Below are 102890 nucleotides of genomic sequence, written 5' to 3'. Positions count from 1 at the left end.
CCAATGTGACGGGATTTGTGGTGAAAGGAGCACTTGTCCAGTTGCTGCTGTGATTGCCAGCTCACCTCATCCAGGCAAGGCTGCTGGAACCAGAGGGAACAGGTGGGGTGGGAGAACACGTTCTCCCCTTCCTCTGTTTAACCGGCAGGGGACCATGCTCCAGCACATTGCCCACAGCAGCCTAGAGGAGGAACAAGAGTGAAGGCCACTCACAACTGAGCCAGGGCCAAGAGAAGGCCATTTGAAGGTAGGCCAGGAAGCAGTGGATTTAATCTGCAGCAAGGGAGATTAGGTTAGATATTAGGAAAAACTTTCTCAGGGCAGTTAGGCTCTGGAATGGGTCTCCAAGGGAGGCTGTGGAATCCCCATCCTTGGAGGTTTCTAAGAACAGTTTGGACACACCTCTGTCAGGTTTCCTTGGCCCTACCTTTGCACAGGGGCCTGGACTAGATGACTTCACAGTCCCTTCCAGCTGGACATTTCTACGATTAAAAGGGTCGCGAGGAGGCAAAGAATGAACTAGTTAATATGAATGGGCCAAATTCATCCCTTGTGTAAAACTGCATTGACCTGGTGGAGTTCTAAGAAGGATGATGTTGGCTCAGTCTCCCTTTGCGGAACGAGTGTCTGTCTCAGGAGTCACTGTAACACTTCTCTGACGCCCACCCTGGGAAGTTCCCGAATCTTTAGAAGTTGAAGTTGTGCAGGAACCCTGATCTGGCTTGGCAACTGCAGAGGGTGTTACCGTGCAGAGATCTGGGACAGGAACATGATCAAACTAGCATCCCCTGGTCCTAGGGAGTAGATTGAGAAATGGCAACAGGGAACCCTTGCAAGGCAGGTTAGCTGGCAGCGTGTGCTGGGAGCTGGCATGATGTGTGGCTGGCTGGCTAAGGCAGTGGCAAAAGTTGCTTTCATCTCCAAAGCGAGATGAATCAGAAAGCTAACAATCAAGTGGGAGTCTCTTGCTTTACAACCCATAATGTTCTGACTGACCTACCTCGTCTGTAGTGTTTGAAACATGCATCCTTCCCTTCCCAGACCTGGCAGAGTCTGTTACCTCACACTTACTGTTTCCTCACCCTCAAGGGACTCTGAGTTAATGGCTGCATTTGGGGCTGGCCCAGTACAGTCACAGGTAGGGTGACTGGATCACAACAGTAAAATATCAGGACAGGTGGAGGGGGGGTGATTTACTGTTCCCCCCACACACCCCACTGAAACCAGGAGCGGAGCTGTGAGGCGCCCCTCCCCTGGCGTCATCCTCCCCCTGGCAGAAGCTGGGAATGGAGCTGTGGGACTGAAGCGGGGCTTGGGGTTCCTCACAGCTCTGGTCCCAGTTTCAGTGAGGGGGAGAGCAGGCATCAGGGCTCAGGACTTTAGCTATGGGAAGGGTAGAAACCAGTGCTCCCCTCGTAGAGTGCCCCCCCACCCCGCCAGGGCTGAAGCCAGGAACAGAGCTACAGGGCTTCTGAAGCCCCAAGCCCTGGCACATCCAACGAGGCTGAAATTGGGAGCAGATCTATGGGGCTGAAGCCTTGAGCCCCAGTGCTCACCTCAGATCTAAAACCCAGAGCCCTGACCTCCCGCCAGAGCCCTGACAGTAGCTGAAGTCCATAACATCTTGTTTGGATTTATGGACATTTCAGAGTTATGGACAATCTCCATTCCAGAGGTGTCCATAACACTGAGGTTCTACTGTACCAAGTTTTTCATTTTACCTGGATATCAGGAAAAATGGTGTCCCAATCTTACATCGATCGGGACACAGGACAAAGGGTTAAATATCGGGACATCTGGTCACCCTAGTTGCAGGCTTAGTAGCTGACTATAGTATCAGAGGGGAGCCGTGTTAGTCTGGTTCTGTAAAAGCAGTAAAGAGTCTTGTGGCACCTTATAGACTAACAGACGTTTTGGAGCATGAGCTTTCGTGGGTGAATCCCCACTTCGTCGGATGCTGAGTATAGTCATCCTTGCAGCATTCCAGAGTGGTAATCCGTTACAACCCAGTTAAAGAGAGACTGAGAGAAGCTAACTTTCTTTGAAGTCCTCCTTCCCTCCCCAAAGGAGGCTCTTATAAAAAGCCTTCACCAATGGGAGCTGTAGAGACATGCCAGCCACTTCCCGGGAGTCAGGCACGGAGCCTGCCTTCCCTGCTGACGCTGTGGCCAACTAGATGTTTAGTGGCCTGACCAGAATGACCCAAGCATTCTGGTTGAAAACCGGATGCCTGGCAACCCTAAGTCTGATGGATCTTCAACTTGCTTCTTTGATCCAAACACGTTCTGCGCTGGAGTTCCCTACGATGGAGAGGTAAATACTGGCTCCTCCCCTGCCCTGGTTTCCCATTCCTGCTGAGAGCAGAATTTGGGGAGAAAAAAGACTGTGAATACATTGATGTGTGGAAGGCAGCAATCTCTCCAGCTGCATTTCTACAGTACTTCGCACAGTGGGGCCCAGATTGTGAGTGGGGTTTTTAGCTGTTGCCACAATCCCCATGAAATTCTCCAGCGCTTGACTTTACTAACTCATTACATGGTCTCTGGGTCTCTAACCATTAGCACACTCTGAGCACGTGGAGTAAATTTGGGTTTAATACAAGCGGAGGGGCTGAAGGGTGTGAATGTGAAGAGGAGACTTATTCTGGCAGGAGTAGATCTGCCCTGAAACCCGAAACCTGAAGGGTGAGGGTTACACAGGGCAGACTTCTAGCAGCAATAGAAGAGACCCTCGCCCTTCACTTAGAGTGTATCCTGCAATCACTGAAGGTGGAGAACATTGCATGCTAAGACAGCATGGTCTCACTCCACGGCTTCCTTTATGCTTCAGAAGTAGCACAGAACTAAATCTACAATCCCCTTTTCACTGTCAATAGGTAATAGCAGCTGCAAATGAAACTTCAAAGTGCATCACCACCAACTCTCTAGCTAGGCCTGAGCCATATCTCCATTTCTAGGCTGCTCAGTGCCCAGCAGGGCTTTGCCCAGCAGGGTGCCCATCTCTGCAATGCGGTGAGCAAAACTTGCTGTTGCTTACTACTGCAACCACATGCATAGGGTGCCTCAGCCTCTGAAGTGGACACCTGGGGGAAGGGATTCGGAGTCGGATCCTAATTGTGATCCTCGGCAGGTTGATAAAAACACAGTAGCCTGTGATGGATTTGAAGCTTCCTGTCAGGGCTGGCTCCAGGTTTTTTGCCACCTCAAGCCAAAAGAAAAAAGCCAGAGTGCTGCCCTTTGAAAAGTGCTGCCCCCAAAGGGCCAAAATGCCACCCCTTGAAAAGTGCCGCCCCCAAGCACATGCTTGGAGTGCCGGTGCCTAGAGTCGGCCCTGCTTTCTGTAATCTGTGAATACTATGTGCTGTATTTGTTTGTCTGAATATTCTAAAGGCGTTTACTTTATCCACACTGGGTTAATTCAATAGCTGGTTGGCTGGGAAATGTATGCATGAAGATAGACAGTAGCCCAGGTACAATCTCCACAGCAACCATCCAGGACTATCCACTGGGATAGTCTAATTCTGTCCCCCTCATGGGCTCCATAAATGGGCTTAAGGCAGACACAAGACTCGGCTTGTCCAATAAAGGGTCACACTCCCTAAACAGGGGAGACAGCGTTTAGGACTGATGACCAGACAGCAAATGTAAAAAATCAGGACAGGGGGTGGGGAGTAATAGCCTATGTAAGAAAAAGCCCCAAAAACCAGGACTGTCCCTATAAAATCGGGACATCTGGTCAGGCCTGCTGAGCGATCATCGTTGGTGCATAGAGGCGGTACCTGAGACCCAGTCTGCATGGGGGAAATCACAAGATTCTGTCCCAGAGGGGTGAAGCCTTGAGGCCTAAGACCCGGAGGGGTGCACTCAGAGAGAGCCCGCAGAGGTGCAGCTAGCCCTCAACCATGGCACAGTGGTGGGATGGTGACTGGTGAATTTCCAGTAAGTGACAACAGCAGTAAAAACACAAAAGCAAGAGAAAAAGACAGAAACCAATTAATGTAAAAGCGTCAGGGTGGATGCCCTGGGTTGTGTGAATCTGAGGAAACCATCTCCCCTCTCAGTGGCAAGTCTTTGAACTCTTCCCCACCCCCCTCTATTTTTGGTGATTCAGGATCTCCCCTGGCTTCTTTGGTACATAAGGCAGCAGACTCAACCCCCAGCCCATTCAGTTTGCATGTGAGCTCACTGCTCACATATGCTGTGGGGAAGCTGGGTAGCATCTGCAGAACTGCCAACCTTAAGAGAACCAAAATCATGAGATTGTAACAAAAATCAGATCGTGTTTTTCAGTTGGTCTTTTCACTTTCTTCCCCTCTACTCCAGTGCCAATGTGTGGGTGACACTTGCAGGGTGAAAAGCCAACATTTAATACACGCAGAATTGGTGTCTCTTGCAGGCTGCTCAGATGGAGACTCCACGCACGCACCCTTGAGATAGGGGAACTGCCAGCCACCACCTATTAGTAGGGGCCTACCAATTTTGTGGCAGTGAAAAACATGTCAGGGACTGTGAAATGAGCCCTTCCCCGTGAAATCTGATCTCACCCTTGCTGCTGGGAGCTCTCCAGCCAGGGGCTCCTCGCTGTGAGGCCCCAGCTGGGCTGGGGAGGAACAGGACTTGTCCTTCCCCTGCACAGCCTCTTTCAGGGGGAGATCAGACCCACCTCCGACTGCCTCCTCCTGAAGCTCTGGAGCTGGGCAGCAGCCCCAGAGGTTCCTGCAGCTGAAGGCGGCTTGTGGAGGTGGGGTCAATCTCCCCCTGCTGATGGAAGCGCCACAGTTGGGGGCTCTTGGCTGCGAGTCCCCCACCGGGCTTGGGAGGGACAGGACTTGTCCTTCCCCTGCGCGGCTACTCTGGCGAGGGGGAAGATCAGACCAGCTCAGGGTATCTTTTGGGTTGGGACTCCCAGGGTTACACCACCACGAAATTTACATATGTAAACATCTGAAAAGGTGAAATTGACCAATTAAAAAACCCTCTGGCCATGAAATTGATCAAAATGGACTGAATTTGGTAAGGGCCTATGATTGTCTTGAGTTGACTCTCTCCCCCACTCCTTACCCAGCTTGCGCCATATTCCCCTTCAGTACCATGGAGATGGAACAGGAGCAATGAACAGCCAAATAACTCAGCGCATTCTTGGTATGGATCAAGGTTTCCAATTATTTTTCAAAAATGACTTAAGTGACCTGCCAAGATCTTTACCTGTAAGAATCTCTTCACACCACCAAGCACCTTGGTACCTGCTGAAAAAGCCCTCTCCCCCGCAGTGCTCTCTAGACTCCCTGCTTGCTGGAGTGACATTTACCATCCTTCAGTATTTATTTGTTAAGAAAAAAATCAGTTCCCTCTCACTCAAAGCTTTTTAAAAAGACTTTTAAATCATTCTCTTTTCTTTGTATAATTGTGATCGATGACAGAAATGTACCGTTACCAAGAATTACAATAAATTGTTTATTTGAAAAATCAGATTGCAACTATAATTGAAATAAAAAAATAACGTTTATTTAATTGTCCTTTCCCCCTGCGGCTCCAGGTCTTCCCCGCTGCGCCCCACCCAGCTGCAGCGCTGCCTGGCTCCGCATCTCCCCATGGCCTGGGGTGGGGGTCGGGCTGTGGGGCCCCGGGCAGGAGCCGGGCGCAGGGCGCTACAATCCCGCCGGCTGCCGCAGGGGGGCGCCGCGCCCGGCTGGCGGGGGCGGGACGGGGCGGGGCCGGGCTGGTTCCGGGGGGCTGGGCCCCCGCGCGGTGCGGTGCGGAGCGGAGCGGAGCCAGGTCAGCGCGCGGCGGCGGCGGCGAGGCCCAGGTGAGCCGGGGGCGGCCCTGCAGGCCCGTTGCTCCGGCGGGTCCCTGCCCGGGCCGGGCGGTGCGGGGCTTTGCACGAGGCGGGGGAGCAGCGCGCCGAGCCGAGCCGCCCCGGACGAGTCCGGCTCCCGGGGCCCGGCTTGGAGCGCGCCCCTCCGACCGGGCCGGTCCCAGCCTGCAGCCCCGGGGGTGGCTCCTTCCTAACCCAGCCAGTGCCCCCGCCCCGCCAGAGGTTCCTCCGGAGCCCGGAGCCCTTTGGCCCGGCCCCGGCCCCCTGCACGAGCCGGCGGGGGCCTTCTCCCAGCAGGAGAGGAGGGGGCAGCGCCGGCCCGGAGCCGCTGTAACCTCCCCGCTCCTGGGGAACTGTCCCCTCCGAGCCCGCTCTGCTCCCGGGGGCAGGGGGTGCTGCTCTCTGCGGCTCTGCCTCAGTCTGTGCCGGGCACCGCGCTGGGCGCGCAGCCCGAGCAGAGGAGAAAGTGGCCGGGTGAGGCAGAAGCTTGTTCCTTCTGGATCTTCCCCTTCGAGCTACTCAGCAGCTGGTTTCTTGGGCAGGAGCCTATCAGACCTGCTGGTGCCTGTATCACGAGGAGCATGAAACCAAGTCCGGAGTCTCCCCCTTGCCCCCCCCATGTGATCTGCTGCCACAAGCTGGTCCCGGTGATTTAACTGTTGGCATTTCCCCATGTAGAACAGGCAAATTGCAGTTTTCACATGGGCACTGCAGCGGGCGCACCCGCTGCTCGGTGTGAGAACCACAGCCCGTGCTGTGTGTGGGCCTGTGACATCTCACACCCATCCCTAGCCTGTGTGCGGGGCACGGAGACCAGGACTGCGGTGTCCTGTACAAGCACTGTCTCGACGTTGTCAGCTCCCAGCGCTGAAGGCCCTGGCAGTGATATGAAATAAGGAACAGCTAGAAGGGGTCATCTCGCGCAAGCTGCAATAGTTAATGTTTGTCAGAGTTTGGGTCAAAATAGCAGAATTTACCGAAGCGTCTGCTGAGCAAGCAGGGCTACCAGCCAAGGCAGGCAGAGGGTCAGGAGTGTACTGGACAAACCCAGTGCCTTTTTGAGTTTAGAAAAGCAGCAGATTTTTCTTGTAAGTAATTAACATCCTCGGGCACTGCTAATCCTGCTCTTGTACAGGGGGTGCTGGGAAGCCCTCCCTCCTGGCCTGGCTTTAGATTTATGTCGCATTTTGAACTGTAAGCGGATCTCTGAGTCAGTTCGGCTGAAACAAGCCATGGTCTCCTGACTTCGGTCCTATCCACTTCCCAACCCCCACCCCCTTTGCCTTATCCTGTGGGCCTAGAATGACTGGGAATGAGCTGCTGGTTCTGCTTGCTTGAGCGGGGGTTGGACTAGATGGCCTCCTGTTCACCCTGCAGGGATGGGTGGGGAGATTTGATGCCCTGTGGTGTGCTGGGTGCTCAGTGGGCACAAACATTAAATCACTTTTACATCAGTGGGTAAGGAGATTACAACATTCCAGCATTTAACCCCGTTCTTGCAGGGCACCAGCAGCTGCCTCATGGCCCAGAGAAATTTGTTGCTTCTTGACTAACCTGATGTCTTGGGCAGTTGGTATCTCTCTGGCAGATAAAGACATCTGTTCTCTGATGATTGCCCAGCCAGTTCCCTCCATCTGACTTCTACCACTGCAAGTGTGCGGGATGGGGGATGGTTATCTGTGGGGGATGGTTACCCCTGTTTGCACTATCACCAAACCTCTTTGCATAGATTACCCAGACCAAAGTGGTATCTTGCTGGGCCCTCTGTCATAGGTGTAACAGTGTAGCATGCTATTGTGGACTGGCCAGTCCCGTCTCGGTTAATGACTCCTCATAACTATCCAGTAACAGTCCTAAGGGCATGACCTTAGGGTGACTTTAAAGAACAGGCTCATTCACTATTCCTAATGGGTTCAGATGATTTGAAAGACGCGCTTACTGCAGTGCTTTGGTACCACAGTCCAGGTGCCTTAGGAACACCATAGACAGGAAACATTTCACCAGAAGAACAGACTCCTGCTTGATGTACGTGCTCATGCCCTTGACTAAAGCCAGCAGCGTGGATGGGGACCATCAGATCCCCCTAGAGCTCTCCTGGGTATCTATCTGGATAATTGGACGGCCCAGTGAGCAGTGCTTGCATCTGTGTGAGAGTGGAAAGTTTTCCCTAGGGGGTGTGAGGGTCTCAGCTATCAATTTCTGCAAAATTTTTAACAACGTAGGTCTAATCTAGCTTCTAGCCATATGGTTACAAAAAGAAGCACCAAAATGTGACCAGTGCGGCGGTGTTTGTCTGAGTGCACCACTGCCCTGCCTATGCTAGGGCTTTTCCAAAGCAGCAGCAGGTTAACGAAAGTGACAAGACTGGTCAGTTTTAGGCTGCTCTTCAGATCCTCCTGGGCAGCAGTGACATCTACAACCATCATGTCAATTTCACAATGCTTTGGAGGGAAACTTTTGACAAGACAGAGGCAGGCACTGATCTCAGTCCTGGGAAGGACCCAATAACCGGCTGACGGGCAGAGTGGGGCAGGCAGTCCACTCTTGCAGCAGTCAGAAGGCTCAGGAGTAGGGAGACGGTCAGAAAGCTCCTTCCTCCTATTGGCATCTAGATGAGGGTGGTAGAGGCTGGTATGAAAAGCAGAGCCCTTCATGGAGTTCCCAGACCGCATCCTTGGCCTTTCCATGCTGTTTTGGCGGGGGCTGGGCCCTTCTCCAAGACCGGCTGCTCTTGGGTTTTGCTGGTGGAGCCCCCATTCCCATGGAATTTGTATCTCCCTGGCTCGTGGGGTTAGGGCTTGTACACACTACCACTTGTGTCGCTCAGGAGTGTGAATAAGACACACCCCCACCCCCGAGGGACATAAGTTGCACCCTCCTAAGCCTCGGTGTGGACACCGCTATGTCAGCGGGAGAGCTTCTCTCACGTTGGCGTAGAGCGTCTTCACCAGACGTGCCACAGCGGCGCAGCTGCATCAGCCCAGACATAGCTTCTAGTGTAGCCTAGCCCTCAGGCTCCTGGCTACTAGGCACCTGGTAAAATGTTCAGGTCCTGGCCATAGTCCCTTTGCCTCACATGGATGGTATTGTGGATCTGCAGCCCTCTTGTCCTTGGGGTTTGTGAGTGAGTCCATGATCTTCCCACACAGTATCCTTCCACAAGCACCTTGAGGTGCTGGCACCCAGCTTCTCAAGGCTAAGCTAGCTATTACCCCGGTTAGCGTATGTACCAAATGACTCCATTATTCCCCATCCCCACCCCCTAGTCCCAAATAAATGGATGATGACATTTATAACACTTCTATAGGGCCTCCTTCCCAAAGTGATCTACTGTATCTTCTCTCTACAGAGATGCACGTGATGGAGCTGGATTGCTCACTGCAAACCATGTGGGAATCTAATCCCCAGCTGTCTCTGGGGTGGAACGACAGCCCCACTCCATACTGGCTTAGGAAAGCGAACGAAGGGAGAATCATAGAACTGGAAGGGACCTCGAGAGGTCATCTAGTTCCATCCCCTGCACTCATGGCAGGACTAAGTATTATCTAGACCAGGGGTAGGCAAACTACGGGCCATGGGGTGTTTTAAGCTGGCCTGCGAGCTCCAGCCGGGGTGCTGGGTCTGGGGCTTGCCCCGCTCCGGAGCTCCAGCTGGGGCGCTGTGTCGGAGGCCGCACCACGCGGCTCCCGGAAGCAGACGCATGGCCCTGCTGCGGCTCCTATGTGCTCCAATCCCAATTTTGTGAGCATTCATGGCCCGCCATACAATTCTATTCCCAGATGTGGCCCTCAGGCCAAAAAGTTTGCCCACCCCTGATCTAGACCATCCCTGACAGGTGACTGGAGATTTTTAAGAGCAGGTTAGACAATGGTGGAGATCCCTAGGCAATTTGTTCCAGTTCTTAGCCACTGACAGGAAGTTTTTCCTAATGTCCAACCTAAACCGCCCTTGCTGCAATTTAAGCCCATTGCTTCTTGTCCTATCCTCAGAGGTTAAGGAGAACTATTTTTGTCCCTCTCGGTCTTCTCTTCTCCACACTAAACAAACCATTTTTTTCAATCTTCCTGCATAGCTCATGTTTTCTAGACCTTTCATCATGTTTGTTGCTCTTCTCTGGACTTTGTCCAATTTGTCCCACATCTTTCCTGAAATGTGGCACCCAGAACTGGACACAATACTCCAGCTGAGGCCTAATTAGCGCAGAAGAATTACTACTTGTGTCTTGTTTGCAACATTCCTGCTAATACATCCCCAGATCCCTTTCTGCAGTGCTCATCCTAGGCAGTCATTGCCCATTTTGTGCATGTGCAACTGATTGTTCCTGCCTAAGTGGAGTACTTTGCATTTGTCCTTTTTGAATTTCATCCTATTGACTTCAAACCATTTCTCCAGTTTATCCCTACATACATGTGTTGTTTGTTTATATTCATCCTTTGTAATTTGGCTTATTTTCTACTTTTTGTAGGACTTTCTTTTGGAGTTTCAGATCATTGAAGATCTCCTGGTTTAGCCAGAGTGGTCTCTTGCCATGCTTCCCATCTTTCCTACTCAGTGGGATACTTTGCTCTAGTGCCCTTAAAAATGTCTTTTTGAAAACCTTACAACTCTCTTAAAATGTTTTCCCCTTAGACTTGCTTCCTGTAGCTCACTACCAACTCCCTGAGTTTGCTAATGTCGCCTTCTGGCCATCCATTAGCTTTATTGTGCTATTTTCCCTCTTAATCCTTAGAAGCCTTAGAATCATGAACTCTCTCATTTCATGATCACTTTCACCCAAGCTTCCCTCCACTTTCAAATTCTCATCCAATTCCTCCCTATTTGCCAAGTTAAATCTAGAACAGCCACTCCCCTAGTAGCTTTCCGCCCCTTCTGTTTCCATTTGAAACTGGGACAGAATATGATGATCTGGGCTGAAATTAATGATGAGGGTCCTGGCCAGTGTCCCTAATGTTGCCCACACAAGTAAATACCATGGGGATCTCTACCTACTCCGAAGGGACAGGGTGCTAGATTTAGATCTCCTCTGACCGGTCCCCTGCTGCACACCACCACCTACCCCCATGCTGCTGACAAGGGACGAGCATGACCTGCTAAATCAGCCACTCACTGCCACACCCTGAGCCGCACGAGAGAGAAGAGAAAAGAACAGCAGAGTTTTAAAGATGCAGTTTCTGTCTCTGGTGTTGACTTTCATTTGTTTGCAACCTCCCTGCTGGCAAACGCAGGCACGGCCCGCGGTCTTACTAGCCATTGTCAGAACTGGCACTTGCAACAGCATCAGGCTGCTTAGGGGATTGCTTTCCTTTGCCTTTCTGGGCACAAATGGGCAACCGTGGTTTGCTAAGCCAGACTTCAAGACAAAAGGAAATAGGGGAGGACTAGGAAAGAGATGAAATAAGGTGGAGAAAGGAAAGGACGGATGGGGGGACACCGTCTCACATCCCAGGTGGTGGCTGACATTTAGCCAGAGCTGGGGAGTTGACAGTATCACCTGGGCCCCTTTTTTCTGGCCCGATCTGCTCAGGACTTTTCTCAGGGTTAGGACGACAGAGGCCGAGCAGTGTCCTGGAGGGTCCCAGGAGACGGTGCGGCTGGCAGCCATGATGGGAAAACTGACTCCTTCCCCTGCTTTCACTTAGCAGTTGTTGAGGGTTTTTTTTCTTCATTTTCCCTCAAAAAGGAACTTTTTAATGACCCCCAATGGGAGCAATGGGTGGAACAGTCTCTCCCCTTCTTATGTGGTCACCAATTAGACCTAATTTTCAACTCAATTTTGGTCCATTGATTTCCAGTCCCGCACTTCGTGTATGATCTCAGCACAGTCCTTGAGTTACATCAGTCGGTCTTTGTGTTTGGACTAATTCAGTCTTTGTCTCACTTTTGTACCTTTCCCCATCGGCATTTGTTGCTATAGGTTATTGTGACACTTTGTGAACTTTTATAAGAACGGCCAAAGGTCCGTCTAGCCCGTGTCCTGTCTGCTGACAGTGGCCAGTGCCAGGTGCCCCGGGGGAATGAACAGAGCAGGTGGTCACTGAGTGATTCAGTGATTCAGCTTCTGGCCCCCAGAGGCTTCTCACAGCTGAACTTCCAATTAGGGTAGATGTGTAGGCCCAGTTATTACCCCCTCTGCCTGGGGCTTGGTGAAGAGGCAACTTTCCCCGAGGCTGGAATATCTGCCCTGTTCACTTCCCAGGCCGGCTCCATAGGAGCCTTTCCTGAGGTACCGGGGATAGAGCCGTGGGGGGTTGAGTCCGACCCTCCTCCCTGCTGCCATGGGGCAGAACCAGGCTGTTGTTGCAAACGTGTGTTGAAGTGAAAGAGGAGCCGGGTTGCTTCCCTTCCCTGCTGGTCTCTCGTTTGGCTGCTATGGTGTAACAGGTGGGTTAGCTTCACCTCTGCATGCCCTGGAGCTAGCACTGGCCCTGGGGGCTGCGGCAGGCAGGAGCCGGAGCAATCGCAGCATGGGCTGGAATCTGCCTCTGGAGTATGAAGGTCTCACCCCGAAGCAGCGCTGAAGTGGCTGTTTTTGAAGTTAGACTGAGTGAGACACCCCCCAGCAGCATCTCAGATCACCCCATGCTCTCCAGGGAGCTTTGCAGGGGTGTCATGGAGCAAGTCCTGTCAGGACACCGAGCAGGACAGGCCCCCGGCCCTTCCGCACCAGGCATACAGGCCCCTGCCCCATGAGCTGAAGGAGGGAGTGGCCGGCTGTTTGCCTTGATGCGGGCTGCTGCTCCAGGGAGATCTGGTCATGTGCCTTGGCTGCGCTTGTGACGCATTTTCAGCCAAAAATTAGACAAACCTGAGTGCCGGAGCTTGGATCTGACTGTGTGATGCTTGGATTTAGGCTTGTCCCTTTGGCCCATTTAGATCCCAACATTTTAAGACCAGAAGGAGCTTTAGATAGTCTAGTCCAGGGGTAGGCAACCTCTGGCACAGGTGCCGAAGGTGGCACATGAGCTGATTTTCAGTGTCACTCGCACTGCCCGGGTCCTGGCCACCAGTCCAGGGGGCTCTGCATTTTCATTTAATTTTAAATGAACCTTCTTAAACATTTTAAAAACCTTATTTACTTTACATACAACAAGAGTTTAGTTCTATATTATAGACTTCTAGAAAGAGACCTTCTAAAAATGTTAAAATGTGTGACTGGCACGCGAAACCTTAAATCAGAGTGAATAAATGAAGACTCGGCACAGCACTGCTGAAAGGTTGCTGACCCCTCGTCGAGTCTGACTTCCTGTATAACGCAGGGCAGAGGGTCCCCCGGTGGTGCCTGCATCCGGCCCGTGTCTTGTGACCGAGCTAGAGCCAGTCTCTGAGAAGGGCCCGTGGAGAGAGGCAGGGTGGTGAAGTCAGAGGGCAGACATGGCCCTAACCCTCCCCGAAGCCCTCGTGCTCTGGTTCGAGGTTTGGGGAGGTTCAGAGGGTGGTGATGGAAGCTGTCTGCCAGCGCCAGCCCGGGCAGGGAGGGGGGGTCATGCTGCTGCTCAGAATTCAGGGAAGGTTCTGATACCCCCAGAAAGCCCCGTGTAGCTCCCAGCGTTAACCCTCCTGCCTGGTGGCCGTCGTCCAGGACGCTACCCCCCGGAGGCCATTTCATGTCCCGGTGGGACCCCAGGCGGTGGGTCTGGGCTCTGCCTCACTGCGTGGGCTCTGCTCAGGGCTGCTTCCCCAGCAATTCTTCCCCCAGTGTTGCTCTGCTCTGCGTCATGCTGCCTGTGGCAGTGCTGCTCTGCTCCTGTGCTGAGTGCCCTGCCTGGCACCGCTCCGCCCACGTTCCCAGGCAGTCCCGGTAACAGGACTGTATCGTCCCTCTGCAGAGACGCACGCGGTGGAGCTGGATTGCTCGCTGCAAAGTGTGTGGGAATCTGGTATCTGCTCAAACCCCATCTGCCCCCCACCCCGGACACCATGCGCCTGGGGCCTGCTTCACATGCGTGACTTCGTTGTCATAGCTCGCCCTGGCCAAACGCACCCACCTGGCCAGCTCCATTCGCCTGGGCTGCGAGTTGCAGGTGACCTCCTCTGCGAGTGATGGGCCGGCGTTTCCCATGCAGCAGAGCCTGGTTACGAACTGTCCTTGCCAAGGCCTAAATACAGACATGACGATAGCACCCAGCCAGTCCCTGCTCCTCTCTCTCCCTTGCAAGCCTCCCCACATCCCCATTTGGGGCCAGCTGCTCCAGGCCCGGTTCTTTTTCGGAGCGAAGACCTTTGAGCAGGTGCTGTCTGGCCTTTCCAGGGTCTCTGCCCCCTCTTGTGTCTCTGGCTCCTCCAGCCTTTTCCGGCCAAGGGCCGAATTCTTAAAGCCCCCGTTGCACCGTCATTCTCCGAAGCTGCCTGTGCTGAGCTGCTGCCTCCCATATTCCCTCCCTTACGAGGCGGAACTGGAGAGCAACGGAGCTGCTGGTTCCAGGCTCCCCTACTATCCTCCCGCCCTCTGTGGGCGAGTGGATCTGCCGGGGCTGCTTCCTGCGTCAGCAAGCTGTAACCTGGGAACTGTCTGGCTGCCTGGAGTGAGGGCAGGACCTGTGGCTGGGAGAGCTCCTCTCCCGGTGACTTCCCATGCAGCACAACTCTGGAGATTGGCTTGTCAGGTCCTTACCTGGAGCTCTTCATTGCCATTTGGTGCTTTGCTGCTGTATTCGTGTTGGGGGTGTGCCCGCAGGCCCGCCCCGGGATTGGAGCCCGCTGCCTTAGGAGCTGGCAGACTAGGCTGCAACTGAGCTGGTTCAGCAGGTGCTAATGTACAATTGCTTTGTCTGGGCTAGAATTCTAGAGGAGACGACAACCCAGCACCACAACTCTAACCCGTAGTCCAGACAAAGCTGGGGACGCCAGATGTGTGGAGCACAAGGTAATCATGAGGCTGCCATAGACTAGAACTCAACTCCCCGAACGCGGCTCTTAGCAAATAGGGGCTAGTCGGCTCCGGCTCGCCCTTCGCGAGGGCTTAATCTGAGTATGGGGAAAGCTCTGGGATTGCTGCTCAAAGAAGGGGTCTGAGCCATTTGTGGGACTGGACCAAGCGCTTGGTGTAGGACACGATCCTGCGTGGGCCTGGCATGGCCACGCTGACCGGGTCAGGCTTTTCTAACTCTTATTTCAGAAACAAAATCTCTACCCCAAGCAGAGTTTCAGCCCTGCAAATGAAATGCTGGAGGTGCGCCGGGGACTGCACAGTTGCTGTTGATCTTACGAGGAATGCGCCCGGATACTGTCCTGGTGGGTGGGAGGGTACAGACAGATTCCACTGGCAGTGCCTGGTCTCTGCTTTTCACATCTGCTTCTTTCTTTTACTGGCTGGGCTCCAGCTTCTCTAACAGAAGCCCAGTCTCTCTGCTCCTGGCACTTCCCCAAGGTGCTGGAGGTTGGCCTGGCAGCAGAAGGCCCTTTGTGCACAGCTGCCCTCTGCGGCTGTGCAGGGAGGTGGAGCATTGAGGGGGCTTGGGCAGGTCCCCCTGGAGCTTGAGGGGCTGGCTGGTGCACAGCTGGATGCTGGCAGCCTCATTCTTGCTGTATCTCGGGGTTCTCTCGGGGCCGAGGGTTGTGAGGGACGTAGCCTCTCCCTAGAGCAGTGTGGCTCAGTGTCCTTCGCTGCGTTAATGGATGTGGAGTGGGGGGTTCCCACCATGGCAGTGACGCGAGGAGAGGGGATGTGGTGTCTGCCTGGCCCATTGCAGCTCACCAGCGCTGGCAGCTTTGGAGCCTGCCTGTTGGATACCTGGTCTGAGCCGGCAGCTGCCTCCACCGCCACGCTGAGCAAGCCAGGGGTCGTTGTCCAGGCATCCTGTGTGTGGCAGTCACTGCACTGCAGCCTGCCTCTCCTGGCTCCTTCGGGGACCCCCGCCACTGACTCCCCATTCTGAGCCTCCTCTTCTCACGGCAATAGCCGGGCTGCAGTATCCACGTGTCCGCTTGAGGGGTGCCTCTGCTTTTCCTCCCCAGTGCAAATGCAGCCTTTGCAGAAGGGTCTGTCACTGCTGGCCCCGCTGGGATGGACAGTGTCCAGCCCTGGGCTCGGGCCAGGAAGCGCTGCGAGGCCAAGGGCCAGTGGCCATGGGACGGTCGGACAGCATGGCTGGTAGAGAACCTTGCGAAGGGGATTCCCAAGGAGGTTGCTGTCTAGCTGTAGTGGCTTGCCAGATATCGGACCATAATGCTGCTGACTGGATCCTCATGCTCTTTGCTTCCTCCTTCAGTCATCACTCGATGTTGTCAGCCACGCTCTCAGGGACATGTAGCGCTAGAGGTGACTGCGTTCTGCCTCCTGCAGCTCTAGCTGTCTGGGGCACATCCGCTGCCGGAGCCCTGCTGTAGGAGAGAAGCCACGTGGCCATGGGGAGAACGGGATCTGCACCACCTAAATCGCCGTACTAGCCAGAGCTGAAAGCATTTGGTGGGACGGTGTGCGGATACCTCCGGAGCAGTACATGGGGCTTGGTCCTGCACGCAGGCAGTTCAGTTCCTGTTTGTCTCTGTTACCTGGGACTGGGTAACTAATGGATGCAGAAATTAGCTTCACTGGTGCACGAGTGGTGCTGGTCTGGGGAGATGTTCCCGCAGCATCAGCAGGCCCTGAAGAGTTGAGTATGTTTGGGCTGGACCATTACAGCTGGATTCTTTGACCCAGCTTCTCCAGACTCAGACGGGCTTTGTAAAGCACCTTTCAAGTGGGAGGTCCCCCAAGTGCTAGCTGCAGAGTTCTAGGCATGGGGACACGGTGTGCTGGTGCTGTGGCAACCAGCCAGGGGTGGTTGGTGGTGACAGATGTGGATGAATTGAATAATTCACCTTTTCACCCATAGATCTTTGAGCGCTTTGCAGAGGCGGGTGAGTAACATCCACGTTTTACAGATGGGAAACGGAGGCATGGAGTCTCTCTAGAACCCAGGTCTCCTGGCTCCCAGCCCAGTGCCCTGTCCACATGGCAAACCACAGGAGAGCTTGGCTTGAGTATCAGTTGCTATTGACTGAACTGTGGAATCGTCTCCCGAGGGAAGCAGTGGAAGCCCCTTGCTTAGCCATGCTCGTGTGTTCCCCTGGGGCACAGCCTGTCAGGCTGCCTGGAGCAGGGCTTGAGGCACTAGCTTCAGTGACTCTCCCTGGGATGCAGCCTCTAAACTGCTGTTTCGCCGTGTGTTTTTCAGGCTGTCCCCTTGCTGAGATTCCAGGATGCAGGCGCAGTCTGTGCTCCACAGCGGCTACTTCCACCCTGTGCTGCGCTCCTGGCAGACCTCGGCCACGGCCTTCGATGCCTCTAACCTCATCTACCCCATCTTTGTCACGTAAGTGAGGGCTGGAGCCTGTGCTCCCAGCTGGGGAAGCGAGAGGAGATCTCCGTGCAGACAGAGCTCCGTGGAGCAGCTTCCTTGCTTCAGAGGAGGTCACACAAAGGGGCAGCAGCTCCCGGCCGGTGTGCAGCCCCTGAGTCTGCAGGCCACCTGCCTCGGGACGTGGGAGCTGCCATCCTGAGCAGAGCCATGGTCCCTCTACAGTGGCGTCCTGCCTTTGGCGGCGTGTGCACTGCTGTCCTAGCTGGGTGGGGAAGGGCAGGGCAGCTTCCTGCCCCGCTGCTCTGAATTCCCATCGGAGCGGAAGTGGCCATGGGCATGTCACCCCATCGAGGGGAAGCTGCTCACTGCAACCCTTCCCTGGCTCTGAACCAGCTTGTGTCTGTGACCAGCCTGGTGCCTCCCTGGGGCGGTTTGCTAATCCTCCCAGGAATGCCAGGGCTGCTGGGCTGAGGTGTCCATCCTGGGGTGGTGGAGCCAGTCTGCGGGCACTGCCCAGCTGGGGCGGTTTCGGGTGTGGCCTATGGGATGCTGGCGGGCTTACAGCTGTACACAGTGACGCGCCGCCCAAATAGATCCGGCTGCAGCCTTTGGGAGCCCACGCCATGGCCAGACATTCCTTCTCTATGGCCGCATAGCTGAATGCTCCGAGGTCAGACCCAGGAGGTGAAGCCGTGGGAGCTTCTTGCCCTGCAGACAGTCTGCTCAGAGAGAGGAGGCTCCCCAGAGACCTGCCTGGCTTCGTAGGGAGCAGTTCCAGAGCAGCGCCCGGGGACTCGCTGACATCTGGTCTCTTGGACGGTTCACCAGGCTGTGAACTTGCTTCATTCTGAGCCCCTCCCTGCGTGGCACCTGCCGCAGCTTCTGGGGTTCAGGGGAAGCCTGGCCTGGTCGCGCTCAGGGCTCCTCGGCGTGACATGAGCCCATGCAGATGATCCTCTGTAGCCAGCACGGGAGGCAGAACTGGCCAACCGCTGGTCTCTGCCCGCTGCGGTGACTCTTAGGGTGGCACGTTGGACGAAGCTTGCTGCCCCTCCTGGCCGCAAGGGAAATGCAGTGTGTGCCGCCACCTAAAGGAGAGACGGGGCGGGGCTTCTCCCCGGCTCCGCCCCCCCAAGAGCGGCATGGGACCCTGGGGATCAGGCTCAGGAAGTTGAGACCTTAACCCCTAGCGAGCCGGAGAGCTCCCTTTGTCACCTGCCTTGGCCCTGCTGCTGCAGGGCCTTGTTCTGCTCTCTGGTGAGCTCCCGGCGGCTCTGCACTGCAGCGTCGAGGTCTAAGCTGCTGGCCCCCGGGGGCTCATTGCAGAGCTCCTGCTCTGGGACTTGAGTGGCAAGGGGCTGGGATGCCTGTTCCTGCTGCTCATGGGCCTCGGACGCTGCGTTTCTAGGGACTGAGCAGCTGGTGCAGGGAATGAGCCCAATCTCCGGCTCACTCGCTCAGCTGCCCGGCTTTACCCACAGCCGACGTGTCCGGTCACGGGGCTCTCCCTGCTCGCAGCCTCGCTCCGTGGGGAGCCGAACTCTCACTGGCTGTTTGTCCTGTTTGACTCCCCAGTGACAGCCCCGATGCGGTGGAGCCGATCGCCAGCCTCCCCGGACAGGCCAGGTAGGAGCCTGCGGAGATCGTTGTGCTCGTGGTGCTGTGCAATCCGGACAGGGCTCCCTGCCGTGCGCCTTAGCGCAAGGGACGGGGCCTGGGACTGCCCGGCTCCAGGCTGCTGGGGTCAGGGTGGGGAGCTCTTATTGGCCAGTCTGTGTCCTCCATCTTGTTCTAGCCAAGGACAGCGGAGCCCCCACTGCCCCCGTGTTGGGGATGCGCATGGGGACATAGGGGAGGGTGGAACTGTGAGCACGCACTGGGGCACTATGGGATAGCTACAGGAATTCCCATAATGCACCAGTTAATTCCAGCAGCAGCAGGCGCGTCCCCTTTCGTCGGCCCTGGCCGGGCCGTGGATCTCACCAGGCGACAGGCAGTCGCCGTCAGCAGGGCACTGGCCTGGCTTCCCTGGCCCTTGTGGAGGGAGATGTCGTGCCTGAGAAGTGGGGAGGCGGGAGCTGGGGTGGGTTTTTAGACTCAAGTCCCTGCCCGTTTAAGTCTGGGGGACCTGGGTCTGAACAAGGGCGATGCTGCTGGGCTTGGGGAGTTGGTCCCGCTCACGGTCAGGGCGGAGGGCGACCCCCTGCGATCCCCCCTCCGTGGGGTGGTGGCTCCCAGACGCCCTCCATGCATTTCCTGCCACCGCTGGTCCTGCCTCCGGAGCCGAAGCCGGCAGAGCTGAGGCCGGGCAGGGCCTTGCAATGAACGGGGAGATAACGGAGCGTCGCCCTCGCCCTGCTGAGGTGACTGGGCTGGGATCAGTCTATCAGGGCCCTGGGCTCGTCCCCAGCCAGCCCTGCCCACTGCCCCTTGGGGACCCCAGATAAGGCGCCAGGTTGCTCCTCCCACGGCTGCTCCCGGGATCTCCAGCAGGCATCTGCTCTGGCTGAATGCTCAGCTGCCTGCAAAGCGCTTCACTTAGTGGGACTGAAACCTGCCCTGCCCCCGTTCAGGAAGCAAGGACAGGGAAAAAGTCACCGAGTGCTGGCCCTATCCCCTGGCCGGTGCGGGGGGGAGGGGGGGGCATGGAGCATTCACCTGGGACCCCCCCGAATCCAGGCACCTCCACGCAATGGCACTGGCTGGGCAGGAATGGCCATGCCAGTGAAAGGGATAAAACCCCCCTAGGATGGGAGAGGAGAATGGGAGAGTCAGTGCTTCCCGGGAGCCTGTGTGGGGCTCTGTGGGCAGGGAGGAGACACCCGCGGCTCTCCCTGTGCTGGGGGCAAGGCCGGCCTGGCAGCGGGGGCCAGGAGTGCCCTGTTGGGTGGCGTGGGGAGAGGCCCCGTCCCCGGCAGTGCCTGAGGGTTGGCTACACAGGCCTTCCCGGGAGGTGGGGGACTTGGCCTTGGCATCGAGGAGGGTTAATGATGGGCAGAGCCACGCCCGGCTAGTCACACTAGCCTTGGGCCATGTGGGGGCTCCTTCTCGGGGATCCTTGTTGCCTGACAGCTGCGCTACCCCGGGAACGCCCTGCCTGGGGACACTGGTCTGGCCCCCGGGCTGCCTGTGGGTAGCCAGCCTGCAGAGCGGTGCCTGGCCTGCCGTGCACTGGCCCAGCTCAGAGCCCTGGCTGATTTGTGTCGGGGAGGGGCACTGGGGTGGCCTCCGGCACCACCCCCACACCTGTGTTCTTCTAGGTATGGAGTCAACAAGCTGGAGGGGATGCTCCGCCCCCTGGTGGACGAGGGGCTGAAGTGCGTGTTGATCTTTGGCGTCCCCACTAAAGGCTCCAAGGTTGGTGGGGTGAAGGGTTATGGGGTGTTCAATGCAGTGCCCCAGGTAGAACGGGGGTGGGGTGAAGGGTTATGGGGTGTTTAATGCAGTGCCCCAGGTAGAACGGGGGGTGGGGTGAAGGGTTATGGGGTGTTTAATGCAGTGGCACAGGTAGAACTGGGGGTGGGGTGGGGTGGGGGGACAGATGAGCTGGGAGGTTCATAGTCACCAGCTTTGTCCTTTTGCTGCATTTTCACTTGTTCTCTGAGATCTTGGGCCCTGGCTGGTGAGATCTGTCGGCTAAGCAGGGTAGCGAGAGGACAGCACTTGGATGGGAGACCTCCCCAGACCCACCCCAGTGATCTGGGTGGCTGTGGGGCCCGCTGCCCTTCGTCAGTGCCCAGCCTGGCGCTAGAGACGCTGCACTGCAGGGGGAGGTGCAGGTGACTCAGGAGGGGGCGCTCACCCGGAGTCAGTGTTGGCCCCTGGGTGGCACTGGGGGCAGTGCTGTGCTGTGGGGAGCAGGGTGGATGGCTCCATGGGGAGCGTGCTCCCCGTCAGTCACTGCTGACCCCCGCAAGGGGCTGGGGGAGCTGCTGTGGTTGGGCTGAGATGTAAATCCACATCTGATCTCCTGTTGTTCCAGAACCTCCCTGAGCCCTTTCCAGGCTCCAGTTTCAACAGGATGTGGGCCCCTCCTTCCTGCACCCTCAGCTGTGTGCAGAGCGGCTGCGCCTTGGGCCCCTGCGGGGTCTGTGCTGGGGGGGGGACCCTGCAGAGAAGTGAGGGTCTCTGGGGCGCAGGGTGCCCTGTGGATTTACAGGGGCGCATCTCTTCCCCCTGCAGGATGAAAGGGGCTCGGCTGCCGATGCTGAGAACACCCCGGCCATCCAGGCCATAAAGAAGATCCGTTCCTCCTTCCCAGAGCTGCTGATCGCCTGTGACGTCTGCCTGTGCCCCTATACCTCTCACGGGCACTGCGGTGAGCACCAGGGCAGGCACCCCCCACCTCTCCCTCTGCACCAATTGGTGGCCACGAGATGAGCCAGGCTGCCGGCTGGGAAGTGCCTCGCTGGCGTGGGCTCAGCTAGTGGGCTCTTTGTTGGGGATGTCTGGGGCTGCGCCCTGCCCCCTGTCCGCACGTAACTCCGTGGTGCAACGTGCCGGCTGTGCCAGGGCAGTGAGCGTGGAGGCCAGCCTGCCATGGGGCTCAGGGACCTTAGGGGGGAAGGCAGAATTAGAGCAAAGGCTGCAGTGCCTGAGCGATGCACGGCTGGCCACTCCATTCGCCTCATACGTGCTCCCACCGCCAGCTGTGAGTTAGTGCGCAGGGCTCTGCCTGCCAGGGCCCTCCCTCCCCAGCACGACCATGGGAGCCCCCCTCCTTTGTCCTACCTCTGCTCCCTCAGCGGTTGGGATGGACACGCCACCTCCAGCCAGCAGGGCCTTGGTCTCACTCCCAGGCTGTGCCGAACCCCCCTCCAGATTTCAGGAACCTCCCCGCAGTCACCCCCTGCAATCCTGCAGAGCTGGGTGTGGTGTCAGGCTGCCTCCCCTCTCCAGAGCCCCCTGCTGCTGGGCTGGGCTCCTGTGGGGATGGGCGCTGGGCAGCTCTGGCTGGTGCTCTGTGACTCCCTGCTCCCGTCTAACCCTGGGCTCACCTTGCAGGGATCCTGCGGAAGGATGGCACCATCCAGAACGAGGCCAGCTGCCAGCGGCTGGCAGAAGTGTCGCTAGCCTATGCCAAGGCAGGTGAGAGGGGTTCCTAGCAGCAGCAGGCTCTTGCTGGCTGCCTGGCTTCGCCCTGCTCGGTGGCCCTACCAGGAACATATCTGAGCAATGCTGAGGGGGGCAGCAGCCACTGGCCTCTCCTTGAGGGGCTGTGGGCCCATCCCGTCTCCCCTGGCTCTGCCTGCAGCTCGTGGGACACTGGGGTGTCTGAACCAGTTGCTCTCCTCCAGCAGGTTCTGACATGCGATCCCCAGGCAAACTGAGCAGAGGCTCAGTGGCTCTACTCCCCAGGCAGGTCCTGGCACTCCTGGCTGCTGGGACATCAATGTTGAGCCCCCCCGTGCCAGGAGTGGCTCCGGGGGCAGGGACTGCTCCTTGCAGTTCTTCAGCGCCCGTGCTTTCTCCCTGCAGGATGCCACATCGTGGCCCCCTCGGACATGATGGACGGGCGCGTCGCAGCCATGAAAGAGGCTCTGATCTCCAATAACATGGGTAACAAGGTGGGCAGGGGCAGCACGCCCTCTGGTCAGTCCGGGCTCAGTACAGAGCGGTGTCACAGCTGGAGCTGTGTGCGTGGTGGAGGGGAGATGGTGTGGAACAGGGCCTGCAGAGAAGGGAGCTCCCTGCTTCCCACCGTGGTCGGCCAGGGGCCACAGGGAGGGGCTTCCAGGCCCCAGCAGGTGTGGATGGGAAGGGCGTGCCCGTGGATGGGGAGGAGGGGTAATGCCAAGGCTTCTGCCTGGGGCGGGGTTGGAAAACATAGTACAAGGGGATCGTAGCAGAGAATTTCTCCCCCACCTCCACGCTGGGCTGGGAGGCAGCTCTGATCTCCCTGCCATGTCTCTCCCGCCCCTGCAGGTCTCTGTGATGAGCTACAGCGCCAAGTTTGCTTCCTGTTTCTATGGCCCTTTCAGGTGAGTGGCTCCCAGGGCGGGGGTGAGTGTGAGCCATGTTTTGGCCAGGCTCCGTGTCAGACCCCAAAGGGTTCGTGTTTGGCCTGCAGAGCCGAGCAATTCGAACGTAGGACTCCGGAGCTCTCAATCTGGGACTCTCACTAACTTGCACTGAGCTTTGTGCCTCAGTTTCCCCATCTGTAAAATGGGGAATTTATCTCCTTCTCCAGGAAAGGGATGGGGAGGGCAGGCTAGTATTTGCTCCCACACAGGGATTTTCATCTGTCCCTCAGAGTATAGCTCTGCAGGGATTCACCCTTCCTCCTGCCAGGCTTGGAGATTACTTCTGCTCCCACCTGGCTTCAGCTCTGTTTCTTGTCAGTGCTCTCAGCCCTGCGAGCTGCTTCTCAAGCAGGGCCACCTGGGGCAGGAGGGGGAGGGTGGAGTTGACTGGAACTGCTGTGGAACTGCACAGAGTCCCCCTCACCCCAGAGAGGGAGTGTTGGGGATGGTCCCAACTCACTGGGCTGGCAGGTCCATTGCGTGGGCTGAGCTCTGGCTCAGAAAAGTGGGGAGAGGTGGGTGTGATGGATTTGGTCACAGAGACCCCCTTGGGACTGTCACCTGATGTGCTGAGACTACCTCTGAGCCCATTTTCCCTGTCAGCTTGAGACTCCACAACTCTGCCTTGCTGAGCCAGACACGCAACCTGCTGCAACGCAGACCCCGGTCTGGGCCATGCCCCCAAAGCTGCAGACTTAACTGAAAACAGCTCACCAAGTACTCCTGTGTCTAGCACCCAGTCCCCAGTGGGATCCAAACCCCCCAAATAAATCCATTATACTCTGTATAAAGCTTATACCGGGTAAACTCATAAACTGTCCACCCTCTATAGCACAGATAGGGAGATGTACAGCTGTTTGCTCCCCCACGTGTTAATCACTTACTCTGCGTTTATCAATAAACAAAAGTGATTTTATTCAGTATAAAAAGTAAGATCTAAGTGGTTCCAAGGCAGGAAGCCTTTGTGTCTCTCTGGTTTCCCACCCCTCATTCTAAATGGAAAAGCACCAGGTTTAAGATGGATTCCAGTATCATGTGACATGTTCACATGTCCTGCAAGATTTGCATAATTACAATAGGACCTCAGAGTTATGCTACAGATTCCTAGTTTCAGATACAAGAATGATACATTCATACAAATAGGATGACCACACCCAGTAGATTATACGCTTTGTAATGATACCTTACAAGAGACCCTTTGCATAAAGCATATTCCAGTGACATATTTACATTCATTATCATATTTCCATAAAACACATGGAGTGCAACGTCACAGTGGGGTCTGAACTAACTCATTCCAGACCCTAGAGCAGAGGTCCCCAAACTGTGGGGCATGTCCCCCTAGAGGGGCCCGGAGGAACATTTGGGGCAGTGCATGGCTGAGGCCTGGGCCCCTTGGGGGGCGGGGAGGCAGTGCCATCCAGCTCCACTTCTGGCCTCAGCCCCAGCTGCCAGCCTCAGCCCCTGGCCAAGGCTCCCTTACCCTTGTCTGCGGCTCCCCCGTCCTGGAGCTGTGGCCCTGCTCCCAGCCCCGGGGAGTGTGAGGGAAAAAGTTTGGGGACCACTGCCCTAGGGCAGCTGGGGGTGAGGGACTGTCTCAGTGCTTGCTGGGGTGGGGCTGTGTCCCAGATCCACGGGATCAGTGCCATGCTTCTGCTTTGGAACAGTCTCTAGGAGGAACCCCTGCAGTGTGCCAGACCTGCTGGGGTCTCACTCTTAGAATCATAGAATCTCAGGGTTGGAAGGGACCTCAGGAGGTATCTAGTCCAACCCCCTGCTCAAAGCAGGACCAAACCCAACTAGGGCAAGCTACATGGCCTCACCACCTCCTTAGACTGGACCTCTGGGCCGTCCGCTTCCCTGCTTCCCAGCGGGAGCTCTGCCCAGCGAGTCCAGCTGAGACGGACTCGTGGCAGAGACTTGTACACTCTGCAGGAATTAACGCACCTCTGCTAGTGTTTGCAGGGACACTCAGGGCACGTCTACACTGAAGATGCTGCATTGGCGCAGCTGAACTGCTGTAGTGCTTTCATGAAGATGCTCTAAACTGATGGGAGAGAGATTTCCCATTGGCTTAGTTAATCCACTTCCCCTAGAGGCGATAGCTACGTCACCAGGAGAATCCTCCCACCAGCGTAGCGCTGGCTACACAGGGGGTTACGTTGGTGGTATTATGTCGCTCAGAGGATGGATTTTTCAGTTATAACGATACAGATCTGTAATGTAGACCAGACCTCAGACAGCGCTGTCAAGTCAGTCGGGTTTATTAGTCAGCTGGAGCACAACATGGGAAGTCCTTAGGTTGGCAGGGAGAACTGAAGGTTAAAGCACAGACCATTCTGGCTAGTCCAGAGCCCAGCCAAGCTGTAGTGAACCCCACTGCCCAAGCTCCGTCTGTCTCCATCCAACTTCCTTGGTCAGTTCCCAGGTGTGAGCCCCTACTCCTTCCAGCAGCCAGCTCTTATCCCCCACCTCCCAGTCCTTTGTTCTCCACCTGAGAGAGGGAAAATCTACCTCCCTGCTAGGTGTCAGTCGTGTTGACTGGATTTGCCATGGTCCTCAGGCCAGTCCTTTTTAATGACCCATGCCGCTGTAAGATCACTCCAGTAGCCTCCTTATGCGGCTGGGAGAGAGCTCTCCTGTTGACATAATAAAACCAGGTCAATGAGTGGCGGCTTTACTGTGTCGTCAGGAGAGGCTTTCCCACCGACAGCGCTGTGCACACGAGCGCTTATGCCAGGAAAACTCATGTCACTCGGGGGATGCATTTTTCACACCCCTGAATGACAGAAGTTTTGCCAACATAAGTGCTAGTGTAGACATGGCCTGAAAGTTTACAGCTGTGTGGCTGCACCACTGTACACTCTCTAATGTAGCTGCTCTCAATCGACGGGCGAGAGATCTTCCCTCGGCTTAACTACTCCAGCCCCACGAGCAGCCGGAGCTTGTCGGTAAGAGAAGATCTGTCCACACTCGCGCGTCTGTCGGTGTAACTTACGTTGCTCAGTGGGGTGGTTTATTCACATCCCTGAGGCCTGGTCTACACTGGGGGGGATCGATCTAAGTTACGCAACTTCAGCTATGTGAATAACGTACTTAGATCTACTTACCACAGTGTCTTCACTGCAGTGAGTCGACTGCTGCCGCTCCCCAGTCAACGCTGCCTGCGCCTCTCACTCCAGTGGAGTACCGGAGTCGACAGGAGAGCGCTTGGGGGTCGATTTATCGTGTCTAGACTAGGTGCGATAAATCGACCCCCGGTGGATCGATTGCTGCCCGCCAATCCCATGGGTAGTGTAGACGAGCCCTGAGTGATGTAAGTTTTGCCAACATAAGCTGTAGTGTAGACGGAGCATCAGCCAGCCAGGCGATATTCACACCTATGTCTCTTAGCCTGCCCTGACAGCAAACTGCTCCCCACCCTCCTCAACTGGGCAGCCTTGCAAAATACGAGGGAAACTGACGCACACACAGGCTACATAAACATATTACAAAAATTCCCACTTTGTCACAGGCCGCCAGGCCTCACTGGGGGCAGAGTTCTCAGTGGGGGGCTCGTGGCGGCTAAGCGAGCCGCTGCCTCCTGGATTGGGAGGATGGGATGCTCCTAAGGCACCTCCTTCCCCCTGCTTTGCTGCGCCCCAGCAAGGGGTCACTACGGGCAGGTCGCCTGGGCTCTCCTGGGAGGGGGGCGCCGGTTCCTGGGAATTCTCTGAAGCCAGACTGCTGTTTTACTGCCTGGTGTCTCCTTCGTGTTCCCAGAGACGCTGCGCTGTCCAAACCTGCGTTCGGAGACCGGCGCTGTTACCAGCTTCCCCCGGGCGCCCGGGGCCTGGCCCTGCGAGCTGTGGTGAGTGAGCCTGCCCGCAGCCCAGCTGCCCTTAGCGGAAGGTGTTGGTGTCACAGTAATGTCCTGCAGCAGAGTGGCTTCCGCATGGCTGGGTGCCAAGAGCTGATCTGGGGGCTGAGTGGGGAGGTGGGTCTGTCCTCCTCTCCGAGACCTGACCTCTTTCCATAACCGGAATGGGCGTCGTGGTGTGGCAGAGTCTCGGGACCCCAGGCCTGTTGTACCTGCCCTGGGACAACCTGGGCAGCGGCAGGGCAAGCTTGTCCCACCGATTAGACCCCCCACCTCACCTGGAGGGTCGCCCCAGTGTGTGTGGGGGGAGAGGGCAGTCAGGGCCCAAGGAAGTACGGTGAGGTGGGAGCAGCCAGGAGTGGCACTGGCCTGGAACAGCTGAGGATCTCCTGCAGCGAGCTGGGGGATTGCTAACCCCTGGGGTTGTCCAGCTCAGCAGTGCCAAGCACCTGGTCCTCTCGTGGCTTCACTTGGCATGTGGGCCTGAGGACTCAGAGGCCATGGGCCCAGCTCAGTCTTTCAGCCCCTCTGACCCAGCTTGCGGTGGCTCACGTTTGTCAGCCACACAGAGCAGGGAGTGGCTGAGCCAACACCAGCTCTGCGGGGCAGGGGACGGGGTGTCGTGTTTGGGTCTAACGTGAAGGAGCCTCGGCTTCCAGCGGCTGCCTGGGCAAGCGCACCATTCCCCTTGAAACGCAGATCCGCTGTCACCCCTTTCACATCACAGCCTCGGGGATCGTCTGCTGCCCCCTTCCTGCCTGGGAATGGGGCTGGCTGCAGGCTGGCTCCTGCTGGCCTGCCCGTAGCTGTGCTCTCTTCCTTGCTAGGGCCGTGTGGAGCACCCAGGGGGCTGGGAAGAGCAGACTCTCCCCTCCCACTGGGGCCAGGACCTGGGCTGCAGCCATCAGGCTGACTCGCTGGTCCCCCCAGTCCCTGTGCTGTTCTCACAGGCCCGCGCCACCACCTGTTCTCTCCTTGCAGGACCGGGATGTGCGGGAGGGAGCAGACATGCTGATGGTGAAGCCGGGGCTGCCGTACCTCGACCTTGTGAGAGATGTCAAGGCCAAAGTGAGCCCCGTTCGGCAGCGAGTGTCTCTGGAGATGGGGCACAGAGTGGGTGGCTGTAGAGTGGGCATTGGGCTCGCCCAGGAGACTGAAGCCAAGGGACAGTCCCCTGGGCCTAGCAGAGGCAGGAAAGGCCCTGAGCTGGGAGTACAAGCTGCGGCAGGCCTAGTCCCTGGAGCCCCTTCCAGGTGATTGACCCTAGGGGGAGGCTCCTTGGCACCGTGCTGCCCCGGGGCATGCTGCTGTAGCTCCCAGCAGTCCAGTGAGTTGCTCTGGCTGGGATAATGGCAGGCGTTTGGCTAGCGTGTGCCCATCTGGGGTGGAGAGGCCTTGCTGCTTGGAAGCTCTGCCCTGACTCCTCCCAGTTACTGGAGCTGCGTGTTTCTAACCCAGCCATTCAAACACCAACAACCGGCCCATGAAGTGCTGGCGCCTGCCATCCCCCCCGAGATTCTGATCTTGTGGGTGGGGTTGCTATGGGCACACTGCAGACACTGCTCCCTTGAGAGTCGGTGGCTACAGAACAACCTGCCTAGAGCCCCTGCTTTGCTGCCAGCATTGCAGGACTCGGCAGAGCTGGGCCATGCAGCTTGGGGGTCAGGGTTCTCACTGACCTTCCTGCTGCTCTTTTCAGCATCCCACCCACCTGCTGGCTGTTTACCACGTGTCGGGGGAGTTTGCCATGCTGTGGCACGGAGCACAGGCAGGGGCCTTTAACCTAAAGGCTGCCGTCATGGAGGTGATGACCGGGTTCAGGCGAGCAGGTGAGTGAGGTTGGGCAGGGTCAGCGTCATGACTAGCAAAGCCTCAAGCTGCTGGAGGAACTGGGGCCTTGGATTCCTTTCCCCTCTGGGCCCACTGCGGTGGTGTGGCAGCCTGAACCTGGGGAGTCCCCCGAGACTACGGGACCAGTCACCGTCATGACTGTGCTGGAGGCTGACCCTGGAATGCAGAGCCAGGCCCAGTGGAACTCCAAACACCTCAATCCTTTAAGAAAAGCCGATTTCCAAAGCACCAAGCGCTGCCCCACACGGCCTGTGCTTTTCCAGCCAAGTGGAGTTCTGTCTGGCTCCTTAGGAAACATGAAATGTGGTTACACAGGGGGCCTGGGAGCCCGGACTCCTGGGTTCTACTCCAGCTCAGCCACTTCCTGTGTGACCTGGCGAGTTGCTGCATCTCCTGGCTCCTCGTCTAGCAAAGGGGTCTCCATCTTCCCCAGGCTGCAGGGAGCCCACTGGATGAAAGGAATCTATTCACTGGGGCTTATTTCTGAATGTATCTGTGATGGGTTGGATCACAGAAACCCCCTTGGGAACTGCCAACTGATGTGCCAAGTCTACTTCTGCCCCTGCTTTCCCTGCCAGCCTGGGACTCCAGCACCCTGTCTTGTTGAGCCAGACACACCCGTCCACTCCAACACAGACCCAGGGTCTGAACCACGTGCCCTAAAGCTGCAGACTTAACTGAAAGCAACTTAAGTGTTCCTGTCTTTAACACTCAGATGCCCAACTCCCAGTGGGGTCCAAACCCCAAATAAATCCGTTCGACCCTGTATAACGCTTATACAGGGTAAACTCATACATTCTTTGCCCTCTATAACACTGATAGAGAGAGATGCACAGCTGTCCCCCCTCCCCACTCCCCAGATATTAACACATACTCTGGGTTATTTAATAAGTAAAAAGTGATTTTATTAAAATACAGAAAGTAGGATTTAAGTGGTTCCAAGTAATAACAGACAGAACAAAGTAAAATAAAACACGCACGTCTGAGTCTAATACAGTAACAAAACTGAATACAGATAAGATCTCACCCTCAGAGTGGTTTCAGTAAGTTTCTGTCACAGACTGGACGCCTTCCTCGTCTGGGCACACTCTTTTCCCCTGGTACAGCCCGTGTTTCAGCTCAGCTGGTAGCTAGGGGATTCCTCATGATGGCCGCCCCTTTGTTCTGCTCCACCCACTTATATCTCTTTTGCATAAGGCAGGAATCCTTTGTCCCTCTTTGGGTTCCCACCCCCTCCTTCTCAATGGAAAAGCACCAGGTTAAAGATGGATTCCAGGTCAGGTGACATGATCAAGTCACTGTAAGACTTCATTGCTCACTTGCCAGCACACACGTATACAGGAGGACTTACAAGTAAAACAGAGCTGGTCCTGGTTAATGGGAGCCATCAAGATTCCAAACCACCATTAATGGCCCACACTTTGCATAACTACAGTAGGCTCTCAGAGTTATATTTCCTATTTCTAGCTTCAGATCCAAGAGTGATACATTTATACAAATAGGATGATCACACTCAGTAGATGATGAGCTTTGTAATGATACCTTACAAGAGACCTTTTGCATGAAGCATATTCCAGTTACATTATATTCATACTCATCAGGATACTTTCAGAAAATCACGTAGAGTGCCACATCACAGTATTTTCTTGGGAAAACACGGCCCAAGCTCAGCAGCCCTGTGCCTGGGCTGATTCCTGTTTTAGAGCCCAGGCTCCAGCTCCTTTAGCTGAGAGACAATGAACCCAGGTCCAGTCCTGCTGTGACTCTGGAATCCCCCGTCCTCCCAGCTGCATTCCTGTGATCTGACATGAGACCCTGCTCCCCTCTTGGAGCTGGAATTCCCCACTAGCTTGATGCTAAGGAATGTTGGAGCAGGTGTCCAAATCCCTCAGAGGAGAGGGGTGAGTTCTTGACTGGAATGCTGGTCCATGGGTTGAGGTATACACTCAGAACTGTAAGCTCCCCCCGGTGATGCGGGGCCATGGGAGTTGTACCTCAGAATCATTGTTCCAGGCTGTCTGCAGGCTCAGGCAGATATCTCTGCTTTGTTCACTCCCAGGGCATGGTTAGACGGTTCTCTCAGCAGCCATGGGGTGCAGGAATACAGAGAGCTGAGATTCTGGAGACGCTCAAGGTCATGTGGGCCACACAAACAGTACTGTGGTCTGACCCAGCCTGCAGGCTGTATGTTAGTCACTGGGGGCTGGCTGGTGGGAGGGAAGGATGGCAGCTCCTTGGCATGGAGTGGGACTTTGTGGAGCATGGGAATGCTGGCTTGACACTGTGTCTAGCAGCTCCTCACGCGTTCCTTGCTGCTGCATTCCAGGAGCTGATATCATCATCACCTACTACGTGCCCCAGCTCCTGAAGTGGCTGAAGGAGGACCAGGCGTGAAGTGCCTGAGTGAAGGCAACACACAGAAGGAAACCTGCGAGGACCGAGGACCGGAAAGGACTGATATGCAAAATGAGGATTTTTATGGGGCCTTAGAAATACAAGGCTGAATCCAGCCCCAGCGTAAGCAGGTCCAGCACCACTGGCTGCAGGGGTGCTGCACCTGCCTACACTAGAGCTGACTTGAGCCCAAAGAAGCCAAAGGAGAGCAATTTTTTAAAAGTGTTATTTTAGAACTGGGCTTAATGCTGAGACCCTCCTCTGGCAGCAAAATGCCTTAGGACCAGAACTGATCTCCCCAGCGACCTCCCCCCCCCTTGGAGAAGCACCTTCTTAACGTGATGGTTTCCTTTAATGTGTCGCTGTGTGACACCAGATGGGCGATTTTTATGAGCTTCTTCGTAAAGGAAGCGCCCATTCCCGACCATTCCTCTAGCCCGATGTCCTCCTCAGTCTAGCCGGGGGGTTGGGAACACAGGAAGGCGGATGTGGGGCAGTTCACCAGCACATTGCTCACAGGAGTGCTAGTTCATTGGGGGTGTCTCAAGCCTTCACTGCAGATGCTCTCCCTGCAGTACGCTAGTGACATAATTCCTTTGCTACAGCCCCCAGCAGAGCTTTGCTCTCCCCTGGTTGGGCTTTCTGCACAGAAACGCTGTCTGGTTCACAAGCATGGAAGCAGCAGAGGCAGGCAGGGCTTCCCTTGCTGGTCAGCCAGACACTGGGCTGACACTAACGCTTTCCTCTGGTGAACACGCTGTTTCAAACTTTTTAATATGGAGAAATACCCCAAGATGCTTCAGAGCCCTCAGGGAGGGGGGGTTCCCCTCCACACGTGCTTGTGCCTTAAACCTGTTGTCATTGCATAGACTAGAGAAGATTGACCTGGTTCTGAGCTGTGGCCCTGCTGTCTCGAGGGCGACAGGGCATGTGGGGCTAGGCAGTATAAGGGCTTCAGAAGTATAATGTCCTGATTGCTAATGGGCCATTGCACATTCTGCCCACCATTACTAGGGGTTCTTTTAGCCCTGAGCACCCAGACGACCAGCTCCTAGCACTCACATTGGCTCTGTCAACTCACAGTTCAGCTCTGCCTTTGATTCCCTGATAGGATGCTGTCACCTTATACAGAAGTATTGTCAAAATAATCTTTCTTTTAAACCCAAGAGCACTAGAAATGTTTCCCTATTTTTAAAATTCCAGTGAAAATAATTGTTTTAACCCACTGCTTGTTCCTGTGCCGTGTTTCAAACTCAGCATTGCAGCAGGCAGAACCAGGCAATGAGGTCGCCCGACTGGCTCTGCTGTCCAATGCACACTTTAAAATTACTTCACCCTAACAGTCTAACGTGGTGTTAATAACATAACTGAGAACTTTAATTTGTACCATGGTTCTTACGTTGATCACACTATTATGAAGTCTAGATGTTTTAGATTAATTGCTAGAGCTACTTTGCTTTGGTAGTCTTAGCAGCAGCCTCTGATATTCTTCAATGCCTGGAGTGAGTTCAGCTGAAAATAAAAACAAACCACAAGTCTACAGCCACGGCAGCTTGATGTTGTTGGTAAGGAAGAGGGTGGAGGGAACTCCACTGCACCTTGAAGTGGCTACACTCTCTTCTGGGTAACAGGGATTTCATTTCAATCTGCATTGCCATCATTTCAGGGGTGGGGAAGAGCCTGACTCCTCTGTGGAAGAAGCTGTGCTAGTTTGCACAGATCTGTGATCTTCCGTGCAGGTACAGTCACACCAACCGCATTCCCTGTTCCTCTGACTCAGGAAGCAGGTCCGTCAGCCCCTCACCCTGTTAGCTTGACAGATTGTAGCCTTTCCAAGAAAAGGACAGGCCCGCCCTCAGCTGAGTTTACAGACTACAAAGAAACATAGGGTGCTGCTGGCAGATTGGGTGTAGTTTACCTTACAAGCCTCTCCCCCTTGATGGTTTGCACAGATGAGCAACTAGAAGACAAGGCCAACCCTAATGATAGGAGAAAGGGAAAGAGGCCAGAGCAGCGATGCCCTCTGGAGGGGAAGGGAACTTGTTCAAGGATAAAAAGTGGATTCCTGGTATGGTGACCAGACAGCAACTGTGAAAAAATGGGATGGGGGTGGCAGGTAATAGGTGCCTATATAAGAAAAAGTCCCCAAAAATGGGACTGTCCCCTTAAAAACAGGACACCTGGTCACCTTCAGTCCTGGGAAGGAAGTCGCCATTCCTGTTTCAGAGTTGAGCGCCCCAGTTTTGTAAGGGTGAAGTCACTGTGTGGGTGAGACGCTCAGTTGCTATGGGGGAGGGAGCCCTACTGACGGGTCACTCGGAGGATTACACTTTCTAAGGGATTATGGTAGTCTGCTACTTTCACTGCTGCAGGCCAATCTGCCCAATGCCCCACAGCCTGTGAGGGGGCGAGAGCTCCACCCCAGGGCTTGAGGGGAGGGACTGTACCCCATGGTCTATGGGATGAAATCATATTTAGGCCTCACAGAATCCTGCTGTGAATTTTAGGGGTCCGTCCTGATCACGTTTAACAGAAGAACGGGGTGGGGTGGGATATACAACACTGTGGAATAACCATGGCTGTGAGAAAAATAAAAGTCACTAAAAAGCTGGAAGAGACTGGTCTGAACTACCGGCTACTGCTCCAGCTGTGGTGGCTGGAGGAGAGCTAACCTGGCAACGGGAGACTAACCCATGGCTGTGAGAGCAGATAACGAATTACAGGTACCTTTGTGTAACAAAGGGAGGTTAAAGCTGTATTGCCTGGTGCTGGAGGTGACTGATGAGACGGTCCGGATGAGCATCTCCCTCCGCAGATCACCCACGGCTTGCTGAGTGTTTTGCCTTAATAGAAAGTTAGACCCATCGGCTGCGTAGGTGAGTCAATCCATGGGGTTGTACCCCACGGCTGGTGGGAGATGGGGGGGCTGTAGCCCATAGCCGGTTGGGAGATCTGGGAGTGGGCTGTACCCTACAGCAGGTGGGAGGGTCAAGGTGTGGGGGGCTACACCCCACGGCCAATGGGAGGGTCAGGGGGACTGCACCCCACAGCCGATGGCGGGTTGGGGGGGCTGTACCCTATAGCCGATGGGGGGTCGTGGGGGCTGTACTCCACGGCCGATGGGGGGTCGGGGGGTGTACCCACAGCAGGCGGGGGCGGGGGGCTGCACCCCATGGCCGATGGGGGGTCGGGGGGGCTGTACCCACAGCAGGCGGGGGCGGGGGGCTGCACCCCCATAGCCAGTGGGGGCGGCTGTACACAGAGCAGGCGGGGGCGGGGGGCTGCACCCCATGGCCGATGGCGGGGTCGGGGGGGCTGTACCCACAGCAGGTTGGGGGGGCTGTACCCTAGAGCAGGTGGGGGCTGCACCCCATAGCCGATGGGGGGTCGTGGGGGCTGCACCCCATAGCCGATGGGGGGTCGGGGGCACTGTACCCACAGCAGGTGGGGGCGGGGGGCTGCACCCCATGGCCGATGGCGGGGTCGGGGGGTCTGTATCCACAGCAGGTGGGGGCGGGGGGCTGTACCCCATGGCCGATGGGGGGTTGGGGGGGCCGTACCCTACAGGGGTCGGGGGGGCTGCACCCCACGGCCGATGGCGGGGTCGGGGGGTCTGTACCCACAGCAGGTGGGGGCGGGGTGCTGCACCCCATGGCCGATGGCGGGGTCGGGGGGTCTGTACCCACAGCAGGTGGGGGCGGGGTGCTGCACCCCATGGCCGATGGCGGGGTCGGGGGGTCTGTACCCACTGCAGGCGGGGGCGGGGGGCTGCACCCCATGGCCGGTGGGGCGGGGCGGGCTGGGGCAGGAAGCTGCGGCGGCGGCCCGAGCAGGTGCCGCTCCCGGCGGGGCTCAGCTCGGCAGCACACGGTAGGTCGCGGACGGGCCGGCGACTCCTCCGGAGCGATCCGGGCAGGAGCCGCCTGCAGTGGCGGGGCTCCCGGCAGCTCCCGCGGCCCCGCTCCGGCCAGGCCCAGCCCGCTCCCCGCAGGGCGCTGCGCCGCCGGGTCCGAGAGCGGGCCCGGCTCGGCCCGGCCCCCAGGGTGCTGCGGGCCCGGCCCCGAGCTCACGGCAGCCCGGAGCCCCCGGGCCTTTCCCGCCGCCCGGGCCCGGGCACCCAGCGGAGTTTTACAACGGGGGGATTCTCGTCCCTTTGCTTTAAACCCGAACGTGCCGGTCAATGGAACCGGGGGCCGGGCCGCTACACAGGTGACGGGCATTAGCGCCTGGTCAGAGCTAAACCCAATGCGGAGCGGAGCGAGCCGAACCTCCCCCCCGCTGGCTGTTTGTGCCCCCTGTGACATGGGCTGGGAGACTGGGCAGCTCCCCAAAAACCTCCGATGCTCGCCCAGCTGCACGTTCTAGCTCCATATTCCTAGGGCCCCGCCTCTGCAGACTGTATTGTATTTCCCTGGGAATTTATCAGTGTTATAACCACAACAGCAAAAACCGTGCAAAAACATAATTTTTCTGGATAAATATCAGGGTTTATTTTTGTGGACGGAAGGGGGGGGGAGTATTTAATGCTTTGAATTCCCTTCGTCAATGTGGTTTGCTGCAGAACTAAAACAGAAACCAAAACAGGCCACCTCTGAGTTTAAGAAAACAACGCATCGCCAATCCCCAAATAAAACTTTTCATTTGAATGAACAGTTACTGCTGTAGACTTAGAACTATTAGCCCATAAATAGTTACATTTAATAATTGGGCCCCACCATTTGCAGCGCATACACTCAACTTCATCCTTTTCTCCTGGTTTTTTAACTTTCAAATACTGCCTTGGGTTCTGAAACTTATTTGGATGCAGATTTTTGTTTTCTTCCCATTTTAGTGTGTCAAGTCTTTAAACCATTATCTGCTAACAGCTTTGAAATCTGTACATGCTCGGTGTGAGATTCATCAGTATGTTCAGAGGCACATGCACTTCAGAGTTTGCATGCCTGCCTGTTGGTTTATTGTGCGTATCTCTAGACTAATACATAGCCTTCCTTCAACAGGCAGCTTTGCATATACAGACTAATGTATGATCATAATACATAGATCTCATGCAATATATTGTATTTTCCTAATAAAACAAGGTATTTTTATATATTTGAATGTTACAAAAGTAGGGTGAAAATCAGAAAAAAAATGAGTAATATTTTTATAGAACCCAGGAATTTTTTGGTAAAAATCAGTTTAAACTGAAAACAAAGGGGCTTAAGTATTCATAAAGAACCCAAGGATCTCACAAAACTGGGTGACTGGGCAACAAAATGGCAGATGAAAGTCAGTGTTGATAAATGCAAAGTGATGCACATTGGAAACCGTAATCCCAACTCTGCATATAAAATGATGGGGTCTAAATTAGCTGTTACCACTCAAGAAAGAGAGCGTGGAGTCATTGTGGATAGTTCTCTGAAAACATCCACTCAATGTGCAGCGACAGTCAAAAAAGCAAACAGAATGTTGGGGATCATTAAGAAAGGAACAAATAATAAGACAGAAAATATCATATTGCCTCTATATAAATCCATGGCACGCCCACATCTTGAATACTGCGTGCAGATGTCGTCGCCCCATCTCAAAAAAGATATATTGGAATTGGAAAGGGTTCAGAAAAGGGCAACAAAAAATATTAAGGGCATGGAACAGCTTCCATATGAGGAGAGATTAATAAGACTGGGACTTTTCAGCTTGGAAAAGAGGCGATTAAGGGGGGTATGATAGAGGTCTATAAAATCATGACTGGTGTGGAGAAAGTAAATAAGGAAGTGTTATTTACTCCTCATAACACAAGAACTAGGAGTCACCAAATTATATTACTAGGCAGCAGGTTTAAAACAAACAAAAGGCAGTATTTCTTCACACAATGGACAGTCAACCTGTGGAACTCCTTGCCAGGGGATGTTGTGAAGGCTACAACTATAACAAGGTTAAAAAAAAGAGCAAGATAAATTCATGGAGGATAGGTCCATCAATGGCTATTAGCCACGATGGGCAGGGATGGTGTCCCTAGCCTCTGTTTGCCAGAAGCTGGGAATGAGCGATGGGATGGATCACTTGATGATTCCCTGTTCTGTTCATTCCCTCTGAAGCACCTGGAATTGGCCACTGTCGGAAGACAGGGTAGTGGGCTAGGTGGACCTTGGTCTGACCCTGTATGGCTGTTTTTATGACACAGCCATAGGTGCTGGAACTAGAGGTGTGGGGGCTGCTGCAGCACCCCCTGGCTTGAAGTGGTTTCCATCACATACAGGGTTTCCAGTTTGGTTCAATGTCTCTCAGCTCCCGCACTGTACAAATTGTTCCAGCCCCTCTGGACACAGTCCTTAGGCACTAGCCTCAGCAGAGAGACCAGAACTGAACTCCCACTGCTGCTGCCTTTGCATGTACCTGCCTCATGCCAAGAGGACTTCATCAGAGTTGTCAGTGCAGCCTCTTCCTCTGAGGGCAGGTCTTCACTACCCTCCAGATTGGCAGGTAGTGATTGATCTGTCAGGGATCGATTTATTGCGTCTAGTGTAGACGTGATAAAATCAATCCCCGATCACGCTCCCCGTTGACTCCGGAACTCCAGCTCGTGAGAAGCGGAAGCGGAGTCGACAGGGGAGCGGCAGCGGTCGACTTGCCGCCGTCCTCACAGCCAGGTAAGTTGACTTAGGATACGCCGATTTTAGCTACGCTATTCGCGTAATTGAAGTCGCCATATCTTAGGTCGACCCCCCAGTGTAGAGCAGGCCTGAGACTGATCACTTAATACAACAGAAGGAAATGGATCCTTATCCCAAGTGTGTGTTACTCTGCCCTTAAATTGTAGTCAGGCTTCAATGCAGAGACTGCAAGACTCTCCAGGACAGCTGCTGTGTGGGTGTGCATTTTGTCTGATGTTGAGAGAATTCCTAGCCACTAACTCTGATTTCGGTTTCCTGCTAAACTGGTCTGGCTGTTTCTTCCAGAGTATTATTTTGGTGCTGAATAATCCTGCCACCTCACATACAGGCTAATTGCACAAAAGTTCATGTCGTTATAGAGAAACTGATTGTTTTATGATATCATTCTGTTATACTGCAAAATTACAAACTGCTTCTGGGGGAATTCTGTGCTACTGTGCACATGCAGAATTCACGTCCCCCACAGATTTCTTTGTTTCCCCACGGAATAATGACTTCTGATGGGGGAAGCAAAGGAAAGCTGCAAGACTGGTCACCTGCCCCTCCCCAGCAGCTCAGGCACCTTAGTTTGGGCGACCGGAGCCGCCGTGGAGGGGCTGGATGTGTGTGCGAGAGAGAGACTCTGTCCCTCTCACTAGCTATTGCAGCCCACTCAACGTGGAAGGGCAGGGCTTTGAGGTGTTTCTGCGGAGGTAGGCATGGGGCAGGCTCTGTCCCCAAACGTAGCAGCCTGCCTGCTTAGTGAATTTTCCCAAGAGTATAAAACAGGTGTAAAAGTTGTAAGGCTCCTTTACATTGTCAGAGTGCTGTAAAGGACAGTATGGCTTATAAAAGTTTATGGTGCTTCAGGGATTAGAACTGGTCTAAATTTTTGGACTGAAAAATTTTCCTATCACAATGTGCTCCATGAACTGTTTGCTACTGACCTTTCTGGAGATGCTCAGTAAATGCTCAGTAGCCAATATAAATTGTGACTTTGACTCCCCAGCCCTCACTTGCTCTTCAGTTGCCTATGATGTAACACTGAGCATAGGGCTGCATATATTTGTTGACTATTAACTAGCTACATTACTATTAGACAGAGGGGGGTTGGGGATTTTCTCCAATGCTGCCCACTCCCATTCTCCATCTATTGTATTATAGTTAAATAAATTACCAAAATAATTGAAACTGGCATGATTATATTGCAGATTATATGCAGAATTTTGCAGAATTTTAAAATATTGTATGCAGAATTTTTTATTTTTGGTGAAGAATTTTCAATTTTTTTGGCGCAGAATTCCCCCAGGTGTAAAACTGAATTGTAACCTATTTAAGAGCTGGAGAGTTCTAATTCATTACAGGAGTTTGGTAGTCTTAAATAGGTTAACTTGTTACCCATTTATTTCTCTTGCATTAATTTCCCTACCCAGTGTCTGTGGATACTGGTCAGCTTTGTCATTTCATGTTAAGAAATACAAATTAAAGTCAAATAGTACAAGATCAGCAGTTTGAGTTTCTCCTGCAAACAAAGAAGTGCAAAGTCCTGCATTCTAGGATCTACAGGGTCTTCACTGAAGAACTGTATCTAACATGATAATGTCATGAATTAAATCATTTTAGACATGAGGGGTGAGTCTGTGTTCGTACAGGTTTTGAGTGACTGAAGTACTGGTGCCGGTACTGACTTCACTGCGGTGGCAGTGAGGGCCTCGCTGTATCCACAGCACAGCAACTATGAGGGCAAGCTTTCCTGCTCTGCTCTGCCATCGTGCCTCTACTGAAACCTGGGGGGACCACTTCTGTGGCTGAGAGGACAGTTCAGTCCCCATGCACCTACGGCTGAGCCTCTGAGCAGAGGGCCAGTCAGTGCTAATGGTGGGTTTGTGACATGGATACACATCTGGCAGGAACTGGCTGAGACCCAGCAATTCACTTCAAAGAAGCTACAGAACAGCCATCAGATAGAAACCATTTTCATTCACTGCAGGCCCGGGAGGAATCTGAACCCATGAGCCATGGGTGCTGTGAGGCTCCCCCAGGCTGAAAAGCTCCAGTGCCAGTATCAATCGCTTGAGTCACTCGCTGCCCCACGCGAAGTGTTCTGTTGGCACTGGACCTATAAGAGGGTTGGGTCTACGGCTTGTCTGATCCTTCTCCTTTGATTTGGTGGTCTAGGTTCTCCTCGCTCCTCAGCCTCAGTGAAGCAATGCTTCGGCTCCGGCTCTTGACGTGGGACGTGAAGGACACGCTGCTCCGGCTCCGGCACCCAGTAGGAGAGAATTACTCTGCTGCAGCCCGAGTTCACGAAGTTCATGTACAGCCTGAGGCACTCAATAAATCTTTCCATCAGGCATACAAAGCCCAGAGCAAGCACTTCCCCAACTATGGCCTGAACCAGAGGCTAAGCTCCAAGCAGTGGTGGGTGGATGTTGTCAAACAGACCTTCAGACTCGCTGGTGTCCATGAAGACAGGCTCCTCGCCACCATTGCAGAAAGTCTCTATCAGGAGTTCTGCAGTGCACAGAACTGGGAGTTGGTACCAGGCGCCAGGGAGACTCTGAGGCAGTGCCACCAGCTGGGCATCCGTATGGCCGTAATCTCCAACTTCGACAAGAGGCTGGAGAAGATTCTGTCTCACTGCAACCTCAGGCACCATTTTGAATTTGTCTTGACCTCGGAGGAGGCTGGCTTTGCCAAGCCAGACCAGCGGATCTTTCAGAAGGCGCTGCACATTTCTGGGGTAGCCCCACATCAGGCGGCTCACGTGGGGGACAGTTATGTGAGGGATTATAGGGCAGCCAGAGATGTGGGCATGCACAGCTTCCTGCTCACGAGGGCCGGGCCTGCAAACCATTGGGAGCTCGGGGTACCAAAGCAGCACGTCCTGCCTTCACTTACCCACTTGCTGTCTGTTATCGAGAAGGGTTAACGGGGAATCCCTCGCCTCTCCGCAGAGATCACCAGGGACCAAACAGATTCCGTACACCTCGTCGCTAGAAAGAGGGATCAGTCGTGCTGCGGGGGGCGGGGGGGACTGGTTCTTCACCAGGTGAATCAGGTCCTAAAGAGTATCTGCATGTCCTGCTATAGAGAGGGCCTAAGGAAACCCCTCTGAACTCAGTGAGAAGTACCTGCTAGCACCATCCACAACAGCACATTAGTCATCCAGTGCAATAAACTGCTACAGATACTCAGCACTTCTCTTCCTCTTTCTTCCATAGCTCTCAAAGCACCTAACGGGGGAGGGGGGATTATCGTCATTCTACAGGGGGGAACCGAGGGGTGGGGGCTAAGGTCACCCAGCACGTCAGAGTGGAGACCAGAACTTGCATCTCCAGAGTGTCCCCTAGTGTCCTGTCCATTGCAGCTCTGAGCCCAGGCGTTAACCCCTCCTAGGGCAAGGAAAGACGGCATTTCTTGCACACTTGAATGAACAGACAAAGCCAGAAGCAGAAATCCCATCTCTGGGCCAGGTTCGTTCCCCGCACTGGTACAACTGGCCTGGCCTAGCGCCCTGTGTGGCTCTGCCAGCGAGGAACATGGGTGGTGTGTTGACTTCAGTGGATCCCCTTGCCTGACAATAGCCTTTTCCCAGACAGCACCACCCACTTCTTGGGTTGCTCGTGCTCTGGCCTGTAAGGCAGCCATTGCCCACCCCTGCAGGCTCTCTCTGCATGGGACCTCTGCCAGGGTCTGCTCTTGTAGAAGCTGGCACATCACTAGGGGCAGTTAGTGCCTGTGCCCTGATGCTGGCAGAGGATCCCATGGGATTCCCCCGCTTGCTATTCTGCAAAGACTGGGCCTGGGGATGCTGACAGCTCTGCTCCAAGTCAGGATTTTAGCAGAACCCACTAGCGGGCAGCATAGAGGAGAGCATTGGAAACCAGAGCAGCCCAGCACTAGGGCACTTGCTGCTTCCCAGAGGCTGATGGGAGCTTGGCTGGCAAGAGAAACTAGCCAATGGCCCTTTCGCTGCCCAAACCTCAGCAGATGCTTTTGCCAATGCTGCGCAGTGATGGCTGCACTGCTCCCAGTGCCTGGACTTGCAGCTGTGTGGCAATGCCCCAGCAGGTGCTGTGCAAAGCAGCCTAAGAGCTTGTCTAGACAGCTAGTGTGCAGCAGTTTACCCCGCACTACCCTGCCACACACTAACCGGCCATGGTGACCCTGTTGCTGATCCACTTTGAAACAGGAGCAGATCAAAGTGCACTTCAGTGCGTGGCAAACTAAACGCACAGCCCAGCTTGCTGCAAACTAAGTGGTCGTCTAGACAAGCCTGGAGCGTGCAACAGTCAGGGGGTTAAAAATCAAGATACTTATGTTTAAAAAGGGGAGAAACCAGCCCAGGCCAGGGTCCCTACTTGTAACCTGAACCCACCCCCAACAAATGAACCAGATTGTACATAGTATTATCGACAGGCTTCTTTATGGCGCTCAGCTTGGTAGACTCTGCGCACCTCTCGTGCAGCCATGAATTTAGCCTTGCCACTCCCTGCTGAGGTCTGGCAGGGCAACCCCACATACAGAGGGGAAACTGAGGCACGGTTATTACTGGACTCATCCCAGTGTGTCGCACAGTCAGAATCACGACTTGCCCACATTTCCGGCTAGGGCTGTAACCACTGCACGTCCCCACCAAGGCTGAGCAGATTGCACGTGCCAGTGTTGAGTTCAGGCTTCAGTGTAGGGCACCTCTTTTCTGTCCGGCATAACTAGCCCCCCAAGTAGACAGCTGTTCCTGGAGCCCCAAGGCCACATTGGCTGCAGCAGCCGCACTGTATGTGAGGCTTCGGCTCTCGGTAGAGCTAATTGCTATATGTAGTAGACAGAGAGCCCAAAGCATGGGGCCTGATACAAGGCCTAAAGCCTGAACTAAAGTGAGCAAAAGTCAAGCCCTGCTGCTATAAAGCAAAGTGAGCAAGCGTCAGGCCCTGTTACACAGCAGCTGCCTGTTCGCAGGCTCCCTGTCTGACACACGACCTTGACAAAACACACAGGCACGCCCGAGAAGTGCTAGGCACAGAGTATTGCTGTGTGCACATTCCAGACGTAAACACAATGCTGGGCGATGAAACAGGAACACACCGACCCCGAGTGAAACAAGGCCTGAAGGGCAGGCTTAAGCTGACAGGTACAAGGTAAAGGGTGGTGGCTAATCACATCGGGGGGGGGGGGTATGTAACGTGTTTGTGTCAGTGTATAAAAGAGGGGGTGCAGGAGCACTGTTTTATCCGTCCTCGGGGGAGTAGAAGGTCCCACCACTCAATACGTGTGTGTCCTCAAAGAGTCTACCAGCCACTAGGCCCATGCTTCATTCACAATAAACCTGGCCGAGTGCCTTTGCCACCGAACCAAGTCTGTGGTGGTCTTGGGCACTTTACGCAAGGTCTGCTGTATCAGCTACCTGGCCAGATCCGGTGCAGCACGCTGAGAGGAGACACACACAGCCACCAACTGACAGCACTGTCAATGGAGCGTTGGCAAAGGGATTAGGCCAAAGCAAAATTTGTTGCAGTTCAGACAGCAGGACAAGATGGCAAATCCTGGAGTGTTAAAGAACTGCATAATTCTGTGACCAATAAACAGTTGCAGTTTTGCAGGCTAAGCTCAGGGTCATCAGCTCTCATGGTTCAAGGCACAAGATGATTTCTTGCAAGGGTCAGGAAGGATGGATTTTTTCCCCTCTAAGTACAGTGTTTTGCAGTTGGCCAGATGCATTATGGGCAGTTTCCACTTCTGAAGCTTTGGGGCTTGGCTCCAGCCAGAGGCCCACTACGCGACAAGATGGGCCAGTGAGCCGATCCTGTAGGGCAACTACATTGCCTAGAAAGAATTCTAGGGGGCTACTGCTGTTACGAAACAAACTCAGAGCAGGCACCAGGGCTGAAGTCTGAGCCTATTTAGGTATGTGACACTCAGCCAGAAGGGGTTTAGCACTAGCAGGGTAACTAACCCAGATTCAACCTTTAGCGACATCATAGCAGATAATGATTGTGTGAGTGTGTGTGTTTACATATATATTGTTAGAGGTTGACAATGTACCCAAACGGTTCCTGTCTGTCACCGTATTCTGTTAATTCATTGAGATGAACCGTAACTGTAGTAATATCATTGTCTTTATTTCTGTGTGGTATATAGTAAACTGCCTGTAAATGGCAGGAGATGGGCAGTTGCCTTATGTTAAACAATGCAGCTAATCACCAGTGGTGCTTAGGAAATAGGAGGTTCTACTTCAAAGCCATTATTGTTCGCCCCAGGAATACCTGCTGTCAAGAGACTGCCAGGAACTATAACAAGCATTCTTGAGCCCTGATCCTGTTATCTCAGATCTGCTTAAGCTTCATCAGGGGAAGTTTGAGTCACAAGACTGAGGTCTCCAGCTCCAGTCTGGCTCACCCTGATATTGGACACTGTATTATAACTAAGGCTGCAAGTCTTTCATGGAGGTCACAGAAGTCACGGCTTCCATGACTTTCCGGGACCTCCGTGAATTCTGCAGCTGCCCCCTAGGCTACTCCCACGCCCATGAGCAGCAATGTCTGCTGGAGCGCTCCACCCCTCAGCACCTAAGATTTAGTTAGGAGTATTTTTAGTAAAAGTCATGGACAGGTCACAATAACATGGGTTATGGCCCATGACCTGTCCGTGACTTTTATTAAAAAATACCCGTGACTAAATCGTAGCCTTAATTATAACCTATGGAAATAATTCTGAAAGAACTCTTTGCAACTCTAAAGTTTATCATCTCGACTCTATTTTGAAACTAAGAATTTTATTTATATCTGTATGTATAATGCTCTTTTAACCTATACTCAATTGCCTTTTTAAAAAAATCTTAGTTTAGTTAATAAGAATTGGCTGTAAGTGTGTATTTGGGTAAGATCTGAAATATTCAGTGACTTGGCAGGTAATGTGTCCGAACTTTTGGGCGTAGTAGAACTTTTTATATGATGAATAAGATTTTCAGTAATCCTCATCATCTTTGACTGGGCTGTCTGGGTGGGAGCCCAGGGCTGGACGTGTTTGTGGCTTCTGAGTAACCAGGAAGATATTATAGAAGCTGTTTTGTTGCTGGATTGGTGAATCTAATTATTAGAAATAACCTCCAGCTTGGGGGATAGTCTGCCCCATTCATTGCAGTTTGCCCTGATTGAGCAGTCTTCGTGTGGCCCCCCTGGGACCCTGGACAAAGGTGTCAGTGCAGTCGGGCTGCCAGCCCCATCCTGGCTGCTTGGAGTGACTGAAGATCCAGCAGGTGGTGTACCAAATTGTGCGTCTCGGCAGAAAGCTCCCCCTTTTCCGCACAGAGCTGGCGGGTGAGCTGCTGCCCGTGCCAGGCCTCGTTCACTGAACGAGGGAGATGCTCTGGTCAGCCACGGCAAACGCGGGGTAGATGGGTGCAGTAAAGGCTTCACGGTGCGAGTGGAGGATGACACAGGCAGTAGGGTCGTAGAACAGCACTTCCCCCCCATCCAAGTCGACCAGCACGCCCACCTGCGCGGGGCACTTGACTAGCTCCACCGCCTGATGACGGCTGTTGTGCGAGAAGCGGAACTCCTTGTCATAGCGCGAGAACACCCAGGAGAAGGGGTTGTAGCCCAGCCGGGCTGCGTTGCCAGGCCCTTTGCGCTGCAGGGAGCCATAAGAAATGCCCAATTTGTACGCGCAGCTTTTGTCCACGCGGATCCTCCAGGCGTGGGTCCCTTTGTGGAAGGCCTGAGTGCCCAAGGCGTTGGGCCAGTGATCGAAGCGCTCTGGGCAGTCTGGATAGGGCTTTGTCTTCTTGGGGCTGAATGCCAAGGTCTTCTTGTCTTCGGACAGGGCCAGCAGGGGGCTGATGGTTTTCTCATCTACGTGAACCTCTTCCAAACCTGCGAGGGAAGCCAAACAATCAGTACAGGCTGAGCAGCGGGACCTCGGCCAGGATCAGCCTATCTCCCCCGGCAGCACTGGGCCGGGGAGGGAGCTGGGCTCATGTCCACATTCCCATTTTTATAGGCCTTCCTAGGCAGAAGCCCTGTAGTGGCCACGCGGCTTCCTCTGGCGCCCAGCAGCACCACCTTCCAGGGCCAGCAGGCCAGCCCCCGGGGAGGGGGCTCCCTGCATGCTGGGGAAGGGACTGAGCTCAGACTGGACTCTGCCTGCGCAAGTTAGATGTACCCCAGCTAGTCCCACTGGGCACTGGCTCCTGGGGTTCTCCCAGCCGTAGCCTGCAGTAGGTCCCGACTGGCTCCCTCCATCATGAGCCATCTCCCCTCCGCAGTGCTCGCCCACCCTGCTGCCAGGACACAGCAGGGCAGGGAGAAGCTGGCCCAGAGGCTGGAGTGGCTCTGTGCTGAGAGTGGCTGGTGAGCAGGAAGCCTCAGGCTCCCAGCACATTGCGGATGGAGCAGGGGCAGGGCAAGGCATGAGACCTCTGCCTTGGTCCCAGGGTAGTACCCAGTGGGGACCAGGGCAGCACGGCCACAGGGCTGGCAGCTTTGGCCACACCTGTTTCCAAGCAGGGAGGAGGCAGGTGCATTCACAGGCCACCACCCATCCACAGATACCACCTGGCTTCCATCTGACCCCCGCCCCAACCTGATGCGGAAGATCCAGCTGTTCGAGTGGGCTTCCTGACTCGGCTGGGGCTGGTGCCAGGGCAGCCTCTCTGCAGGCTTCTTCCCCTTTCAAACGAGCAGTGTAATACGGCGCAGAACATGTCCAACACCTGAGGTTCCCCCCAGGCCCACGTGTGACTAGGCTCCTGGCCACTGGGCTCCCCAAGATGAAGGCAGGGGTTGCATGTGGCCCTGAGGACGCACTTTCCCCACCCAGCTCTGGAAGCGCTGGGTTCGACTTGGTGCAGATCCAGATGTAGGCGCAGGAGACAGCTCATCTCTCCCAAACAGTTCCCTGCCCTGGCCCAGGGCAGCCCAGAATGCACTGGGGATGAATGGTTGATTTGGGCCCAGTGGCGGGAAGATTAGCAAACCAGACAAGTACTCAGCTCTGATGGATGGGGAGGCGAGGGGCACAGGGGGGAGCTTGGCCCCACTCCCAGTGTGCAGGAGCCCATTCAGAGCCCAGCCATCCCATTGGTGTAGACTCCCCCTTTGCTGCAATCCTCGACTGAGACAGAGGCTCCTGGGTCCCTTCTGGCTGGGCTCTCTCTACCTCTCACCACGGCTGATGATCCGTGGTGCCGGAATCGGGGGGGGGCTATGGGGGCCATAGCCAGTGTTCCCTCTAATTTTTCCCCACCCATGTGTAGAATGGATTTTATGTGCTCCAATATGGGGGTGATGTGTGACACACCACCTTCAACTGGGGCACATACAAAAATCCATGTGGTGGGGGTGGGGCCGAGGGGTTCGGAGTGTGGGAGGGGGCTCAGGGCTGGGGCAGAGAGTTGTGGTGCAGGAGGGTGGGGGCTCCAGCTGGGTGTGCGGGCTCTGGGGTGGGGCCAGAGATGAGGGGGTTGGGGTGCAGGCTGCCCTGGGACTTCAGTGGGGACTCCCCCCCCCAGCCCTCTCTCCCCGCAGCAGCTCCCAGGCTGGGGCCGCCAGATAAGTGCCCCCCCCAGCAGGTCCTGTCCGGGCGGGTTCCCTGGGCCCCTGCGCAGTGCTCAATAGGCTGCTGTGCGGCCGTGCAGCTTACAGGGAACTCAGGCCATAGCCACCCCCCCCCACCACATACACACACTTCCCCTCCTCTGCCGCCCGAGGCCCCACTCCCCGGCCAGGCCAGTAGTTGTGGGAGCCGCGCAGAGCCTCCACCTGCCCTAGGTGAGGCGTCTAGGGGGCGGAGACACAGGTCAGGGGCTGCTCTGGGCGGGGGCAGGAGGATCGTCTGCTGCAGCTTTCACAGCTGCCGGCCTGGCTCTTATGGCTGGGCTGCAGCTCTGAGGCCCCGCTAGGGTTGCCAAATTTCCAATAGCACAAAACCGAGCACCCTTGGCCTTCACCGAGTCCCTGCCCCCACTCACTCTATCCCCCATCCCCGTCGCTGACTCTCCCCCACCCTCACTCGCTCATTTTCACCAGGCTGCCTCAGGGGGCTGGGGTGCAGGAGAGGGTGAGGGCTCTGGCTGCGGCTGCGGGCTCTGGGGTAGGGCCGGGAAAGAGGGGTTTGGGTGCAGGAGGGGGCTCAGGCCTGGGGCAGGTGGTTGGGGTGTGCGCTCCGGGCGGCATTTACCTCGGGGGGCTCCCAGAAGTGGCAACATGTTCCTCCCACTCCTAGGCAGAGCCATGGCCAGGCGGCTCTGTGCGGTGTGCACTCATTGCCTTTGCCCGCAGGCACCGCCCCCACAGTTCCCATTGGCCACAGTTCCTGGCCAAAGGGAGCTGCAGAGCCGGTGCTTGGGGCGTGGATAGCATGCAGAGCCCCCATGGCCGTCCCTCCACCTAGGAGCTGAGGGATATGTCGCCACTTCCAGGGAGCTGTGCGGAGCCGGATAAGGAGCCTGCCAGCCCCGCCAATCACACTTTTAACAGCCTAGTCGGCGGTGCTGACAAGAGCCGCCAGGATCCCTTTTTGACCGGGTGTTCTGGTCAAAAAAACGGACACCTGGCAACCCTAGGACTGCCTGGAGCTGGGTCCGGGAGAGCTGTGCAGGCAGCTGTGGTGAGCCTGGTCTCACCCCCACCCCATGCTGGGCGGGAGACCGGGGGGCAGGGATATGGGCAGGGGGCTGCTATCGGCCCCACCCCACACAGGTTGGGATGCGGGGGGACAGGTTCTACTTCTGGCTTGGCTGAGGGCGGAGTCTCTGGGGGAAGGGGGGTGGGCCCATGAGGGGAAGGGGAGGGGCCGCAGGGGCCCCGGCCTTTCCACTTTTGGGAAGGCTCCGACACCCTTGCTGATGATCCTGCCCTGCCTGGGGTATCCGGCACCGTGTCCCTTCGCCCAGCTCCAGTGCAGGATGTTGCCTCCATGCAGCCCATCCTCAGCTGATCTGCACTGGGATACAGTGAGTCACCTCCTCCCACACAGACACGCTGGGCTGGGCTGCACTGGGATACCTGGCTCAGCAGATCTGGAGGGTGCCGGGGTGATGATGTTTGTGCGGCTGCCCAAGTCCCTGCCGATTTGCTTTTCAAATCCTCTAGTACAGCGCTGGGGCTGCAGCCTCTGCTGCTCAGTCACCTGGTCCTGCTCCCTGCCAGGCAGGGGCTCTATCTGCTGGGGCCTCTCCTTGCCCTTCCCCCATTGCACTTGCTGTGTGTGTCTTAAGACATCATCATAAAGACAAGGCTGGGAGCAGGTGAGTCACCTCCTCCCAGGCAGACATGCTGGGCTGAGCTGAGCTGAGCTGGGGCTGGGCTGCAGGGGAATAACATGCTCACCTCATCCTGGGCCTAATCCTGCCAGGTCCTGAGCACCCTCAGCTGCACTGATGTCCTGCACCTGGCAGGATCACTTTTGTAAGACCCAGAAACAAACCAGCATCTGGTACTCGGCGCACGGCAGTCTAATGACCTGAGCCTGCTGCCGTGGTTTCAGAGGGGGCAGGAACAGAAAGGGTTAGAAAACCTGCCTTAAAGTGATAGGCTCAAGGAGCTCAGTCTATTAAGGGGTGACTGTGTGTGGGGAATTAGTCCTATGTGGGGAATAGCTCTTCAATCTAGCAGACAAAGGTCTAACAGGAGCAATGGCTGGAAGTTGAAGCTAGACAAATTGGAAAATTAAGCTGTATATTTTTACTAGTGGGTAATTACGCCTTGGAACAATTTACCAAGGTTGTGGTGGGTTCTCCATCACTGACCATTTTTAAATCAAGACTGGATTATCTCCTAAGCAATCTGCTCTCGGGAATATTGTGGGGAAATTCTATGGCCTGTGTGATGGAGGAGGTCAGACTGGATGGTCCCTTCTAGCCTTGGAATTGATGAATCTAGGAGTAGGCTCCAAGCCCCCTCAGGAATGGTGGGTGAATTAGCAGCAGATGAACTAGAATCATAGAATCATAGGACTGTAAGGGACCTCAAGAAGTCATCTAGTCCAGTCCCCTGCACTAAAGGCAGGACTACATAATAACCAGTCCATTCCTGACAGGTATTTGTCTAACATGTTCTTAAACACCTCCAGTGACAGAGATTTTACAACCTCCCTAGACTATTTGTCCCAGTGCTTAACCACTCTGACAGGAAGCTTTTCCTAATGTCCAACCTAAACCTCCTGTGCTGCAATTTAAGCCCATTGCTTCTTATCTTGTCCTCAATGGATAAGGAGAACAATTTATCACCCTCCGCTTTAGAACACCCTCTTACGTACTCTGGCACTGCATTTACACAAAGTGGAGCAGAATGCAGGCTCCCTCACCTTTAATATAGAGGGGCAGCCCCCAGAGACTACCCCTCCCAGCAGGCACACCTGGATCCAAGCACAGCCTCACACGCTGGGGCCTCTGCTTTAGGGCTTGTCTGCGGAGGGGGATTTATTTATACTGGTATAACATAACTTCCTATGTGGACGATCTTATTCCAGAATTATACCAGGGGGTTATACCAGTATAACTACTGCTGTAATTATACTGATATGATTGTGCTGGTAAACTTCCCCATGCTGAGCAGCCCTTCGTCATGATGAATCCTGTGGCCCGTGTTCTGCAGGAGATCAAACCAGATGGTTTAACAGTCCCCATAACTTTAAAATCTCTGAATCTATGAGCTATCATAGAATCTCAGGGTTGGAAGGGACCTCAGGAGGTATCTAGTCCAACCCCCTGCTCAAAGCAGGACCAAACCCAACTAAATCATCCCAGCCAGGGCTTTGTCAAGCCTGACCTTAAAAACCTCTAAGGAAGGAGATTCCACCACCTCCCTAGGTAACCCATTCCAGTGCTTCACCACCCTACTAGTGAAAAAGTGTTTCCTAATGTCCAACCTAAACCTCCACCTCTGCAACTTGAGACCATTACTCCTTGTTCTGTCATCTTCTACCACTGAGAACAGTCTAGATCCATCCTCTTTGGAACCCCCTTTCAGGTAGTTGAAAGCAGCTATCAAATCCCTCCTCATTCTTCTCTTCTGCAGGTTAAACAATCCCAGTTCCCTCAGCCTCTCCTCATAAGTCATGTGCTCCAGCCCCCTAATCATTTTTGTTGCCCTCCGCTGGACTCTCTCCAATTTATCCACATCCTTCTTGTAGTGTGGGGCCCAAAACTGGACACAGTACTCCAAATGAGGCCTCACCAGTGCTGAATAGAGGGGAATGATCACATCCCTCGATCTGCTGGAAATGCCCCTACTTATACAACCCAAAATGCCATTAGCCTTCTTGGCAACAAGGGCACACTGATGACTCATATTCAGTTTTTCGTCCACCGTAACCCCTAGGTCCTTTTCTGCAGAACTGCTGCCCAGTCATTCGGTCCCTAGTCTGTAGCAGTGCATGGGATTCTTCCGTCCTAAGTGAAGGACTCTGCACTTGTCCTTGTTGAACCTCATCATTTTTCTTTTGGCCCAATCCTCTAATTTGTCTAGGTCCCTCTGTATCCTATCCCTACCCTCCAGCGTATCAACCACTCCTCCCAGTTTAGTGTCATCTGCAAACTTGCTAAGGGTGCAGTCCACACCATCCTCCAGATCATTAATGAAGATATTGAACAAAACCGGCCCCAGCACCGACCCTTGGGGCACTCCACTTGATACCGGCTGCCAACTAGACATGGAACCATTGAGACATTGAGACATGGAACTACCCGTTGAGCCCAACCATCTAGCCAGTTTTCTATCCACCTTACCGTCCATTCATCCAGCCTAGACTTCTTTAACTTGCTGGCAAGAATACTGTGGGAGACTGTATCAAAGGCTTTGCTAAAGTCCAGAAATAGCACATCCACTGCTTTCCCCTCATCCACAGAGCTGGTTATCTCATCATAGAAGGCAATTAGGTTAGTCAGGCATGACTTGCCCTTGGTGAATCCATGCTGACTGTTCCTGATCACTTTCCCCTCCTTTAAGTGGTTCAGGATTGATTCCTTGAGGACCTGCTCCATGATTTTTCCAGGGACTGAGGTGAGACTGACTGGCCTGTAGTTCCCTGGATCTTCCTTCTTCCCTTTTTTAAAGATGGGCACTACATTAGCTTTTTTCCAGTCATCCGGGACCTCCCCCAATCGCCATGATTTTTCAAAGATAATGGCCAATGGCTCTGCTTTGTGAGGCCTCTTTAGTCTATCTACGCTACATAGAATCATAGAACCACAGGGCTAAAAGGGACCGCAAGGGTCAGCTCATCCAGGGGTTCTCAACCTTTTTCTTTCTGAGCCCTCCCACCCCCCAACATGCTATAAAAACTCCATGTGCCAGCTGTGTCACACCACCCGTTTTTCTGCATATAAAAGCCAGGGCCAGCATTAGGGGGCAGCAAGTAGGGCAGCTGGACGGGGCCCCACACCACAGGGAGCCCGGCAAAGCTAAGTTGCTTAGGCTTCAGCCCCGGGTGGCGGGACTGAGGGCCCTGGGCTTCAGCCCTATGTGGTGGGACTTTAGCTTTCTACCCTAGAACCCAGCAAGTGTAACATGGGCCCAGCTTGGCAGACCCCCTGAAACCTGCTCGTGGCCCCCAGGGGGCCCCGGACCCTTGGTTGAAAACCACTGATCTAGTCTAACCCCCTGCTCAGATGCAGAATTTGTTGTGAGTAAGCCATCCAAGTCAAGGCAGATGGTTATCCGGCCGCCTTTTGAAAACCTCCAGTGAAAGAGCTTCCACAACCCCCTGAGGCATCTGTGGCATTGTCCTACTGTTCTTACAGCTAGGACGTTTTTCCTGAGTTTTAGTCTAAATCTGCTGTGCTGTAGTTTGAACCCATTGTCTCTTGTTCTGTCCTCTGTCATAGAATCATAGACTTTAAGGTCAGAAAGGACCATTATGATCATCTAGTCTGACCTCCTGCACAACACAGACCACAGAATCTCACCCACCCACTCCTGTAACAAACCTGTGTCAAATCATGGTTTAAAGACTTCAAGATGCTGAGAATCTTCCAGCAAGTGACCCGTGCCCCATGTTGCAGAGGAAGGTGAACCACCCGCCCCCCCCCAGAGCTTCTGCCAATCTGCCCTGGAGGAAAATTCCTTCCCGACCCCAAATATGGTGATCAGCTAAACCAGGGGTAGGCAACCTATGGCACACGTGCCGAAGGCGGCACGCAAGCTGATTTTCAGTGGCACTCGCACTGCCCGGGTCCTGGTCATCGGTCCGGGGGGGCTCTGGATGTTAATTTAATTTTAAATGAAGCTTCTTAAACATTTTAAAAACCTTATTTACTTTACATACAACAATAGTTTAGTTATATATTATAGACTTATAGAAAGAGACCTTCTAAAAATGTTACAATGTATGACTGGCACGCGAAACCTTCAATTAGAGTGAATAAATGAAGACTTGGCGCAGCACTTCTGAAAGGTTGCCGACCTCTGAGCTAAACCCTGAGCATGTGGGTAAGACTCACCACCCAGAAAAGAATTCTCTGTAGTAACTCAGATCCCACCCCATCTAACATCCCATCACAAGCCACTGGGCATATTTACCACCAGTACTCAAAGATAAATTAATTGCCAAAATTAGGCTATCCCATCGCCTCCATAAACTGGCTTCAAGACTAAGCTTGATAAGATATGTCTTTTGCCCCCACTACTCCCCTTGGAAGGCTGTTCCAGAACTTCACTCCTCTGATGGTTAGAAACCTTCATCTAATTTCCAGTCTAAACTCCCTGATGGTCAGTTTATATCCATTTTTTCTTGTGTCCACATTGGTACTAAGCTTAAATAATTCCTCTCCCTCCCTGGTATTTATTCCTCTGATAAATTTATAGAGAGCAATCATATCTCCCCTCAGCCTTCTTTTGGTTAGACTAGACAAGCCGAGCTCTTTGAGTCTCCTTTCATAGGACAGGTTTTCCATTCCTCGGATCATCCTAGTAGCCCTTCTCTGAACCTTTTCCAGTTTGAATTCATCCTTCTTAAACATGGGAGACCAGAACTGCACACAGTATTCCAGATGAGGTCTCACCAGTGCCTTGTATAACGGTACTAACACCTCCTTATCTCTACTGGAAATACCTCGCCTGATGCATCCCAAGATGCATTAGCATTAGCTTTTTTCACGGCCACATTACATTGGTAGCTCAGTTATCCTGTGATCAACCAATACTCCGAGGTCCTTCTCCTCCTCCATTACTTCCAACTGATGCCTCCCTGGCTTATAACAATAGTTCTTGTTATTAATCCCTAAATGCATGACCTTGCACTTTTCACTATTAAATTTCATCCTGTTACTATTACTCCAGTTTACAAGGTCATCCAGATCTTCTTGTATGATATCCCGGTCCTTCTCTGTATTGGCAATACCTCCCAGCTTTGTGTCATCCGCAAACTTTATTAGCACATTCCCACTTTTTGTGTCAAGGTCAGTAATAAAAAGATTAAATAAAAGATTGGTCCCAAAACCAATCCCTGAGGAACTCCACTAGTAACCTCCCTCCAGTCTGATAGTTCACCTTTCAGTACGACCCGTTGTAGTCTCCCCTGTAACCAGTTCCTTATCCACCTTTCAGTTTTCATATCGATCCCCATCTTTTCCGATTTAGCTAATAATTCCTGATGTAGAACAGTATCAAATGCCTTACTGAAATCAAGGTGAATTAGATCCACTGCGTTTCCTTTGTCTAAAAAATCTGTTACCTTCTCAAAGCAGGAGATCAGGTTGGTTTGGCACAAGCTACCTTTTGTAAAACCATGTTGTATTTTGTCCCAATTACCATTGACCTCAATGTCCTTAACTACTTTCTCTTTCAAAAATTTTTCCAAGACCTTGCATACTGCAGATGTCAAACTAACAGGCCTGTAGTTACCTGGATATCTTTAAGAAAGGGAAAAAAGTTAGGAACCATGTTAGCAATTCTCCAGTCGTACGGTACAACCCCTGAGGTTACAGATTCATTAAAAATTCTTGCTAATGGGCTTGCAATTTCATGTGCCAGTTCCTTTAATATTCTTGGATGAAGATTATCTCTCCCCCCCCCGCCATTTAGTCCCATTAAGTTGTTCGAGTTTGGCTTCTACCTCGGACGTGGTAATATCTACCTCCATATCCTCATTCCTATTTGTCATCCTACCATTATCCCCAAGCTCCTCATTAGTCTCATTAAAGATGGAGGCAAAGTATTTGTTTAGATATTGGGCCATGCCTAGATTATCCTTAACCTCCACTCCATCCTCAGTGTTTAGCAGTCCCACTTCTTCTTTCTTTGTTTTCTTCTTATTTATATGGCTATAGAACCTTTTACTATTGGTTTTAATTCCCTTTGCAAGGTCCAACTCTACATGGCTTTTGGCCTTTTTCACTTTATCCCTACATGTTCTGACCTCAATAAGGTAGCTTTCCTTGCTAATCCCGCCCATCTTCCACTCCCTGTAGGCTTTCTGCTTTTTCTTAATCACCTCTCTGAGATGCTTGCTCATCCAGCTTGGTCTACAACTCTTGCCTCTGAATTTTTTCCCGTTTCTTGGGATGCAGGCTTCTGATAGTTTCTGCAACTTTGACTTGAAATAATTCCAGGCTTCCTCCACCTTTAGATCTCCAAGTTCTTCAGTCCAATCCATTTCCCTAACTAATTTCCTTAATTCTTTAAAGTTAGCCCTTTTGAAATCAAAAACCCTACTCACAGATCTATTTTTGTTTATCCTTCCATTTAGTTTAAACTGAATTAGCTCATGATCGCTCGAACCAAAGTTGTCCCCTACAACCATTTCTTCTATGAGGTCCTCACTACTCACCAAAACCAAATCTAAAATGGCATCCCCTCTTGTTGGTTCAGCAACTACTTGGTGAAGGAATCCATCAGCTATCGCATCTAGGAAAATCTGAGCCCTATTATTATTACTAGCCTTGTCCTCCAGTCTATATCTGGGAAGTTAAAGTCTCCCATGATCACTCAATTCCCATTAGTATTTACTTCATTAAAAACATTATCTCTATCCATATACAAATCAGATCTCGGTGGACTATAGCACACCCCAAGCACTATCTCAGGGGAGGCTCTAGTAGCTTTCTCCAGCTTTTTATGGCAGCCTTTCAAGTATTTGAAGACCGCCATCATGTCCCCCCTTAATCTCCTCTTCTCCAAACGAAACATACCCAGCTCCTTCAGCCTTTGCGCGTATGGCTTGTGTTCCATCCCTTTGATCATCTTTGTGGCTCACATTTGGATCCTCTCCAGTTTCTCTACATCCTTTCCATACATTGGTGATCTAAACTGGACACAGTCCTCCAGCTGAGGCCTAACCAGCACCAAGTAGAGTGGTACTATCACCTCCTGTGACTTGCATGCTATGCCTCTGTTAATGCATTTGCTTTTTTTTGCAACAGCTTTGTATTGCTGACATAGCCATGTATTTAGCTCATGCCCATCACTATGGTACCCAAGTGCCTCATATGGCAGGTTAGGGTAGCCATGCTCACTTTCAAGAGCCATGGCCCTGGGGAGAAGACGGACACTAAGCTGATGGTTTTCAATCTGGGAAGTGTATTAAGTATTTATGCGTAGGGAGCTGTGACAGTCTATGCCTCTAGGGTCAGGGCAGCGTGGGCTATCGGTCACAGGCCATAAAGCTGCCCTTCAGTGCAGGGCAGCGTGGCCTAGTGGCCAGGGTCTATAGCGCCGGCCTAGCGGCCAGGGTCTATAGCGCCACCCTTGGTGCCGGGCACCGTGGCCTAGCGGCCAGGGTCTATAGTGCCACACTTTGCTACAGGGCAGTGGGGCCTGACGGCCAAAGTCCATAAAGCAACTCTTTGGCATAGGGTAGCATGGCCTAGTGGCCAGAGTCTCTAGCATTGGGGTGTGGCAGCCTCAGTAGGGGGGCCTGGGCCCTAAAAGTGGCATAGTGGCTTGCCACTGACTCAGCAAGGGCGTCCTACCTAAACACACTGAGCTTCCCCAGGCAGGAGGTACCACTCCGTCACCCTCCCTGGGTCACTTCCTACCAGAGCCTGTGTTAGGGTTTCCCATGAGACATCGGGTCCTCTGGGTTCGGCTGGGCCATTCGGCTCCAGGGTTTCCTCCAGTCGCTGGGGTGCAGGCGGGCCGTGGACGGCTTCAATTCCCAGCTGAGGCTCCACAGGAGCTTCCTGGGCAGGTCCTTCCCCTGCAGCCTCCAGCCCAGAATGAGCTGGTCTCCCTCCCTTTATACTGCTAGAGCACTTGGAGCATGCCCAGTCTTGCCGGGGGGGCGGGACTTCCGCTGTCAATACCTGGGGCTTAACCCTGTCTGGGTTAGTGTGGGGTCCACTTACCCTGTCACAGGAGCATATTTTGTTTCTTTTAAAAATCAGGGCCTACGTCTTCAAACCTGCATACGTGAAGTTAGACTCCTAAATCCAGATTTAGGCTCCATGGCTGAAATTTTGGCCCCAGCAAATCACCCACCCACTTCAGTGGGGCCAGGATGTCACCCTGGACTCTAATTCCAGGCACCTGCGTTTGAACATGTTGGTCCATACATTTAAAAGCAAGCCCCTGCCCTGTGTTCCAAACAGCACCTAAGCTACTCGGCCCAGAGAGACTGTAACATGCAAGGGAGGTACAGGATGGTCATTTCTGAGGTTTGTTGCCTTTCTGCACTTCAGTGTACCCAGCAAGGCTTTTAGTCAGTTTTCCTCTCTGCTTCTCACCCACTACCCCAGGGCTGCAATATCTGGGCTGTAGATACTGCAGGGATGCATTGAAATCCCTCCAAAACCTGTGCTCAGGCTCAGGGAGATATGTTCTTGAGGCCATGCACTCATTTCTGCTACAGTCTCACCAACCCCAAACGCTCAGAAATTGTGAGCTCAGCCTCCAAATCAGGAGATTAGCTTTAAAAACCAACATGATTCCTAAACATAATCCAGTGCAGGCTCTTTGCATTGCCTTCTGGTTTCTGATTTTTTAGGGAGCATGCTGGTCCCATTTTTAAGCTTCTCTCTGCAACAGGGCTAGAAACTCATTTATTTTTTCAAGGAAAGCTGAGATTGTCACATAATCAATAGTCTCCAGGAGCTGGGTTTTTAAGTAAAATAGCCGCTATCCACAAGCTTTGCAATGAAGTGGTGAGATTTGGCAACACTGCTATTAACATGAGGTCTTTTATAGCTAGGCCTGGGGCCTCCGCTCTGGGCCAGTGCTGCTCGAAGGAGCTGGCTTCACTTTTGCACTTTAGGTCATTTCTCTTTAGCATCTCCCTGCTGAAGCAAACAAGGATCAGCTCTGTTCTCTTCAGCGATCACTGCTGCTGAGAGAATCGTGACCAGTGCGGGAGCAATTCCCACTAACAAGCATCTCTCTGGCGTAAAGTGCACTTGTGCATGCAGTGAATCTGAAGCACACTTTGAAGTTACAGATTGACTCTCAACACCCACTTGCTTCCACACACACAAACCTGGGGAGCAGTAACGTCAGGCAGCCAGGATGTTTGCTTAGGCGCAGAATGAATCGACCTGCCAGGAGTCCCCAGAGGAATGTGGGCTGTGAGCGAGACACTGACCTGTGGCACAGCTGAGAACAGCAGAGGCCCACAGCTGGTGCAGTAATGGACTCTGAACACATTTCTGATTAAAGTTTAACTTCTCGGACTCCTGTGGCTCCAGGATTCCCTCCGCTGCCTCTGTCCTAGGAAGTAAAAGAGAGGGTTTATTAGGAAATGGATTGATTTAGTGTCAGGTGCTAGAAGATACACAACCTAGCGTCACAAGGAACTACTTCAACCGAAGTTACACCAGGGACAAGGTGTCTCTTCAGCTAGAATCCCCAGGCCTGGTTTCAGGTGGGTTTGAATCCAGGCAGTTACAAACAGACATTGACATTTTAAAATGAAACCCCAATACTGGCGCGTGAGTCAGCTTCCCACAGCTCCAGTCGACAGAGCAAATCGGTCTGAGACAGCTCCACAGAATGGGGGTGTACAATGAACGTATTAAGGGGGGGGGGGGCAATCAGATTTACCTGTAAGGCCTTTTATAGACAAAGCCTCGTTGCTGTGGGGTAGGGACAGCCAGCAGAGCAACATGCTGAGACCAGGGCCGGTGCAAGGATATTAGGCGCCTAGGTGAAACTTCCACCTTGCGCCCCCCTTCTCCCTCCCCTCCTCCCGGACCACTGCTTATTAGAAACGTTCAAAAATACACCCTTTTTAGTCACGTCTATTTCCTTTCTTCATTCTTTCATAGACAAATCTAGTACATTTTATTCTACCTTTAGAATATCCAATTATTGTTGTTAATAAAATTTATAAAATTAGAATGGTGGATACTCCGTCATACAACAACTGACGATATCAATATGACAAATTCCAACAACCTATACGTGCATATTCACACAACAGTGAGTTTGGATCCCGTGCCACTCCCGGGAGTCAGCAGTGAATCCCTGGGGAGACTAGTGGATCCAATCGGAGAGAAACCCCCATGCGGCTCTGGGGTGGGCAGCTGGCCTGAACTAGGTCCTTTGTCCGATGTCCCTTGACCCTTTTTGCTTGGTGCCAGGGAGTCCCACTTTTTTGACTGCTTCTTGGGCACTGGCGAAGGGTGCGGGCTCTCGGGTGGGGCAGGGCTGGGGATGAGTTTGGGGTGCAGTCAGGCTGCCCCAGGGATGGGGCCAGAGAGGAGGACTCCCCCAGCTCTCTCTCTGCCAGCAGCAGTGAGTTCTGGGGGAGGGGCCCCCCACTTCTGCCCCCACCCCAGTAGCACACTCACACTGCACCACTGTCACTGCACGTGCTCCTAGGGCCCTTCTCAGGTCCAGGAAGCCCCCTTGCCTCCCCGGTGGTGGGTGTCGGGGGGGGAGCTGCCATCACGTGTGCCTCCCCCTGCTGCTGCCCCTCACTGTAGCCTCACCGGGGGTGACCCTTGCCCAGTGTGGGGCAGGAGCGGTGACTGCAGGCAGGGGGGGAGGGGTGGGGCTGTGCTGGTGGAGGGTCCCGCCAGAAAAGAAAAGGGTCTGAGGGGGAAGGGCAGCCTGCCCTGCCACTAGTGGGTGAGGGGCACTAGGACCCTGCGGCAGCAGTTGATGCCGGGAGCAGAGCAGAGCGGAGGCAGCGTGGAGCTGCAGGAGAGAGAGGCAGGGAGGCTTCTGGGGCTGGGGGACACGCAGGGGACGCACGGGGGCAGCAGGCTGAAACACTGTATAAAAAAAATCGGGGGTGGGGGGCACCGCGTTTTGGCGCCCCCAAATCTTGGCACCCTCGGCAACTGCCTAGTTCGCCTAGTGGTTGCACCGGCCCTGGCTGAGACTCCTGAAGGATCTGACGTAGCATGGAAAGGAGCTAAATCCGTACAGTAAGTGGCACACACATGGTGTTTATTGGGCTCGTAAGGAAAGGCCGAGGCCCTGACGTTTGCGGCTAATCACCTGCCATGCTTTGTTGCTCAGGCTTTAAAGCCAGGCACAAGGCAGAAATGTGCAACAATTACTCCTGGCCGAATTCTGCGCCACTGCACATGCACAGAATTTATGTCCCCCACAGAAAACTGACTTTCTGACGGGGAAGCGAAGGGAAGCCACAAGAGCAGTCATGTGACTCTCCCCAGCAGTGTGTTTCTGGTACCCAGGGCAGCCAGCAGAGAGGTAAATCACTGTGGGGCATGGGGCGGGACTGGGGAAGACACGGCTGCGTCAGGCTCAGCTGCTAGCCCTGGCTGGGCTGGAGAGGATGGGGCCTTCTCTTCCCTTACACAGCTTCTGGGGCTGGGTCAAACCCACCCCGAGATTTCTCCCCCCAGCTGTAGGAAGCTCTGCAAACTCCTCCCCTGCCCTGCTTCCTATACCCATCGTTCCTTAGCTTCAGGGAGAGGGATCCTTCTACAGGGAGCTGCTCCCCCATCCACCTAACCCCCATCCATCCAGGCCCCCTCATACCTGACTCTCCTGCCAAGCCTCACCCCTCCACACACAAAACCCCCGATGAGCCCCGCTCCCCCTGCACCTGGACCACCCCAACATGCCACCCGTACCCGGATCCCCACCCCAACGAGCCCCAACCAGCTTCACCTGGATCTCCACCCCACTGAGCCCCACTCCCCCAGCATCTGGAGCCCCCCCACTGCATCCCCCACACCCAGACTCCCCTGCAGGGGCGGCTCCAGGGCCCAGCACGCCAAGCACGTGCTTGGGGCGGCATGCCGCGGGGGGCACTTTGCCGGACGCCGGGAGGGCGGCAGGCAGACAGCCTTCGGCGGCATGCCTGCGGAGGTTCCGCTGGTCCCGCTGCTCTGGTGGACCTCCCACAGGCACGCCTGCGGGAGGTCGACCGGAGCCGCGGGACCGGCGACCGGCAGAGCGCCCCCCGTGGCATGCTGCCGTGTTTGGGGCGGCGAAATGTCTAGAGCCGCCCCTGCTCCCCTGCCAAGCTCTATCCCTCCGGCCCATGCCCAGACACGCCCCCGCTGAGCCCCAACCACTTTCACCTGGACCCCCTGTAGAGTCCCATTACATTGAACCCAGAACCCCCTACAAGCTCCTGTGCATCCAGATCCCCCCCACCGAGCTGCTCACACCCAGACTGCCCCACACAGAACCCTCTCAACCCACACCTGGATCCCCCACATGAAGCCTTCCACACTTGGACTCTGCCATGCTGAGCCTGCCTGCCCACATCTGTGCACCTGGCACGGAGGGGCAGGGCCCTGGGGTGTTTCTGGGGCAGGCCCGGTCCTTGCGCCATGTCAGGGTTGGGTGCAGCCTCACCGCTAGTCTGTGTTCCGGGGTGCAGCTGCACTATGATCTCCCACCTCTATGAGCCAGTGGCCTGTGCGCCCCAAGGCCAGGCTGGAGCCTCCACATTTATTTGACAAATAAAATCTGCAGAATTTTAAAATATTGTGCGCAGAATTTGTATTTGTTTTGGCACAGAATGGCCTCAGGAGTAAATAATCAGGACTCCAGGTAGTGCTAAGAAGTGCTATAATTAGAACTACCCCTAGGGGGCACTCAAGGCACCAATGCCCACCCAGGGAAGGACAGCCCAATTTCAATCTCCGCCTTAGGCCACAATGCAAGTCACGCCAGGTTCCCCTCCTCAGGAGCAGTGAAAGGCACTGACAGAGCAATGGGTGCTTGGTACCCGTGGCAGCGCTGCCAGGCTCTCACGCTGCACCTCCCTTGTCTGTTTAATAAGGAGGCTGCGTGAATGTAGAGCCCTCAGCTAGGAAGGCTGAAGACAGCTTTAAATTGTTACCCCTCGGTGCAACGCTGTCCTGGGCCCGTCCGCAGGTAAGGAGCACTGCAGGCTCTGTGGACAGGCACTTTGCTATGGGAGACAAGGGGAGCTTTTCCACAGGCTCTAATGGGAGCTAGATAAAGCCCCAAATAATCATCTGCTGAAAGTGAAAAAGCGTGTGCCTATGTGTGCAGCACACGTGTGCCTATGTGTGCAGCACACGTGTGCGAGCGTGTCCCGGGCATCCGCGTAAATCAGCTTTACTACATCTAGATCCAACAGGTGTGTCCTGGCCACCAGGATTTCAGGTGCCAAACATAAGAATTGAGGTCCCCACAGCTGAGCCATAGTGCAGCACGTGAAGCAAAGCCACAGTGGGACATTTTGGGGAAGGGGCATTTTATACGCATGCAACTTCTCAGCCCCTTGGCACTATGCCCTGACCAAAAGCAGCACCAGTCAGGAAAAGGTCAGCGTCACCTGCTGCCTGGGGATGGTACGCTGCTCTATGCTGCACACGAGCCGTGGTGCTCGCAGAATGGGCAAGGTGAGTCAGGGGGGCCGTGAACATTTGATTACTCACCTCTCGAAGATCTCCTGCTCCGCGTGCTGGGGACAAGGAGAGAGACAATCACACAAGCTGAAATTCTCATAAGAACATAAGGACGGCCATTCTGGGTCCGACAAATGGTCCGTTTAGCCCAGTGTCCTGTCTTCTGACAGTGGCCAGTGCTAGGTGCTTCAGAGGGAATGAACAAAGCAGGCAGTCACTGAGTGACCCAGCCCCTGTTGTCCAGTCCCAGCTTCTGGCAGTCAGAGGCTATGGATATCCAGAGCATAGGGTTGCATCCCTGACTATCTTTGTCAATAGCCGTTGATGGACCTATTCTCCAAGAATTTAGTTAATATTTTTTTTAACCTGGTTATAGTTTTGGCCTTCACAACATCCCCTGGCAATGAGTTCCACAGGTTGACTGTGTGTTGTGTGAAGAAATGTTTCCTTGTGTTTGTTTTAAACCTGCTGCCTGTTCATTTCATTGGGTGACCCCTGGTTCTTGTGTTATGTGAAGAGCAAATAACACTTCCCTAGTCACTTTCTCCACACCAGTCACGATTTTATAGGCTCCATCAGATCCCTCCTTAGTCATCTCTTATCTAAGCTGAACAGCCCCCGTTTTTTTATTTTCTCCTCGTATTTTCTTGAGGCCATGGAATCATTTCTGTTTCAGCCTCACCAACCCCAAACACTCAGAAATCATGAGTTCAGCCTCCAAATCAGGAGATTAGCTTAGAAATCACATGATTCCTAAAAATAATCAAAAGTGTGATCCTTTTATTGCCTTCTGGTCTCTGAGCTTTTAAGGAGTATTGTGGTTCCATTTTAAAGCTTCCCTCTGCAACCATTAAAGCTAGAAACTAATGTATTTTTAATGAAACCTGAGATTGTGGCAATCAATAGTCTCAGAAGTCTCCTTTTCATTTTTGCTGCCCTTCTCTGTACCTTTTCCAATTCTGTCTTTTTTTAAGATGGGGCAACCAGAACCGCACGCAACGTTGAAGGTTTCTGTGTACCATGGATTTATATAGAGGCATTATTATATTTTCTGCCTTATTATCTATCCCTTTCCTAATGGTTCCTAATATTGTTAGCTTTTTTGACTGCCACTGCACATTGAGCAGATGTTTTCAAAGGCCTATCCACGATGACTCCAAGATCTTTCTTGAGTGGTAATAGCTAATTTAGACCCCATCATTTTGTATGTATAGTTGGGATTATGTTTTCCGATGTGCATTATTTTGCATTTATCAATGTTTTCTTGCCCAATCATCCCATTTTATGAGATCCCTGTGTAACTCTTCGCAGTCAGCTTTGGACTGAACTATCTTGAATAATTTTGTATCATCTGCAAACTTTGACACCTCACCGTTCCCTTTTTCCAGATCATTTAAGAATATATTGAACAGCACTGGTGCCAGTACAGATCCCGGGGGGACACCACTATTTACCACTTTCCATTGTGAAAACTGACCATTTATTCTTACCCTTTGTTCCCTATCTTTCAATCAATTAATGATCCATCAGAGAACCTTCCCTCTTATCCCATGACTGGTTACTTTGCTTTAGAGTTTTTGGTGATGGACCTTGTCAAAACTTTCTGAAAGTCCAAGTACACTATGCCCACTGGATCACCCGTATCCACATGCTTGTTGACAACCTCAGAGAATTCTAATCGATTAGTGAGGCATGATTTCCCTTTACAAAAGCTGTGTTGATTCTTTCCTAACATATCATGTTCATTGATATGTCTGAGAATTCTGTTTTCTATTAGTTTCAACCAATTTGCCTAGTACTGAAGCTAGGCTTACAGGGTCTCTTCTGGAGCCTATTTTTTTTTTAATTGGCATTACATTCCCTATCCTCCATTTGGCATGACGGCTGGTTTTAGCAGTAGGTCACGTACCACAATTAGTAGTTCTGTAATTCATATTTGAGTTCTCGCAGAACTCTTGCATGAGCACCATCAGATCCTGATGCCTTATTACTGTTTAATTTATCAATCTGTTCCAACACCTCCTCCATTGACACCTGAATCTGGGACAATTCCTCAGATTTGTCACCTAAAAAGAATGGCTCAGGTTTGGGAATCTCCCTCACATCCTCTGCAATGAAGACCAATGAAAATAATTTATTTAGCTTCTCCACAATGACCTTGTGTTCCTTGAGTGCTCCTTTAGCACCTCAATCGTCCAAAGGCCTCACTGACTATTTGGGTTTGTCTAGACTGGCACTTTGTCAGCAAAACTTTTGTCGTTCAGGTGTGTTAAAAAAAACACCCCCCCCAAACGACAAAAGTTTTACCAACGAAAAGCACCAGTCTGAACGGTGCTTTGTCGGCAGAAGCGCTCTCCTGCCAACGAAGCTGCTGACACTCGTGAGCAGTGGAAGATTTTTGTCCGCAGGAGAGCTCTCTCCTGCTGACAAACAACAGCTGCACCGCGTGGCTTTTAGCAGTATGGCTGTAGCAGAACAGCTGGGTCGCCAGAGCCTTTGACAGGCTCTACGTTTTTGTGTCTTTTGCTAGTTGCTCTTCGAATTCTTTTTTGGCTTCCTAATTATACTTCTACACTCGACTTGCCAGAGTTCATGCTTCTGTCTAGTTTTCTCCCAAGGATTTGACTTCCAATTTTTAAAATGTTGCCTTTTGGCCTCTAACCCCCTTTTACTCTGCTGTTTAACCATGGTAGCATTTTTTTGGTCTTATTGTTTTGTTTTTATCTGGGGAACATATTTATCTGAGCCTCTATTACAGTATTTTTAAGTAGTTCTGTGCAGCTTACTAGGCATTTCACTCTTGTGACTGTTCCTTTTCATTTCCATGTGACTCGCCTAATTTTTGTGTAGTTCCCCCTTCTTTGAAATTAAACTGTGTTGCGTTTTTTGGTATTTTCCCCTGCATGGATGTTAAATTTAATTACATGATGGTTATTACTGAATGGGTCAGCACCATTCACCTCTGGGACCAGGTCCTGCGCCCCACTCAGGACTAAATCAAGAATTGCCTCTTCCCTTGCGGGTTCCAGGACTCGCTGCTCCAAGAAGAAGTCATTGATGGTGTCTGGAAACTTTCTCTCTGCATCCCGTCCTGAGGTGACAGGTCCCCAGTCAATATGGGGATCGCTGAGATCTCCCATATTATTGTGTTTTCTATTTTTGTAGCCTGTCTAATCTCGTGGAGCATTTCACAATCACCATCACCATCACCATCCTGGTCAGGTGGTCGGTACTATACTCCTGCAGCTATGGACTCTCAGTATTCAAGCATGGAATTTGTGCATAGTGATTCTTTGGCACAGTTCGATTCATTTCGAGTTGTACTGTATTTGGCCCTGTGCTTTCCCCCAGAGTGTCAACGCCCGACCAGCGTGACTTACCCTGTCACTCCCGTATATTTTGTACCCTGGGGTGCCGTTGATTGTCATTGTTCTCACACAATAAACTCTCTCCCTGGGCACTTATGCAAAGGTCTCAGTGGGTTTGGATGTCTTCCCAAGTCCTCCATCCCCCTCACCGAGCCCGCCCCGGGCACAAACAGTGTCACAGCGAACAACGAACCCCTGAAAATGGCTAAAACGGCCTCCTGGGGATTAACCTGTGCTGCTGGCAATGCCCAAAGCAGGTGAATTGAATAAGTTCATGCAGCAGGAAAATCCGCCTGCCACCGGTAGCCAAGGATCCTCTCCCCCACGTCCCTGATGGCTCCGTCTCCTGCTGCTTTTCCTACCAGCTGCTCTATGGCCTGTTATCTAATGTGCCTCCCACAATGGCGTCCGAGACCCCTCAGTGCAGACCCCTTGCAGTCAGGTACCTGCAGCAGGAGTCCTCCAGCTCCCCAGCCCCACATCCACCCCAGAAGGCTTCGTTGCAGCACTTCAGTGGTTTCCCCTCTCTCCTGCTGGTCTGGGCTGTGGGAAGCACAACTGTCCTTCCTGGGCCTCGGGGGAGAGCAGCCCCATCCGCCGCAGGAGCAGGGAGCTGCTCCACTGCCCATCTCCCTCTTCCCGGCTCAGGCTGGGCTGGGGCACATCCTCCAGTGCCTCTTGGGCTGCATTTCCCACAGGCCATCAGGGCTCTGCACGCTCAGAGTGTGGGCAGGGCACAGGGAGCTGCGGTGCTGCGTGCAGGAGCCACGGGCTGGCACCGCTGCTCTCAAAAGCAGAGCTGGCTTGTCTGGTGTGAGGCAAACACGCGGGAGACCTCGGTCAGGGGTGAGGGCAACTCTGGAGCCAAACTCCTCAGTGCTCCGGGGTCTCCCGCTGCACCCAGGAGCCTGTTCCTGCTGCATCGTTCCCTCAGCACCTCGGTGTGGGACCCCGCCACTTGCACTTGTCAGTGGCGTTCCCTCCCCCACGTCCACACGGAAAGGACATCCTGTGCTCGCTCAGAGGCAGCCGAGCAGTAGTGATAAGAGGAGAGTCTGACATCATTAACAGAAATCTATTTCTGTGGGGCAGATGGAGCGGCCCAGCCATTTCCACAGGCCGGCAGCTCCAGAACACGCAGTGCCTTCTGCACAACCACCATCTATCGATTTGTTTGAACCAAGAGAACGACTTTATAACATACCGGCAGCTGCCCAGCAGTGACGCCTCAGTGCGTTTAGCCCCACAGGAAGCGCAGCTCTCTAGCACAGTCACTGCAGCCCCCATCAGCTGTCTGACTCATGGCATTTCAGATGCTGACTGCCCCCCCAGTCTGTCCCAGGCCCCCAGCTCCTCGGGGAAAGGCCTGAGACCTGGGGGTGATGACAGCGCCGGAGAGTTGTTGTTTCCAAAGCAGACATCATTCTGTTATCAGCCAAACCTCGCATGTGTATCAGCTTTCTCATTATGGAGCCTGCATTAATTGGCCAAAGTCAATTCAGGAAGATTTCTTTGCACAGTGTGTGATCAATTGGTGGCATTTTCCATTGTGGGGTTAGAGAATCCTATCCCAGGGCCGGACAATTCTAGGCTCAATCATATTTGTAGTTATACGTAAGGTCAGTGTGTTCGTCTCTCCTGCTTCAGGCCATAGTCTGAGCACCACAGAGCCAGGAGGGGAAAGACAAACACGCAGCACTCATGAGTGGAGCACTGCCAGACCCTTCCTCGCACACATCCAGTAGGGTGACCAGACAGCAAGTGTGAAAAATCAGGACGGGGGTTGGGAGGGTAATAGGCTTCTATACAAAAAAAGCCTCAAATATCGGGACTGTCTCTATAAAAACGGGACATCTTGTCACACTAACATCAAGTGTCAGCTCCTGCCAGAGACCAACCTCTGACCCAGTGTGGAAACATTTACAAGCCTCACACCGCCCCCAGGGCCGGCTCTGGGATTTTTGCTGCCCCAAGCAAAAAAAATTTTGGCCACCCCCCCATCCTGTCGGTTTAGAGCGTCTTCATTAAAGCGCTACAGCGGTGCAGTTGCACCAGCACAGCGTTTTAAGTGTAGACCTGCCCGGAGCTGTTTAAAATCAACAAAGAACTAGAAAAACCCATGAAAAACCATGTGCCGGCCTTCTCCCTCTCTGACTCCCGAGCCCAGTCCTCAGCTGTTGAGGCCCTGCCCGGGCCCCTGTGGCCCCACTGCTTGCAAGGGAGAATAGGCGAGAGGGAAGCAATGCAGCAGCGAGTGCTGCTCTAGCCGACCATCCAAAGGATGGTGCATCCCCGAGCTTGGACGACAATTCTGATATTCTCCCATCACCCGCAGGAAGGGGAAGACCAGTGGGAGCATTTCAGAAGCTCCCTCACCTGTTCCTAGCTCTTACGGGGCAGCCACATTTCTCTGGTGATTCCAGCCAGGTGACTCCCTGGGTAGCCACAGCTGCGTCCCAGGAATGCAAACCCGAGTCTCTCTTGAACTCTGGCCTCCTTGTTGTCAGTGCAACAAGCTGCCGAACTGCTGCGCTCAAGAGTCATCAGCTACAGCGAGAGAAGCCTGGCTGCAGGCTAGCCCGATTCCTCAGTACAGGACTGTGGTACTTACCACCAGGCCGTGGTCATCCAGGTTGGTGATCATATCCACTAGGTAGGTGCGGAGGGCAGCCAGTTTCTGCAGGGATTCAGTCCAGTGAGCTCGCTGGGTCAGGATGCTCTGGTGAGTCCTCTCCTCCTCCGTGTGCACCTTCTCCAGCAGTCGCTGCTCTTCGTTCTCACACACATTTCTCACAAAGATCAATCTCTGGATCACCACTTCCCGGGCCCAGCTGGCCGCATTCTGCCACAGCAAGGACAGGGAGAAGTATCAGGCGCCCCTGCTTCAGCTCAGCAAGCACTACATGCAGTACCACTGGCATGCTGGAAAGTTACCACCGGAACTGGCTTTCAGTGCACTCTAATGCTCAGTCAATCCACCTGAAATCACTGGGATTAAAGTGGTGCAAACCAGTGTGAGATCGGAACCAGGCCGCTCTACCTACCGGCTATGGTGTTTCTAAGGCACTAGCTGGTATCGTCATGGCTACTAAGTGCCAACTTGACACCCAGCAAGGCCCAAAATTTCAGCTTCATACAAAAAACAAGTTTTACACCAGGGAAACGATCTCGTGCTGACGAGCTAAAGGGCCAGCCTACAACCCCTGGTGCAGGATAGCAGCTCCGGCTCCCTGCAGCAGTCCCACTGGACTCAACTCACATTAAGAAGGGTTTGCAGGATTAGGCCTGACAGCTGCTGTTCCCCGCCCTCCACACACACTCCTATTCACTCAGCAGCGGGTCTGCTCGCACTGAAGCATGTCTGTGCAGCCTTTGCAGCCCAGCCATTGCAGGAGGGCAGGAGAGGCTGGAAGTGAACTGACTAGAAACAAAACTGAAACTGACTAGCCTTTTATTGAAGCACAGGCACCAGCAGGGAACCGGGAGAAGTTAGGGTCATTGAAGTGTTCAGAGCCATTATTGCTAACACAGGCCTGGTCTACATTAGAAAATTAGGTCGGCATAACTACATTGCTCGGAGAACTGGAAAATCCACACCCCCAAGTGGCGTAGTTAAGCCGACCTAAGTCCCTGGGTAGACAGTGCTAGGTCGATGGAAGAATTCTTGGGGAGGTGGATAACTCAGGCTGATGGGTAATAACGTCTACGCTGCAGCATTACAAGCATAGACATACCCACAGAGTATTTACACCAAAATAGCTGGCCGGATTCTCAGTTATACTACGGCCACTTTCCCCTGCTCTCGCAGTGTAAATGGGCTTTAAAATCAGTGTAGGATGAAAGAGATGCTGCCAGAGAGGTGTAACGTGGCCTCAGCGAAAGGGAGAAATAGGCCTAGTATTGTTATCCTCACACAGTCGCTTTAAAGGAAAGCACTGCCCGAGGGAGGCACGGGAAGCAGCATCAGCTGAACTGAGAGATGAGCAAATACAAGGGCAAACTTCAGGGTTTGATTCCCAAGCACACCCCCAGAACCCAGGCCAAGGTCATCTACAGGAGGATGGGGCAGCAGAGAGGGTGTTGGAAGCAGTGCAATGTGTACAGTGCATACGCTCAGCTGGCTGCCTCACGGAGCAGAGTCGGGGTTTATACCGCAGGAGACCAAGCAAAACTGTCTGTCCGTTATGGGGGATGGTCAGGTAGGGAGAAGGGCCTAAATAAAATCAGTAACCAAAGAGTAAAGCCATCTCGGCAGCCAGCACTAATATTGCTGAGTGGGGTTTTGTTTGCCTGTGAGATGCAGGCTGCACTAGCAAGCTCAGGTCCACATTACGGTGCCATGGAAAGAAAAGAGAATTACCAGAGCACTTTGGTTCTTCCCTGGCAGCACCTCAGCCATGTATTTGGTGATCGCAGCACTCTGCAGCTGGAGCTTCTCACACTGATCCACAATTTTATTCTGAAATACAGAATCAGAGCTCTGCATTCACAGCCTCTCTCGGAGCATCCTCTGCTATCGGGCACCATGAGCGCTCAGCTTTCAGAAGTGCTGTACTCATATAGCGTCCTTCACTACAGCACGGGCTGCATGTGGTCCCCGGGAGCTCTCAGCCCCATTGCAATCAGCTGCAAGCACACCCCAGCTTTACACAAAGAAACGAACCCCAGATTTGTAACAAAACCCAATGCTTGCCTGAAAAAGTCACAAATGGGCTAAAATACCCCTAAAAGTTAGTGGGTTTTAATCATATGACAATCCACCTTGGTAAGACCTGTCCTGGACTCCCGATTGCCAGCGATAGGATCTGTGCGAGAGGAAGAGGTGGAAGGACGGGAGAAACGATTACATGCAGATCACCTAGGCCAGATTCTCTGTCATGTTTTTGTTCCTTTACATCACTCTGGCATTGTGAGGAGACAGAACCTCAGTGGAAATGGCCTCTGGGATGATCCCTGGCATAATGGCTTTCTCCACACAGCAGAGTTGCCAGAGTAGCTTTAGCCACCTCCCTAGCCACTGGCATAGCATGTGCACAAGGGGAGGGTGCAGGCATGGCCAGATCAAAATAGCTCCTGCTATTCTCAACTGGGATGACTTTGGAGGGCTGTTGCAGCCAAACATAAATTGGAGCAGTCCTGGGGCTGCTCTAATTTATGCCATGAATGGGCAGCCCAATCATAGAATGCTGGGGGGGAAGGGACCTCAGGAGGTCATCCAGTCCAACCCCCTGCTCAAAGCAAGACCAATCCCCAGACAGAGTGTTGCCCCAGATCCCTAAATAGCCCCCACAAGGATTGAGCTCACAACCCTGGGTTTAGCAGACCAATGCTCAAACCACTGAGCTATTCCTCCCCCTCCCCAAGCCATGGAGCATAAAACAGCCTATGCCCCCTCCTGCAACAAGCACAGTTTTGCCAGAACAGACTCTGAGCCATAGTTTTGCCTTTGAAATCTGCCATTTCCCTTGGCAATAGGACAATTCCCATGGGATTGCTGGGAACCAAACCTGTCACTGGGGTTTACATGTAAAAACGAAAGTCAACAGACAGGAACAAGGAGGCGTTTACACTTTATTTATGTTATTTTGATCTAGCCTGAAATTCCCAGGGTACCGCAGAGAGGGCCCAGGCCCAGATCCCCGCGCACCTCGGGAGTCTCCCGCCCATGGGCGATATGACCAGGCCGGCCGGGGGAGCTCACACGCTCTCCGCTTCCCATTGCTCACTCCTGAAGATGTGTGAGCGGGCACCTAGGTCACGCGGTATCGTTTCTGCGCTCTGATTGGATGGCTGAAACTTTTTTAAAGAGGCGCTGGGGGTGCCGGGCACTTTCCAGGCTCAGTGTTCAGGGGAGGGGCACCGGGCGCTGTCAGGCTTCGCGGTTACACCCGAATGGGGGAAGGAAACCCGGCCCCGCCCCGTGTGTGCGCCCAGCGAGTGAGGCCGGGCCACGGGCGCGGCTGGCTCGGCTCAGGCGGCGCTTGGGTGGGCGCGGTCCCTGCCCCGGGGTGCGCCCCCTCGGCCGGGCGCTCGCAGGGACCCAGGCTGCGCCCAGCCCAGCGCCCAAGGGGGACCCGGCGGCCTGTCTCCCAGCACGTGTCTGCGCAGCGCCTGGCACAGCCCGGCCCTGCGCGCACCTGGGGCTCTGCGCTCCCGTCACACGCGGCCGGAGCCCCGAGGGACGTCACCCCCCAGGGCTGGGAAGCGGCCCCACGGCAGCCCCCTGCGCTCAGGGGCAGCGCCGGCTCCACCGCCGGGCTCTCCCGCCAACCGTCCGGCCCGAGTCCTTCCCACGTCCGGGGAGCCGCCCGGCGCGGCGGGCAGCCTGCGGGGAGCGCCCGGAGCGGATCCAGGCCAGCGGCCGCCCCGGCCCCGGCCCAGCCCCGCTTACCCGCAGGTCCGCAGCCTTCGCCTCCAGCGCCGTCACGCGGTGGCCGCGGCAGCCGCCCAGCCTGGCGCACTGGGCGCAGACCGGCCGGCGGTGAGCGGCGCAGAACCAGCCCAGCTCCAGCCCGTGCTCCGGGCAGCTCTCCCCGCCCAGCCCCGCCGCGGGCTCGGGCTCCGGCTCCGGCTCCGCCCGCCCGGCTGCCCCCGCCTGGCTCCGGCTCCCCGGCTCCGCGCCCACGGGCGGCGGCAGCCGCGTCCCCTCCTGCGCCATGGGCCCCGCTCGCGGCAGGACGGAGCCGGAGCCGCTCCCGGGCGGACACGGGAGCTGCTGGGAGCGGGCGGCACCTGTCTCAGGTGCCGGGAACTGAGCGGCGGGCGGGGCTGGAGGGGAAGGTGACGGCAAAGGTGGAGCGAACCCGCCCTGCGCGCACACCCGAGTGCTGCACACAGCGCTGCTCGCGGGCTCACACTCACACAGCCCTGCTCGCTCGCTCACTCTCACTCACCCCCCCCCCAGCCCTGCTCGCGGGCTCACACACACACACACAGCCCTGCTCGCTCGCTCACACTCTCACTCACCCCCCCAGCCCTGCTCGCTCTCTCTCACACACACTCCTGCTCGCTCACACCCACCCACCCACAGCCCTGCTCGCTCGCGCACGCTCGCTCGCGCACACTCTCTCACACACACAGACTCCTGCTCACTCACACTCACACACAGCCCTGTTCTTTCTCACAGCCCTGCTCGCTCTCTCTCTCTGTCACACACCCCTGCTCACTCTCTCTCACACACAGCCCTACTGCACATATAGAGCACTGCACACACTACACACATACACATGCACACCAACTACTGCACAAACACAACCCTTCACACACATTCCAACTGCTGCACACTCACAGACCTGCACATGCACACTGCTGCACACACAGACACTGACTGCTGCACATACTGAGCCCTGCACCCCCCTGAGTGCTGCATGTGTGTGCACACACGCAGTCTTGCACAGACACATGCCCTGACTGCTGCACACACAGTGCCCTGCACACACAGAGTCCTGCACACACAGACACACACACACAGACACAACTGTTGCAGGCACACATACTGACTGCTGTACACACACAGCCCTGCACCCAGGCATAGAGACACTGACTGCTGCACACACACGGAGCCACACACAGACACTGACTGCTGTACACACACAGAGCCATGCACATAGGCACAGAAACACTGACTGCTGAGCACGCACACAGAGACAGACTGCTGTACATGTGCTTGCGCACCCCAACTGCTGCACACACAGAGACTGCTGCACAGATGCAGACACGCACACCCTGACTTCTGCACACAGAGAGAGCTCTACACACACACACACACACCGCCCTGCACATACACCCTGACTGCTGCGCACACACACCAGAGCCCTGCGTGCACATGCACACGCGTGCGCACACCCCCAACTGCAGCACACAAGCCCTGCACATACACAGTCCCTGCGCATGCATGCGCGCACACATACCAACTGCTGCAGGCACACACAGAGACACTGACTGCTGCACATGTGCACACACACAGTGCCCTGTGTGCACACACACACACTGACTGCTGCACATGCAGACACACAACAGTGCCCTGCACACACACACACACACACAGACTCTGCTGTACATGTGCGCACACACCATCCTGCACATGCAAACACACACAGTCCTGTGCACTTTGGGCACACTGACTCCTGCACACACATACACGGTCCTGCATATGCAAACACATGCACTGCCCTGTGCATAGAATCACAGAGCTGGAAGGGACCTGGAGAGATCTAGGCCAGTCCCCTGCACTCAAGGCAGGACTAAGTATTATCTAGATCATCCCTGACAGGCGTTTGTCCAACCTGCTCTTAAAAATCCCCAATGATGGAGATTCCACAACCTCCCTAGGCAATTTATTCCAGTGCTTTACCACCCGACAGTTCGGAAGTTTTTCCTAATGTCCAACCTAAACCGCCCTTGCTGCAATTTAAGCCCATTGCTTCTTGTCCTGTCCTCCCTCCTCCTTGTAACAACCTTTTATGTACTTGAAAACTGTTATGTCCCCACTCGGTCTTCTCTGCTCCAAACTAAACTTCAATCTTCCCTCACAGGTCATGTTTTCTAGACCTTCGATCATTTTTGTTGCTCTTCTCTGGACTTTCTCCAATTTATCCACATCCTTCCTGAAATGTGGCGCCCAGAACTGGACACAATACTCCAGCTGAGGCCTAATCAGCGCGGAGTAGAGCAGAAGAATTACTTCTCGTGTCTTGCTTACAACACTCCTGCTAATACATCCCAGAATGATGTTTGCTTTTTTTGCAATAGCGTTGCACTGTTGACTCATATTTAGCTTGTGATACACTATGACCCCAGATCCCTTTCCACAGTGCTCCTCCCTAGGCAGTCATTGCCCATTTTGTATGTGTGCAGCTGATTGTTCCTTCCTAAGTGGAGCACTTCGCATTTGTCCTTATTGAATTTCATACTATTTACTTCAGTCCATTTCTCCAGTTTGTTCAGATCATTTTGAATGTTAATCCTATCCTCCAAAGCACTTGCACCCCCTCCCAGCTTGGTATCGTCTGCAGACTTTATCAGTGTTCTCTCTATGCCATTATCTAAATCATTGATGAAGATATTGAACAGAACCAGACCCAGAACCAATCCCTGCGGGACCCCACTCATTGTGCCCTTGCAGCTTGACTGTGAATCACTGATAACTACTCTCTGGGAACGATTTTCCAACCAGTTATTCACCCACTTTATAGTAGCTCCATCTAGGTCATATTTCCCTAGTTTTCTTATGAGAAGGTCATGCGAGACAGTATCAAAAGCTTTACTAAAGTCAAGATATACCACACCTACTGCTTCCTCCCATCCACAAGGCTTGTTACCCTGTCAAAGAAAGCTATCAAGTTGGTCTGACATGATTTATTCTTGACAAATCCATGCTGACTGTAATTTATCACCTTATTATCTTCTAGGTGTTTGCAAACTGATTGCTTAATTATTTGCTCCATTATCTTTCCGGGTACAGAAGTTAAGCTGACTGGTCTGTAATTTCCCGGGTTGTCCTTATTTCCCTTTTTAGAGATGGCCACTAGATTTTCCCCTTTCCAGCCTTCTGGAATGTCTCCCGCCTTCCATGACATTTAAAAGATAATTGCTAATGGCTCAGATATCTCCTTAGTCAGCTCCTTGGGTATTCTAGGATGCATTTCATCAGGCCCTGGTGCTTTGAAGATGTCTATCTAGCATGCACACACACATTAACACAAGCATAATGCCCTGCACTCCTACATCCCATGCCCTGTGTGTGTGCACACACACTCCCTCGCTGCTGCAGTTTCACTGGCAGCTATCTCTGAATTTCAGAGATTTCCCCCTCCATTAATCTTTACACACACCCTTTGCCAGAAACTATCCCTGGGCAATGGCACTCCCCCAGGACTGGGGTCTCGGAGCAGCTTCCCCTCTCCTCTGGCCTGTCTCTGAGAGCTCTCCCCCCCCCCCGTAAATGTGCTGGTGGCGGGGGGGTGGGGGGTGAGAGAGGGAGACACAGCAGACTGGCATTTGCCTGTGTGTGAACGCACATTGCACTGCTGTGACTGAGTGCACAAGGCGCAGGGCAGTGGCAAGTCAGGCCCCGGGTGTGGGTGTGAAGGTGAGTCTGTGCGGGTCTGTGGGGCGAGCAGATAAAAGGCACATTTGCATGGAAAGCTGGTTATTGGGTATCAAACGTACAAGCCTTGTCAGTGCTGCTGGGGTGGGGGCTTCCTGGCCAGGTTGGGGGGGGCGGTTTGCCCGGTGCTGGGATCACAGTGCTCCCTGGGGAGTCACCTTTGCCTCTTGGTGGGGGGGTGTTGGGGCAGGGAACACATTTTCCCCTGAGTGCATGTACAGCAGGGACTGTCCATGGCAGTGGGAAGGGGGTGCCAGTGTCTAAAGCAGTGCGCAAGGCTCGGCAGAGGTTGGTTGGGACCAGAGAGCTGTGATTGCAGGGGGCCACACTTGGATGCACCTTAGTCCTTCTCTTCTCTTGGGATCAGTGCAAATTGGCCCCCTCGCCTCACCTCTAGAACTGGTGCCTCAGCCAGGGCAGCCCTTCCTCATGACAGGCCGGCGTGTGCTCACAATAGCGATGAGTCCAGTGGTGACGGCACCATGCTGGGCTGTGGGAGACCCTTTCTAATCCCTGCTCTGCCTGATTTGAACCTGGGTCTCATCTCCCAGCTGAGTGCCTCAAGCACTGGGCTACAGAGCCATCCTCCTGTGCTCATAGGCGGCAGGTTTATATAATTTTTGGTGGGGCCCAAAATGGTGGGGCCCCCCCGCTCCCGCCCTGTAAGCCGATATAAAATGAAGCTACAACACGTCAGCGCCACAAGATTACAAGGGTCAATTAAAAGTGGAAAGTCAGAAGCAGCACTTGCCTACTTCAATATACAGTATTATATTTTGTTGCACCTGTTGTGATGAAGTGGGAATGTTCTTAATATTTTCTCTGAATACTGTGTGGGTGCCTCAGTTTCCCCTGCAAGATGCCAACTGAAGGTGTTGGGGACAAAGAGATCAGGTGGCCTCCTTGTCCGGAAAAGACACAGAGGCCAGAGGAGGGAGTGTCAGTTTGGAGCTGCTGGGGAAATGGGGATTGACCCAGAACTTGGTTGTGGGCTCCCCACCCCCCAAGATGGACCTGACAGAGGGGTCCTGTTTTCTGTACCAACAAGCTCTGTTTAAACTGTGTTCCCGTCATCTAATAAACCTTCTGTTTTACTGTCTGGCTGAGAGTCACATCTGACTGCGGAGTTGGGGTGCAGGGACCTCTGGTTGCCCCAAGACCCGCCTGGGCAGACTCGCTGTGGAAAGTGCATGATGTGGAAGGGCTGAATGCTCCGAGGTCAGACCCAGGCAGGTGTAAGCTTCTTGCCCTGGAGACAGTCTGCTCCAAGAGAGGAAGGTTGGGGGTGGGGAGGTGATACCTTATTTTAAATCAACCGGGGGCTCCCAGCTGAAGAGGTGGCTGGGAGCCCTCAGGGTCAAATTAAAGGGCTCGGGGCTCCGGCGGCTGGGGGAACCCGGCAGTGTCAGCTCTAGGTTTTTTGCTGCCCCAAGCAAAAAAAATGTGTTTGCCCCCCGTCCCAGCTCTAGGCTCCCCCCTGTACCCCCCTGCTGCCCCCATCCTGGGCTCTCCCCCCACTGACCCACACCCCCTGCCGTCTCAGCGCTGGGCTTCCCCCTTTCCTCCTCACCAGTGCCCCAGCCCTGGGCTCCCCCACACCAGTGCCTCCCCCCCCACACCTCCTGCCTCCCCAGCCCTGGGTCACTGGTAACGCTCCCAGGGTGGGTCATTCAGCAGGAATTTTGGATGTGCACAAAACACAGACAGGATTGGTTCCCATATGGTTACAGAGCTGCAGTAAAGTGGAACAATTTTCAGTTTGTGTGATTGGAAGATATCTGGATGCATATTATAAGACTGTCCTCCATAAATGAGGAAAAAGTTGAGGTGCCTTTATTATTCTTTTGTTCCACTCTTTCTTTCTATGGGGAATTTGCCAATGCAATATCACTGTCTTCCTTTTAAACAAACAAAAAGGCAATGACTGTTGAAAATAGCAATTCCAGTGCTAATAAGCATTTCTTGCTCAATTTTATCCTGCTTTTTTCTACAGCAAGTTACAGTGGATCAGTATATTTGATTTGGGAGAAATGAAGTAACAGCTGCCCAAATTGAGCTTGAGCACTCCTGAATTTTGAGGTGTTCAAATCTGGAAGGCAGGTGCTGGGGTGGGGGTGGGGCTGTGGGCTCTGTGGGGGAGCACGGCAGGATGTATGCAGCAATATGTCTGGAGCTGCATGGAGCCAGACACGCTGGTCTGAGTGGCACGGTAAGGGGGCTGGGGGTTGGAGAAGGGGTAGGGAGTTCCAGGGGGCAGTCAAGGGACAGGTAGCAGGGGTGGTTGGATGGGGCAGAGGTTCAGGGGGGCAGTCAGGGGACAGGCAGCAGTTGGATAGGCATGGGAGTCCCAGGGGTTTATCAGGGGACAGGTAGGGGGTGGGGTCCTGGGGGAAAGCTGGGGGGGGTCTCAGGAGGGGGCAGTTTGGGACAAGGAGAAGGGAGGCTTAGATAGGGGATGGGGTCCCAAGGTGCAGTTGGAGCAGGGCTCTTGGGAGGGAACAATCGGGGGACAAGGAGCAGCAGCATTTAGATAGGGGGTGGGGTCCTGGGGGGCAGTTAGGGGCAGGAGTCCCAGGAGAGGGTATCAGGGAATAAGGACCAGCAGTGTTAGATAGGGGGTGGGAGTCCTGGGGGGCAGTTGGGGCAGAGGTCTGGGGAGGGGGCAAACAGCGGCTGCATGCCGGGATTGAAACAGCCCTGGGCTGCCGGCAGCCGCGGGGAGCCGTGAGCCCTTTAAATCCCAGCCAGGGCTCGGAATCTCTGCGGGCAGCCCAGAGCCCTCTGATTCCCGGCCGCAGCTGAGATTTAAAGGGCGCTGGGCTCCCCGCCGCTGCGGGCAACCCAGAACCTTTTGATTCCCTGCCGGGGTTGGGATTTAAAGGGCTCTGGGCTCCCCGCCGCTGCGGGCAACCCAGAGCCATCTGACTCCTGGCCGCGGCTGGGATTTAAAGGGCTCCGGGCTCCCCGCAGCTGCGGACAGCCCAGAGCCTTTTAATTCCCCCCGCAGCTGGATTTAAAGGGCTCTGGGCTCCCGGCCGCTGCGGGCAACCCAGAGCCCTCTGACTCCCGGCCGCAGCTGAGATTTAAAGGGCTCTGGGCTCCCCGCGGCTGCGGGCAACCCAGAGCCTTTTAATTCCCCCCGCGGCTGGATTTAAAGGGCTCTACGCTCCCCGCCGCTGCAGGCAGCCCAGAGCCTTTTAATTCCCGGCCGCGGCTGGGATTTAAAGGGCTCTGGGCTCCCCGTGGCTCCAAATATTGGTGGAGCAGAGCCCCTGACTTTGAATATTCCTGGGGCTTTAGCCCCAGGAGCCCATATAAGTTGGCGCCCATGCCTGTGCTTCTCTGGCCCACTGAATAGCTAATTAATACAAAGGAAAACAGGTGAGACTGAGAGAGCCCCAGCTGAGCGTGCCCAGAACTGTGTTGGTCAGAGCTCAGCAGGGAGATGTGGGTTAAAGTCCTTGCTCCAGCTCAGGCAGAGTAGGGTGATTACGCACCCTACAGGGTTAGGTGGCTGCTGAGCTGGGCCTTTGAGGCTGTGAGTGGTGCCTTCCTGTTGGATTGAAGCACTTCTGTCCCTTTGTGGAGCTGTCCCCCTGTTCCCATAGCTGCCCATGCGCTGCGTGGGACAGGATACCGCTCCCAGGCCATCCCGAATGAACTGACCCCAGGTGAGACGCTCCAGCAGGAGAGTAAGATCCAGAAGCAGCCAAGTTCCCATGGTGCCATATGATTGCAAGGAAAGCTGGCTGGGTTCCACCTTGACCATAGCACATGGAGGTGGCCAAGAGGAAGAGAGTCACAGCTGTGGATGGAGTTGGCTCCTTCAGTCCTTGTGAACTGTGCTGGCACTGTCGTGCTCTCACCTCCAGAGGCTCCCATAGCTACCAGCAGGTACTGATCTGAAAGGTGCAGGGGACAAAGGACTAAAGTGTCTGAAAACGTCAGGTAAAGCTCCAGCTGTGCCCTGACCCAAGGATGTATAAAGCAGGTACAGACTCTGTCCCCTCTGTCTTTTATTCTTATATATTCCACATGCATAGCTCAGTAGGACGGAATATTTGGGTGTTAATGGAATTAATATTCCTGAGGACATTCTGCACCAAAGATTTAAAAATTCTGCAAATTTTATTTGTCACATAAATGTGGAGGCTCCAGCCTGGCCTTGGGGAGCACAGGCCACTGGCTCACAGAGGTGGGAGATCATAGTGCAGCTGCACCCCGGAGCACAGACTAGCAGTGAGGCTGCATCCAACCCTGACATGGCGCAAGGACCGGGCCTGCCCCAGAAACACCCCAGGGCCCTGCCCCTCTGTGCCAGGTGTGGGCAGGCAGGCTCAGCGAGGCAGGATCCAAATGTGGACGGGCTTAGTGTGGGGAGAATCCAGGTGTGGGTTGAGAGGGTTCTGTGTGGGGCAGGCTGGGTGCGGGTGGCTCAGTGGGGGATCTGGGTGCGGAGGGATCTGGATGCACAAGGGCTTATTGGGGTGGGTGTTCTGGGTGCAATGGTAATGGGACTCTGCAGGGGGTCCAGGTGAAGGTGGTTGGGGTTCAGCAGGGGGGTCTGAGTGGGGGGGGGGATAGAGCTCAGCGGGGGGTGTCTGGGTGTGAGGGGTGCAGTGGGGGGGTCTAGATGCTGGGGGAGTGGGGCTCAGTGGGGTTGGGATCCAGGTGCAGCTGGTTGGGGCTCAATGGTGGGGGGATCTGGGTGTGGGTGGCTCATCGGGGTGGTGCAGGGGGAGTGGGCCTTGGGAGGTGGGTCTGGGTGTGAGGAGGAATGAGGCTCATTGGCAGGGTCTGGGTATGAGGGGGTCTGGCTGCATGGGGGTTGGACAGATGGGGGAGCAGCCCCCTGCACAGTGATTTCTCCTCCCTGCAGCTGAGGAGCAATGGATGCAGGAAACATGGTGGTGGTGGTGGGGAGTTTGCAGAGTTTCCTATAGCCAGGTGGAGAAATCTGGGGTGGGTCTGACCCAGCCCTGGATGCCATGCAGGGAAAGAGGAAGTCCTGTCTTGCTCATTTGGGACTAGCAGCTGAGCCTGACGCAGGGTAGGAGCCACCAGCCATGTCTTCCCCAGTCCCGCCCCATGCCCCACAGTGATTTATCTCTCTGCTGGCTGCCCTGGGTACCAGAAACATACTGCTGGGGAGAGTCGCATGGCCAGTCTTGTGGCTTGAATTTGCTTCCCCATTGGAAAGTAATTTTTCTGTGGGAAAACAAAGAAATAAGGGAGGGACATAAATTCTGTGCATGTGCATTGGTGCGGAATTCCCCCAGGAGTAAATTAATCTGTGCTCACAACTAATTAACCCCCCCAACTCATCCCAAACAATGACACGGTGGGCAGAACGCTGCAATATTATCTCCAAAACCACATGTTCACTCAGCTGACCTAAAAAGAGCCCCTGATCACCGTAAGAGTGCTCCAGTCTCCAGAGCGCGGCATCACCACAGACACTGGAGTGGATCTGATATTTCGTCTGGCATAAGACCGGAGTGACGTGCACGTAATGGTTTCTGAGGGACGTTTGGGACGGGTGTTCCTGGTGATGGGTCACCGCTCGGGGGTGAGAGATTTGTCTGGCAGCCTCCCTGAGATTGGGGTGGAGTGGCCCACTGACCCAGCTCTGGACGCGTGGGGCACCAGCCGGGACTCCTATCTGCTTTCATAAGCTGCAGCCTGATCATGTCGATTCTTCTCTGTATTCCAGGCTGACCTTAGACTTCTTGAAATGTCAGGTCAGCAAAGCTAGTATAACCGAGACGTTAGTCCGTGGGCAGTACGGAGGCCAGCTTTCCCCACAATCATTCTGCTGTTGGTGAGGGAGAGCGGCACGGTCCCAGGTCCCCTGCCCATCTGTCAATGACCGAGCTCAGACACGCTGGGACAGAGTTTATTGTTTCTAGCAAAGCTGATATCTTAAGGGATTTTGAACAGGGGAAGCAGGATGACGCTAATCTTGCAGCATTTGAATAAGGCCATTTATCTTTGCCTTCTCCCCGGTGTTCCTGTGTCACTGGCTACAGTTCTTAAATAATGTTAAGGGTCTGGGTGGGTTTCGTATCAGCTCTGCCGGTTCCTGGCACCCCGTCTCCTCACTCAAAGACTCCAGCCCATCATCTCCCATCTGTGGCAGCCACATTATAAGAAACTTGAATGGCCTAAGCTGCAAGAAGGTCCTCAGTGCAGAACCTGAACCGTGGCCACTGTTAAAGCAACCAGCCACTTCTGTGTCCCAGCAACTAACAGCAACTTCCAGTCCTGTATCCACGGTGCGGCACGAAGACAAAGGGCACAATGCATCCCTGATGTACCTCAGAGCTGCTCCGCCAGGGAGGACTGGCAGAGGTACAAGAGGCTTAAAATGTGCCCAGATGAAAGTGCTGGGGTCTCCCACGTGGTCTGGAGGGATTGTGGGATCTTCTCTGGGTGGATCTAACTGCAAAGGTGTTGCACCTCTTGTGCTCCGTGCTCTGCCTGTGCCCTAGTGGCAAGACAAAAGCTGTCAGCCGCTGCAGGGACCCCAGAGCACCCAGATGCTGGCCCCGGAGGTCTGAGCTGCAGCAGGGGCTCTGGAGCTCTGAGCCATTGCCACAGGGGCTGGAGCTGTTAGTCCCTCCAGGCAGCCTCCTCCTTTATTTTTAGTAAAAGCCACAGACCGGTCATGGGCTTCTCTGAATTTCTGTCTATTGCCCATGACCGGTCCGTGGCTTTTACTAGACGTTACCGTGACAACATCTTAATCTTATTGCTCACTCTGAGGACGCGTTTCCAGCCAGTTGTGCATCCACCTTCTAGCAGGTGTGTCTAGGCTGTATTTCCGTGTTTCCTTATAAGTAGGTCATGTGACGTTGAGATCTAAACTGCTTCCCTCTATCCACAAGGCTTGTTACGCTGCACTGCTGCCCAGCCGGGGAGGAAAGGATTACGTTTGCTCTCAGGGCAGAGACACAAGGGGTGGGGGGGGCGGTTTGCTTCGCTGGCTGGGTGGCATAAATAGAGTTGTTAAAGAACTGGCTGAAACCGACTCATTCAGCGCAATTCAACCAGCGCAAGCTCCAGTGACTCATGAAGCAACTCTCAACAGTGGGGAAACTGGCCAGCAGGGTGGTGAACTCCGCATCGCTCTGCCTGGAGAACAAAGGACAGACGTGGCCAGCAGAGTATAAATGTGGGTTCTGGAAGAAGCTTGGGGCTCTCACCCGGGCTGACGGAAGGAAGTCAGAGGGAGACAGCCAGAGCCTGAGAATGGAGTTCGCTACAGCTTGGCTTGTGCGTTGTGGCTTGGCCAGAGTGGACTATGCTTTAACCTTCTCTTCTTTTATGCTAAGGACTTCCAGTGCTGCGTTCCCATTGACCAATAAATCCTCCTGTTCTGAAAAGGCTGCCTGGGGCTGTCACGGTCACTGCGAATACTTGCTGAGGGCTGCTAGCTAGGGTGACCAGATAACAACTGTGAAAAATCGGAACAGTGGTGAGGGGGTAATAGGAGCCTATATAAGAAAAAGCCCCAAATATCAGGACTGTCCCTTTAAAATCGGGACATCTGGTCACCCTAGTGCTAGCGGTTCTCACGACAAATTTTTTGATGGCTGTGCTGACAATTTTTCCTAAAATACTTAACTTTAGGAAAACCAGAGAAATGTGCACATCTCCCTGTCCCAATCACTGCCATTTATTTATGTAGGCCTTTTTTACAGACTGAATAATCAAAATAATGTACTGGAGCTAAACAGACTAGAAACACAAATAAGGTGCTTTGCACATTCTTGACTTTTTTGTTATTTCTTGTGCTTTTTCGGTTGCTACTTTTTTTTTTGGATGTAAGGCTGCTGTGAAAAGTGATCCTTGTATGTTAATCTCATTTCATAGCCTCCTAGCTAGCTGCTGAGTCTGACATGAAAAATGATATTAACACATATCACTTTTCACAGCAGATTTACTCAGCCCTGGCGATTCCAGGGACAAATGAGGCCCTGGATGGAGAGGTGGGCAGGGAGGCAGTCGGGGCTGGGGTGATGGGAGGTGAGGGTAGTGAGCCCAGGGGCTCCTGGAGCCTGCTGCCTGTCACCCCAAGACTGAAGTCTGACCCCACTGCCTCTGGGAAAGTGGGGACCTCACTGGCTGCCTGCTCCTCCACCATGGGCCAGGGCCCAACCCCTGCTGGGAGCACTTGGGAAGGGGCCACTGCTCCCCTGCCCCCCGATCACCTTGCAGGAGGCTGTGGCTGCAAGAAAAGCCCCTGGTGGCTGCATTTGAGAAACACTCTGCTAGTCCCTGAAGAATGGATGAGGATTGGAGGGGGAGGAAATCAAGTCATTATTTCTGCTTGGAGCAGAAATCTGGAGCAGCTTTATTCAGTGGAGCACTGCTTCTGGGCTTGGCCAGGCAGCACTGACAGGTGGGAGGGGGTGGTGGTGCAGAAGCTAAAGACAATGTCCAGTTTTGGGCCTCACACTACAAGAAGGATGTGGACAAATTGGAGCGAGTCCAGTGGACATCAACAAAAATGATTAGGGGACAATGACTTATGAAGAGAGGCTGAGGGAACTGGGATTGTTTAGCCCGTAGAAGAGAAGAATGAGGGGGGATTTGATAGCTGCTTTCACCTACCTGAAAGGGGGCTCCAAAGAGGATGGATCTAGACTGTTCTCAGTGGTAGCAGATTACAGAACAAGGAGTAATGGTCTCAAGTTGCAGTGGGGGAGGTCTAGGTTGGATATTAGGAAACACTATTTCACTAGGAGGGTGGTGAAGCACTGGAATGGGTTACCTAGGGAGGTGGTGGACTTTCTTTCCTTAGAGGTTTTTAAGATCAGGCTTGACAAAGCCCTGGCTGGGATGATTTAGTTGGGTTTGGTCCTGCTTTGAGCAGGGGGTTGGACTATATGACCTCCTGAGGTCCCTTCCAGCCCTGAGATTGTTTTTGTTCCAAATATAGAATCTTAGCAACGGCCTAGGCCTGTTACTGGATGGAGACAGTAAACGTGTCAATGATACAGAAAAGGCAGCCGTGTTCAATAAGTATTTCTGTTCTGTGGCTCCGTGACAGTTACTATCATTCTTCCTTTGCAGGACTGTAATGTAGGGTTAATACTCACTCTTCACGGTGACTCTGTATTTATCTATGTAGATTTCCAGAAAATGTTCCACTGTTCTAAGCCAAGGGCACAGGGAGCCTTTCAGAACATAACAAGTACAAACCCCTTCATTTAGATCAGTCCCTAGCTATGTACTAGGTTCATCCAGGACCAGGTCATTCATCATTGGCCTGCAGACACAGGTAACTGCCTCCTTTATTTGTCAGTCTCAGCAGCACCACCTACTGGTGAGTCCATTACAATGCACAACACTTATATGAATTCACATGGCGTTGGCCCTGTTTCTGAAAGAATCCCCCCAGGATGGATGCTGTAGACTAGGCTGTAAATACATCTGCTTGGAGTAGGGTTTCCAGATGTCCTGATTTTATAAGGACAGTCCTGATTTTTTGGGTCTTTTTCTTATATAGGAACCTATCACCCCCCCCACACACACACACACACCCTGTCCCGATTTTTCACACTTGCTGTCTGGTCACCCTAGCTTGGAGCATTCAGCCACAAAGCTCTCTTCCCTGTTCTGCTCTCCAAGTGAGATAACCCGGCCCCAGCACATATAGATCCTTTAGGAGTTTAATATAAACAACTAGGGATTGAGATTATTTCTCTAGATTTCATAACGAATCGATCTCTGCAGAGGCTGGAGTCCTTGGCAGAGACACTCGGCTGCTATCTGGGCTGTGTGAGCTTCCACGCACTGTGCTGCCAACATGTACCTAACTCTGATCTAGGGCAGAGCGTGGGGCTCACTCTCCTGGCCTCCTCCAGCCATTAACCTCCCTGCTGAGGCTGCCAACTGTCAGTTGGGGACCTTCGTGATGGGGACACCTGTCTGCTGGGATCTGGACTGAGACCCCCCAGATTTGTTTCATAGAAGCCACTGTCTGATGAAAACAATTTTCAGCCCTAACCAAATTTAAAAGGGTAAATAGGATGACGCGGGTAGTTACAGGCCTGTCAGTCTGACATCAATGCCAGGAGAGAGAATAGAGTGGCTGATATGGGACTCAGTTGCTAAAGGAGGGTAATTAATGTAAATTAACATGGATTCATGGAAAACAGGTTCTGTCAAACTAACGTCATATCTTTTTTGCCCCAACGAGATGAGAAGTTTGGCTGATGTAGATAATACTGCTGAACATGGGTGACGGGTGAAGCTTCCCCTTGGAGAGGCTGGGGGCAGGGGAGGACTGAGAGCTCAGCCCTGGCTGATGTTGCGCTCTCAGCTGGTACCACGGCAGAGCTCTCAGCCCTGGCTGGAGCTCCCAGCCTGGAGTCTCTCCTTAGTTCCACCCCTTCCACCTGCAGCCCTGCCCACAGCCCCACCCCATTCCACCTCTTCCCCCACGGCCCCTCTCCTGTTCCACCCACGGCCCCGGCCCCCTTTGACTCCCACTCCACCGCCTTCCCCCACCGCCTTCCCCCAACCGTGGCCCTAGGCCTGCAGCGGGGAGCGAGAGTTCCTCCGGTCCCTGGGCTGTGACGGGGGGAGATTTTTCTGGGGGCCCAAATCCGCCACTCCCCCCCACCCCTGATGGTGTGAGATTTGGCTTAGCCTCCCGCAGCCTCCATTACATGCCACCTATGCTGTTGATGTAATAGACTTCTGTAAGGTGTATGACTTGGTACTACACAATATTTTTATTAAAAAACCTTAGAATGCTGTTTAATTAGCATGGCACACATCAAATGGATTAAAACCTGTCTCAAAATGTAATTGTCAATGGGGAATCATCACTGAGTGGGTGTGTTTCTAGTAGGATCCGGCAGGGATCTGTTCTTGCAATGGTCACCTCGGGATGTGCATAAGCCCAAACAGATCTGTGCCATTGGAGATGTCGCAAGATGTTGCTGTTTTGCTGCAAAAGCCTTGGTGACATCACTAGGAGGGCTGAGCAGCTAAGGTGTGGGTCTTGGCCTTTTAATAGGCACAGGTTCAAATACCGCTTCTGTAGTGCATTTTCTCCCCCAGGTGGGAGCTGAAGGTTGGTGCTGTTTCTCCTTTGGGCTACCCTGGGACCTTACCAGCTGGCTACTGCCCTAAGTGACGATGTGCAAGAGGGACCAGTGTGTTGTCAAGGCACTTGGTCACAAGGGGTTTGTCTGTTTCTTGTTTGCTATTTTTATTTTAAAGTGAGCAGGTGTCAAGTCCATAACCCAAGGAATCTCACGGGACTGAGCTTCAGGTGTCATTTTTATCCTTGTTTGGCTTCCAGTTTCTAGAAGCCTGGCAGTTCCGTAGGGGTCCGGGGCAGGTGTTGGGCACACACCTCAGTGCAGGCATAAGCCATGGAGTCGCAAGCTGCGGCAGGAGGGGTTTCACCTTCATGTGCTGTGCTACCATTCACTCTGTGCAGTGACTTTACGGTCTCAGGCCTGCCCTGCACACAGAGTGTGATTTGAATCGGAGTTAGTGAAAGCTGTGCAGCCTTGGGTGTGGACATTCTTACATCATTTGAAACCTGGTTTACATCGGTTCAGCTCACCTCTGTAAATATAGAGGTGCCAAGAAACCAGTTTTAAATGGATAGAAGTATCTCCACACAGTTAACTAAACTGATTGCATTTAAACCAATGCAACTTTCTGTGTATAGACAAGCCCTAGAAGCACAAATTCCCCTACAACAAGGCTTGTCTAACTCCCTCCTTTGCTTCCTCAAGTTAACTAGCTAATCCCTTTTTCCTGTTACCATCTGTTGTTACCTGCACACTCTAGGGCACCCCACCTTTACCCCTCCATGGGTTTAAGGTGTAACCCAGTTAATTTAGCAAAGAATCCTGTGGCACCTTATAGACTAACAGACGTTTTGCAGCATGAGCTTTCGTGGGTGAATACCCACTTCTTCGGATGCAAGCAGTGGAAATTTCCAGGGACAGGTGTGTATATATAAGCAAGCAAGAAGCAAGCTAGAGATAACGAGGTTAGATCAATCAGGGAGGATGAGGCCCTGTTCTAGCAGTTGAAGTGTGAAAACCAAGGGAGGAGAAACTGGTTCTGTAATTGGCAAGTCATTCACAGTCTTTGTTTAGTCCTGAGCTGATGGTGTCAAATTTGCAGATGAACTGGAGCTCAGCAGTTAATTTAGGCACCCCCATCCTTTCCCAATTACTCGGGACCCAGGTGAAAAACACCTACCCATATCCAGTTCTTAGGCCTGAGGGTGTAACCTGCAGATTGCGGGGCCTCTTCCTGGTGAAAAAGCCTTACACGGTAATATCCTTAACCTCTATTTATTAACAATCACCAAGCAGATTACACACCTAAGCATACAATGCTCTGCTCGCCAAGCCTGATCACGCAGGAGGACTTTTCCTGTTGGCCAGGCAAGGCCAGTCTCATTTAGGTTCGGAGGATTCTAGCAGCTCTGATCTTGGGCTGTGTCTTGGAGCTGAGTTCTTCTTCTTCTTCCAGGTCTTTCCTTCTTATTCTTCGTTTTTCCTTTTCCTTTCTTTCCCGGCTGGTCTCCTCCTCGGACCCCAGTTTATTTCGTGAAACTTGAGTCCTGCTTACCTTAACCAATCATTTTCTTAAAATGTTACAAAATAATTCTCCAACCAATCCTAACATGTTGCAAAACAATTCTTTACCCAGTCATACCCACCGCCTTAGTTGATTTAAATCTTGCATAATCAGTTATGCAACAGACATAGACAATCAAAGAACCAGACAGAAACCGTACAGATAAACAATAGAGAAGTAGGGACCAGAAAGGCAAAACAATGAAGAAGTGGAGATTTCACAATCACAACTGTCTCACAAGGAATCTCACTTATCAAAGTTTTCTTTAAACATATTAAGCTCTGTTTCTTTATCTGGTGGTGCTGGGTACCGTTAGGACAGGAGCGGCTTCTTAACAGCCTGATATTTCATTGTTTTAACGTAATTTAGATGGAATGTGAGGATGCGATGTTCTGCTTTTTAGCTCATGGCTGCTGCTGTCCTAATGTGGCGGCAGAAAAGGCCTCAGACCTTACACCATGGCTAGGGTTGCCAGGCGTCTGGTTTTCGACCAGAACACCCGGTTGAAAAGGGACCCTGGCGGCTCCGGTCTGCACTGCTGACCAGTCAGCGGCACCGCGGGGCTGAAGCAGGCTCCCTGCCTGCCCTGGCTCCATGCAGCTCCTGGAAGCGAGACATGTCCCTGTGGCCCCTAGCTGCAGGGAGGCTTCGTGCGCTGCCCCCGCCCCGAGCACTGGCTCCGCAGCTCCCATTGGCTGGGAACTGCAGTCAATGGGAGCTGCAGGGGCAGCGTCTGTTGGTGTGGGCAGTGTGCACCACACAGCCATCTGGCCGCACCTCCACCTAGGGACCAGCCATGCTGGCTGCTTCCGGGAGCAACGCAGAGCCAGGGCAGGCAGGGACCCTGCCTCAGCCCCGCTGCGCGGCTGTCTGGGAGCCACCGGAGATAGGCGCTGCCCAGACATAACCCCCTCTCGCACCCAACCCCCCTCCCAGACCCACACCCTGCCCCCTCCCGTACCCCTGCCCCAGCCCTGAGCCCCCCTCACACCCAAACCCCCTCCTAGACCCACACCCTGCCCCCTCCCGTACACCTGCCCCAGCCCTGAGCAGCCCTCACACCCAAACCCCCTCCTAGAGCCACACCCTGCCCCCTCCCATACCCCTGCCCCAGCCCTGAGCAGCCCTCACACCCAAACCCCCTCCCAGACCCACACCCTGCCCCCTCCCATACCCCTGCCCCAGCCCTGAGCCCCCTCTCACACCCAAACCCCCTCCCAGACCCACATCCTGCCCCCTCCCGTACCCCTGCCCCAGCCCTGAGCCCCCTCTCGCACCCAAACCCCCCCTAGACCCACACCCTGCCCCCTCCCGTACCCCTGCCCCAGCCCTGAGCCCCCTCTCGCACCCAAACCCCCTCCCATACCCCTGCCCCAGCCCTGAGCCCCCTCTCGCACCCAACCCCCCCCACAGACCCACACCCTGCCCCCTCCCGTACCCCTGCCCTGAGCCCTGAGCCCCCCTCCCACCCAAACCCTCTCCCAGAGTCAGACCCTGCCGCATCCCATCCCCCTGCCCCAGCCCTGAGCCCCCTCTCGCACCAAACCCCCTCCCAGACCCACACCCTGCCCCCTCCCGTACCCCTGCCCCAGCCCTGAGCCCCCTCTCGCACCAAACCCCCTCCCAGACCCACACCCTGCCCCCTCCCATACCCCTGCCCCAGCCCTGAGCCCCCTCTCGCACCCAAACCCCCTCCCGTACCACGGCCCCAGCCCTGAGCCCCCCTCACACCCAAACCCCCTCCCAGACCCACACCCTGCCCCCTCCCGTACCCCTGCCCCAGCCCTGAGTCCCCTCTCACACCCAAACTCCCTCCCAGACCCACACCCTGCCCCCTCCTGTACCCCTGCCCCAGCCCTGAGCCCCCTCTCACACCCAAACCCCCTCCCAGACCCACACCCTGCCCCCTCCCGTACCCCTGCCCCAGCCCTGAGCCCCCTCTCAAACTCCCTCTAGAGCCTGCATCCTAAACCCTGTCCTGCACCCCAACCCCATGCCCCAGCCCTGAGCCTCCTCCCACCTTCAGACCCATTGCCCCAGTCCAGAGCCCCCTCCTGCAACCCAAACCTGTCATCCTTGGCCCCACCCCAGAGCCTGCACCCTCATCTAGAGCCCTCACCTCCTCCCGCACCCCAACCCCCTGACCCAGCCTGGAGCCCTCTCATGCACCCCAACCCCTTGCCCCAGCCCGTGAAGGTGAGCGAGGGTGGGGGAGAGCGAGCGATGGAGGGAGGGAGGCTGGAGGGAGGTGGCAGGGGCCTTAGAGAAGGGCCGGGCAGGGGTGGGGCAGAGGTGTTTGGTTTTGTGCAATTAGAAAGTTGGCAACCCTAACGGTGGCTACTGCACTTAATCTTATCCTGGGCCAATAACTCTTAATTTTTATCCTTTCTAATTTATTCCTCTCCTGGTGGGTTATGCCCTTAATGAACTCTCCTCTGCTGCTCTCCTGCCAGATCTTCTTGACTTTCCATTCTTGTTTCTTCTTGTCCTCTTTCACTCTGTAGCCTCTTGGCTGCTGCTAGAGCTGGAGCAGATGACAACTTCCCCTTCCTCAGAAATCCAAGTTTTTCTTTGGACTTTTATTTATCACACCATGAATTTAGGCCTTGTCTACATTCAAAGCTGTATCAGTTACCTAAAGGGGTGATTTTAAACCAGTTCAGTTAAACTAGTGCAAAAGACTGTGGACAATCTCAATTTGGTTTAAACCTGGTTTATAGCAATTTACCTTCATTCAGAAAAGGATCAATATAAACCTAGTTTCAACCAAATGAAGAGTGTCCATACCGGGGGGTTGCATGGGGTTAGCGATATCGGTTTAATATTTCAGGGATTTCACATCAGAATCACACCTTTATTTAAACCAGGGCAACTTGGAAGATAGACTAGGGGTAACATTTTTAAAAACGCCCAAGTCACTTAGGAGGTGTTGTGATAATTGGGCCTACAAATTTACTCTAATTGTGAGCGCAATTATAAAAAGTATATGAAAGTTCATAAAATGTTACACTAATCTCTAATAACAAGTGTGAATGAAAAGTAGGCCAAGCCGGTTTCAGTAATAAGTTTTATGAACAGGTGCAAGAGAACCAGACAGAGACTAATTTAGTCCAAACAAAAAAGGCCACAGCCACCTGTGCGGGAGCAGAAATCTGGAGTAGCTTTATTCAGTGGAGCACTGCTTGTGGGCTTGGCCAGGCAGCACTGACGGGTGGGATGGGGTGGTGGTGCGGAGCTACGGTGGCTGGCAGGGCTAAAGTCAATAAGCAGTTTAAGGATATTAGGAACAAAAGCAATCCTAGCAATGGCCTAGGCCTGTTACTGGATGGAGACAGTAAACGTGTCAATGATACAGAAAAGGCAGCCGTGTTCAATAAGTATTTCTGTTCTGTGGCTCCGTGACAGTTACTATCATTCTTCCTTTGCAGGACTGTAATGTAGGGTTAATACTCACTCTTCACGGTGACTCTGTATTTATCTATGTAGATTTCCAGAAAATGTTCCACTGTTCTAAGCCAAGGGCACAGGGAGCCTTTCAGAACATAACAAGTACAAACCCCTTCATTTAGATCAGTCCCTAGCTATGTACCCATAGGAATCCTAATGGGAACTCCAAGTGGCCTACCCATAGGAACCCATACTGGGGTTGGTCCAGAGGTGACAGTAAGCTGGTCCGGCCCGGTCCGGAGTACCGGTAAAAAAAGGTGCAGTAGTGTACCGGCAAAGCATTCAGTACTGGCTCACTGTCACCTCTTTGGGCTGCATAACAAAAAGTTCAAACTCAAAGCTAATAAAAGCTTGGAAAGGGAAAACTCACCTTTGTTTGTTGTTCCTCTCCCTCTCCTCCTCCAGCCAGGGAGCAGGGGGACTGGCTGAGGGAGAAGCCTCCCCGGGTAGCCTGCTGCCTGCACAGGAACAGTTTAAACGTAGCTGTTCACTCCCTGGTCTGAACCACAAGATTCGGGGCTATTTCTGGCATCCTTGTTAATTTCACTCTCGGTTTGAGGGGCGGGGTGACCAAAGCCAGGACAGTTCATTAATATTCAATTTATATTATTGAAGATCGCCTCATCCAGGGGGCAGAAAAGAACTGCCCTGGCTTTGGTCACCCCAACCCCCCAACAACAGTCCCCCTGCTCCCTGCTGCAAGCTAGAGGGGAGCCCCTGCAGCCCCTGCTGAGTGGGAGGGTCGGGGGAACATGGAGCCTAGCCACCTCGGGCAGCCTGGCTGGAGGAGGAGGAGGGAGGACAAGGAGAAAAACGTGACAGTGAGTTTTCACTTTTTCAGGCTTATTCCAATAGTAAAGTTTTATTACAGACAGAGCTGGTAGTAGTAATAGTCGCTTTATTTTCTATATCTAAGTCATGCAATGGGAGGGATCCATGAAGTATGTAGGAGAGGTGGGTTGCTTGTGTTTGGACTGTATGGGTAAGAAATGTAACTTACTTCCACCCCTGGCCCCACCCCTTCCATCTGAGGCCCCACCCCTTCTGGGGGAGTGGGGGCAGAGTGGGACCATACCAGTAAGAGCTGTATTTTACTTTCACCCCTGGGTTGGTCCTGCTTTGAGCAGGGGGTTGGACTAGATACCTCCTGAGGTCCCTTCCAACCCTGATCTTCTATGATTCGATGAAACCTAACCTGAGAGTGGGGAGCCTTAGCCATAGGAACCCTAACCCTAAGGTGGGGAACCCTAACCCTAGGGCAGGGAGCCCTACCCAGAGGAACTCTAAAACTGGGGTGGGGATTCCTACCCATGGGAACCCGAACCCTAACTCCAAGTGCCGTACACATAGCAGCCTTAACCCTAGGGCGGAAAGCACTATCCATAGGACCCCTAACTATGAGGGGGGAGCCCTACCCCTAGAAACCCTAAGCCTAACTCCAAGTGACCTAACCATAGGAACCCTGACCCCAGGGCTGGGAGCTCTCGCCATACAAACCCAAACCCTAGGACTGGGAGCCCTACCCACAGGAACCCTAAGCCGAACTACAAGTGCCTGACCCATAGGAGCCCAGAACCTACAGCGGGGAGTCCTACCCACAGGAACCTTAACCCTAACTCCAGGTGGTTTACCCATAGGAACCCTCACTCTAGTGCAGGGAGCCCTGCCAGTTGGAACCCTCACCCTAACTCCACCTGCCCACCCAGAGGCAGCAGGGTGGGGGCTGCACTTTCATGTGAAGAGATTCTTGTGAGCAAGCTCCAGAAATTCCATGGAGAGAAATGTTATTTGACTGCATTTGACGAGCGGGGTGGGGATGGCTGAATTCACGTGAAATTAATTGGTCATAAATTCCACATGAATTTTGGGGAAAATCTGTTACCAACTTCTTCTAATTTCTTACATTTGCAGCAATTCCTCAGCTCTGCAGGGGGAGCTGAAGACTGAGCTCAGGCCCTGTTTGAATTCTCAAGCATTTCTTGGCTTATTTGACTGTGTTGTTATTTAAGCATGAGGAGAAAAATTATACTGGCTTATTTACTAAAGACATTTTCATTGTCCCCCCCAGTGTTTAAGAAAGAAGCTGGCAGCCGATTACTCTCCTGGAGGTAATTAGCTCTGCGCCAAGGGGCCGTGTCTCAGAGGAAGAGACTTTCCCATCATTGAGAAATGGACGAACCTGTAGTTCTGTGCTTAGGGGCTTTGCATTTCCTAGCCCCCCAAACCACATTTTCATTGCATCAAGAGGGGAGCCGGGTTAGTCGGGATCTGTAAGAAGCGACAGCGTCCTGTGGCACCTTATAGACTAGCAGACGTATTGGAGCGTGAGCTTTCGTGGCTGAACAAACGAGGTGGGTATTTACCCACGAGAGCTCATGCTCCAATACGTCTGTTAGTCTATCAGGTGCCACAGGACTCATTTTCACGGTAGTAATTACTCTTTACACATGATATATAAGTACTATGGTCTCTGTTCAAAGAGGAGACTTCTTGCTGAGCAGGAGGGCTGCTAATGAGCCAGCCGAATGTTCACACTGGAAAGTCAACAGGCCTGTTCTTTAATTACAGGTGCCCAGTTTGGGGCTCCCAGGGTTAGGCCAGCTGAGAACTCCACTGTTCTCATCCTGCCTCCCTTCCCCACACAGCCGGACATGCCTTTCCTGGGCTGATATGGGGCGGGATCAGAGCCACTGCTTTCATCCTGCCTTCGCCCTATGGGATGGGGTCCACCCCTGGAGTATCTGGAGCAGGCAAGCCTCATGCTCCCCCAGAGGTGACACAGCAGGGTCACACGGGGTCACGTGCACCCCCAGATTCCTCTCGCCAGGAGGCAGCGTCGTCTTCTGGCAGCAGCACTCACCATGTGTCCCTGCAGCAGGGTGTCGGGCTGAGCTTCCCCCGCTACATAGGGCTCCTTCTCCTTCCCTGCTACTGATGTCCCAGTGCTGCCTGCTGCCTGCTTTGCAGCCCTCCTGCTGAGGTGAGGCTGGGGGTGGAGGAGAGGCAACATGTGGGATGGTCCCCCCCGAACCTTTCAATTGTGGCCCCCAGTATCCAGTTATGTGTAGCCTCTGCGTTCCCCCTGCACTGTGATAGGCTCTTGCATGGGTGCAGAAGGGAAGGGAAGCTCCTAGCTGCATCCTCCCCACATACCCATACTCTGGCCAGCTGCAATCTGGGCTGTATTGGAAGACCCGGCTGCCGAATTACCGCAGAAGACCCGGCACTTTGGCGGCGGGTCCCGCTTCGGCGGTAATTCAGTGGCGGGGGGTCCAGGGGCCTGGGCCCCGCGAGAGTTTTCCAGGGCCCCCGGAGCGAGTGAAGGACCCTGCTCCAGGGGCCCCGAAAAACTCTCGTGGGGGCCCCTGAGGGGCCCGGGGCCTGGGGCAAATTGCTCCACTTGCCCCTCCCTCTGGGCGGCCCTGCTTACCTGCAGGTGGAGGAATATTGTGTCATTAATGGCTGTTGGGGCAGCTGGTGGTGTTTGAGAGATTTGAGGCTAGTTAGGGCGGTTGGTGAGATTTGCAGTGATTCATAGATTTTAAGGCCAGAAAGGACCATTCTGACCTTCTGTATAAGACAGGCCAGAGAACTTCACCCGGGGATTCCTGCATCTAGTTTCTAACTAGGGTGACCAGATGACAAAACCAAAATATCGGGACACATGGGGGGGGCAGGGTGCCAACGAAGGAAAAAAAAAAAAGCCGGCGCGCCGCCAAAGCCAAATATCGGGACGAATGGCGTCCTGACAATACTTCCATCGGGACGCGGGATAAACTGCTGAATATTGGGACAGTCCCGATTTTATCGGGACGTCTGGTCACCCTATTTCTAACACCTGGTTAAGCTGGAGCATTTGGTGACAGTTCCTGGAAGCCGATGGCCTTTGGCAGGAGATTCGGGCAGTGTTGCTTGTTTTAACAGTCTGGCTCTGAGTCTGACTGAAGGGAGAATTCCTTTGCTTTCACCAGAAAACCCTCAAAGTCCTGGGGAAGGGATATGGTCATTTGGATGCAGACAGCACTGAATGTGCCGTTGACCCTTCCTAGAGATGAAAATCAGCTGATTCTTTTGGCTATACCAGCTGCCTCCAATACCATTGTCCACGAAGTGTGGTTAACACAGCCTCAGGCCCTAGCAGTCCTAAGCAAAATTGTCTGTGGCTCTGCTCTCCTCTATCTCAGAGGTAGCAAACAGTGGTACCACACTTCTTCTGTCCTTAGGGCTATTCAGATGGGTCTTCACAACACTCCCTTTCCTCACTGCTCTTGTTCAATGCATAGGGGCCCCTTCAGAGGGCTAGTGATGAAATCTGGGCTGTGGGGTCTTCACCTCAGCCAATCCACTTCATGCAGTGAAGTCAGATATGTAGTGCCCAACAGAGTTTACAGCATGGATGGGAACCAGCTAGGTTCCTCTCCGGCCCAGCCCCTCCCCACGGCTGCTCTCCAGCGGGCCCAGGGCTGCCTCTGCCCCGCCCCCGTGCTCCTCTCCACCTGCCGGTCACCAGCTGAGGGCTCCTGCCAGTGGGGGGCGGAGAGGAGCCCTCCAGCCCACCCCACCTCCTCCCTCCAGGGGCCCAAACTGGGCCTCGCTGAAGACAGCCCCGGCCTGGCCGGTGAAATCAGCACTGGCCAAGCTGGTGAACCTGTTGAGCTGGCCCCAGCCAAGCCGGCCAAGCAGCCCTGGACATGCCTGCAAAGCTGGCCTCAGCCAAGCTAGCCAAGCCGCCCCTGGCCTCAGCCAAGCTGGCGCTGGGCCGGACAAGAAGGTGAAGCCAGCAGCTGCCAAGCTGGCTCCAGCCCGGCCCAATGCGGCCCCAGCCCTGACCAAGCTGGCCCCAGCCGGGCTGGCCCCAACCAAGCCATCTAGACATCACCAGCCAAGCCGGCTCCAATGAAACCGGCCCCGCTGGCCCCAGTTAAGCTGGCTGCAGCCAAGCCATCCAAAATTGCTCTGGCCCCATCAGCCCTGGCCCCAGACAAGCAGGTCAAGCCAGACCTGGCCAAGCCAGCCCCATACAAGCCAACCCAGCTGGCCCAAGCCAACCCCGGCCCAAATCAGCCAAGTTGGCCCAAATCAGCCTCGGCCCAAGCCAGCCAAGACCAGCAAACCAGTCCCAGCCAAGCCTTCCCGGGACAAGCCACCCTGACTAACGAGGCCCCGGACAAGCCACCCTGGATAAGCAGGCCCCGGACAAGCTGGCAAGGCCAAGATGGCTCTGAACAAGTCGGCCCAAACCAGCTCGGGCCAAGCTGGCCCAGGCCAAACCAGCCCCGAGTCCTCACCTGCCACCCCAGCCAAAACCTCCAAGCAGGCCCTGGCCAAGCCAGCTTCGGCCAAGCGTGGCAAGCCAGCCATGGCCAAGCCACACAAGCTGGCCTCAGCCAATCCGACCCCAACCCCAGCCAAGCCGGCCCTGGCCCAGCCAGTCCAGGCCAAACCAGCAAGGCCAGCCCTGACCAAGCTATCCAACCAGCTCCGATGAAACCAGCCGCCACCCCCAGCCGAGCTGGCGTGGCGAAGCCGACCAAGCCTGCCCCAGCCCCATCAGCCCTGGCCCCAGACAAGCAGGTCAAGCTATCCCCGCCCATGCCGACCCCATACAATCTGGCCAAGCCAATTGCCAGCCCCAGCCAAGTTTGACCCAGCCAAGCTTGCCCAGCTGGCCAAACCAGCTCCAGTCAAGCCATCCAATCTGGCCACAGCCATGCCAGCCCCGGCCAAGCTGGAAAAGTCAACCCCGGCCAAGCAGGCCCTGGTGCCGGCCCTGTTGCCAGCCCAAACTGGGCCCCGCTGAAGACAGCCCTGACCAAGCCAGCCCGGGTCACTGCCATCTAGCCACAGCCTGGCTGGCCCCAACCTTGGACAAGCCAGCCACAACCCCGCTGGCCCCGGTCAATCTGGCCCTGGAGAAACAGGCTAAGCCATCCCCAGCCAATCCGGCCCTGGAAAAACCACCCCCAGCCCCTGACATGCCGGCCAAGACGGCCTAGGACAAGATGGCCAGACAGCCCTGGACAAGATGGCCCCAGACATGTGAGCCTTGCACAAGACAGACAAGCCGGCCCCTGACATGCTGGCCAAGACGGCCTTGGACGGACAAGACAGCCCCGGACAAGACGGCCAAGATGGCCTCGGACAAGACGGCCCCAGACAAGCTGGACAGGGCAAGCAGAGTCTGACTCTCTGAGGTAGCTGCTGGTTGGGGAGGGGTGTTTAAAATGTTTCTCCTTCAAGATTCTGCTTTGTCACCAGCATCCTCCTAAAAGAGGGGACCCGAGTGGGCAAAGGACATGTGCTGCCTGTAGGGATCAGTCTTCCATTGGCAAGTGAATGGAAGAGACCATTCCAACTGCCCTGTGTCCTCTCTGGGATTCTAGGAGACTGCTCCCTTGGAAGCTTGTCCACTCCAGGCCGCAGCCTGGGCGGAAAGGTCTGACAGTCACACTCCCTGGCACAGTGCTAGCCAATCCAGCGCCCAGTTGCTGTTGGTCTCTGTTCTGCAGAAAGGTTTGTATCTATCTAGAATTCTAACTAACTAGGCTTTCATAAAATTGCCCATCATTGTGGCTTCTGGGTGCAGAGCTCCAGTGGGACCTCTAGTCCCACTGCATTGGTTCAGGGCTTCAAGCAAGTGAACGATAGCGGAGGGGGCATATGCTCAGCACTTACGTAGGGATGGCCATGGAGATCCTCAGCTCCCCCTCCTCCATGAGGGAGATGGTGATGGCCGTCATCTTTAGCCTCTGTTGAAACCATTCACAGTCCGAGGTGGTGGCGATGATGTGCCACTTCCCTACAAGCTATACACAGTGGCTCTTTGTGACTCTGGGTCCGCAGCTTCACGAGTGATGGGAGGGGTTGGATGCTCAACTTAAAGAGCGCCTGACCTCTGAAAACCAGACCCTTTGAAGGTGCCTCAAACTGGGCACCCAAAATCCCTGGTCACATTTGAAATGGCAAGTCTAGGTCCATATTTCATAGAGCAGCAGTGGCACCCTCTCCTGTTCCTCATGTGAAGAACATGGATCAAAACCGGGTTGCTTTCAGAACAGCTCCAGAAACCCCCCAGAGAGTGGCAGAACCTGGCTGAGTTTGCTGTACACTCAACCCAGCCGTGTGTCAAGAAACAAACACTCTAAGGCCACGAGGGGAGTTCTCCCCACATTACTTTTAAGATCTGCTAACCTCTCCCTGAACATTACCGAACATTTATTGCCTTTCAACACAGAGCAAACAGGAGCTAAAGCCGCCTTTTCAAAGGGGCAGACAGAACACAATGTGAATGCGCCCCCTGCTGGCTCCACCGTTGCAAACACTCTTTCTGTAGCCGAGCAACCATGATTAAATGGAGCCTCTGTGCTTCACTCACCCCAACCCCATGCCCCTACTTATACAGCCCTAGAAGGCTAACGGCATTTTGGGCTATATAAGTAGGGGCATTGCCAGCAGATCGAGGGACGTGATCATTCCCCTCTGTTCGACATTGGTGAGGCCTCATCTGGAGTACTGTGTCCAGTTTTGGGCCCCACACTACAAGAAGGATGTGGAATAATTGGAAAGAGTCCAGCAACAAAAATGATTAGGGGGCTGGAGCACATGACTTACGAGGAGAGGCTGAGAGAACTGGGATTGTTCAGTCTGCAGAAGAGAGGAAGGGGGGGGGGAAGGATAGCTCAGTGGTTTGAGCATTGGCCTGCTAAACCCAGGTGGTGAGTTCAGTCCTTGAGGGGGCCATTTAGGGATCTGGGTCAGAAATCTGTCTGGGGATTGGTCCTGCTTTGAGCAGGGGGTTGGACTAGATGCCCTTCTGATATTCAATGATTTGATGATCCTCCTATTGAGCACAAGGATCTGGCACTGGGACCAAAGGCAGGAATAAGCTGAGAGCATTAAAGGAAGCGGTTGTATAGTGTGCTGCTTGGATGGCTTTTCAGCTGGGGCTGCCGATGAATCAAGAGTGCATACATCTCCATCCTCTCCCCAGCACCTGGGTGGGGTGCAATGATGCTTGCTCTATGCTTAGCCAGAACAACCAGACCTTAGTGAGTGCTCCCTTCCCATCCCCAGAACTAGGTATGTTACCTTCTCTTGCTCCTCGATCAATGTGTCCTGAGCTTCAGCATGAATCAAGTAGAGCAGCCCCAGGCGCAGCAGCACAACCTTCATCTTGCAGCCATCCCCTCTCATGCCTCAGCAGAGAGTGGGAAACGTGGCGAGGTCTCCAAGGAAGATACCAACTCCTTCGGAACTCCTGGCTTTATAGAACCAAAGCAGGTGTCAGAGTCACTCCCTCTCCGTTCACCCACCCACCAATCTGCCACTCACTGGTTGTGCAACATTGGAGGCAAGAGAGTGATTGTTGGCATCAGCTGAGGCAGTTTCTAATCACACTGCAGTGAATGTTCTCATACCCAATGCACAGAGGATGGTCTCTTCAGATCCCAAGGGGAAGCAGGGGGCAGAGGCAGGACAGCTTGGTTTAAGCCCCACTGGACATTTGCATGGTGTTTAAGTTGGAAAATTCCAAGGACTCTTTTCCAGGTGGCAGTGAAAGGAAAATGGGCCTCGCCTTGTTCTTCCCTTTCCTTGGCTGTTCAGGGATCTTGGCAGGGCCTGGTGAGGACTGGAGATCACCAAACTAAAGAGGTTCAGACAAAACCCGCTCCAGGAACCTTATCCTACACTGGTTGTTCTGCATCCCAGCCCAAAGGAGCGAACTCAGACGCATCTCTGCTCATCTCTGCCTCCCATATGAATTCAGCCTTTCTGGAAGTCACTGACTTTGCCAGATGCTGCTCCATGAAGAAGCCCAAATCTTGGGTGCCAGCCTCCGCAGCACCCTAGTAGCTCTGGGAGGCAATGTCCTCTGCCTCCTGCCAACACATCGCCAAGTCCACTCGCCTGCATGAAATTCACCCCTGTGCAGGTAGCATGAGGCCCATGCACCACAAGGCCTGGCAGCACTTGGCTCCCACTTAACCCTTCCAAACAGGACTTAGGGCCTTCATTGGTGCACAGCCCTTGCTCCAGCCCCTTGCAGAAGGCCAAATTCTGCCTGAGGGATTGGGGGGCTACTGAGCTGTTTGTTGAGGCACCCAAGGACAGGGCCCTTTGGGCAGCATTGACCTCCCACAGCTGGAGCTGTGGAGTCCAGCTTCTGCCGAGCCCCATCTCTCATAACTGACATTTGTACAGGCTGTTTAAATCCAGTTTTCCCTCCTGCTGGGAGTGTTCTGGTGTATTTCAGCACCACCCTCTGCCATCCAGTTACCTGGGGGGTCGTGGTGGTTTCCCTCTTTTGAATGGAGTTGCCCTTTCCCGGGCATCACTGACTCTCCTCTGCCAGAGACTCAGGCGAGTGCTTCTGGCCAGCAGGCGTTGCCTTGGAATCCACCACCTTTCCCCACCTACTGGATGGTTCCAGGGTGAGGACACCCCCTGATGCTCTTCAAACACCCGCCTCACGTTTCTCAGAGGACATCAGTAACCTCCCCACTCATGCTAAGGACCTGGCAGCCCATTGTTCCCTCTGCTCACTCTTCACATCATTATGTCTCTTGGGGAAGAGCTTTGAAGAACTGTGAGATGTAGAGAACAGGAGCAGCAAGACACCTGTCCATTCACTCCTCAGCAGACGTGGGAGTTTAATGATTCCCCCACCTGCCCCTCCTCAACTATTCTTCTCCTGACATTTGGAAGCTCGACTTGCTTTGCTGGCAGAGCTGGTAGATTCCTGGGCCAAGAGTTCCCGGGCTTAAGGGCTTCACAGCACGAGCACCACTAAGTGCCCCAAACAGGCGAGTTCCTGGGGCATAGCCATTGCTGTAGAGGAGCTGACAAGATCCACAGGGGCAGTGGGCTGAGCCAGCCCTGTAGGAGACCTGAGGAGTCCAAACTGCCCAATGAAGAATGGCTGCAGAATGGGCCAGGGACATGAGGAGCTGAAATCATCCTGGCGAGTCTGGCCAGGCCCAATCAGCAGCGCCTCCCCGCCACCGCCCCAGGCACCAGCCCTAGAACTATCCAACCAGCAGCTGTGTGAAGTTACGGAGTTTGGCTGTGTATGTGTTACTGAAATGTGTTGTGAGGCTGAAAACACCCACAAGCAGCCTTTCAGGTACAACAATAAAAAGGCCAAACAGTGTTAATGGCTTATGGAGGAAATGCCCACCAGCACCAGGATTACCCCAGGAACTGTGTACAATAGAAACCTCTCCGAGACAGCACTGCACGCTGGGAACTGTTTGACTCAGATTACCGCAAAAGAGCTTTCCAGCCAGTGGGAAGAAGATTTAAAAAGGGACAATGACATCATGGGGGGATCTCACTCTCCCTATACAACACCTAGGGGCAAGGACTGAACTGGGGAAAGTGATGGTCCCAGGCTAGAGGGATTTTTAGCCTGTGTATGAAAACCTGGGAAAGCCGAGGCAGCTTGTGCCTTAAGGATCTGCCAGCTTGTTTATCACTCAGGGTGAGGATTTGCTAATTCATATCCCACCTATCTAGTGTGTTAAGATCAGTTTCTGGTTTTGTTTATTTACTAGGTAATCTGCTCTGATCTGTTTGGTATCATGTATAATCACTTAAAATCTTTTGTAGTTAAACTTGTTTTTGCTTTGTCTAAAACCAGTGTGTGGCAATTATAACTCGGGGCAGAAGGCTGTTGCATATCCCTCTCTCCACACTGAGGGAAGGGGCGAATTTAATGAGTTTATACTGTAGTTCCCTGTGCAGCGCAAGATG

General features: G+C 53.9%; 3 protein-coding genes across 7 annotated transcripts; 2 read left to right on the top strand and 1 right to left on the bottom strand.

Annotated features, from left to right (window-relative positions):
• The first annotated feature begins 5700 nt into the window (after positions 1 to 5700).
• On the top strand, positions 5701 to 32752 carry ALAD (aminolevulinate dehydratase). 3 transcript variants are annotated; one of them, XM_044992553.1, is made up of 12 exons: positions 5701 to 5805; positions 16971 to 17108; positions 18672 to 18722; positions 20357 to 20453; positions 21279 to 21414; positions 22101 to 22184; positions 22575 to 22663; positions 23022 to 23077; positions 26882 to 26969; positions 27960 to 28046; positions 28678 to 28807; positions 31156 to 32752. In XM_044992553.1, exons 2-12 carry the CDS (start codon positions 16996 to 16998, stop codon positions 31221 to 31223), a joined length of 999 nt encoding a protein of 332 aa, XP_044848488.1. In that variant the 5' UTR covers positions 5701 to 5805; positions 16971 to 16995; the 3' UTR covers positions 31224 to 32752. The 3 variants fall into 3 exon arrangements, with proteins under 3 accessions (XP_044848488.1, XP_044848490.1, XP_044848489.1); XM_044992555.1 differs by lacking the exon at positions 5701 to 5805 and adding an exon at positions 6880 to 6902; XM_044992554.1 differs by lacking the exon at positions 5701 to 5805 and adding an exon at positions 14371 to 14677.
• Positions 32753 to 34077: 1325 nt separating this feature from the next.
• On the top strand, positions 34078 to 41052 carry HDHD3 (haloacid dehalogenase like hydrolase domain containing 3). Of its 3 annotated transcripts, none has more exons than XM_044992558.1 (2): positions 34078 to 34099; positions 40034 to 41052. In XM_044992558.1, the coding sequence occupies exon 2, from the start codon at positions 40065 to 40067 to the stop codon at positions 40785 to 40787; it is 723 nt and encodes a 240-aa protein (XP_044848493.1). In that variant the 5' UTR covers positions 34078 to 34099; positions 40034 to 40064; the 3' UTR covers positions 40788 to 41052. The 3 variants fall into 3 exon arrangements, with proteins under 3 accessions (XP_044848493.1, XP_044848492.1, XP_044848494.1); XM_044992557.1 differs by lacking the exon at positions 34078 to 34099 and adding an exon at positions 35017 to 35093; XM_044992559.1 differs by lacking the exon at positions 34078 to 34099 and adding an exon at positions 37829 to 37852.
• A 685-nt stretch (positions 41053 to 41737) lies between these two features.
• Positions 41738 to 72617, bottom strand: BSPRY (B-box and SPRY domain containing). The gene is made up of 6 exons (XM_044992150.1): positions 72351 to 72617; positions 70320 to 70418; positions 68571 to 68801; positions 62622 to 62647; positions 58370 to 58494; positions 41738 to 45729 (listed from the first exon to the last, which is right to left on the bottom strand). Exons 1-6 carry the CDS (start codon positions 72615 to 72617, stop codon positions 45203 to 45205), a joined length of 1275 nt encoding a protein of 424 aa, XP_044848085.1. The 3' UTR covers positions 41738 to 45202.
• Positions 72618 to 102890: the final 30273 nt, after the last annotated feature.

The sequence above is a fragment of the Mauremys mutica genome, chromosome 18, assembly GCF_020497125.1.
Source record: "Mauremys mutica isolate MM-2020 ecotype Southern chromosome 18, ASM2049712v1, whole genome shotgun sequence".
Classification (NCBI taxonomy): Eukaryota; Metazoa; Chordata; order Testudines; family Geoemydidae; genus Mauremys; species Mauremys mutica.
Note: the sequence above shows the minus strand (reverse complement) of the source record. Positions and strands in the feature narration are given on the sequence as shown.

What these genes read in the sequence shown, in the direction of transcription:
- ALAD (XM_044992553.1), top strand. Translation starts at nt 16,996, where the DNA reads ATGCAGGCGCAGTCTGTGCTCCACAGCGGCTACTTCCACCCTGTGCTG. An exon ending in AGCCTCCCCGGACAGGCCAG is followed by an intron (nt 18,723 to 20,356) that starts GTAGGAGCCTGC and finishes GTGTTCTTCTAG; the next exon opens with GTATGGAGTCAACAAGCTGG. An exon ending in GCCTGGCCCTGCGAGCTGTG is followed by an intron (nt 26,970 to 27,959) that starts GTGAGTGAGCCT and finishes CTCTCCTTGCAG; the next exon opens with GACCGGGATGTGCGGGAGGG.
- HDHD3 (XM_044992558.1), top strand. Translation starts at nt 40,065, where the DNA reads ATGCTTCGGCTCCGGCTCTTGACGTGGGACGTGAAGGACACGCTGCTC.
- BSPRY (XM_044992150.1), bottom strand. Translation starts at nt 72,617, where the DNA reads ATGGCGCAGGAGGGGACGCGGCTGCCGCCGCCCGTGGGCGCGGAGCCG. An exon ending in TGGATGACCACGGCCTGGTG is followed by an intron (nt 62,648 to 68,570) that starts GTAAGTACCACA and finishes CCTTGTCCCCAG; the next exon opens with CACGCGGAGCAGGAGATCTT. An exon ending in TGTTCTCAGCTGTGCCACAG is followed by an intron (nt 45,730 to 58,369) that starts GTCAGTGTCTCG and finishes CTTCCCTCGCAG; the next exon opens with GTTTGGAAGAGGTTCACGTA.